This window comes from Xenopus laevis, chromosome 3S (assembly GCF_017654675.1).
Source record: "Xenopus laevis strain J_2021 chromosome 3S, Xenopus_laevis_v10.1, whole genome shotgun sequence".
Lineage (NCBI taxonomy): Eukaryota > Metazoa > Chordata > Amphibia > Anura > Pipidae > Xenopus > Xenopus laevis.
Window position 1 is genome coordinate 477,658 of NC_054376.1, and position 129,885 is coordinate 607,542.

The 129,885-nt window shown below is 45.9% G+C and overlaps 3 protein-coding genes across 9 annotated transcripts; all 3 read left to right on the forward strand.

Moving 5' to 3' along the window:
• Positions 1–2,957: 2,957 nt before the first annotated feature.
• LOC108712511 (cGMP-inhibited 3',5'-cyclic phosphodiesterase A) lies at positions 2,958–74,877 on the forward strand. 5 transcript variants are annotated; one of them, XM_041587835.1, is made up of 16 exons: positions 2,959–3,151; positions 51,263–51,313; positions 61,681–61,941; positions 63,117–63,271; positions 63,562–63,665; positions 65,661–65,877; positions 66,166–66,248; positions 66,564–66,751; positions 67,515–67,652; positions 67,734–67,845; positions 67,984–68,097; positions 68,187–68,386; positions 69,120–69,323; positions 70,367–70,528; positions 70,990–71,299; positions 72,344–74,877. In XM_041587835.1, exons 1-16 carry the CDS (start codon positions 3,107–3,109, stop codon positions 72,559–72,561), a joined length of 2,562 nt encoding a protein of 853 aa, XP_041443769.1. In that variant the 5' UTR covers positions 2,959–3,106; the 3' UTR covers positions 72,562–74,877. The 5 variants fall into 5 exon arrangements, with proteins under 5 accessions (XP_041443771.1, XP_041443769.1, XP_041443767.1 ...); XM_041587833.1 differs by having other exon boundaries at positions 2,960–3,151; positions 63,559–63,665; XM_041587838.1 differs by having other exon boundaries at positions 2,960–3,151; positions 70,990–71,236.
• A 7,778-nt stretch (positions 74,878–82,655) lies between these two features.
• On the forward strand, positions 82,656–94,475 carry slco1b3.S (solute carrier organic anion transporter family member 1B3 S homeolog). Of its 2 annotated transcripts, XM_018254719.2 has the most exons (15): positions 82,662–82,828; positions 84,653–84,797; positions 86,152–86,293; positions 86,368–86,500; positions 87,276–87,382; positions 87,738–87,884; positions 88,536–88,634; positions 89,329–89,538; positions 89,638–89,802; positions 89,980–90,175; positions 90,700–90,865; positions 91,854–92,038; positions 92,130–92,194; positions 92,294–92,411; positions 93,104–94,475. In XM_018254719.2, the coding sequence occupies exons 2-15, from the start codon at positions 84,675–84,677 to the stop codon at positions 93,306–93,308; spliced, it is 2,061 nt and encodes a 686-aa protein (XP_018110208.1). In that variant the 5' UTR covers positions 82,662–82,828; positions 84,653–84,674; the 3' UTR covers positions 93,309–94,475. The 2 variants fall into 2 exon arrangements, with proteins under 2 accessions (XP_041443773.1, XP_018110208.1); XM_041587839.1 differs by having other exon boundaries at positions 82,656–82,828; positions 89,329–89,802.
• An 11,890-nt stretch (positions 94,476–106,365) lies between these two features.
• kcnj8.S (potassium inwardly rectifying channel subfamily J member 8 S homeolog) lies at positions 106,366–110,308 on the forward strand. 2 transcript variants are annotated; one of them, XM_018254028.2, is made up of 3 exons: positions 106,366–106,823; positions 108,103–108,544; positions 109,098–110,308. In XM_018254028.2, exons 2-3 carry the CDS (start codon positions 108,192–108,194, stop codon positions 109,984–109,986), a joined length of 1,242 nt encoding a protein of 413 aa, XP_018109517.1. In that variant the 5' UTR covers positions 106,366–106,823; positions 108,103–108,191; the 3' UTR covers positions 109,987–110,308. The 2 variants fall into 2 exon arrangements, with proteins under 2 accessions (XP_018109517.1, NP_001185812.1); NM_001198883.1 differs by lacking the exon at positions 106,366–106,823 and having other exon boundaries at positions 108,192–108,544; positions 109,098–109,986.
• Positions 110,309–129,885: the final 19,577 nt, after the last annotated feature.

Below are 129,885 nucleotides of genomic sequence, written 5' to 3' on the forward strand. Positions count from 1 at the left end.
AGTGAGATTGAACATTGTCTTGGGCCAATCTGCCACTTACTGGCAAATGCAGCACAAATGGCCCCATGATGCATTGTGCAATTTGACTAATAATAACAATATTTGATTTAGTGCTGCTTGTGTTACTCACCGCTCTACTGGGAACCCATTAACCCATTCCATAAACAACAAGGTACAGAACCTAGTCTGAAATCCACATTTCTCAAGCCCTGGGAGTTTGGAAGAAAAGGAAATGTCAAGGAATGAAACCTTCACACTCCGTCACTTCTCCAGAGATAACATTCCTATGGGGTCACCCAACTCCTGAGGGCTCTGTCACTGGCCACAACTTTAGACCAAAGCAAAGGAACTGTGAGCTGCAATTTTATGTTGGGCAATAAACTGGGATTTTCTATGGAATTTAAAAAAAAATTCTATGTGGGGCCAACTCATTTATAGGTCCCAAAGCACAGGCCGGGGGCCACAGAGTTAGACTCTTCCTTTGCATGGGGGAGTGTATTTCCTGGTACTCGTGTGACTGTCTCTACTTCCTTTGCACAAGGGGAGTGTATTTCCTGGTACTCGTGTGACTGTCTCTACTTCCTTTGCACGGGGGAGTGTATTTCCTGATACTCCTGTGACTGTCTCTACTTCCTTTGCACGGGGGAGTGTATTTCCTGGTACTCGTGTGACTGTCTCTACTTCCTTTGCACGGGGAAGTGTATTTCCTGGTACTCGTGTGACTGTCTCTACTTCCTTTGCACGGGGAAGTGTATTTCCTGGTACTCGTGTGACTGTCTCTACTTCCTTTGCACGGGGAAGTGTATTTCCTGGTACTCGTGTGACTGTCTCTACTTCCTTTGCATGGGGGAGTGTATTTCCTGGTACTCGTGTGACTGTCTCTACTTCCTTTGCACGGGGGAGTGTATTTCCTGATACTCCTGTGACTGTCTCTACTTCCTTTGCACGGGGGAGTGTATTTCCTGGTACTCGTGTGACTGTCTCTACTTCCTTTGCACGGGGAAGTGTATTTCCTGGTACTCGTGTGACTGTCTCTACTTCCTTTGCACGGGGAAGTGTATTTCCTGGTACTCGTGTGACTGTCTCTACTTCCTTTGCACGGGGGAGTGTATTTCCTGGTACTCATGTGACTGTCTCTACTTCCTTTGCACGGGGAAGTGTATTTCCTGGTACTCGTGTGACTGTCTCTACTTCCTTTGCACGGGGGAATGTATTTCCTGGTACTCGTGTGACTGTCTCTACTTCCTTTGCACGGGGGAGTGTATTTCCTGGTACTCGTGTGACTGTCTCTACTTCCTTTGCACAGGGGAGTGTATTTCCTGGTACTCGTGTGACTGTCTCTACTTCCTTTGCACGGGGAAGTGTATTTCCTGGTACTCGTGTGACTGTCTCTACTTCCTTTGCACGGGGGAGTGTATTTCCTGGTACTCATGTGACTGTCTCTACTTCCTTTGCACGGGGGAGTGTATTTCCTGGTACTCGTGTGACTGTCTCTACTTCCTTTGCACGGGGGAGTGTATTTCCTGGTACTGATGTGACTGTCTCTACTTCCTTTGCACGGGGGAGTGTATTTCCTGGTACTGATGTGACTGTCTCTACTTCCTTTGCACTGGGAGTGTATTTCGTGGTAGTCGTGTTAAATTGCTCTCCATAGTATTACACATATGTTCCCTACTGTTGAAACACATATTTTCAGTAACACACTGTAACACAGAGAGTAACACAAAGAGTAACACGTGAAGAGTAACATACAAAGCCACATTAACTTTACCCAAATCTCTTGCTAATGGATGTGCATGGACCCTTCTATATTAGGGCCCCACGCTGGGTGGTTTCCCCCCCAACTGCCATTGGTAAGTGTCCTGCACCCACACTGTAACACACTCTAAGTAACACACAGATAGTGACACAGTAACACAGGCAATGTCAGTGCAGCACACGCAGTTACACTTCAATAGTAACACATGGAGAGTAACACACACAGTAACATAAAGAGGGAAAGACACATAGAGTAACACACAGAGTAACAGAGAGTAACAGACACACAGAGGGTAAGACACAGAGTAACAGAGAGAAAGAAACAGAAAGTAACACACAAAGTAACAGAGGGTAAGAAACAGAGTAACAGAGTAAGAAAAAGAGAGTAACACAAAGTAACATACACAGTAACAGACAGAGAGTAACACACAGAGAGTAACACACAGAGAGTAGCAGACATAGAGTTACAGACAGAGAGTAACACACAGAGTAACAAACACACACACATGGTAAGACACACAGTAATAGACAGAGTAACACACACACATGGTAAGACACACAGTAATAGACACACACAGAGGGTAAGACACAGAGTAAAATAACAGACACACAGAGGGTAAAACAGAGTAACATAGAGTAAAAGACACACACAGAGAGTAAAGCACAGAATAATAGACAGTAACATAGTAACAGACCCATAGAGAGGGCAAGACAAAGTAACACTTACACACAGATGGTGGAAGACGGGTAACAAAGAGTAACAGACACACACACACAGGATAAAAGAGAATAATAGACAGTAACACAGAGTAACAGACACAGAGGGTGACAAATAGTAACTCACACACACAGAGTAACAGAGAGTAACAGAGTAACAGACACACAGACAGAGGGTAAGAGAGAGAGAGTGTAACAGAGAGAGAGTGTCAGAGATAGAGGGAAGTAGAGAGAGAGAGAGAGAGAGGGGTGAGTAGAGAGAGCGCTAGTGAGAGACAGTTGGGAGGCAGGAGAGAGAGAGAGAGAGTCGGGTCAGAGGGAGAGGAGACAGAGGAGAGAGCGGAGAGAGAGCTGAGGGAGGAGGTTTGAGGAGGAGGGAGGGAGAGAGAAGTGAGGGAGGAGGAGGGAGAGGAGGGAGCGCAGAGCGGGGAGGGGAGAGTCAGTGCGGGAGAAACATCGGCCGTTACTGGGGGGGCAGCAGAGGGGTTTGGGGGCAAATAAGGAGCCGAGGACTATACTGGGGGGCACCGGACTGTACTGGGGGGGCAACAGCGCTCGGGATCTGAACTCAGTGGGGGAGAAAGAGCCCAAGTGCCCCCCACTCTGCGCCTATGTCCTACCGACCCCCATCATGTCCCACCGGAGAACTTCCCTGCCCTGTATCCCCCGAGATCAGGTAATGACTAATTATATTAATATTAATACTAATACTAATAATAATACTAATAAGTATCCCACACACTGAGCTCTTCTCTATGTGTATCTCTATGTGTATCTGTGTGTGTATGTCTATGTGTATATGTGCTGTTCTGTCCTGGGACTCACTGCTGCTGTTAGTCTTGTCTCTACTTTATTCCTTTATTCCTCTCTATTACTATGTATTTTATTCCTTTATTCCTCTCTACTTTATTCCTCTCTACTTTATTCCTCTCTACTTTATTCCTCTCTACTTTATTCCTATGAATTTTATTCCTCTCTACTTTATTCCTTTATTCCTCTCCATTCCTATCTATTTTATCCCTTTATTTCTCTCTACTTTATTCCTATGTATTTTATTACTTTATTCCTATGTATTTTATTCCTCTCTACTTTATTCCTTTATTCTTCTCTATTCCTATGTATTTTATCCCTTTATTCCTCTCTACTTTATTCCTCTCTACTTTATTCCTCTCTACTTTATTCCTCTGTACTTTACTCCTATGTATTTTATTCCTTTCTACTTTATTCCTCTCTAATTTATTCCTATGAATTTTATTCCTTTATTCCTGTCTACTTTATTCCTTTATTCCTCTCTACTTTATTCCTATGAATTTTATTCCTCTCTACTTTATTCCTCTGTACTTTACTCCTATGTATTTTATTCCTCTCTACTTTATTCCTTTATTCCTCTGTACTTTACTCCTATGCACTTTTTCAAACCTGTTTGGGAGGCTGAAACGTTTTCATGCCTGAAATAAGTCTGAAGTGGGAAGTGTTGCTTTGGGGGTAATGCTGAGGGCAGTTTGTGGAGACCATGCCCCCCATCATGACTTTAGTGTGGGACTTCTCCAGGGGTTGGCGGGTTCCTCTGAGTCCCTACAAGGGAAACTTACTGCAGTCTGATGGCTCAGCGGGAATGTGTCCCTGGGATCTCTGTAACCCCCCATTTATTATCCGTGCTGTGGCCCAAAATTATACCCCCATTTAAACATGATTTCGCCTGCTCATGCTCCCCAACATTTAGCGTCCAATTCAACTCATTGATTTTATCCTGTAGTTATCTCTCATCATAATCAATATTCTAATGTATTGCCCACTTCCCATATTTAAAGTTGACTCCATTTCAGGAGAATGAAAAAAATGGGGTTCACTGAATTGTAACTCACCCCATGTCACTGCAGAAAGTGCCCCCCGCACCCCATTACTGAGGACACGTCTCCCTTTATATTATATTGTATTCAGCAATATCTGAATTCTGGGGCTTTTTGCTCTGACCCAATATTGGAAGGAGTAATTATTGGGGTGTTTAATGTGGTTCCACTGGATTCTATTCTATTCTGGTGTGTTGGTTCCAAGACAAAATGTACTTGGACTTTTCTATTCCCAGGGAATGTTGGGAACTTTATTCTGGTGGAGGTAAAATGGTGCAAAGTGCAGAAATTTCCATTGGGGAAGTGAAAATAAGGGGCAGTATTTGTAAAATTGGGGGCCCCTTGTGTCTGAGTGAAACAGGTCAGGGGGATATTGATACTGATCCAACTGTGGTTCTGGGGGAGATTCAGTGGGTGCGGGGCAGAGGAATGGCCAGAGCTTGGGAATGTTTCTAGGGAATTTTAGGGAGAAGTTACTAAATGCAGAACATTTTCCCCTGTCGCAGAGTCTGTGCTGAGCACTCGCTCCCTTGGGACTGCTGGGGCCGTGGGTAAATGTTGCTCTTCGGGCGGAACTTGTGCAAATTTGGACCTGCCAGATTTTTTACCAAAAGTAAATAAAACTCTCTGCAGAAACCCAAATCCTCTTGCCGCCGCCATTTCTGGGCCTACAAAATGTTGAGGGGGTGCGTGAGCAGTGCAGAATGGGCAAATATTGTCAAATGTATTTTCATCCTTATCCACAAATAACTCTAAAAGCCACTGCCTGCAATGCTGGCTCTGACTCCTGAAGAATGTACCTGGAGCCACCTCATGGCCTGTAGGGTGAGGCTCAGACGGGCTAGTGACAAGTAGGCACAATTGGATTTCCAGGCTCTGGATCTGTCTCACTTTGGACTTCTGCAGCCTTTCCAGCAATAGATTCCCTCCCCAGTGATTGGTAGATGGGCAGTTTGTCATCTCCTTCCTCCAATCACTGACGCATTTCTCTTTGGCTTTGTTTATTGTTTGTTTTACTTGCCCTTTTCTCAGTCGGTGGGAATATCCTGGGTGGGCCGGGTGCTAGTGGGCCCATCTCTCAGCCTCCCCATGTGCTGGGGGGTGTCAGGAGTTATTCATATTGGGGTCTCCCCAGTCAGCCCAGCATACAAGCTGTATTATATGATATATACCAGCACCCTCCTTTGCTGAGAGTGTTTATATGAGACGCCGAGTTTATGGGTTGGATTATAGGAAGGCGCAGAGAGAGCAGCACAGGCTGAATCATTCAGAGTTAATGGCAAGGAATTTCATAGAATGGTAATAGGGTCAATTTCCCCTTTAAAGAGCAGTGGAAGAGGAGCATGTGTTCCCTGCAGATGAAGTTGACCAGTGTTAGTGCTGACCCCCCTCCCCCCCACACACAGATACTCTCATTTTATTTCATGGTGAGGTCACAATGGAGGAGGCTGCACTGTCTGCATTCCCACCACTTTCACTCAGGGAAATCTGCTGATTCGGGAGGTTTCTGAGGGGCTCACATTAAGAGAAATATTGTACTGCCATACCTGGAACCCCCATGGATACCTCTGTTGTTGCTAGGATCACTGCCCATAGCAACCAGAAAGAGGTGGTGCTACTGCATGTTTTCTTATTCTGTAAATGAGTTTACCTGTAACTATAAACATGTTGTCCAATGTTATCACTCTGCTCCATGTTCTACCCCCCCCCCAGCTATAGAAGTGCCCCAACTCCTCCCATAGGATTGAGTGAAAGCTGCCGGGGCTCTCCTCTCATTAACTCTTTCAGTGCCAGTCTGTCAGTTGTAGTATTAACTCACTGCCGACCCTGCAAACAGTGGAGCTTTAGGGAAAGATGGACTAAGTGGTGCTCCAGTGCTCGGCCACATGTGCTGCTGTGCTGAATGTATTGCCAGATGGGATCCCTTGTGAATTGTTACTCTGGGGTCTGTCTGGACATTCCTTCCCCGTGTACTTGTGTTTATACATATGGATGGGAGCTGCCATATTGACGTGTCAGTAACAAACGGCCGGGCCCTAGGGACCATTGTGCTACTGATGAGCAGATAACACCCGGGCAAATGTGCAGTAGCTGAATACAAAGTGCCCATAAAGCTTTTATAGTGTTTCATGCGACTCCTCAATAGTATTTAGTGGAAATGTCGAGCTGGAATGTCTTACAACCAGTTACAGACCTGACGCTGGGACCATTTCCAGTTCAAACAGGGGCACAAATTACTGGGAGACCGGCGCACATTGTGCTGGAACCCACAGTTTTCTGGGCACATTGATTTGGATCAGAGAAGGAACGGCCCAACTTCTTCTCAACTCAGTACAATGTGTTCCTCATCTGCCCACAGCATGTCAGCTCCACTCACTGGCCTCTTATTGGTCAATCTGGGTCCCTTCTACTTGTGTCTCTTTAGCCTTTACACCCCAAATATGTCTGCACCTTAATATACACACACCTGGGGTATTTGTCATGTCAGCGTTCCTGCTGAATTGTGCTTAGTACAGGGAATACCTATGCTGCCATAGTTTTATGGGATCTCTCTGTACAGACTAAGAGCAAACTTAGGGACTGTTCCTGCTGAATTGTGCTTAGTACAGGGAATACCTATGCTGCCATAGTTTTATGGGATCTCTCTGTACAGACTAAGAGCAAACTTAGGGACTGTTCCTGCTGAATTGTGCTTAGTACAGGGAATACCTATGCTGCCATAGTTTTATGGGATCTCTCTGTACAGACTATGAGCAAACTTAGGGACTGTTCCTGCTGAATTGTGCTTAGTACAGGGAATACCTATGCTGCCATAGTTTTATGGGATCTCTCTGTACAGACTATGAGCAAACTTAGGGACTGTTCCTGCTGAATTGTGCTTAGTACAGGGAATACCTATGCTGCCATAGTTTTATGGGATCTCTCTGTACAGACTATGAGCAAACTTAGGGGCTGTTCCTGCTGAATTGTGCTTAGTACAGGGAATACCTATGTGCCATAGTTTTATGGGATCTCGCTGTACAGACTATGAGCAAACTTAGGAGACTGTCCCTGCTGAATTGTGCTTAGTACAGGGAATACCTATGTACCATAATTTTATGGGATCTCTCTGTACAGACTATGAGCAAACTTAGGGACTGTTCCTGCTGAATTGTGCTTAGTACAGGGAATACCTATGCTGCCATAGTTTTATGGGATCTCTCTGTACAGACTAAGAGCAAACTTAGGGACTGTTCCTGCTGAATTGTGCTTAGTACAGGGAATACCTATGCTGCCATAGTTTTATGGGATCTCTCTGTACAGACTATGAACAAACTTAGGGGCTGTTCCTGCTGAATTGTGCTTAGTACAGGGAATACCTATGTACCATAGTTTTATGGGATCTCTCTGTACAGACTATGAGCAAACTTAGGGACTGTTCCTGCTGAATTGTGCTTAGTACAAGGAATACCTATGTGCCATAGTTTTATGGGATCTCGCTGTACAGACTATGAGCAAACTTAGGAGACTGTCCCTGCTGAATTGTGCTTAGTACAGGGAATACCTATGTACCATAATTTTATGGGATCTCTCTGTACAGACTATGAGCAAACTTAGGGACTGTTCCTGCTGAATTGTGCTTAGTACAGGGAATACCTATGTACCATAGTTTTATGGGATCTCTCTGTACAGACTATGAGCAAACTTAGGGACTGTTCCTGCTGAATTGTGCTTAGTACAGGGAATACCTATGTGCCATAATTTTATGGGATCTCTCTGTACAGACTATGAGCAAACTTAGGGACTGTTCCTGCTGAATTGTGCTTAGTACAGGGAATACCTATGTACCATAGTTTTATGGGATCTCTCTGTACAGACTATGAGCAAACTTAGGGACTGTTCCTGCTGAATTGTGCTTAGTACAGGGAATACCTATGTGCCATAGTTTTATGGGATCTCTCTGTACAGACTATGAGCAAACTTAGGGACTGTTCCTGCTGAATTGTGCTTAGTACAGGGAATACCTATGCTGCCATAGTTTTATGGGATCTCTCTGTACAGACTATGAGCAAACTTAGGGGACTGTTCCTGCTGAATTGTGCTTAGTACAGAGGAATACCTATGCTGCCATAGTTTTATGGGATCTCTCTGTACAGACTATGAGCAAACTTAGGGACTGTTCCTGCTGAATTGTGCTTAGTACAGGGAATACCTATGTACCATAGTTTTATGGGATCTCTCTGTACAGACTATGAGCAAACTTAGGGGCTGTTCCTGTGTATGAAGCTTGAGTAGTGATCAGACACAGGCCAGAGTGTAGATGAATGAATGTGAGTTTATTGTCCTCTAGTGCCGGTTCAGGTAGAAGAATTGGGCGCATTTCAGGCCAAGGTCCAGTTGTAGTTGCCGTTGGTTCTGGTGCAGGTCACTTTAATAACGGGGGGCTGCTTTATACTCGCTGGATTCAGAGTAATGGTGTGAGAGGGGCCAGTGAATGTAACAAGGCAATTACTCGTTGTTTTGTGCAGACGCAATTGGAGCGGAAACGTTTGGTTCAGACTCGCTGGATCCCTGACAGATTGTCTCCCGCCCCGGAGCAATGATTCGTTCTGCTTTAGCCGCTCATTAGCCCCCACTCTCAGGCACTTCAGGTCGGGGCAGAGGGATGAGGTTCTGTCAAAGCAAATCTGCTGCCACCACTTTGGGGGTCCCTCCTGTCCGACTGGAACTGAACTCAGGGTTAACCAATGAAAGGGGTACGATTGGGGTGCAACCAACTGCTGTGACCCTTCCTGGAGATACCAAGGGGCTCCCCCCTGGTACCTGCCCCCCTGAAAGGGCCACTTGTTCATGTAAGTGAGGTTATTGGTGAGATGTTGGAGAAAGTTGGGCACAATGTGATGGGAACTAGTCAGTTCTCCCCCGATACAGTTTTAATGGCAGATACAGTAGATAGTTTTAAGGAAGGGCCGGATGCCCATGTCAGGCTCATATGATAGATGTCCTAGTGACTGGGAATGAGCAGGGGCAGTTCAGTTTGATAGGGGCAGATACATGCTGTACTATTTGTTGCCATGGTTATACAGAGGGGCAGATGAATGCCGTACTAATTGTTGCCATGGTTACACAGAGGGGCAGTATGTGCAGTGTCAGACCCTCAGCTCAAACAAATGCGACAGAGTTTGGCTCTAGATCCACTTGGCCGAGCCAATAGCAACACAATGAGGATCCAAGAGCTGCCAGTCACTAGAGGGTCACAGGGAGTGACGTCAATTGGCCGGAGCGGAGGTTCAACACAAAACAAACAAATAGATGTCGAGTAGCAGGACCCCCCCCCCGGTGGGCACAAGTCAGCAGGTTCCCTTTCATCTAATGGTGTTTGTGTTGTACTTGTGACACAACTGAGTGTGAAAATGGCACAACCACTGGGTAATCCCTGGCACTGGCCTCTTCCTTCTCACACCAAATAGGAGATGCCCCAAGAGCTTGCACTCATTCTAAACTCTCTTATTGAATGATGGAAGTGCTTGTGGGGGGGTGACTAATTAATACAGTGAGCCCATGCAGGGGGCAATAGGTGACCATATTGGGACCGACCCCTTAGCACCTTCTTGCACTCAGCCCTCCTTAACCCATTGCTCACAGGAACAAATTCCTCACTCCCCCCCCATGTGCCAACTAATGAGCTTAACTGGTTCTATTCTGCCCCCCACTTGCCAACTAATGAGCTTAACTGGTTCCATTCTGCCCCCCACTCGCCAACTAATGAGCTTAACTGGTTCCATTCTGCCCCCCACTCGCCAACTAATGAGCTTAACTGGTTCCATTCTGCCCCCCACTCGCCAACTAATGAGCTTAACTGGTTCCATTCTGCCCCCCACTCGCCAACTAATGAGCTTAACTGGTTCCATTCTGCCCCCCACTCGCCAACTAATGAGCTTAACTGGTTCCATTCTGCCCCCCACTCGCCAACTAATGAGCTTAACTGGTTCCATTCTGCCCCCCACTCGCCAACTAATGAGCTTAACTGGTTCCATTCTGCCCCCACTCGCCAACTAATGAGCTTAACTGGTTCCATTCTGCCCCCCACTCGCCAACTAATGAGCTTAACTGGTTCCATTCTGCCCCCCACTCGCCAACTAATGAGCTTAACTGGTTCCATTCTGCCCCCCACTTGCCAACTAATGAGCTTAACTGGTTCCATTCTGCCCCACAAGTGCCAACTAATGAGCTTTAAAGGTTCCATTCTGCCCCCCCCACTTGCCAACTAATGAGCTTAACTGGTTCCATTCTGCCCCCCAAGTGTCAAATAATGAGCTTTAAAGGTTGTATTCTGCCCCCCACTTGCCAACTAATGAGCTTCCATTCTGCCCCCAAGAAGCAGTTGTGTCAGACTTGTCCGGGCAGTGGTTGGGGCCCCGGCACGTAGAAAGGGGTTAATTAGGGTGCCAGTGTATAATGTACTTGATGGTTGTGTTGCCTTTGGGAATAATGAGAGTGGTGTTTATCAGACTGTGCCTGGGTGTTGGGGAGTCGTTCCCAGCAGTGCAGCTACGTGGGAGTGAAGCACCTTCCCGGGATGTAATGAAGCTCCTATAGGGGAACATCTGTGCCATGTGTTTATGTGCGGAATTCCCAGCAATCCTGGCACCCGGCCTGTTCCACCCTCACCCAATCCTGCGCCATTCACATTCCACTCAATTCAACTCATGTTACTGTCCAGACAACTGAATTAGTCATTTTTCTCTGATCTGAATATGCAAATTAGGGTTTGGATTCCGATTGGGTAATGTTTCATGTCATTGACTGAGTAACACCTCGTTAGTTATTTAAAGAGACAGGCGCTGGTTTTGTAAGTGTTACATTGGGTCACATCTCAGTAGGAGCCAGTGATGAGGCTGATGGGATTCTGCTCCCCCCCCCACTGTAAGGGCAGTAAAACATTCCCACATTCCTGCCAGGGTGGGGGCATAACTGGAGCCTAATGAGCAGAGGCCCCCAAGCCATTTCCAATGTGCGGAGAGACAGCCCTGTGGGGTCACAATCTCTGGAGTCTCTTTCCTGCCTGGACACGATGACTGGGGAATAAATCGTGGAATTGCCCCTGGGGGGTCTGGAGCACAGCTGAACTGGGGTGAATACCTGCTCCTCCCCCTCACACTGACTGGGTCACCCACTGGGTGGCAGTTGCAGAGAGGAGTGGGCCAGTGGGTTGGGCCAGTTTAGGGACAACCTTCCTAATGAAGTAACTAATAGTTGTGTATTAGTCGTGTAGCGGGTATTGGACTAATTAGGAAGTAATTAGCATGTTCATATAATGACTGGGCAGCCTCTGGGGGCAGTCCTTCCCTTTAAAAGAAGAATAATTGCCCCCTCAGCTGCCACCAAAGATCTGGAGTTGGCAGTTGCAGGTGCAGTTTATTGGCAGTGACGGGAGGCTGAGGGTCTGAGAGTGTCCAGCTGGGGGGGCCTTATTGGTTTATCCGACAGCGTCACGGTGGGGTTCAAACATGACAAGCCGCACAATCGTCAGCAATTAGTGAATCAGCCTTTCAGGTCGAGGGGGGGGGTGGCCTGGTGCAGCCCCTCAGCTCCTCTCAAACGTCTGCAGGTCGTTTAGTGTAATTAGATTGTGAGCATCTGTTTCTCCTCTCTCTTCCCTAATTGCTCTGCCTGTGCCGACGCTTGTCTGCGATTTGGTCAGATTCGGCATTTGGAGAGGACAAAGTTCCTTTTTGCAACGGCGGCAGAGGGGAAGTACTTACCTTTACATCAGTTGTAGGTTGGTGCATCATTGAGCACCTACAGTATTAGCACATGATGCGGGGCAGGTACCTCCCCAATGCTCCGAGCAGCTGTTAAACAGGGGCAGGTGGCACTGCTCACAGCCACCAACATCCCCCCCCACGCTTGCCCATCTCATTACGTCAAGTCACATCACGTCACTTTCATTGCATTAACTTACCTCCTTCTTTCAACTTTGAGGAGGCAGAAGGTCAGGAGAGCAGACCTGGCCCAGTCCGACCCTGCCAGTGCAGTACACAATATATGGTGCAGATAGTGATCTGTTATCTTTATCTTGCCCTACTATCTCCATCTTACCCTTCTGTCTCCATCTTGCTGTACTGTCTCCATCTTGCCCTACTGTCTCCATCTTGCCCTACTGTCTCCATCTTGTCCTACTGTCTCCATCTTGCTTTTCTGTCTTTATCTTGCCCTACTGTCTCCATCTTCTCCTGCTGTCTCAATATTTTCCTACTGTCTTCACCTTGTTCTACTGTCTCCATCTTGCCCTACTGTCTCCATCTTGTCCTACTGTCTCCATCTTGCCCTACTGTCTCCATCTTACCCTACTGTCTCCATCTTGTTCTACTGTCTCCATCTTTCCCTACTGTCTCCATCTTGTCCTACTGTCTCCATCTGGTCCTACTGTCTCCATCTTGCTCTACTGTCTTTATCTTGTCCTACTGTCTCCATCTTTTCCTGCTGTCTCAATATTGTCCTACTGTCTTCATCTTGTCCTACTGTCTCCATCATATCTTACTGTCTCTGTCTCGCCCTATTGTCTCTGTCTTGCCCTACTGGCTTTGTCTTACCCTACTGTTTCCGTCTGGTCCTACTGTCTCCATCTTGTCCTAATGTCTCCATCTTGTCCTACTGTCTCCATCTTGCCCTACTGTCTCCATCTTGTCCTACTGTCTCCATCATGTCTTACTGTCTCGCCCTATTGTCTCTGTCTTGCCCTACTGTCTCTGTCTTACCCTACTGTCTCTGTCTTGCCCTACTGTCTCCATCTTGCCCTACTGTTTCCACCTTACCCTACTGTCTCCATCTTGTCCTACTTTCACCATTTTGCCCTACTGTCTCCATCTTGTCCTACTGTCTCGATCTTGTCCTACTGTCCCCATCTTGCCCTACTGTCCCCATCTTGCCCTACTGTCTCCATCTTACCCTACTGTCTCCATCTTGCCCTACTGTCTCCATCTTGCCCTACTGTCTCCATCTTGTCCTACTGTCTCCATCTTGTCCTACTGTCTCCATCTTGTCCTACTGTCCCCATCTTGCCCTACTGTCCCCATCTTGCCCTACTGTCTCCATCTTACCCTACTGTCTCCATCTTGCCCTACTGTCTCCATCTTGCCCTACTGTCTCCATCTGGTCCTACTGTCTCCATCTTGCCCTACTGTCTCCATCTTGCCCTACTGTCTCCATCTTACCCTACTGTCTCCATCTTGCCCTACTGTCTCCATCTGGTCCTACTGTCTCCATCTTGCCCTACTGTCTCCATCTTGCCCTACTGTCTCCATCTTGCCCTACTGTCTCCATCTTGCCCTACTGTCTCCATCTTGTCCTACTGTCTCCATCTTGTCCTACTGTCTCCATCTTGCCCTACTGTCTCCATCTTCTCCTGCTGTCTCAATATTTTCCTACTGTCTTCACCTTGTTCTACTGTCTCCATCTTGCCCTACTGTCTCCATCTTGTCCTACTGTCTCCATCTTGCCCTACTGTCTCCATCTTGTCCTACTGTCTCCATCTGGTCCTACTGTCTCCATCTTGCTCTACTGTCTTTATCTTGTCCTACTGTCTCCATCTTTTCCTGCTGTCTCAACATTGTCCTACTGTCTTCATCTTGTCCTACTGTCTCCATCATATCTTACTGTCTCTGTCTCGCCCTATTGTCTCTGTCTTGCCCTACTGGCTTTGTCTTACCCTATTGTTTCCGTCTGGTCCTACTGTCTCCATCTTGTCCTAATGTCTCCATCTTGTCCTACTGTCTCCATCTTGCCCTACTGTCTCCATCATGTCTTACTGTCTCTGTCTCGCCCTATTGTCTCTGTCTTGCCCTACTGTCTCTGTCTTACCCTACTGTCTCTGTCTTGCCCTACTGTCTCCATCTTGCCCTACTGTTTCCACCTTACCCTACTGTCTCCATCTTGTCCTACTTTCACCATTTTGCCCTACTGTCTCCATCTTGCCCTACTGTCTCCATCTTGTCCTACTATCTCCATCTTGTCCTACTGTCTCGATCTTGTCCTACTGTCTCGATCTTGTCCTACTGTCTCCATCTTGTCCTACTTTCTCCATCTTGTCCTACTGTCTCCATCTTGTCCTACTGTCCCCATCTTGTCCTACTGTCCCCATCTTGCCCTACTGTCCCCATCTTGTCCTACTGTCTCCATCTTGTCCTACTGTCTCCATCTTGTCCTACTGTCTCCATCTTGTCCTACTGTCCCCATCTTGTCCTACTGTCCCCATCTTGCCCTACTGTCTCCATCTTGTCCTACTGTCTCCATCTTGTCCTACTGTCCCCATCTTGCCCTACTGTCCCCATCTTGTCCTACTGTCTCCATCTTGTCCTACTGTCTCCATCTTGTCCTACTGTCTCCATCTTGTCCTACTGTCTCCATCTTGTCCTACTGTCTCCATCTTGTCCTACTGTCCCCATCTTGTCCTACTGTCCCCATCTTGCCCTACTGTCTCCATCTTGTCCTACTGTCTCCATCTTGTCCTACTGTCCCCATCTTGCCCTACTGCCCCCATCTTGTCCTACTGTCTCCATCTTGTCCTACTGTCTCCATCTTGTCCTACTGTCTCCATCTTGTCCTACTGTCCCCATCTTGTCCTACTGTCCCCATCTTGCCCTACTGTCTCCATCTTGTCCTACTGTCCCCATCTTGTCCTACTGTCCCCATCTTGCCCTACTGTCCCCATCTTGTCCTACTGTCTCCATCTTGTCCTACTGTCTCCATCTTGTCCTACTGTCTCCATCTTGTCCTACTGTCTCCATCTTGTCCTACTGTCCCCATCTTGTCCTACTGTCCCCATCTTGCCCTACTGTCTCCATCTTGTCCTACTGTCTCCATCTTGTCCTACTGTCCCCATCTTGCCCTACTGTCCCCATCTTGTCCTACTGTCTCCATCTTGTCCTACTGTCTCCATCTTGTCCTACTGTCTCCATCTTGTCCTACTGTCCCCATCTTGTCCTACTGTCCCCATCTTGCCCTACTGTCTCCATCTTGTCCTACTGTCCCCATCTTGTCCTACTGTCCCCATCTTGCCCTACTGTCTCCATCTTGTCCTACTGTCTCCATCTTGTCCTACTGTCTCCACCTTGTCCTACTGTCTCCATCTTGCCCTACTGTCTCCATCTTGCACACTAGGCGGTGGTTGTGCTGGGGGGTAATTAGGAAGGTGTTACTTTTATACAGTCAGTTGATACCCTATCCCAGTGGGATTAGTAGGTAAGTGGATAAGTGGAGGCAGAATATCCTTTCCCAGTGTTGCTCCCAACTTTCCATATGGATTGGGCGTCAGGAGGAAGTGGTTGCTAGGGATAACACACACGGTTATTATTGAGGGTCGTGTTACACACTCGGCTCATCTTGTTCCCATTTGCTGCCCGAGCAAATCCCAGTGAAAATATTTATCCATAAACATGACCTTTCTCTTGCTCCTGCCACTCCTGATGCCACGGGGAAAGTCTCCTCCATTGATTAGTGAGTCTGGGGACGGCTCCCAATGTCTGGGGGCACAGAGCATCATGGGATTCACTAGAGGCGTTTTGTGATTGGCTTGTTAGTGCAAAATGACCGGGGCCACACAGACTGGCACCAGGGCAATGGCTTTCACTACAGGGATCTGATTGGTTAATGATCAGGAAGGAAATGAATGAATTGTTTCTTATACAGTTTCTCATTCGCACAAATAAAATTCACTTCATAAATAGAAGTGATCCCATTGGCTGAAATCAGGGGCAGGGGGTAATTAGTAGGTAAAGACAAGACATTTCCCTATGAAGGGGGTAACTGGTTCCTAGAGACTGGATTTGGCCCAATGAAGGGGGTAATTAGTTGCTAAACAGTGAACTCCCCCAGTGCAGAGGGCAGTTATGTGGGGGCCAGGGTAACTTCTTTATGACACAATAAATAAAGAGCAGAAGAATTTTCCTTATTGTATCCCTCCCCCCAACCAACTGCCAGCTCCCTGGCCAAGCGTCAGTTCTGTCAGTATTACCCCGGGGTGGGGGCGCCAGCACGTTGGGGGGGTAGAGGGACGGGTGGGATTCCTGCAGGCGACTTGTGTCCCGGGAATCTGGGAGGAGAATGGAGTTTCTCTGCAACTGTCAGCGCAATGTCGGCAGCTGGGACAGTGGGATTGACCTTCGGCCTCATAATAACAACGTGATTAATATTATTGTGGAAATGAGGGGAGGGTTGTAGTTCTGCCTGGGGGGCCTCCCTGCTGTGTGCAGCACGACCCCCCCGTCTAATGAAAACACAGAGATATTGAGAGGATTTTGGGAAAGTTCCAAGTGTCTCATTAATTCAGGATTATTGATCTGTGAATCAATTCCTATAAGCAACTGTCATGTGCTGTAGTTTTGTTTCTTCTGATCTGCTTAGTCTTCCTTATTGGCCCCTCTCTGATACCCATAGGGCCCCCCTTATTGGCCCCTCTCTGATACCCATAGGGCCCCCCTTATTGGCCCCTCTCTGATACCCGTATCCCGTTATCCTTTGCTTTAGTGTAAGGAGAATATGAAGAGGGGAATGGACAGTTTATTCTCCAGTTCTGACAGTTAGTGCCAACAGATTCAGCTTTGCACACGGTCTCCTTTGTCCTTTGGAAACTGGATGCAGTTCAGCAGTGGTACAGATGGATTCTTAAAGCAACAGTGCACAGTAAAAGTTTCTCAAAGCCCCCCCCATAGCTGTTATTGGATTGTTCCAATCATCGGGGGCAATAAAGAGATTTCTTGTAGTGCTGGAAGCCCCCAGTCCCCTTGTGATGTTGCCATATTGGCACATTCCCAGTTGTCTCAGTATATTGGATGATTCTAATTGGAGGAGGATTTAGTTATTGGGGTGCTATACACCTATATATATATAAACGGAGAGCAACGAGCTCTGCATAAACAAACAGCAGAATTCAGCAAATGAAACAAAATGACCCCATACAGTTATTTTTGAATTGACCAGGAACTGGGGGGGGTATAGGCCAAAGCCTCAGGGTTCGGCTCCTTTTTCACGGAATTCTGTGTATTTTTTTTTGAACACTCATAAAAGATATTTCTATTCCTGAATGTGTGTTGGCCGGGGGGGCATGTTTACTGCTCATGTAACTTTCATTTCTATTTATTGGTGGGTTTTATTACAAGGGGGAGTGAAATAGGGAACGGATCCTGCTTTCCTGCCTCCTCTGTTTGTCTTGGACTTTTGCCTCGGCCCCAATAATAATCCCCCCTCTGTGTTTCCCTTTCCTGCTGAATCAGCAACTGCCAGTCTGGGGGGGGGGGAGCTGACAGTTGTGGGGGGCTCCCATAGCCAATAGCGACTCTTAAAGCCGCGTCACCCCACTCTCATCCCGCATTTATGGCCAGATTTAGTTTTGGGTTCAGCATTAGAGGGGCCCCTGGCTGGGGTACAATGTGTAGAATCTACATCACTGGACTTGCGCACAGAGCTGACAATTTGGAGCAGCTGCCCTGGCCCCCCGAAGATAATGATGGGGCCCTGGGACAGAATCCTCAGCTTATTGATCAGGGGCCCCGCACTGGATAACAGGACTTGGACCCCTCAGTTTCTTAGGGTCACCCTAATTCTAATTAATGAGGCAAATTCTTTGGGCACATCTTTTCTGTCTCAGCTGATGTAAGCGGTTTGAGTGTAAGCTCTGTGGGGTCAGGAACCTTTCTTTAGCCCGTCCAGCTGATGTTGGCAGAGGCTGCTGGGAAATGTAGTTTATACAGTGAGTACAAACTGTAAGTCTAAATCCTTTTTTCTCTTTATATAACTGACCCTAAAACTGCCCTTGTCCTCATGTGCCGATACAATCGATAGCGTATCTAGCGCCCCAAAAATCCATTCCTGTGCCGAATGGCTGATGGCACAATGTGCGTCAGTAGCTGCAAAGTAGCAGGGAGTTATTATCCAACTGGCGGCTCTGAATGGCAGCACAATGTGGCATTTTGTCATGGATAAATAAGTGCCAGCGAGAGACCAATAGATCTGCTTCTTCCATTAAACATTCACATTCGACCGTCGGCCCATGTGAGAAAATATTAGTTGCCCTTGAAATGCGTCCAACACAAATGTCCGGCTCTCGAAAAAGGGAACGAATTGTTTCAAAATGGAAAAAACTGGAGATGAATCCGTCTGTTCCCGGGATCTCATTGGATAGTGGCACAGAAAATCCTTAAAGGGATCCGGTTCCCTATTTCCTAAAAGGAGAGAGAAGCAGGGGAAGCTGTGAGTGTGGGGGTTCTGTTATATACACCGTATGGGACCGACAGTCTCACGGTTCTGTTATATACACCGTATGGGACCGACAGTCTCACGGTTCTGTTATATATACTGTATGGGACCGACGGTCTCACGGTTCTGTTATATACACCGTATGGGACCGACAGTCTCACGGTTCTGCTATATACGCTGTATGGGACCGACAGTCTCACGGTTCTGTTATATACACTGTATGGGACCGACAGTCTCACGGTTCTGTTATATACACCGTATGGGACCGACAGTCTCACGGTTCTGCTATATACGCTGTATGGGACCGACAGTCTCACGGTTCTGTTATATACACTGTATGGGACCGACAGTCTCACGGTTCTGTTATATTCGTTGTATGGGACCGACAGTCTCACGGTTCTGTTATATACACTGTATGGGACCGACAGTCTCACGGTTCTGTTATATACACTGTATGGGACCGACAGTCTCACGGTTCTGTTATATACGCTGTATGGGACCGACAGTCTCACGGTTCGTTTATATTCGTTGTATGGGACCGACGGTCTCACGGTTCTGTTATATACACTGTATGGGACCGACAGTCTCACGGTTCTATTATATACACTGTATGGGACCGACAGTCTCACGGTTCTGCTATATACGCTGTATGGGACCGACAGTCTCACGGTTCTGTTATATACACTGTATGGGACCGACAGTCTCACGGTTCTGTTATATTCGTTGTATGGGACCGACAGTCTCACGGTTCTGTTATATACACTGTATGGGACCGACAGTCTCACGGTTCTATTATATACACTGTATGGGACCGACAGTCTCACGGTTCTGTTATATACACTGTATGGGACCGACAGTCTCACGGTTCTGTTATATACACTGTATGGGACCGACAGTCTCACGGTTCTGTTATATTCGTTGTATGGGACCGACAGTCTCACGGTTCTGTTATATACACTGTATGGGACCGACAGTCTCACGGTTCTGCTATATACGCTGTATGGGACCGACAGTCTCACGGTTCTGTTATATACACTGTATGGGACCGACAGTCTCACGGTTCTGTTATATTCGTTGTATGGGACCGACAGTCTCACGGTTCTGTTATATACACTGTATGGGACCGACAATCTCACGGTTCTGCTATATACGCTGTATGGGACCGACAGTCTCACGGTTCTGTTATATACGCTGTATGGGACCGACAGTCTCACGGTTCTGTTATATACACTGTATGGGACCGACAGTCTCACAGTTCTGTTATATACACTGTATGGGACCGACAGTCTCACGGTTCTGTTATATACGCTGTATGGGACCGACAGTCTCACGGTTCGTTTATATTCGTTGTATGGGACCGACAGTCTCACGGTTCTGTTATATACACTGTATGGGACCGACAGTCTCACGGTTCTGTTATATACACTGTATGGGACCGACAGTCTCACGGTTCTGTTATATACGCTGTATGGGACCGACAGTCTCACGGTTCGTTTATATTCGTTGTATGGGACCGACGGTCTCACGGTTCTGTTATATACACTGTATGGGACCGACAGTCTCACGGTTCTATTATATACACTGTATGGGACCGACAGTCTCACGGTTCTGTTATATACACTGTATGGGACCGACAGTCTCACGGTTCTGTTATATACACTGTATGGGGCCAACGGTCTCGCGGTTCTGTTATATACACTGTATGGGACCGACGGTCTCGCGGTTCTGTTATATACACTGTATGGGACCGACGGTCTCGCGGTTCTGTTATATACACTGTATGGGACCGACAGTCTGTTCTGTTATATACACTGTATGGGACCGACAGTCTCACGGTTCTGTTATATACGCTGTATGGGACCGACAGTCTCATGGTTCTGTTATATACACTGTATGGGACCGACGGTCTCGCGGGTCTGTTATATACGCTGTATGGGACCGACGGTCTCGCGGTTCTGTTATATACGCTGTATGGGACCGACGGTCTCCGGTTCCGGTCTCGCGGTTCTGTTATATACCTGTATGGGACCGACGTCTCGCGGTTCTGTTATATACACTGTATGGGACCGACGGTCTCACGGTTCTGTTATATACACTGTATGGGACCGACAGTCTGACGGTTCTGTTATATACACTGTATGGGACCGACAGTCTGACGGTTCTGTTATATACACTGTATGGGACCGACGGTCTCACGGTTCTGTTATATACACTGTATGGGACCGACAGTCTGACGGTTCTGTTATATACACTGTATGGGACCGACGGTCTCACGGTTCTGTTATATACACTGTATGGGACCGACAGTCTCACGGTTCTGTTATATACACTGTATGGGACCGACAGTCTCACGGTTCTGTTATATACACTGTATGGGACCGACAGGTCTCACGGTTCTGTTATATACACTGTATGGGACCGACAGTCTCACGGTTCTGTTATATACACTGTATGGGACCGACAGTCTCACGGTTCTGTTATATACACTGTATGGGACCGACAGGTCTCACGGTTCTGTTATATACACTGTATGGGACCGACACGGTCTCACGGTTCTGTTATATACACTGTATGGGACCGACAGTCTCACGGTTCTGTTATATAACTGTATGGGACCGACAGTCTGACGGTTCTGTTATATATACACTGTATGGGACGACGGTCTCACGGTTCTGTTATATAACTGTATGGGACCGACAGTCTCACGGTTCTGTTATATATACTGTATGGGACCGACAGTCTCACGGTTCTGTTTATATACACTGTATGGGACCGACGGTCTCACGGTTCTGTTATATACACTGTATGGGACCGACGGTCTCACGGTTCTGTTATATACACTGTATGGGACCGACAGGTCTCACGGTTCTGTTATATACACTGTATGGGACCGACAGTCTACGGTTCTGTTATATACACTGTATGGGACCGACAGTCTCACGGTTCTGTTATATACACTGTATGGGACCGACAGTCTCGTTCTGTTATATACGTGTATGGGACTGACGTTAGTTCTGTTATAATACCTGTATGGGACCGACAGTCTCACGGTTCTGTTATATACACTGTATGGGACCGACGGTCTCACGGTTCTGTTATATACACTGTATGGGACCGACAGTCTCACGGTTCTGTTATATATACTGTATGGGACCGACAGTCTGACGGTTCTGTTATATACACTGTATGGGACTGACGGTCTCACGGTTCTGTTATATAAACTGTATGGGACCGACAGTCTCACGGTTCTGTTATATATACTGTATGGGACCGACAGTCTCACGGTTCTGTTATATATACTGTATGGGACCGACAGTCTGACGGTTCTGTTATATACACTGTATGGGACCGACGGTCTCACGGTTCTGTTATATACACTGTATGGGACCGACGGTCTCACGGTTCTGTTATATACACTGTATGGGACCGACAGTCTCACGGTTCTGTTATATACACTGTATGGGACCGACAGTCTCACGGTTCTGTTATATACGCTGTATGGGACCGACAGTCTGAGGGTTCTGTTATATACACTGTATGGGACCGACAGTCTCACGGTTCTGTTATATACACTGTATGGGACCGACAGTCTGACGGTTCTGTTATATACACTGTATGGGACCGACGGTCTCACGGTTCTGTTATATAAACTGTATGGGACCGACAGTCTCACGGTTCTGTTATATACACTGTATGGGACCGACGGTCTCACGGTTCTGTTATATACACTGTATGGGACCGACAGTCTCACGGTTCTGTTATATACACTGTATGGGACTGACAGTCTGACGGTTCTGTTATATACACTGTATGGGACCGACGGTCTCACGGTTCTGTTATATACACTGTATGGGACCGACAGTCTGACGGTTCTGTTATATACACTGTATGGGACCGACGGTCTCACGGTTCTGTTATATACACTGTATGGGACCGTCAGTCTCACGGTTCTGTTATATACACTGTATGGGACCGACAGTCTGACGATTCTGTTATATACACTGTATGGGACCGACGGTCTCACGGTTCTGTTATATACACTGTATGGGACCGACAGTCTCACGGTTCTGTTATATATTCTGTATGGGACCGACAGTCTGACGGTTCTGTTATATACACTGTATGGGACCGACGGTCTCACGGTTCTGTTATATACACTGTATGGGACCGACGGTCTCACGGTTCTGTTATATACACTGTATGGGACCGACAGTCTCACGGTTCTGTTATATATACTGTATGGGACCGACAGTCTGACGGTTCTGTTATATACACTGTATGGGACCGACGGTCTCACGGTTCTGTTATATAAACTGTATGGGACCGACAGTCTCACGGTTCTGTTATATATACTGTATGGGACCGACAGTCTCACGGTTCTGTTATATATACTGTATGGGACCGACAGTCTGACGGTTCTGTTATATACACTGTATGGGACCGACGGTCTCACGGTTCTGTTATATACACTGTATGGGACCGACGGTCTCACGGTTCTGTTATATACACTGTATGGGACCGACAGTCTGACGGTTCTGTTATATACACTGTATGGGACCGACAGTCTCACGGTTCTGTTATATACACTGTATGGGACCGACAGTCTCACGGTTCTGTTATATACACTGTATGGGACCGACAGTCTCACGGTTCTGTTATATACACTGTATGGGGCCGACGGTCTCGCGGTTCTGTTATATACACTGTATGGGACCGACGGTCTCGCGGTTCTGTTATATACACTGTATGGGACCGACGGTCTCGCGGTTCTGTTATATACACTGTATGGGACCGACAGTCTGTTCTGTTATATACACTGTATGGGACCGACAGTCTCACGGTTCTGTTATATACACTGTATGGGACCGACAGTCTCACGGTTCTATTATATACACTGTATGGGACCGACAGTCTCACGGTTCTGTTATATACACTGTATGGGACCGACAGTCTCACGGTTCTGTTATATACACTGTATGGGACCGACAGTCTCACGGTTCTGTTATATACACTGTATGGGACCGACAATCTCACGGTTCTGTTATATACACTGTATGGGACGACAGTCTCACGGTTCTGTTATATACACTGTATGGGACCGACAGTCTCACGGTTCTGTTATATACACTGTATGGGGCCGACGGTCTCGCGGTTCTGTTATATACACTGTATGGGACCGACGGTCTCGCGGTTCTGTTATATACACTGTATGGGACCGACGGTCTCGCGGTTCTGTTATATACACTGTATGGGACCGACAGTCTGTTCTGTTATATACACTGTATGGGACCGACAGTCTCACGGTTCTGTTATATACACTGTATGGGACCGACGGTCTCGCGGGTCTGTTATATACGCTGTATGGGACCGACGGTCTCGCGGTTCTGTTATATACGCTGTATGGGACCGACGGTCTCGCGGTTCTGTTATATACGCTGTATGGGACCGACGGTCTCGCGGTTCTGTTATATACACTGTATGGGACCGACAGTCTGACGGTTCTGTTATATACACTGTATGGGACCGACAGTCTGACGGTTCTGTTATATACACTGTATGGGACCGACGGTCTCACGGTTCTGTTATATACACTGTATGGGACCGACAGTCTCACGGTTCTGTTATATACACTGTATGGGACCGACAGTCTGACGGTTCTGTTATATACACTGTATGGGACCGACGGTCTCACGGTTCTGTTATATACACTGTATGGGACCGACAGTCTCACGGTTCTGTTATATATACTGTATGGGACCGACAGTCTGACGGTTCTGTTATATACACTGTATGGGACCGACAGTCTGACGGTTCTGTTATATACACTGTATGGGACCGACGGTCTCACGGTTCTGTTATATACACTGTATGGGACCGACGGTCTCACGGTTCTGTTATATACACTGTATGGGACCGACGGTCTCGCGGTTCTGTTATATACGCTGTAAGGGACCGACAGTCTGTTCTGTTATATACACTGTATGGGACCGACAGTCTGTTCTGTTATGGAGAGGACAGTCCCTGTAACTCCCAGCATTCCCTCTGACTCCCAGCAGTTCTCCTGTGTTGAAACAGCGTGGGGGGCTTAGGCAGCAGTGAATGGTGTATCATGAGGTGATCTTTTGCTTGTTATCTGGGGATTGTGGGAGTTGTAGTCCAACAGGCTGTGTAACATAACTGGCAGCAAAGCCATAGAGTGATTAGTGGGCACAGAGTCTCTGTATAGCAATGAATGGGCAGCTCTGTGCCAGGAAAGGTTAAAGCAACAGCCACTTTGTACGTCTTGCAGCCGCCGCTGGTACAATAAACAGACTCCCGACCTCACCCGACCCTGCGCCACTTGCCTCTCTACTGCCCCCCTGCACCCACGGCTGTCTCTGCTTCTCTTCCCATTGTCCCCCAACGTCTGTACCCCATCATTGCTCAAACAGGACAATCTGTGGATATGTTGGGGCCCCTAAAATGAATTTTCTGTGGGGCCCAGTAACATCTAGTTCCACCACTGCTTCCCACACTGACACTTGGGGTATATCATTATTATATATCAGTATATCATTTCTATCATTTGCATACGACTGATCTCATTGGCTGCTGCGCATGCTCCTCCCTCCCACAGACAGAGACATAACATTGTGTGTGTGTGTCGGCAGCTGGGCGGCTGATCATCGAGGAGGATGAAAGACTCCTGTGCTCCCTGTGTAAAATCCATTCACTGCTGGTGCCACAAGCGTTTCCCTTGGTTCCATGAAGTGAGTGATGAGCAGAATAAGGGGGAGATCTGTGTATGGAGGCCCCTGATATACATCATAAAGGGATACAGGGTGGCCATTCCTCTAACCCAGGGGTCCCCAACCTTTTTTACCCGTGAGCCACATTCAAATGTAAAAAGAGTTGGGGAGCAACACAAGCATGAAAAAGTCCCTTGGGTGCCAAACAAGGGCTGTGATTGGCTATTGGTAGCCCCTATATGGACTGGCAGTCTATAGGAGGCTCTACTTGGCACTATACTTAGTTTTTATACAATTAAAACTTGCCTCAAATATAAGCCCCTGTTTTGAGGACCCTGAGAGCAACATCCGAGGGGTTTGGAGAGCAACATGTTACTCACGAGCTGCTGGTTGGGGATCACTGGTCTAGGGATTGTTATTTACCTGGAATTCTCAGCTCTTCACAAACAACTCAGGGCTGGGGCCCCACATATCCCACATTGGCCCTCAATACAAGCAGTGAGCACAGGCCCATGGATACAGATCATTTGCGGCTGATTTATGGTGTATTTGCTTTGGAATCAGATGGATTTATTGGGGCTGTTTGGCCAAACTCTGCGACCCAGGAGCAGTCGGCTGATGGTTGTTGTGATTTATAGTTATACTACCACTCCCCGTGTATAAAACATTCCCCATGGATTGTTTATAACCTTTCATTGGCTGAGATAAAGCAGAGGAACCACTTCCCAAGGATCAGGGGTTATTTTACTCTGAAAACTACTCCTGCTCCCCTACTGTAAGGCTACTGTAACTCCCAGCAGGCCTTTATTGTAAGAGATCATACACAGATATAATGTGCTCCTGCTCCTCTACTGTAAGTCTACTGTAACTCCCAGCAGGCCTTTATTGTAAGAGATCATACACAGATATAATGTGCTCCTGCTCCCCTACTGTAAGGCTACTGTAACTCCCAGCAGGGCTTTATTGTAAGAGATCATACACAGATATAATGTGCTCCTACTCCTCTACTGAAAGTCTACTGTAACTCCCAGCAGGGCTTTACTATAAGAGATCATACACAGATATAATGTGCTCCTGCTCTCCTACTGTAAGGCTACTGTAACTCCCAGCAGGGCTTTATTGTAAGAGATCATACACAGATATAATGTGCTCCTGCTCCCCTACTGTAAGGCTACTGTAACTCCCAGCAGGTCTTTATTGTAAGAGATCATACACAGATATAATGTGCTCCTACTCCTCTACTGAAAGTCTACTGTAACTCCCAGCAGGACTTTATTGTAAGAGATCATACACAGATATAATGTGCTCCTGCTCCCCTACTGTAAGGCTACTGTAACTCCCAGCAGGTCTTTATTGTAAGAGATCATACACAGATATAATGTGCTCCTGCTCCTCTACTGTAAGGCTACTGTAACTCCCAGCAGGCTTTTTTGTAAGAGATCATACACAGATATAATGTGCTCCTGCTCCCTTACTGTAAGGCTACTGTAACTCCCAGCAGGCCTTTATTGTAAGAGATCATACACAGATATAATGTGCTCCTACTCCTCTACTGTAAGGCTACTGTAACTCCCAGCAGGGCTTTACTATAAGAGATCATACACAGATATAATGTGCTCCTGCTCCCTACTGTAAGGCTACTGTAACTCCCAGCAGGATATTACCTATAGTAACAGGTGGAACCAGTAGGGACGGAAATGATCACGTAGCAAACCCAGATCTATGAGCATACAAGTAAGTGGAGCCTAGCCTGCGTTCCCCCTAGTAGTATGGACTCCCAGCATGGACTTTGATTGAGGACACTGAGCTGAGCGACATATCGTCACCAACCCTAGCGCTAGGGACACGTAACTCGACCTGCAGGGAATTGATTAGTAAGATTTATTAATGTCAGTGAAATTTGCTCATTCACTGGAAAGGCGGCGTCCAGCGCTTATTTAGTCCACCAGATATAATGTCCCCCCCCCCCCCCCCCCCCCCCCCCCCCCCCCCCCCCCCCCCCAAAAAAAAAAAAAAAAAAAAAAAAAAAAAAAAAAAAAAAAAAAAAAAAGATCATACACAGATATAATGTGCTCCTGCTCCTCTACTGTAAGGCTACTGTAACTCCCAGCAGGGCTTTATTGTAAGAGATCATACACAGATATAATGTGCTCCTGCTCCCCTACTGTAAGGCTACTGTAACTCCCAGCAGGGCTTTATTGTAAGAGATCATACACAGATATAATGTGCTCCTGCTCCTCTACTGTAAGGCTACTGTAACTCCCAGCAGGACTTTATTGTAACAGATCATACACAGATATAATGTGCTCCTGCTCCCCTACTGTAAGGCTACTGTAACTCCCAGCAGGGCTTTATTATAAGAGATCATACACAGATATAATGTGCTCCTGCTCCCCTACTGTAAGGCTACTGTAACTCCCAGCAGGTCTTTATTATAAGAGATCATACACAGATATAATGTGCTCCTGCTCCCCTACTGTAAGGCTACTGTAACTCCCAGCAGGGCTTTATTGTAAGAGATCATACACAGATATAATGTGCTCCTACTCCTCTACTGAAAGTCTACTGTAACTCCCAGCAGGGCTTTACTATAAGAGATCATACACAGATATAATGTGCTCCTGCTCTCCTACTGTAAGGCTACTGTAACTCCCAGCAGGGCTTTATTGTAAGAGATCATACACAGATATAATGTGCTCCTGCTCCCCTACTGTAAGGCTACTGTAACTCCCAGCAGGTCTTTATTGTAAGAGATCATACACAGATATAATGTGCTCCTACTCCTCTACTGAAAGTCTACTGTAACTCCCAGCAGGACTTTATTGTAAGAGATCATACACAGATATAATGTGCTCCTGCTCCCCTACTGTAAGGCTACTGTAACTCCCAGCAGGTCTTTATTGTAAGAGATCATACACAGATATAATGTGCTCCTGCTCCTCTACTGTAAGGCTACTGTAACTCCCAGCAGGCCTTTATTGTAAGAGATCATACACAGATATAATGTGCTCCTGCTCCTCTACTGTAAGTCTACTGTAACTCCCAGCAGGGCTTTATTGTAAGAGATCATACACAGATATAATGTGCTCCTGCTCCCCTACTGCAAGGCTACTGTAACTCCCAGCAGGCCTTTATTGTAAGAGATCATACACAGATATAATGTGCTCCTGCTCCCCTACTGTAAGGCTACTGTAACTCCCAGCAGGCCTTTATTGTAAGAGATCATACACAGATATAATGTGCTCCTGCTCCCCTACTGTAAGGCTACTGTAACTCCCAGCAGGGCTTTATTGTAAGAGATCATACACAGATATAATGTGCTCCTACTCCTCTACTGAAAGTCTACTGTAACTCCCAGCAGGGCTTTACTATAAGAGATCATACACAGATATAATGTGCTCCTGCTCTCCTACTGTAAGGCTACTGTAACTCCCAGCAGGGCTTTATTGTAAGAGATCATACACAGATATAATGTGCTCCTGCTCCCCTACTGTAAGGCTACTGTAACTCCCAGCAGGTCTTTATTGTAAGAGATCATACACAGATATAATGTGCTCCTACTCCTCTACTGAAAGTCTACTGTAACTCCCAGCAGGACTTTATTGTAAGAGATCATACACAGATATAATGTGCTCCTGCTCCCCTACTGTAAGGCTACTGTAACTCCCAGCAGGTCTTTATTGTAAGAGATCATACACAGATATAATGTGCTCCTGCTCCTCTACTGTAAGGCTACTGTAACTCCCAGCAGGCCTTTATTGTAAGAGATCATACACAGATATAATGTGCTCCTGCTCCCCTACTGTAAGGCTACTGTAACTCCCAGCAGGCCTTTATTGTAAGAGATCATACACAGATATAATGTGCTCCTACTCCTCTACTGTAAGGCTACTGTAACTCCCAGCAGGGCTTTACTATAAGAGATCATACACAGATATAATGTGCTCCTGCTCCCCTACTGTAAGGCTACTGTAACTCCCAGCAGGATATTACCATATAGTAACCAGGTGGAACCAGTGGGGAGGAAATGATCACAGCAACCCAGATCTATGACATAATGTAAGGGGGAGACCTAGCCTGCGTTCCCCCCCTATAGTTATGGGCCCCACATGACTGACTGGGACCACGTGAGCCTGAGGGACACTATCTCACCAACACCAGCGCAGGGGAACCAGTAACACGACTGGCAGGGAATTGATAGGTATTTTTTTAATGTCAGTGAAGAAAACTTTGCTAATCAGCTGAGAACAGGCGGCGTCTGCCTTATCTCCCCCCAACCTACATGTTCCCTTTAAGGCAGGGGCGGGGCAGAAGGGCAGATAGGGAAACGGCCTGAGAACTTTTTTTTCTATGTTTGAAATATTTCTCCTGCAGTGTCCTGAGCCATAACCCTAATTCTACTACTGGTTTAACTCTTACTGTGCCATATATATTGTACAATCAACAGCTCCCCATCCTGTTTATTCAGTGGCTAATTGTTTGTTAGAAATAAACTGCTATGGAAAGTGACCAATAAAAATGCTGCTGGCCAAAAACTGCAGGTGCAATTAGCCCCGCCCAGTTTAACCCACAACTCCTGGCACACATGTGATAGGGTATGTATTTTCTGGTGCTCTACTTCCTTTGCACGGGGGAGTGTATTTCCTGGTACTCGTGTGACTGTCTCTACTTCCTTTGCACGAAGGAGTGTATTTCCTGGTACTCGTGTGACTGTCTCTACTTCCTTTGTACGGGGGAGTGTATTTCCTGGTACTCGTGTGACTGTCTCTACTTCCTTTGCACGGGGGAGTGTATTTCCTGGTACTCGTGTGACTGTCTCTACTTCCTTTGCACGGCGGAGTGTATTTCCTGGTACTTGTGTGACTGTCTCTACTTCCTTTGCATGAGGGAGTGTATTTCCTGGTACTCGTGTGACTGTCTCTACTTCCTTTGCACGAGGGAGTGTATTTCCTGGTACTCGTGTGACTGTCTCTACTTCCTTTGCACGGGGGAGTGTATTTCCTGGTACTCGTGTGACTGTCTCTACTTCCTTTGCACGGCGGAGTGTATTTCCTGGTACTTGTGTGACTGTCTCTACTTCCTTTGCATGAGGGAGTGTATTTCCTGGTACTCGTATGACTGGCTCTACTTCCTTTGTACAGCGGAGTATATTTCCTGGTACTTGTGTGACTGTCTCTACTTCCTTTGCACGGGGACTGTATTTCCTGTTACTCGTGTGACTGTCCCTACTTCCGTTGCACGGGGGAGTGTATTTCCTGGTACTCATGTGACTGTCTCTACTTCCTTTGCACGGGGGAGTATATTTCCTGGTACTTGTGTGACTGTCTCTACTTCCTTTGCACGGGGGAGTGTATTTCCTGGTACTCGTGTGACTGTCTCTACTTCCTTTGCACGGGGGAGTGTATTTCCTGATACTCATGTGACTGTCTCTACTTCCTTTGCACAGGGGAGTGTATTTCCTGATACTCGTGTGACTGTCTCTACTTCCTTTGCACAGGGGAGTGTATTTCCTGGTACTGGTGTGACTGTAACTACTTCCTTTGCACGGGGGAGTGTATTTCCTGGTACTCGTGTGACTGTCTCTACTTCCTTTGCACGGGGGAGTGTATTTCCTGGTACTCATGTGACTGTCTCTACTTCCTTTGCACGGGGGAGTGTATTTCCTGGTACTCGTGTGACTGTCTCTACTTCCTTTGCACGAAGGAGTGTATTTCCTGGTACTCGTGTGACTGTCTCTACTTCCTTTGCACGGGGGAGTGTATTTCCTGGTACTCGTGTGACTGTCTCTACTTCCTTTGCACGGGGGAGTGTATTTCCTGGTACTCGTGTGACTGTCTCTACTTCCTTTGCACGGCGGAGTGTATTTCCTGGTACTTGTGTGACTGTCTCTACTTCCTTTGCATGAGGGAGTGTATTTCCTGGTACTCGTGTGACTGTCTCTACTTCCTTTGCACGAGGGAGTGTATTTCCTGGTACTCGTGTGACTGTCTCTACTTCCTTTGCACGGGGGAGTGTATTTCCTGGTACTCGTGTGACTGTCTCTACTTCCTTTGCACGGCGGAGTGTATTTCCTGGTACTTGTGTGACTGTCTCTACTTCCTTTGCATGAGGGAGTGTATTTCCTGGTACTCGTATGACTGGCTCTACTTCCTTTGTACAGCGGAGTATATTTCCTGGTACTTGTGTGACTGTCTCTACTTCCTTTGCACGGGGACTGTATTTCCTGTTACTCGTGTGACTGTCCCTACTTCCTTTGCACGGGGGAGTGTATTTCCTGGTACTCATGTGACTGTCTCTACTTCCTTTGCACGGGGGAGTATATTTCCTGGTACTTGTGTGACTGTCTCTACTTCCTTTGCACGGGGGAGTGTATTTCCTGGTACTCGTGTGACTGTCTCTACTTCCTTTGCACGGGGGAGTGTATTTCCTGATACTCATGTGACTGTCTCTACTTCCTTTGCACAGGGGAGTGTATTTCCTGATACTCGTGTGACTGTCTCTACTTCCTTTGCACAGGGGAGTGTATTTCCTGGTACTGGTGTGACTGTAACTACTTCCTTTGCACGGGGGAGTGTATTTCCTGGTACTCGTGTGACTGTCTCTACTTCCTTTGCACAGGGGAGTGTATTTCCTGGTACTCGTGTGACTGTCTCTACTTCCTTTGCACGGGGGAGTGTATTTCCTGGTACTCATGTGACTGTCTCTACTTCCTTTGCACGGGGGAGTGTATTTCCTGGTACTCGTGTGACTGTCTCTACTTCCTTTGCACAGGGGAGTGTATTTCTTGGTACTCGTGTGACTGTCTCTACTTCCTTTGCACGGGGGAGTGTATTTCCTGGTACTCATGTGACTGTCTCTACTTCCTTTGCACAGGGGGAGTGTATTTCCTGGTACTCATGTGACTGTCTCTACTTCCTTTGCACAGGGGGAGTGTATTTCCTGGTACTCATGTGACTGTCTCTACTTCCTTTGCACGGGGGAGTGTATTTCCTGGTACTCGTGTGACTGTAACTACTTCCTTTGCACGGGGGAGTGTATTTCCTGGTACGGGGGGGGGGGGGTTCCATGACAATCCAGAATTCTAGAAGAGCCAAATTCATGGTTTGAGGAGAACTGGAGATTTTGCTCTTAACGTTACCTGGAATGGCTTTTTGTGAGCACAGCAGTCTCGTGTGTATGAGAAGAGACAGCTCCCTGTCTGCTCTATAATAAGGAATGACCTGTCCTAAGTGATTGTGCTTTGTGTGTATATCCCCAAGCTGGGAGCTGCCATACTGCCTCTCCTCCAGGGTCAGAGACTATAGCGCCATCTGCTGGTGACATTATGTAAGGGTTAGCTCCAGAACAGTCACAGTAATGAGTGATATGCTGGGCCCCGAGCACAGACAAGGGCCACTATGCCTGCATTTTCCCATTGTATCTGTCTCTAGAGTCACACTGGGGCCCTGTCCTTGTCACCTGCTCTTATTATTTATCTGCTGTCCCTGTCAGAGCTGGTTCCATGTGACACAATCTGAGCGTTAGCTCTGTGGGCAAGGACCTTTGCACTCATATACCCTGAGTAAAAATAAGGGAAGTGACCAACACGGGGCTGAGAGGCCTCTCTGCAGTTTTATGGCCCGAGATAATAAACGTGATTAACCTTCGCTCGTTGCATTGGTCGTTAGTCGCATTCTCGCCGCCATGCGCTTATTGCCCCCCCACTGCATGAGTCACATTTTCCATGTTCTTAGTACATCAGGATATTGCAGAAGTAAAGCAGGAAATAATAAAGAACAATTCATTAGTAGAACAATTAACCATATTCCCCTCGACATCTTCCTTAAAGGGGCAGCAACATCTCTGGGTAACATGACTATGATCCAGGTCATGGTATATCTAGTACAGGTCAATCTAAAAACATTAGACTTGCTGAGTAATCAATGAAGATTGATTTAGATTGACCTATACTAGATATCTCTGGGTAACTGATTTCTATCAACTTCCCATTGTGTCTGTCCCTTTCTCTGCACTGCTGCTTCTGACTCCTGATACAACTTCCCAATATCCATTCATTCCTCATTCTCACTGGGTTTATAGTTCTGTGTAACTGTCATTGTGTCTGTCCCTTTCTCTTCTCTGCACTGCTGCTTCTGACTCCTGATACAACTTCCCAATATCCATTCATTCCTCATTCTCACTGGGTTTATAGTTCTGTGTAACTGTCATTGTGTCTGTCCCTTTCTCTGCACTGCTGCTTCTGACTTCTGATACAACTTCCCAATATCAATTCATTCCTCATTCTCACTGGGTTTATAGTTCTGTGTAACTGTCATTGTGTCTGTCCCTTTCTCTTCTCTGCACTGCTGCTTCTGACTCCTGATACAACTTCCCAATATCCATTCATTCCTCATTCTCACTGGGTTTATAGTTCTGTGTAACTGTCATTGTGTCTGTCCCTTTCTCTGCACTGCTGCCTCTGACTCCTGATACAACTTCCCAATATCCATTCATTCCTCATTCTCACTGGGTTTATAGTTCTGTGTAACTGTCATTGTGTCTGTCCCTTTCTCTTCTCTGCACTGCTGCTTCTGACTCCTGATACAACTTCCCAATATCCATTCATTCCTCATTCTCACTGGGTTTATAGTTCTGTGTAACTGTCATTGTGTCTGTCCCTTTCTCTGCACTGCTGCTTCTGACTCCTGATACAACTTCCCAATATCCATTCATTCCTCATTCTCACTGGGGTTTATAGTTCTGTTGTAACTGTCATTGTGTCTGTCCCTTTCTCTTCTCTGCACTGCTGCTTCTGACTCCTGATACAACTTCCCCAATATCCATTCATTCCTCATTCTCACTGGGGTTTATAGTTCTGTGTAACTGTCATTGTGTCTGTCCCTTTCTCTTCTCTGCACTGCTGCTTCTGACTCCTGATACAACTTCCCAATATCCATTCATTCCTCATTCTCACTGGGTTTATAGTTCTGTGTAACTGTCATTGTGTCTGTCCCTTTCTCTGCACTGCTGCTTCTGACTCCTGATACAACTTCCCAATATCCATTCATTCCTCATTCTCACTGGGTTTATAGTTCTGTGTAACTGTCATTCTGTCTGTCCCTTTCTCTTCTCTGCACTGCTGCCTCTGACTCCTGATACAACTTCCCAATATCCATTCATTCCTCATTCTCACTGGGTTTATAGTTCTGTGTAACTGTCATTGTGTCTGTCCCTTTCTCTGCACTGCTGCCTCTGACTCCTGATACAACTTCCCAATATCCATTCATTCCTCATTCTCACTGGGTTTATAGTTCTGTGTAACTGTCATTGTGTCTGTCCCTTTCTCTGCACTGCTGCTTCTGACTCCTGATACAACTTCCCAATATCCATTCATTCCTCATTCTCACTGGGTTTATAGTTCTGTGTAACTGTCATTGTGTCTGTCCCTTTCTCTTCTCTGCACTGCTGCTTCTGACTCCTGATACAACTTCCCAATATCAATTCATTCCTCATTCTCACTGGGTTTATAGTGTAACTGTCATTGTGTCTGTCCCTTTCTCAGGATCTGAGTCAGTAACTCGGTTGTTAACCAGTAGCTTGTGCTATATTGTTTCATGATTCAGAAGCAGCAGTGCAGAAATCTCAGTTTGGGACAGAATAAATAGACTAAATAGCTGATGTGTTATTGGAGTTGACAGATGACAGTTGGGTGTTTGTGGGGCTCAGCTTGTGACGGTTGTTTTGGGACGGTGTTTCTGTACAATTCGCTGTGTTTGCTGATTTGGTGACAAACATTGGAGGTCTGGCGGGGGGGGGGGGAATATCAGCTCTTCGCTCTCACTGGGCAGATATTTGTTCAACAAACAAAGTGATTGAGGAGGAATATTAATCCCTAAGTGCGGCCGGGAGTTGTTTGCATTTTGTTTCATGTCAGGATATTTCATGCCCTTTGGTTAGAGACGGGCGACATTCTCATTGTTTCACAGGAGCTGAGTGACAAGATAAATATTGCTATGGCAGCTCCCACCCACATGCGTAATTATAAATATACAGATATACAGGAAAGGAATGTTCTGGGCCCTCAGAAGAGGGATTAAAGATATAATGTACCTTGTGCCAGTTGTATTGTATCTATATACTGTATATTGCACTCGTTATAGTTTATATATACTGTATATTGCACCTGTTATATTGTATCTATATACTGTATATTGCACTCGCTATAGTGTATATATACTGAATATTGCGCCTGTTATATTGTATCTATATACTGTATATTGCACTCGTTATAGTGTATATATACTGTACATTATGCTGGTTATATTGTATCTATATACTGTATATTGCACTCGTTATAGTTTATATATACTGTATATTGCACCTGTTATATTGTATCTATATACTGTATATTGCACTCGCTATAGTGTATATATACTGAATATTGCGCCTGTTATATTGTATCTATATACTGTATATTGCACTCGCTATAGTGTATATATACTGAATATTGCGCCTGTTATATTGTATCTACATATATATATATAATGTTTACAGTATCTTTTTCCCTGCTAAAGGGCTGTGGGTCGTTGGGCTGTTACAGAACCGCACAATATGATGTGTTGCATTAATGGGCCAGTTCTTTAGTTAAGCTTTAGTTGCCCTTTAACCTCAGCAGTCTATCAATAAGGCCACAGGCTGAGGGAAGGGCAGAGCAAGTAGGGACATTAGGAAAAAGACAGTAAGATGTTGGGGGGTAATGTTTTGGGCAACTTAATGAAATCAGGATATTGTCACTATTTGTTATTTCTCCCTCCCCAAATTCTGAGCAAATTCCTTAGTTGTGACTTTGATTTATTCTCACGATTAGAAACAATTCCCAGTTGGTTTCAAACTGTCCAGAAAATGTGGGTTATTGGGAGGAGAAGCCGAAAGGAGGGAAAGTTCTGTTTCATCCCTCCCCCTCCCGGGAATATTATCTGGGGAAACAATTAGTGATGCAGCGAACGCACAACTTTCCCTTTTTATCCACATTCACTAATTAACTCTCAGCTTTGCACAGTCAGGGCAATCTCTTAAAGGGACACTGCCACCCCATATTAGCACCATTTCATTGGCCCTCCCACCCCATAATACACTCCCCCGTGCAAAGGAAGTAGAGACAGTCACACGAGTACCAGGAAATACACTCCCCTGTGCAAAGGAAGTAGAGACAGTCACATGAGTACCAGGAAATACACTCCCCCGTGCAAAGGAAGTAGAGACAGTCACATGAGTACCAGGAAATACACTCCCCCGTGCAAAGGAAGTAGAGACAGTCACATGAGTACAAGGAAATACACTCCCCCATGCAAAGGAAGTAGAGACAGTCACACGAGTACCAGGAAATACACTCCCCCGTGCAAAGGAAGTAGAGACAGTCACATGAGTACCAGGAAATACACTCCCCCGTGCAAAGGAAGTAGAGACAGTCACATGAGTACAAGGAAATACACTCCCCCGTGCAAAGGAAGTAGAGACAGTCACATGAGTACCAGGAAATACACTCCCCCGTGCAAAGGAAGTAGAGACAGTCACACGAGTACCAGGAAATACACTCCCCCGTGCAAAGGAAGTAGAGACAGTCACATGAGTACCAGGAAATACACTCCCCCGTGCAAAGGAAGTAGAGACAGTCACACGAGTACCAGGAAATACACTCCCCTGTGCAAAGGAAGTAGAGACAGTCACACGAGTACCAGGAAATACACTCCCCCGTACAAAGGAAGTAGAGACAGTCACACGAGTACCAGGAAATACACTCCCCCGTGCAAAGGAAGTAGAGACAGTCACATGAGTACCAGGAAATACACTCCCCCATGCAAAGGAAGTAGAGACAGTCACACGAGTACCAGGAAATACACTCCCCTGTGCAAAGGAAGTAGAGACAGTCACACGAGTACCAGGAAATACACTCCCCCGTGCAAAGGAAGTAGAGACAGTCACACGAGTACCAGGAAATATACTCCCCGTGCAAAGGAAGTAGAGACAGTCACACGAGTACCAGGAAATACACTCCCCATGCAAAGGAAGTAGAGACAGTCACACGAGTACCAGGAAATACACTCCCCTGTGCAAAGGAAGTAGAGACAGTCACACGAGTACCAGGAAATACACTCCCCTGTGCAAAGGAAGTAGAGACAGTCACACGAGTACCAGGAAATACACTCCCCCGTGCAAAGGAAGTAGAGACAGTCACACCAGTACCAGGAAATACTCTCCCCCGTGCAAAGGAAGTAGAGACAGTCACACGAGTACCAGGAAATACACTCCCCTGTGCAATGGAAGTAGAGACAGTCACACGAGTACCAGGAAATACACTCCCCTGTGCAAAGGAAGTAGAGACAGTCACACGAGTACCATGAATTACACTCCCCTGTGCAAAGGAAGTAGAGACAGTCACACGAGTACCATGAATTACACTCCCCTGTGCAAAGGAAGTAGAGACAGTCACACGGGTACCAGGAAATACACTCCCCCGTGCAAAGGAAGTAGAGACAGTCACACGAGTACCAGGAAATACACTCCCCCGTGCAAAGGAAGTAGAGACAGTCACACGAGTACCAGGAAATACACTCCCCATGCAAAGGAAGTAGAGACAGTCACATGAGTACCAAGAAATACACTCCCCCGTGCAAAGGAAGTAGAGACAGTCACACGAGTACCAGGAAATACACTCCCCATGCAAAGGAAGTAGAGACAGTCACACCAGTACCAGGAAATACACTCCCCCGTGCAAAGGAAGTAGAGACAGTCACATGAGTACCAGGAAATACACTCCCCCGTGCAAAGGAAGTAGAGACAGTCACACCAGTACCAGGAAATACTCTCCCCCGTGCAAAGGAAGTAGAGACAGTCACACGAGTACCAGGAAATACACTCCCCTGTGCAATGGAAGTAGAGACAGTCACACGAGTACCAAGAAATACACTCCCCTGTGCAAAGGAAGTAGAGACAGTCACACGAGTACCAGGAAATACACTCCCCTGTGCAAAGGAAGTAGAGACAGTCACACGAGTACCATGAATTACACTCCCGTGTGCAAAGGAAGTAGAGACAGTCACACGAGTACCAGGAAATACACTCCCCCGTGCAAAGGAAGTAGAGACAGTCACACGAGTACCAGGAAATACACTTCCCCATGCAAAGGAAGTAGAGACAGTCACACGAGTACCAGGAAATACACTTCCCCATGCAAAGGAAGTAGAGACAGTCACAGGAGTACCATGAAATACACTCCCCCGTGCAAAGGAAGTAGAGACAGTCACACGAGTACCAGGAAATACACTCCCCCGTGCAAAGGAAGTAGAGACAGTCACACGAGTACCAGGAAATACACTCCCCCGTGCAAAGGAAGTAGAGACAGTCACACGAGTACCAGGAAATACACTCCCCCGTGCAAAGGAAGTAGAGACAGTCACACGAGTACCAGGAAATACACTCCCCCGTGCAAAGGAAGTAGAGACAGTCACATGAGTACCAGGAAATACAGTTGTTGCCTGGTTTATCAATTGCCGATATTCGGGAATCAGGCTAAAAGTCCAACTGATATTTTGGGATCTGATGTTTCATTCTGTGAATACAAAAAAAGGATTTGTCTGTACAAAATACATTGTGTGGATCCAGAAGGAAAGCCATTTTGTCATTACAGAATGATGTTTGTGAGCACAGGTTGTACAGGGAGGAAATACGTGAGTTTTGCTGAGGAAGTGAATTTTGTGGCACAGAAGTCATTTGGGAACAGAATGTAGAAAATCGCTGGTGAAGTTGTTGTGAATTGAAACAAGACTTTCCCAAATGTCTGGCAGAAGAGCTGGAGGGGTCACACAGGCATCATTGCTGGTTTCTAGCAACACCCCCCCCCCAGTGTATATTGAATATATTCCTGGGTCTCCCCCATGCGCTTCCCTTTCCTCTGTGCAATTACCCCCTTGGCTCTTCGCTGACACAAGAGAACATGGAAACTCCAGGGATTTGAGCCCAGAGTCGTGCGTCACTGAGGCCTAATCTCTTCCAGCTGCTGAGACTGGGGGGGGGAAGGGGCCCCTCCGAACTCTCACTGCCGACACAACGGGCCCCTCTCTGCTCCTCTCACTTCCCTTTCTCAGGCTTAACCCCCCCCCCCCCCGTCTCACTGCTACAAACTGCCATTTCCCAACATGGTCCCTGACACTTGGAGAAATCTATGTGGAACTTTCTGCTCCCCCCACTCTAAACCTCACCGGGGTAATTCCCCTATCCCTGCCGGGCCTCTTGCTCTACCACTTCTTGCCAGTCATCTGGGCACAGATCAGAGAGTTCATTGCTGGGCACTTCAGGGGTTAAATAGCCTAGCGCAACTGCCAGGGAAAGACCCACAGGAGAGGGGGGCACAGAGCCCAATGTAAAGGCAAATTCAGTATCTGCCGATTCATCGCCTCCACTTTCTGCTGCACAACGTGGCTCCACTGGGGTCCGGGCCCCTCACTCACAAAAACATCATTATTCCATTAATTAAACTTACTGAATATCAGCAGCCACTGGGACAGGGGAAAGATGGGGGGCTGTGCCCATATATTATACACTTACATTATGTGCATATATGATATGGGGGTGACAGAGGAAAGATGGGGGGCTGTGCCTATATATTATACACTTACATTATGTGCATATATGATATGGGGGTGACAGGGAAAGATGGGGGGCTGTGTCTATATATTATACACTTACATTATGTGCATATATGATATGGGGGTGACAGAGGAAAGATGGGGGGCTGTGCCTATATATTATACACTTACATTATGTGCATATATGATATGGGGGTGACAGAGGAAAGATGGGGGGCTGTGCCTATATATTATACACTTACATTATGTGCATATATGATATGGGGGTGACAGGGAAAGATGGGGGGCTGTGTCTATATATTATACACTTACATTATGTGCATATATGATATGGGGGTGACAGAGGAAAGATGGGGGGCTGTGCCTATATATTATACACTTACATTATGTGCATATATGATATGGGGGTGACAGAGGAAAGATGGGGGGCTGTGCCTATATATTATACACTTACATTATGTGCATATATGATATGGGGGTGACAGGGGAAAGATGGGGGGCTGTGCCTATATATTATACACTTACATTATGTGCATATATGATATGGGGGTGACAGGGGAAAGATGGGGGGCTGTGCCCATATATTATACACTTACATTATGTGCATATATGATATGGGGTGACAGGGAAAGATGGGGGGCTGTGTCTATATATTATACACTTACATTATGTGCATATATGATATGGGGGTGACAGGGAAAGATGGGGGGCTGTGCCTATATATTATACACTACATTATGTGCATATATGATATGGGGTGACAGAGGAAAGATGGGGGGCTGTGCCTATATATTATACACTTACATTATGTGCATATATGATATGGGGGTGACAGGGGAAAGATGGGGGGCTGTGCCCATATATTATACACTTACATTATGTGCATATATGATATGGGGGTGACAGAGGAAAGATGGGGGGCTGTGCCTATATATTATACACTTACATTATGTGCATATATGATATGGGGGTGACAGGGGAAAGATGGGGGGCTGTGCCTATATATTATACACTTACATTATGTGCATATATGATATGGGGGGTGACAGGGAAAGATGGGGGGCTGTGCCTATATATTAATACACTTACATTATGTGCATATATGATATGGGGGTGACAGAGGAAAGATGGGGGGCTGTGCCTATATATTATACACTTACATTATGTGCATATATGATATGGGGGTGACAGGGGAAAGATGGGGGGCTGTGCCTATATATTATACACTTACATTATGTGCATATATGATATGGGGGTGACAGGGGAAAGATGGGGGGGCCTGTGCCCATATATTATACACTTACATTATGTGCATATATGATATGGGGGTGACAGGGAAAGATGGGGGGCTGTGCCTATATATTATACACTTACATTATGTGCATATATGATATGGGGGTGACAGGGGAAAGATGGGGGGCTGTGCCCATATATTATACACTTACATTATGTGCATATATGATATGGGGGTGACAGAGGAAAGATGGGGGGCTGTGCCTATATATTATACACTTACATTATGTGCATATATGATATGGGGGTGACAGGGAAAGATGGGGGGCTGTGCCTATATATTATACACTTACATTATGTGCATATATGATATGGGGGTGACAGGGAAAGATGGGGGGCTGTGCCTATATATTATACACTTACATTATGTGCATATATGATATGGGGGTGACAGAGGAAAGATGGGGGGCTGTGCCTATATATTATACACTTACATTATGTGCATATATGATATGGGGGTGACAGGGGAAAGATGGGGGGCTGTGCCTATATATTATACACTTACATTATGTGCATATATGATATTGGGGTGACAGGGGAAAGATGGGGGGCTGTGCCTATATATTATACACTTACATTATGTGCATATATGATATGGGCGGTGACAGGGAAGATGGGGGGCTGTGCCTATATATTATACACTTACATTATGTGGCATATATGATATGGGGGTGACAGGGAAAGATGGGGGGCTGTGCCTATATATTATACACTTACATTATGTGCATATATGATATGGGGGTGACAGAGGAAAGATGGGGGCTGTGCCTATATATTATACACTTACATTATGTGCATATATGATATGGGGGTGACAGGGGAAAGATGGGGGTATATCTGTGCCTATATATTATACACTTACATTATGTGCATATATGATATGGGGGTGACAGGGGAAAGATGGGGGGGCTGTGCCTATATATTATACACTTACATTATGTGCATATATGATATGGGGGTGACAGGGGAAAGATGGGGGGCTGTGCCTATATATTATACACTTACATTATGTGCATATATGATATTGGGGTGACAGGGGAAAGATGGGGGGCTGTGCCTATATATTATACACTTACATTATGTGCATATATGATATGGGGGTGACAGAGGAAAGATGGGGGGGCTGTGCCCATATATTATACACTTACATTATGTTGCATATATGATATGGGGGTGACAGAGGAAAGATGGGGGGCTGTGCCTATATATTATACACTTACATTATGTGCATATATGATATGGGGGTGACAGAAGAAAGATGGGGGCTGTGCCTATATATTATACACTTACATTATGTGGCATATATGATATGGGGGTGACAGAGGAAAGATGGGGGGCTGTGCCTATATATTATACACTTACATTATGTGCATATATGATATGGGGGTGACATATATTATACAGTTACATTATGTGCAAATATGATATGGGGGTGACAGGGGAAAGATGGGGGGCTGTGCCTATATATTATACACTTACATTATGTGCATATATGATATGGGGGTGACATATATTATACACTTACATTATGTGCAAATATGATATGGGGGTGACAGGGGAAAGATGGGGGGCTGTGCCTATATATTATACACTTACATTATGTGCATATATGATATGGGGGTGACATATATTATACACTTACATTATGTGCATATATGATATGGGGGTGACATATATTATACACTTACATTATGTGCATATATGATATGGGGGTGACAGAAGAAAGATGGGGGGCTGTGCCTATATATTATACACTTACATTATGTGCATATATGATATGGGGGTGACATATATTATACAGTTACATTATGTGCAATATGATATGGGGGTGACAAGGGGAAAGATGGGGGTATATCTGTGCCTATATATTATACCACTTACATTATGCGTGCATATATGATAATGGGGGGTGACAGAGGAAAGATGGGGGGCTGTGCCTATATATTATACACTTACATTATGTGCATATATGATATGGGGGGTGACAGAGGAAAGATGGGGGGCTGTGCCTATATATTATACACTTACATTATGTGCATATATGATATGGGGGTGACAGAAGAAAGATGGGGGGCTGTGCCTATATATTATACACTTACATTATGTGCATATATGATATGGGGGTGACAGAAGAAAGATGGGGGGCTGTGCCTATATATTATACAGTTACATTATGTGCAAATATGATATGGGGGTGACAGGGGAAAGATGGGGGGCTGGTTTGTGGGCGACTGTGCCCGGGTGAGTGATGACTGTGGAAGAGGAGAAACCATAACAAAGTTGGATCAGTTTACTTTGGAAATCTCAGTAAATTCTCAATAATCTAAACATTGGCGCCGCTCCCCATAAATCACTGGGGTGACGTCACACGTTGAATGTTCAGGTTCGGATCCTAGAGATGGAACGGGCCAGGTTTCTGCTCATGGATCTGGACAGAGTTACCGAGGGGCGAGAGTTTATTGTGGGAGTTTGATTGATTGCGATGTTGGGTTGGAGTTGGTTATGATTGGCTGAGAGATATAGTGGGAGGAGTTTCAGTATGCTTATTGAGGTGCTTATTGGTGGGGTTTATTATAAGGAGCAATGAAATATGAATATCATTTATCCCATTCTACTTCTGCCCCAGACTCCCAGTACAGAGTGGCATTGACTCTCTCTCCGGGCAGATATTTGCCTTTGTTTGAGTTGTTCAAGCAGAACCAATTATTGCCCCACCATGTAGAGTGTCCCCTTAGAAAGGCATTTCAGCACATACCTTAGTGCAGATCATTGTAGATAAATGGAGTCGGTTACAGGGAAGTCATTGTTTGGTAATGAATCTGTCTTTGCAACGCTCCCACATATACCATAGCGATTACACAGCTCCTCGGGGGCGGGGCAAACTCAGAACCATTCTCCTTTCACCCCAGAATTCCCAGTGACAATTACAACACACACAAAGGTCCAAATGTTCTGTGGTTAACGGATCCGGCACTCGTCAGTGGCACTGGCACAGCCACAGGGCCCGGAACCCTCTTCTCATACAACAAAGCACATGGGCCCTGGCACAATCTCTATTGCCCGGGTATAAATAAAGGACTTGTCTACCCCGGGGTGTCTGTGCTGCCGCCGGTTATTATGGGTAATCAAAGTGCCCAAGTGTCTCCCATAATTCCATGAGGAATGACAAGACTCGGCCGGGGGATTTCAGAATTCCTTGGATCAATAGTAAATACTCCTGCCCCGCAGGCTCATGGGAATTGTGCCCTGTAGCAGGGGGTACATTGGGGCAATGCTGTAAAGTTGATTGGGCAGAGAGGAGGGTCTCTCATTGGGAATGGAACAGCTTATAAATGGGGGGTGCCCCAAAATATGAAGTTTTTCCCCCCTTTTAAGGTCTGTGAGTTTTTCTTAGTATAATCCAGTTTTTCCATTTATTCTATTGCATTCCTGCCAACATTTAGGAAATAGAAAGAGGGACAACATTGTGTGGCCACCCCCATTTTGTGGCCACACCCCCTAATTACCATACCTATTTTACAAAATTTGGCAGGTTATGAAAGTTTGAACACATTTCTGTGGTTTTTTATGTGTTATTACAGTTTTGCTATTGAAGGTAACTTGCCCTTTAAACTGTGTCTTCCAGGAGACCTGCTTATCATATCTTTTACAAAAGTATCTAAGTATCTATTCTGGGTTACTTTTTCTGGCCCTTCAGTGCAGGAGATCAAAGAGAAAGTTGGGACATTTCAGTAACAAACACGGGACTGCTGGCTGAGCTGTCAGAATTGGGACTGTCCAGTGAAAAATGGGACAGTTAGGAGGTATCGGGCCCGTCTGAAGGTGCAGACCTTAGGGTTGCTAAGGTCCCTAGCAACCACCTGCAAGGGTTGGACATGAATCCAGTAGTGAATTCCTGCTCACAAGGCAGTTACTGGGCCTCACTGCAAACTGTCATTTTATCATCAGCTTTTTAGGTGAATTTCCCCTTTAAGTCTATATATTTCAATCCCTCAGAGAAGTGCTGGGAACTAGAGCCGCATCTACTCGTCTCCTCGGGAAGGGAAAAGCAGCTCAGGCAGAAGTTAAACAAAAGGCGTATACGAAATTTCCTACAGCAGCTGCCCCCCAGCCGGGGATGGGAGAGAGGACAGTGGGGGCCCACATTCACCTTCAAGGCAGGTTTTATTAATGGGCCCTTCTGGGTGGGCTGCTTGCCCCATTACCTTAGCGGCCAGGAATGTGCGGAAAGGCGGCCAATGTGTTTAACATGACTGTGGTTATTGGGAGATGCTGCGCCGCTGCCACTGCTCCGCACCAACAACTCTTTATATAGAGAATTATTTGTATTATATATTATATATTATAGTATTGGGGACCAGCCAGGGGCTCATTCACACTTCTACTATTAATTGCCTTATATAGACCCCCCCATTGCTTCAGTAAAGTCATTAGTGTGTCACCCGGGGCCCTTGAGGTAGAAATGTATGTGGTTTGGGTCTGGTTCCGTCTTCCTATTCAGCTTCCTCTCCAGGCAGCAGTGCTGTAAATCTAAAGGCTGAGCCTGCCAGTGTCCAGTGTTAAATCTCTACCATAAAGCAAGACAGGGCTGCAGTAAATAAGGAATAAAGCTGTATTGGGGTTAGAGTGAAGAGATTTGGATCCCATTACAATTGTACATCCCATCTGTCTCCATCTTGCCCTACTGTCTCCATCTTGTCCTACTGTCTCCCTCTTTTCCTACTATCTCCATCTTGTCCTACTGTCTCCATCTTGTCGTACGTTCTCCATCTTGTCGTACGTTCTCCATCTTGCCCTACTGTCTCCATCTTGCCCTACTGTCTCCATCTTGTCCTATGGTCTCCATCTTGTCATACGTTCTGCATCTTGCCCTACTGTCTCCATCTTGTCCTACTGTCTCCATCCTGCCCTACTGTCTCCATCTTGCCCTACTGTCTCCATCTTGTCCTACTGTCTCCATCTTGTCCTACTGTCTCCATCTTGTCCTACTGTCTCCATCTTGCCCTACTGTCTCCATCTTGCCCTACTGTCTCCATCTTGTCATATGTTCTCCATCTTGCCCTACTGTCTCCATCTTGTCCTACTGTCTCCATCTTGTCCTACTGTCTCCATCTTGCCTTACCATCTCCATCTTGCTCTACTGTCTCCATCTTGCCCTCCCGTCTCCATCTTGCCTTACCATCTCCATCTTGCCCTACCGTCTCCATCTTGCCCTCCCGTCTCCATCTTGCCTTACCGTCTCCATCTTGCCCTACCGTCTCCATCTTGCCCTACTGTCTCCATCTTGCCCTACCGTCTCCATCTTGCCCTACCGTCTCCATCTTGCCCTACTGTCTCCATCTTGTCCTACTGTCTCCATCTTGTCCTACTGTCTCCATCTTGCCTTACCATCTCCTTCTTGCTCTACTGTCTCCATCTTGCCCTCCCGTCTCCATCTTGCCTTACCATCTCCATCTTGCCCTACCGTCTCCATCTTGCACTACTGTCTCCATCTTGCCCTACCGTCTCCATCTTGCCCTACCGTCTCCATCTTGCCCTACCGTCTCCATCTTGCCCTACCGTCTCCATCTTGCCCTCCCGTCTCCATCTTGCCTTACCGTCTCCATCTTGCCCTACCGTCTCCATCTTGCCCTACCGTCTCCATCTTGCCCTACCGTCTCCATCTTGCCCTACCGTCTCCATCTTGCCCTACCGTCTCCATCTTGTCCTACTGTCTCCATCTTGCTCTACTGTCTCCATCTTGTCCTACTGTCTCCATCTTGCTCTACTGTCTCCATCTTGTCCTACTGTCTCCATCTTGTCCTACTGTCTCCATCTTGTCCTACTGTCTCCATCTTGTCCTACTGTCTCCATCTTGCTCTACTGTCTCCATCTTGTCCTACTGTCTCCATCTTGTCCTACTGTCTCCATCTTGCCCTAATGTCTCCATCTTGCCCTACTGTCTCCATCTTGTCCTACTGTCTCCATCTTGCTCTACTGTCTCCATCTTGCCCTACTGTCTCCATCTTGTCCTACTGTCTCCATCTTGCCCTAATGTCTCCATCTTGCCCTACTGTCTCCATCTTGCCCTAATGTCTCCATCTTGCCCTACTGTCTCCATCTTGCCCTACCGTCTCCATCTTGCCCTACCTTCTCCATCTTGCCCTACCGTCTCCATCTTGCCCTACCGTCTCCATCTTGCCCTACCGTCTCCATCTTGCTCTACCGTCTCCATCTTGTCCTACCGTCTCCATCTTGCTCTACTGTCTCCATCTTGTCCTACTGTCTCCATCTTGTCCTACTGTCTCCATCTTGTCCTACTGTCTCCATCTTGTCCTACTGTCTCCATCTTGTCCTACTGTCTCCATCTTGTCCTACTGTCTCCATCTTGTCCTACTGTCTCCATCTTGTCCTACTGTCTCCATCTTGCCCTACTGTCTCCATCTTGCCCTACTGTCTCCATCTTGTCCTACTGTCTCCATCTTGTCCTACTGTCTCCATCTTGTCCTACTGTCTCCATCTTGTCCTACTGTCTCCATCTTGTCCTACTGTCTCCATCTTGTCCTACTGTCTCCATCTTGTCCTACTGTCTCCATCTTGCCCTACTGTCTCCATCTTGTCCTACTGTCTCCATCTTGTCCTACTGTCTCCATCTTGTCCTACTGTCTCCATCTTGTCCTACTGTCTCCATCTTGTCCTACTGTACCTATAGCGACTGTTGTGAGAAGAAGTCTCGCACTATATGTGGGGTCCTTGGCAGTTGCCCGTGACCCCCTAGAGACCGCCGCACATGTCAGTGAGGATTCCTCCTGTGAATGGAAAGAATGTATCTGCTAAATATTATTCTCTGGGCCGAGTGTTTTGTTATCAGACGTGTCACAGAGCCGGGCGCTGGCAGGTTCCCCCCGTTACAGTCCGGGGCGCAGGGGGGGGGAGCGTTTTTATAACGACGCACCTATAAATATTTTCCACTTGTGATCCCAGAGTGATGTCACTGTGAGTGATGGGTGCCGGGAGCTGCCATGTGGATGTGAAGTGTCAGTGCTGTGGGATGGCAGTTTGGTTTATATCTCACCCTCTGTGCTTATACTAACTGTCAGCCAGCGTGAGACGAGCCTTGCCATCCTGCCAGAGGGGGCTGGGAGTTGCATCCTGCCAGAGGGGGCTGGGAGTTATGTGGGGAGGTTGCCCAACTGCACAGTATTAACCCCTCCTGAGCCAGGTGTGTATCAAATCCCCACTGATAATGACAATGGCCATTATTTGAATAATTATTAGCAATAAAGTGATTTGTATCAATTCCCCGGGCAGCTTTGTGCGTCAGCTGCATTTGTGCTTGTGTTGTGCAGGGAAGAAAAAGGCTGGACAGGGGCGGGAAGATGTTTTCTTTGCACCTCTCACTTCCTCTTTAGGAATCTGCACTTCCCTCACAGGAAAGGCCTCAAATGAATCAATCACTTAACTAAACGTACACATTATTCATTTGTCAATGGGGAATCGGTACAGAAAGGGCAGTGTCCTACACTCAATAGGCCACATAATTCCTTGCCCTCTGCATTGTCTCTTTTAATAACAATAATAACGATAAAGATCGTTTCCCCAGCAGGAGAGCATAAGCAAGGGAGACCCCCAGGGGCCCCTCATTCAACCTTATCCATAGGCAAAGGAAAGGGGTGACCCTAAGGGCCCCACCAGCACCACTAAGGAGTATGGGGGCCACAGAGACAAGAGTGAGGGTTGTGTATCTGGGACACTGACACAAAGCAGAAACCAATCACTTCTCCTGGTTAGGAAATCGCCCGCTAATTCACTTCCCCTATTTCATCTGCTGATCAGCCCTATACATTAACCAGCGAGGTGCTGGCCCCCCAGTCTGAGCCCCTCCCCCGTGCAAAAGGAAACAGAGACAGTCACATGAGTACCAGGAAATACTCTCCCCCGTGCAAAGGAAGTAGAGACAGTCACACGAGTACCAGGAAATACACTCCCCCGTGCAAAGGAAGTAGAGACAGTTGCACAAGTTCCAGGAAATACACTCCCCCATGCAAAGGAAGTAGAGACAGTCACATGAGTACCAGGAAATACAAAGGAAGTAGAGACAGTCACACAAGTTCCAGGAAATATACTCCCCCGTGCAAAGGAAGTAGAGACAGTCACATGAGTAATGAGTACCAGGAAATACAAAGGAAGTAGAGACAGTTGCACAAGTACCAGGAAATACACTCCCCCGTGCAAAGAAAGTAGAGACAGTCACATGAGTACCAGGAAATACACTCCCCCGTGCAAAGGAAGTAGAGACAGTCACACGAGTACCAGGAAATACAGTCCCCCATGCAAAGGAAGAAGAGAGTCACACGAGTACCAGGAAATACACTCCCCGGTGCAAAGGAAGTAGAGACAGTCACATGAGTACCAGGAAATACAAAGGAAGTAGAGACAGTTGCACAAGTTCCAGGAAATACACTCCCCCGTGCAAAGGAAGTAGAGACAGTCACATGAGTACCAAGGAAATACAAAGGAAGTAGAGACAGTCACACAAGTTCCAGGAAATACACTCCCCCATGCAAAGGAAGTAGAGACAGTCACATGAGTACCAGGAAATACAAAGGAAGTAGAGACAGTCACATGAGTACCAGGAAATACAAAGGAAGTAGAGAAAGTCACATGAGTACCAGGAAATACAAAGGAAGTAGAGACAGTTGCACAAGTACCAGGAAATACACTCCCCCGTGCAAAGGAAGTAGAGACAGTCACATGAGTACCAGGAAATACAAAGGAAGTAGAGACAGTCACATGAGTACCAGGAAATACAAAGGAAGTAGAGACAGTCACATGAGTACCAGGAAATACAAAGGAAGTAGAGACAGTTGCACAAGTTCCACGAAATACACTCCCCCGTGCAAAGGAAGTAGAGACAGTCACATGAGTACCAGGAAATACAAAGGAAGTAGAGACAGTCACATGAGTACCAGGAAATACAAAGGAAGTAGAGACAGTTGCACAAGTTCCAGGAAATACACTCCCCTTGCTTCAGAACTTTACTAAGATTTCCTGTTTCATCTGTTGGTCCCATTTTCCCTGAATGTCTTTTCCTCACGACAGATTGAAGTGGCAAATTTAGGAGGTTTTAGGCCCAGCACAAGTGACTCCAAACAAACCTGTTTATGGCCAGACTGTGTAGAACAGGGCCCAGTTTTGGGTGAAATGCAGTGGGTTCTGCTGGGTCCCTACATATAAGTGGATCCAGTTAGAGGTGTAGAAGTAGTTGAGTGAGTGTCTGAGGTTGTGAGAGTGCAGTGGAGCAGTCCATAGGGTGGGGGTATATATATATATATATATATATGTCTGTATTGGCCAGTCATTGGGCAGAGCAGTTCAGCTGCGGTTCATGTGGGTCGGAGCTCGTTTAGTTAATGATTTCCTCTGGATATTAATCAGACCTTCCTGCCTCTTTCTAGGAACTTAATTAGCTAGCAATTGATTAAGGTTGTAGTGAGCTGTACACTATACGCCTCTATAGGCAGCAACATGGCAGCTCCTTGCTCAAGTGTCAAACCTACAGAGGAGCTCATTTCATATCAATATTCCCCCTTATCTTTGGGCTCTGGGAGGGGGCGGGGAATGTTTTCCTATGGATTTTGTGAGTCGATGGCAGAGCGCTGCTTCCTGGGGGAATATTTACTGCGCTCTTTCCTGGCTGCTTGATAAACGCGGGCGTCACGTAGATAAAGTGCCTGACTGTCTCTTAACCCTATAAGTGCCCGAGCTGTTAGACTTATGGCTCCCTATAGGCTCCTTTCTTTAGTCTTTAGGTTTAACTCTATAACTGACTGCAGCAGTGCAGGGCCCTGATGAAGGCACGGATTAGTATAATAAAGGCAAAGTTTTCCCTGTAATTAACATATGTCTAACACAGACAGGGACAAGTACTAGTTGCATTTCTTCTTGCTATTGACCCTTCAGCAGTCAGATGAATGCTTGGTTGCTAGGGTAAGGAGGGCCCCAGCAACTAGGCAGCAGCTGAAATACTTAATTGAAACTCCACTAATGCACAGGTTCTCTCTCTTTCTCTCTGCAGCTAATGGGCCATTCAGAATGGGAACACAAGCACGGATCCAGAGGCTCCCAGGTAGGTCCCTTAATTCTCATTCACTCTTTGTGCGGCCCCCAGGATCCTTGTCAGGGGCCCCAGACAGTGAAGTATAGAGTATAGTGGAGTATAGACATAAAATCGTATATTAACCACAGATTTCCAACCTATTCTGTACCCAACTGTTACTTAACTACAACCCTCTCATGGATTCTTGCAGATTCACAAATGACATTTGGCCCCTAAAGTTGCCTGAAGGGAAGGATTTCATAATTCCCAGCATGCAGTGCAACTCGGCCTTTATATCTAGGGCTGTCAATGTGCTCTGAAATTTCTCTTATATCCACCTTATTCCAACCTCATTAGCAAGACTCATACTGCCCCATGACTTTGGGTGACTCTATTCCTTCACATAATATTATATGTCTAATTAGTTACCTGTGGTTTAGGGGTGACAGCTTGAGCTCCTCATAAAGTGGGGTCCTACTGAGCAGAAGCAGTAGGTGAATGCAATGGAGATAATAGTTATAGGATAGCAAGGTGAAGACGGTAGAACAAGGACAATAGACCAATATGGAGCCTTTAAGGTTGAAGAGGGTAGGACAAGGCTGACATTTATGGCAAGATAGAGACAGTAGAACAAGACAGAAAGAGTAGGGAAAGATGGATACTTTATGCCAGAATGGGGCCTTTAAGGTATTTTTGAGACAGTAGGACAAGATGGAGACAGTAGGGCAAGATGGAGACAGTAGGACAAGATGGAGACAGTAGGACAAGATGGAGACAGTGGGGCAAGATGGAGACAGTAGGACAATATGGAGACAGTAGGGCAAGATGAACAGTAGGACAAGATTGAGATTAATGGCAAGATTAGACAGTTAAACAAGATAGAAACAGTGGGGCAAGATGGAGACAGTAGGGCAAGATGGAGACAGTAGGGTAAGATGGAGACAGTTGCACAAGATGGAGACAGTAGGGCAAGATGGAGTCAGTAGGGTAAGATGAATGCAGTACAACAAGATACAAACAGTAGGGCAAGATGGAAACAGAAGGAGAAGAGGAAGACAGTTGGTCTTGATGAAGACATTAAGACTGAATGGAGACAGTAGAAGATAGAGACAGTAGAGCAAGATGGAGATGGTAGGGCAAAATGGAGACAGTAGGGCAAGATGGAGACAGTATGATAAGATGGAGACAGTAGGACAAGATGGAGAAAGTAGAGCGAGTGGAGTCAGTAGGGCAAGAGGAAGACAGTTGGGCAAGATAGAGATATTAGGACTGAATGGAGACAGTAGGAGAAGATGGAAACTGAAGGGCAGGATGGAAACAGAAGGGTGAGATAGAGACTGTAGGGCAAGATGGAGACAGTAGGACAAGGTGGAGACAGTAGGACAAGATGGAGACAGTAGGACAAGAAGGAGACATTAGGGCGAGATGGAGACAGTAGGACAAGAAGGAGACATTAGGGCGAGATGGAGACAGTAGGGATGAGATGGCAACAGTAGGACAAGATGGAGACAGTAGGACAACATGGAGACAGTAGGACAACATGGAGACAGTAGGACAAGATGGAAACAGTAGGACAAGATGGAGACAGTAGGGCGAGATGGAGACAGTAGGGTGAGATGGAGACAGTAGGGTGAGATGGTGATAGTAGGGTGAGATGGAGACAGCAGAGCAAGAATGAGACAGTAGGCAAGATGCAAATAGTAGATTGAGACAGAACATTATGGTGAGATGGAGCAAGTAGAGCAAGATGAAGACAGTAGGACAAGATGGAGACAGTAGAGCAAGATGGAGACAGTAGGGCAAGAGGGGGACAGTAGGTCAAGACAAAAACAGTAGGGCAAGATGCAGACAGTAGGGGAAGATTGAGATAGTAGAGCAAGATGGAGACTTTAGGGGAAGATTGAGACAGTAGAGCAAGATGGAGACAATAGGGGAAGATTGAGACAGTAGGGCAAGATGCAGACAGTAGGGGAAGATTGAGACAGTAGAGCAAGATGGAGACAGTAGAGCAAGATGGAGACATTAGGGAAAGATGGAGACAGTAGGGCAAGATGGAGACAGTAAGACGTAATATGGGGAGAGTGACCCTTGTTCAGTTGTAGGTAAGTATGACTCCCTGCACCCACTCCCAGGCAAAGTGTGGACAATGGCAAGCAGTGAGTTGATTGTAGCCTGAATAATTAGAATGATTAATTTGAGCAGGTCATGGGACCGTACCCCCTAATTAGATAAAACCAGTTATTTCTCCAACAGAAACTTGAAATGCGCCCAATTTCAGCTCAGAATAATAAATAATGTTGATAAATTCCTCTGTGCCCTGCCGAGACCTCGGCTTCCCTGGGATCCTGTTGTTTGGCATCTGGGGATATTGAGTAATAAACAGGGGCGCACAATGTCCTTGGCAAGAGTACAGCTTGTAAGTTACTGTTTAAGAATTTATCTACAGTTTGATTATCCAACAAGGAGACCTCCAGCCACAGTGCCTGGGGGCCCTCAGTTGCTGGGAGTTGTAGTGCACCTTCCCAGATGTGGCCTATTGAGTGCAGATGTGAGACTGTGCTATTTGCTTGCTGGGGATGAAACAACAGCAATTTGACTTTATTGTTGCTGAATTGGGACGTGTGACATTTTAGGGTTTGGTTCAGCCGAGTGCTTTGTGTTCCCACCCCCAGGCCTCTCCTGATTGGACACTGACTTTGCACGTCTCCCCCCCCCCCCTTAATTTTTGGCCCCTGTCTCAGCTCCGTGTGTGACATTCCAAAACAGTGGGATAACGTCTGACTCACTGCACCTCATTGCTTGATGACAGCGCTGGAAACTGACTTTCCCATGGTTTGTGTGTCCCCAGGGGAGGGGGAAATCTGACAGCGGGGCGTCCCATGCAACTGTCCCTCCAAGGGATTTGTCTGTCCCAGCCTGGACCTATATGACATCATCAGCTTTTATATTATTCGATGTAGACGAATATGATATAACCCCCACATATAACCCCGACATATAACCCCATGTAATCCTGATATGTAACCCCAACATTTAACCCCATGTAATCCCGATATCCCCCCCAACATGGAAAGGAATGGAGAGAATGGAGTGCCTGGGAATTATATACTATAATTCTACATATACAAATATATATATATTCTGCCTATCTCCAGCCTGTGATATATGTATCTTGGAGTGCAGCATAGGCTCTGGGAAAGATGGGGGGCTGTGCCTATATATTATACACTTACATTATGTGCATATATGATATGGGGGTGACAGAGGAAAGATGGGGGGCTGTGTCTATATATTATACACTTACATTATGTGCATATATGATATGGGGGTGACAGAGGAAAGATGGGGGGCTGTGCCTATATATTATACACTTACATTATGTGCATATATGATATGGGGGTGACAGAGGAAAGATGGGGGGCTGTGCCTATATATTATACACTTACATTATGTGCATATATGATATGGGGGTGACAGAGGAAAGATGGGGGGCTGTGCCTATATATTATACACTTACATTATGTGCATATATGATATGGGGGTGACAGAGGAAAGATGGGGGGCTGTGCCTATATATTATACACTTACATTATGTGCATATATGATATGGGGGTGACAGAGTGAAGATGGGGGGCTGTGCCTATATATTATACACTTACATTATGTGCATATATGATATGGGGGTGACAGAGTGAAGATGGGGGGCTGTGCCTATATATTATACACTTACATTATGTGCATATATGATATGGGGGTGACAGAGGAAAGATGGGAGTATATCTGTGCCTATATATTATACACTTACATTATGTGCATATATGATATGGGGGTGACAGAGGAAAGATGGGGGGCTGTGCCTATATATTATACACTTACATTATGTGCATATATGATATGGGGTGTAAGTGGACGGGAAAGATGGGGGGTGGGGAGTGGAGCCTGAGACTGGCCAATGTAAAGTAGCCATATAACATAAGGATAAAATACATTGCCCAGTCTCAGGCTCCAGGATCAGAGGGATCAGGTAGGGATTTTGGAGCCCTAGTGACTCCCCTGTCCCTTTTCATCCCCTAAATGACATGCAGGATGGGGAGAGGGGCACAAGGCCACTGTTATGTTAGAATAATTGAGGGAGTGGGGCCTCCTGTTCCCATTCAGGGCCAGAACTCTGCACTTTACCCCCTAGTTCCTAAGCAACACTTACTCCAAGATTAAACGCTTCCTGCGCTGCACCTCTCTATGCGACTCACTGACAGTCCCGGAGCTTCTCCTCTGCACTTTCATTTGCCCTTCTTGTCTCTGGGCTCCGAACAAGCTGATCTGCAGGGACTGTTCTGTGGGGATGAGACTGAATCCCTAGAAAATCCCTGGGATAGAGAGAAGGATGAAGAGAAGGAGAGAAACTTTCCCTTTTATTGATGAGGTAACATTCTATCTCTATCATTCTACCCCAATGGGAATAATGTCTGTGTGACTGTGGGATAGCAGGTATAGTAGGGAGAGATGTGTCTATAGTAACAGTGGATAATAGTCTCTGGGAAGGGAGTGTGACTGTGGGATAGCAGGTATAGTAGGGAGAGATGGTGTCTATAGTAACAGTGGGATAATAGTCTCTGGGAAGGGAGTGTGACTGTGGGATAGCAGGTATAGTAGGGAGAGATGGTGTCTATAGTAACAGTGGATAATAGTCTCTGGGAAGGGAGTGTGACTGTGGGATAGCAGGTATAGTAGGGAGAGATGTGTCTATAGTAACAGTGGATAATAGTCTCTGGGAAGGGAGTGTGACTGTGGGATAGCAGGTATAGTAGGGAGAGATGTGTCTATAGTAACAGTGGATAATAGTCTCTGGGAAGGGAGTGTGACTGTGGGATAGCAGGTATAGTAGGGAGAGATGGTGCCTATAGTAACAGTGGATAATAGTCTCTGGGAAGGGAGTGTGACTGTGGGATAGCAGGTATAGTAGGGAGAGATGTGTCTATAGTAACAGTGGATAATAGTCTCTGGGAAGGGAGTGTGACTGTGGGATAGCAGGTATAGTAGGGAGAGATGTGTCTATAGTAACAGTGGATAATAGTCTCTGGGAAGGGAGTGTGACTGTGGGATAGCAGGTATAGTAGGGAGAGATGTGTCTATAGTAACAGTGGATAATAGTCTCTGGGAAGGGAGTGTGACTGTGGGATAGCAGGTATAGTAGGGAGAGATGGTGCCTATAGTAACAGTGGATAATAGTCTCTGGGAAGGGAGTGTGACTGTGGGATAGCAGGTATAGTAGGGAGAGATGGTGCCTATAGTAACAGTGGATAATAGTCTCTGGGAAGGGAGTGTGACTGTGGGATAGCAGGTATAGTAGGGAGAGATGTGCCTATAGTAACAGTGGGATAATAGTCTCTGGGAAGGGAGTGTGACTTTGGGATAGCAGGTATAGTAGGGAGAGATGTGCCTATAGTAACAGTGGATAATAGTCTCTGGGAAGGGAGTGTGACTGTGGGATAGCAGGTATAGTAGGGAGAGCTGGTGCCTATAGTAACAGTGGATAATAGTCTCTGGGAAGGGAGTGTAACTGTGGGATAGCAGGTATAGTAGGGAGAGATGGTGCCTATAGTAACAGTGGATAATAGTCTCTGGGAAGGGAGTGTGACTGTGGGATAGCAGGTATAGTAGGGAGAGATGGTGCCTATAGTAACAGTTACTTGTGGCCAAGAGAAGGAAAGAGAGAAGAGCCGGATTGAGTGCAGAATAATTCGAGCTGAGCCGAGTGAACCATTGGAGGCCAATAAACTCTGGGGTCGCAGGACAGATATACTGGGCTACTGGGCTACTGGACTGATATCCCGGCTGTTAAATGGAGCAGGTTCTGCAGGATCCCAATTAATCCTCAGAAGATTGTGCGGAATCATGGGAACAGCTGGGAGTTGCTGGGAATTATAATTGCTGGCCAGTGAATCAGGGCTAATACCCCACAGCAGATCCTTACTAGAGGTTATTGGGGCCTCCATCCAGAGCCGTATGTTCCTGGAGGTCATGATGGAAGGGTTCCCCAAAATACGCACTTTCCCTTGGGCTTTATGGAGCTCATTAGATTGCTCGTTACACAGGGACATCTGCAACTAATTAATTAGAGCCTGGAAGGAATTCCCATTCCCAATCCGGGTGCAATGAGATCTTTTTTATAGGGAGACGTACTGGGGTTAATGTGGCCCCCAAGGCGTTACTGCACTCCCCTTATTTTATTTATTAGGACTGCCCCCATTAAAGAAAGGGTTAATACTATATTTTCATTGTAGGGTCGTTATGGTTGCCATGGGGCTTTCCCATGTGGCCCAGGACTCTCAGGGTAAGTAAGGAGTTAATGCCCTACTTGCCTTTACCCAGGGGGTCCCATGTGTGACAGCGGGGGGGGGTTCCTGCAGTGGAGGAGTTTGTTCATTAGATGAAGTGGAAGCGACTCCTGAATGAGGAGCGGGGGGTTCCTAATGAGACCCCCACAGAAAGCTTTTATGTCCGTGAGTAAAACTGACAGTTTCTCTGCGTTTGTGACGTCAGCGCAGGTGCCAGATGGAGTCTCAGTGGCTCGGGGGGGGGGGGGGGTCAGGAGGTTTTTATTAATAAGCCCACGTGACCCCCTGATTTGCATTTCCAGCAGCTTTCTGCTGTCCCCAATCCTTACGTGCCTCTGCGGGGGTTGATGAGGGCTAGAACTGTTGAATTCAAATGGGGGGTCACTGACCCCAGCAGCCAACGAGACTCCAAATTCCATGTTATTTTTTCTTTTTATCACTTTCTATGAAACCCGTCTCCTAATCATATCACAAGCTCTCCAGTGCCTGGTTGCTAGGATAAGCCGCACCCTAGCAACCAGATAGCTGCAGAAATCATAAACAAGGGAGCGGCTGAGCAAAAAGTTAAATAATTTAAAAACCAAAAATTAAAGAAATGAGGACCAATTGCAAATAAAACTCACTAGATCCTACCAGAAGTGTCTGCCGTCTCATTAGATGGGGTAAGAGCTCCATCTGTTGGCAGAAGAGCTGACAGCACAGGCTTTGCTCAATGGAGGAGCAGATTTGTTCAGGGCCGCAGTGAAATCCAGTAATAAAACATGTAGGGGCCCCAGTGCTGCCCAATAGCAGTGATTTCATGAGATTTAAAGGGGAAATCCTCTTTTTATTTAATGGGCTTCTTCCTGTAACCCCCAAGCCATTAGTTTAGTGACTGTAGTTACTCACACTCTCTACAGTAATTGTGACATCACTTTTGGTTTCATTTCTATCAGAGAGGGAGGAAAAGCTGGGGTGCAATGTCACCTCCTTTCTTACCATCAGAGCAGTGACCCCCAAACTGTGCAGCAATGGCCGGGGGAGCAGTTAGTGGGGGGCTCTCCTAGATACATGGGGCAGCCCAGCTTGTAGGACAGTTAGGGCTCGCTTTGGGGTCAATGTTTATTTGCTCACATAGATATTATTGTGGCTCATATGAGCTAAGGGGGGGGGGGCTGAGCAGAGGTTGAACCCTCAATGGCAGTCACTGGTTTAGCAGGAGGAAATGCTGTGTATTTGGTCAGTGTGATGTCACTTCCTTTCCTGTAGCTGATGGTTGGCAAGAATAAATGACATCACTGTGACATCATTTCCAGTTCCATATTTTGCCTCCAGACTGATCTAAACATGTGACAATTCCCTGAGTCTCAGAACAGGCTCATCGGACCCAAGCCACCCCCTGCTGAGCTCTAGATTTGGGCACATTTCGGCTCTTGTTGGCAACCCCATGATGTAACTGACGTTGCTTTGCTGAGGCCCCTCCCCCCACACTGTGAGAGAGAATGGGTGGGATCTGAAGAAGGTTTGGTTTCATCCACATCTTCTCAACCTTCTTCCTATGGTTCTCCTTTGGGTTGGGCCTGGAGCTCTTGGTGGATATTGAGACTGATGGATTGATTGACTGATTGGACGGCTGCTTCTGCCCCACCTACAATTCCGTTAGACTGGAATAAAGACTTGGACAGTCCCATTACCAGATGGTTCTGGGCCATTTCTCTCCCCCTCAAAGCGTTTGGGTAAAGCCACACTGGTCCTGGTTCTGATCATTTCAACTTCTCAATGACACTTGGGCTGACACTTTATCCAAAGTCTTCCTGGGGGTCAGAGCCAAGTCTCAGCTTGCCCCCCCCCCCTTTCTGATCCGTATTTGCCTTGGACTGAACCGAACCAAAAATGTGCACTTTTGTGTTACAGAAATCTCTCAGTTCTTAATAAAGTTCTTTTTCTGGTTTTTGGCTGCGGTTGTACTTCTGCCCCTATAAAGTCCTTTGCCATAAAGTGAGGACAAGCTGCTGTAACTGAGCACTGGGGCGTGGCTACAAGTCACATGCTTAGCGGAATGCAAACAGAACAAGAGATACAATAGGGCCACAGCGGGGGCCACTCTCTTTCACTCTTGGATTGAAGTAACTGCAGCAGCACTCTGTTCTGTGATAAATGATATTTATTCGTGCATCAGCAACGTTTCGAGCTATACCAGCTCTTTATCAAGCCAAACAATGTGTATAACAAACGTGTATAAATAGGTGATTGCTAAGTGATTCTGGGGAGTGGTTACCAATTAGTAATTCACTCCCCTTAACGAGACTCATTTCCCAGCAGTCTCGGTTAAACATAGTAAAAAACTGTGTAAAATCTGTGTTTAAAATCCTTCTTGTGTTGCTCATAAAGCATCCATAGGTGATCAGAGTCCATAGTGTGTCCATCCGTGATAAAAGTCCATGATCCATCAAGTGTTATAAATATTATATAAATTAGTATAAAAATTTTTGAAAAAATTTTTGTTAAAGTTCAGTGAGATCAATAAAACATGTGTGTCTATAGTGTAGTCCTTAATAACAAGTATCATGACATTTAAAAACATTCTTTCTTGGACTCACATATTACGTTCTGTTACTGGAATTCTGGATGTCAACCTTTATCAGGACACCAGTACTTCCAAGGCTAGAAACATAAAAGAATGCATAATTTTGAGTTTAAATGTTAAAATATAACAAATTGCTTAATAATTGTAACTATGTCTATTCAATAGAAACCTTTTATATTACATAAATTTGTCTTGTTATACTGTCCGCACGAACCTATAACTAAGAAACACCATTTCAAATAAATACTTCGGGAGTGTATTCTCTATTTAGTCCCCCTGGGGTCAACGTTCCCAATTTTAATATCCATTTCATTTCCTTTTTCTTTAATAACTGTATTCTGTTTCCACCACGTCTCAGAGGGCCCACACTGTCTATCACTCGATATCTTAGTTGGCTCACTGTGTGTCTGGCTTCTGCAAAATGTGCCGGTATCGGTAGATGTATATACTGACATCTAATATTGGACTTGTGCTGCTTAATCCGATCCTTGACTTTTTGTGTAGTCTCACCCACATACGCCAATCCACATGGGCACTTAATTAGATACACAACAAATGTGGAATCACATGTGTAAAAATTGTTAATCCTGATTGATTTCCCTGTATGTGGGTGTGTGAAATTGGCCCCTTTTGTAATATTATTACAATTGGCACAATTTAGGCATGGGAATGTTCCCATTTTGGGAGTTCCCAAAAACCTTTGTGCCAAATCACCAAACAGTGATTGGTGTGAGTGTGGCTCTTTACCTTTGAATTGTACTCTCTTTCACTCTGTCCCCTTTATTATTATTATTATTGCATGGGGGGGGTGATACTTGGACAGGGGCCACATTCATGTATTTTTAACTTGGATGTCCGGTACATATGGAAAGACTCCTCTGGGAGACAAATGTCTGTGCTGAGAGTAGGGGGTCACTGACCCCTCTTGTGGTTAGACTTGAGGGGGTCACAGGAAGGACAGAGACCCAGGTTGGACCCCCAGGATATTTATGGGGGCGACTAAAAGGGGGGAGGGGGGATATGCACTTTTATACCCGGGGAGAGAAACGGTCCCCCCACAGCTCAGTCCCATCACTCACTGCTGGGGGGCAGATTTGGGGTGAATTCAGCGGGGGGAAAGAATTTCTCAGCTAATTACCCCACTGCCTCCTGCATTAACCCTTTACTGACCACTGCTGACAGAGACCTGCCTCTCCTGGTGCCCAGGGTTTAACCCATTATTATTATTATTATTTTATTTGGGAACTGGCAGTTGCGACGTCTCACCAGTGCATTATGGGGGGCACAATGGTGCATGACACCAAGCCTATGGCATAAGGGACCCCTGCCTGTTATTATGGGGCTTATTCTTGCCATTATTAAACATGGGGGGATTGGTCTCTCGTTACTGTATACAGTGGGGCAATAACCACAAGGAAGGGTGATTAATGGAAATCTGTGCCCCTTCCAGTGCCGACCCCCGGCCCTAATCCTGTGCCGTTGGTCTCTTTCAGTCTTCGGGGACCAGTATCACTGTAGACATCGCTGTTATGGGGGAAGCTCACGGGCTCATCACAGATCTTCTAGCCGACCCCTCGTTACCCCCCCACGTGTGCACTTCTCTACGGGCCGTCAGTAACCTGCTCAGCACCCAACTCACCTTCCAGCCCATCCACAAGCCCAGGCTCAGCCCAGTCGTCTCCTTCAATGACAACTACACGTGTTCTGACTCCGAGGAAGGGTCTGAGAAAGGAGAGAAGATGACTATACCCAAGGTAAGTGGCACAACATCACGTAATGCCAATGGGCACATGGAACCCAACAGGAGCTGCCATAGGGTTTCCCTTACACAGTGAAGTACTTGATATTACCACTGGCACTTAGATGCCATTCAGTACCAGTTAGATGCAATTCAGTACCCGTTAGATACCATTCAGTGCCAGTAAGATGCCACTCAGTGCCACTTAGATGTCATTCAGTACTAATTATATGCCATTAAGTACCACTTAGATGCCATTCAGTACCAGTTAGATGCCATTCAGTGCCACATAGATGCCATTAAGTACCAGTTAGATGCCATTCAGTCCCACTTAGATGCCATTCAGTACCAGTTAGATGCCATTCAGTGCCAGCCAGATGCAATTCAGTACCAGTTAGATGCCATTAAGTACCAGTTAGATGCCATTCAGTGCCAGCCAGATGCAATTCAGTACCAGTTAGGTGCCATTCAGTGCCAGTTAGATGCCATTAAGTACCAGTTAGATGCAATTCAGTACCAGTTAGATGCAATTCAGTACCCGTTAGATACCATTCAGTGCCAGTAAGATGCCACTCAGTGCCACTTAGATGTCATTCAGTACTAATTATATGCCATTAAGTACCACTTAGATGCCATTCAGTGCCAGCCAGATGCAATTCAGTGCCAGTTAGATGCATTAAGTACCAGTTAGATGCCATTCAGTACCAGTTAGATGCCATCCAGTGCCAGCCAGATGCAATTCAGTACCAGTTAGATGCCATTCAGTGCCAGTTAGATGCCATTAAGTACCAGTTAGATGCCATCCAGTGCCAGCCAGATGCAATTCAGTACCAGTTAGATGCCATTCAGTGCCAGTTAGATGCCATTAAGTACCAGTTAGATGCCATTCAGTGCCAGCCAGATGCAATTCAGTACCAGTTAGATGCCATTCAGTACCAGTTAGATGCAATTCAGTGCCACTTAGATGCCATTCAGTGCCATTTAGAGATGCAATTCAGTGCCACTTAGATGCCATTCAATACCACTTAAATGCCATTCAGTGCCAGCCAGATGCAATTCAGTGCCATTTAGATGCCATTCAGTACCACTTAGATGCCATTCAGTGCCAGTTAGATGCCATTCAGTGCCATTTAGAGATGCTATTCAGTGTCCGCCTCAATCTACAGATGAAATCTCTCTCACTGCTTCTAGCGCTTACGGAGAAGTCTTCCGACCGGCTTATTGCGGAGAGTCTCGTCCACATGGACAACGACGACGTCTGCCACCGGAATGCCCACCCTGGAACCTGCCCCGGTGAGGAGGGACCGCAGTGGCAGCATCAAACCCCTAGACCCGTCATTATCAAGGTGATTCCTGGCGCAGGGGTAAAGGGTGTGTGACCCAAACTCCTTGTTCTTCTTGGTGTTCAGGGGTGCACAGATAATACTGAGACTTACGCACTGGGGCATTTGGTGCAATGGGGTGCAACTAGATGGTGCGAGCGATATAACATAGGGTTCCTGAACATTATAGGGGTGTTTGGTGATTCTGTTTTAGGAGGAATTGTTGCCCCATTACCAGAGGGAGTAGGTCACTCAGTGGCAGTGGGGTTGATTCTCTGCTAATAACAAATCTCCCTCTTATTTTTTGGCAGCAGTAACCCCGACTCCTGGCACAACTCCCTGTTGCTGAAAAGTCGCCCCTTCTCTCCGTCTCTTGTCATTTCTAACACAAACCATGTGAATCCAAAAAGGAGGCAGGGTAAGGAAAATTCTGTTCCCCTACTGGGTCCAGTTCCCTAAGCTCATAACAAGGTTACAGATATATAGAAACATTGGGGTGTCACCCTGCTATAGTTCCAGGGGTACCCAGGGTACAAATAAACACTCACCCCAAATCTCCCCCTAACTGACCTTCAGACTGGGCCCCCTTAGCTCATAACAAGGTTACAGATATATAGAAACATTGGGGTGTCACCCTGCTATAGTTCCAGGGGTACCCAGGGTACAAATAATCACTCACCCCAAATCTCCCCCTAACTAACCTTCAGACTGGGCCCCCTTAGCTCATAACAAGGTTACAGATATATAGAAACATTGGGGTGTCCCCCTGCTATAGTTCCAGGGGTACCCAGGGTACAAATAAGCACTCACCCCAAATCTCCTTCTAACTGGCCTTCAGGCTGGGCCCCCTTAGCTCATAACAAGGTTACAGATATATAGAAACATTGGGGTGTCACCCTGCTATAGTTCCAGGGGTACCCAGGGTACAAATAAACACTCACCCCAAATCTCCCCCTAACTGACCTTCAGACTGGGCCCCCTTAGCTCATAACAAGGTTAGAGATATATAGAAACATTGGGGTAACAGTCACCCTGCTATAGTTCCAGGGGTACCCAGGGTATAAATAAGCACTCACCCCAAATCTCCCCCTAACTGACCTTCAGACTGGGCCCCCTTAGCTCATAACAAGGTTACAGATATATAGAAACATTGGGGTGTCACCCTGCTATAGTTCCAGGGGTACCCAGGGTACAAATAAGCACTCACCCCAAATCTCCCCCTAACTGACCTTCAGACTGGGCCCCCTTAGCTCATAACAAGGTTACAGATATATAGAAACATTGGGGTGTCACCCTGCTATAGTTCCAGGGGTACCCAGGGTACAAATAAACACTCACCCCAAATCTCCCCCTAACTGACCTTCAGACTGGGCCCCCTTAGCTCATAACAAGGTTAGAGATCTATAGAAACATTGGGGTAACAGTCACCCTGCTATAGTTCCAGGGGTACCCAGGGTACAAATAAGCACTCACCCCAAATCTCCCCCTAACTGACCTTCAGACTGGGCCCCCTTAGCTCATAACAAGGTTACAGATCTATAGAAACATTGGGGTAACAGTCACCCTGCTATAGTTCCAGGGGTACCCAGGGTACAAATAAGCACTCACCCCAAATCTCCCCCTAACTGACCTTCAGACTGGGCCCCCTTAGCTCATAACAAGGTTACAGATATATAGAAACATTGGGGGTAACAGTCACCCTGCTATAGTTCCAGGGGTACCCAGGGTACAAATAAACACTCACCCCAAATCTCCCCCTAACTGACCTTCAGACTGGGCCCCCTTAGCTCATAACAAGGTTACAGATATAAAGAAACATTGGGGTGTCACCCTGCTATAGTTCCAGGGGTACCCAGGGTACAAATAAGCACTCACCCCAAATCTCCCCCTAACTGACCTTCAGACTGGGCCCCCTTAGCTCATAACAAGGTTACAGATATATAGAAACATTGGGGTGTCACCCTGCTATAGTTCCAGGGGTACCCAGGGCACAAATAAACACTCACCCCAAATCTCCCCCTAACTGACCTTCAGACTGGGCCCCCTTAGCTCATAACAAGGTTACAGATATATAGAAACATTGGGGTGTCACCCTGCTATAGTTCCAGGGGTACCCAGGGTACAAATAATCACTCACCCCAAATCTCCTCCTAACTGACCTTCAGACTGGGCCCCCTTAGCTCATAACAAGGATGTATCTGGCATAATTCCAAGAATATGTAGGGGAGTAAATAAATGTTCACCCCAAATCACACGTTGACCTTTTAGTGGGGCTTTGAGGGGTGTCTAGGAGAGCAAATAGACATTATAATTGGCTGCTGCAGCCTCAGTCCCAGGGATTAGAAGTGACCGTGCCCAGGGGGTGGCGCTACTCCTCGGAATGACAGTTGTACCATTTGCTGCTTTATTGAAGGTATCCCTCCCAACATTTCCCCCCTCACGTCTCCGTGCCAGTCTCCAATCCAGGGCACGCCGGCCGCCAGCCCTACGGTTAAAACGGTGCCGGTGCAGTTCTCTGATTGTTCTGAGCTGAACCGACTGGGACCCAATCCCCATAAGGTACTGACTTCATCCAAGAGTGCGCCGGAGATTCCCGAACCATTCCAGGGTCCCACCCTTGTGTGCACTAGGTAAGGGTTCCATTGCACTGCATTGCTTGGTTCCATTCTCCCTTCCAGTGCAAGAATACAGGAGATCAAAGCAGTCTCTTTTGTATACTGTGTGTTTCTCTCTATTGCCCCCTACAGGTGCCCCCTGGTCTTGTCTATGTAACCACTCCCCTCTGTGTCCCAGTGCTCCCACCCCCAATGCTTCCTGAGCTGTCAGTCATACTGATTGGGGAGGAGCTTATTACCGTGGCTAATTAATATGCAAATATCAGCACCAATGTGTAACAGGAAGTATAATTTGCGTTGCAGCTGTGGGCGGTCCTACAGTCTTGTGAATCCCAGTGATGGCGCATTGGATCCCAGCGAGGTGCCGCATTCCCAGCACAGAACAGGTAATTTGGTACTTCTGCCCTTGCCGTGGGCAATTGTTCCTTGTATTTGTAGCAAGTGGGGTGCAGAGGGTGGGGTATATAATGTGCTCACCTCTCCTGTATGAGAAAATATACTGTGTACTCTATATTGGGCTATTCATTAACATTTGAGATTGTGACCAACTGCAAGTTGCCATTGAACCCCTCATCTCCATTGTACGGAAGCTCTGCTCACGTCTCTGCTCACGTCTCTGCTCTGCTTGCTGAGTCTCTCCCCTTCCCATTCACACGGTGTCAGTTTAGATGTGACAATTAGTAGTTGGGTTTGTGTTCTAGATGATCCAACTCACACAACTTCTGACTACGACAGCACCCACGAAACCAACAACAGCGACAGCAGCGACATCCTTCAGAACGACGACGAGGGAGATTGCGCCAAGGATCTAACGGCGTCCAGAAAAAGCTCAGATTCAACGTCGTTCCAACCCGAAGCCATCGCCCTCCACCCATTGATACACTCGGAGGCAAGTAACCTCCCATCTATTGGTCGTTATGAACTTAGTGACTTCAGGAATGCGGTAGAGACATATAGAATGTGCCAGTACATTGGACTCCTAATTTCTCAAATAATAAAGCCCCTCTAACTCTCCCCCCTCAGCATCTGTCTCTCTACATTCTCTCTTCATGCAGGAGTTGGAGTCAGATTTTGATTGACAGGTAGGTCTAATAAAGCCTTTGGGGGAACTAATTGGCGTAGAAGATATATTAGCACTCTTTTAAAATCACCGCAAATCCTGTCTCTCTACATGCAGGAATTGTGCCGGAGTTATTTTGTTAGATTTTTATTTTTGTGCTGGAATCAGTTATTTGAGTGAGATCTAATACATCTGCTAGGAAAGGGAGCCCCCCGAGAAGATATATAATGGTGGCCATAGACACAAAGATCCGCTCATTTGGCGACATCGCCAAATGAGCGGATCTTTCCCCGATATGCCATTAACGAGCATGGCTATATCGAGGGTAATCTGAACGTTCGGGCGTACGGCCGAACGATCAGATTACGATGCGCAATGGGCTCCGGCGGAATCGGTCGGGTCAAACTCAAACTTGTCTGATCGACCAAAAGATCGATCTCCGCCGGACAGAAGACGTCGGCACTCTCCACGCACGATAGGATCTGTGCGTCTATGGCCGGCTTAAGATCTAATTATCAATTAAAATCTGACTCCGACTCTGACATTTTTGTGATAGTTGCCCCTTTAATGTTTCCCATTGTTTGTTTCACAGGAAAAAGCCATTGTGGCTCCGGAACCTCTACTCATGGAAGATCTAGATCCACTCATGGGAGAGATCAACAACTGGAACTTTCCCATCTTTGACTTAGTGGAGAAGACGGGGCAGAAATGTGGCCGAATTCTCAGTCAGGTGAGTAGGGGCCGGGGGCAATAGGGCATGTGGGGGCCTGTGTGTATCATGTGCTTATTTGGACCCTCCCGTGTCCTGTAGGTGTCGTACCGACTCTTCGAGGATATGGGTCTGTTGGAAACATTTAAGATCCCGTTGAGAGAATTCATGAACTATTTCCATGCGCTGGAGAGCGGATACCGGGATATTCCATGTAAGTACCCCCCCATGTGATGTGGGCAACCCTGTGCCAACAGCTGGAAGTCCATTCCCTCGCCACTGTGCCAGTGTGGGAGTGGTCATTATGTGGTGGCCCCGCCCCTCATTGGTCTCTTCTGCTTTGTGTGTCCAGATCACAATCGGATTCACGCTACAGACGTGTTACACGCGGTGTGGTACCTCAGTACTCAGGCCATCCCGGGGCTCCACAATGCAGTCAGTGAGCAGGGTTCAGCCAGTGACTCAGGTATGTGCCCCTCAGGGATCTAATGTCCCAAAGAGCTGACATTCTAAACGCGCGCACGTGTATTGTGATTACTGTGTATCCTCCCCCAGACTCCGACAGCGGAATCACTCACGGCCACATGGGCTACGTCTTCTCCAAGATGTACAATCCTTCTGATGATACATACGGGTGTCTGTCCGGGAACATTCCCTCTCTGGAGCTCATGGCCCTGTATGTGGCTGCGGCGATGCACGACTACGATCATCCGGGGAGAACCAACGCATTTCTAGTTGCCACTAACGCACCCCAGGTACCGCCCCTAGTTACACACAGTGTGTTATACCTGTTACTCACCTACTCACCTCTCCTGGGCTACATACTGACCAATCAGAGAAGCCCATCCAATCAGCACAAGTATTGCCTTATTGCAGCTTTTCCCTTTAGCTGCCAATCTTCTGATCACCTGACAGGAAATAATGCAGGTTCCAAATGAATCAGGAAGTGGGGGGTCCTAAATGGTATAACCTGGGTCATACCAATATATGTGTGAGTAGGGAGAGTCTAAATGATATAACCTGGGTATACCACTTTATGTATGAGTAGGGGGGATTCTACTTGATATAACCTGGGGCATACCACTATATGTGTGAGTAGGGGGGAGTCTAAATGATATAACCTGGGGCATACCACTATATGAATGAGTAGGGGGGATTCTACTTGATATAACCTGGGGCATACCACTATATGTGTGAGTAGGGGGGAGTCTACTTGATATAACCTGGGGCATACCACTATATGTGTGAGTAGGGGGGAGTCTAAATGATATAACCTGGGCATACCACTATATGTGTGAGTAGGGGGGAGTCTAAATGATATAACCTGGGCATACCACTATATGTGTGAGTAGGGGGGAGTCTAAATGGTATAACCTGGGCATACCACTATATGTATGAGTAGGGGGGATTCTACTTGATATAACCTGGGGCATACCAATATATGTGAGAGTAGCAATGAGTACCATTATATGTGTCCTGTTTTTGTAGGCAGTCCTGTACAATGACCGCTCTGTTCTGGAGAACCATCACGCAGCTGCTGCCTGGAATCTGTTCCTGTCGAGGCCTGAGTACAATTTCTTAGTAAATCTGGACCACATGGAATTCAAGCGGTTTCGCTTTCTAGTGATTGAAGCCATCTTGGCCACAGACCTGAAAAAGCACTTTGATTTTCTGGCAGAATTCAATGCCAAAGTAAGAATTTGTAGCAACAGGGGTCCAACTGGTTGCCCTTCCCTGTAGGGGATGCTGGGAATTACAACTAGGCAGCTGCATGTGGTACATTCCTGAAATAGACGAGCTTGTAACATGGCACTCGGTTCTAATTATCGAAATTGTGTACACAGTCACTACACGTGTTAGAAGTGAATAAACTGGAGGGCCACACACTGTTGAACTCTTTCTTCACAGCCACCAGAACTAATTGAATACTATAAAACAGAACCAGGCTTCCATGGGCTGCTGAACCCCGGCCTACTACTTTCCTGCCTCTTCCTTCAGGTCAGGGGTGCTGTACCCTACAGACGTTTAGCACAGGGTCCAGACTTGCGTTCAAGGTAGTTCCCTCTACTACTGGGTCCCATATATGGTGAGGCCCCACTCTATCTCCTTGTTGAGCCTCAACTGCTCATCTAACTGGCCTACCACTAACTCTCACCACCTACAGTGAGCCCAACAAATATAACCTAGCACTCTACCCTATTCACTCCCCTCGCTACCTCAGGTGCCCTGGCATCTTCCGACTTCTCACCAGCCAAAGAGAGAGAGAGAGAGAAAGACTTTTTAGGGACATATCCTACAAATGTCACCGTGGAGAACCTGCTGTAGAACCTCTCAGGGGGATCCTACCCAACAGCACCATCTAGTGACTGGAACCAAAATAATAATATTTACACAAATAACCAATTTCTACTCTGTACCAGCTGCACTCTCAGAGGGAAACTATAGGCAGGGTCACCTAACTAAGATGTTTGTCAGTAACCTCTGTGTTGGGTGACTAAAAAATGGGGTGGGGGGCACAACTCAAAAGTGACCTGTGTGCTATTAACTTTTTAGGAATAGAAATGTGATGATAACAAAATCACTTGGGTTTGGGGGTGCACCTCAACTTAGATAAAGAGCTTTTAAACAAACTTCAAGTTTCTGGGCTACAATGGAACCACTATTGGACCATACTATTTGCAGGGGGGATGCACTACTGGCTAGATTTACCCTAACTCATCTCTCTCTCTTATCAGGTGAATGAGGAGGTGGGTCCAGGAATTGACTGGTCCAATGAGAATGACCGTCTGCTGGTTTGCCAGATGTGCATTAAGTTAGCCGATATCAATGGGCCGGCCAAGTGCAAAGATCTGCATCTCAAGTGGACAGAAGGAATCGTCAATGAGTTTTATGAACAGGTCAGTGGACCTGTTGGAACCAAACTAATTATCCTGGAACTGTATTGGATTGTGTTGCTTTGACATAAATGCTAGTTGTGACTGGGTGGGGCATTGATGGGAGGGGCTTTGTACCAATTGTTTTTGGGGACACAGCAAAAGAATTTGCTGAAAATACACTAAACTGAAGGGTGAATCTTCTAAGGGTAAAACCTGGTAATCCAGTGTCCCCCACTAAGATCAATGAAATTAGCAAACCCCGTCCCTGAGGGGTTTCCATTAAAGTCTAAGGTCCTCCTTCAACAACTGACCCCACCAGCCTATGAGCAGAAAGTACCTACCTAGGTTGAGGAACCTGGTGAAGCTAAAGGAGATGGGCTCTGGTTTCATGCTAGGTTGACCTCTTAGAGACAGCGAGTGGAGGCCTTGCCATCCAAGTGAATTTCTTCTTAGATAGATGTTGTGTTTCACCCTCTGTGTAGGGCGACGAGGAATCCAGCCTTGGGCTTCCCATAAGCCCCTTTATGGATCGCTCAGCCCCCCAACTTGCCAAACTACAGGAATCTTTCATAACTCACATAGTGGGACCCCTGTGCCATTCCTACGACTCAGCCGGACTGATTCCCGGGAAATGGCTGGACGAGAGCGACGATTCTGAAGACACAGATGATCAGGAAGATGAAGACACCACCGAGGAAGAGTCGTCTGAACCCTCAGAGTCTTTAGCAAGTATGTCATCTCAGATCTTCTGTTGTTTGAAAGATGCCTTATGGGGGAGTAATTCAGGGAAGGGTAAGGAAACAATATTACGTTACCCTCTTATACCTTGCTCATTATTTCAGCCCCTGACTAATGATTTGCTAACCATTAACTCTACTCTATAGGCCAACAATTACACCAGTCACCATAATGTTCTCATGCATTTCTTTCTTACCCCCATGTTATGTTACGTTGATTATATCCTCTTTGAAGTGCATTTTTTCCTTCTTGTGAGGGGTAGATGAGCTTTGGGGGGCTACAGATGTTTTGCACAAGAGTCTCGCAGGCTGTAAATAAATTAGCTTCATTTTTAAAATGTTTTCTGCAATAAAGGTCCCTAATTGAACAGAAAATGGTGGTTCAGGTCCTGTTTGGTTGGTAGTTGTTTGGTTACACCAATAAATGAATGAGATATGGTCCTCGCTGACCAGGCCACCAAATATGCAGATGACCTTCCTCTTGGTTTGTCCAGGAGGGAAGTAGAAGTTTGTGGTTGGTGATCTCCAGTCACCATTGAGCGAGTGTCTCATCTGGATCCCCTCCCTAAAATCCTGGCTTCCAAGGTTGGAAGGTTCCTCTGATATAGAAATCTGCCAAGAGGGAATTCCTATTTTCCATAATGTCTCCCAGCACATATGAGCAGTAGAACCAATACCAGGTATTCGATTGATCACCAGTCCAAGTGGTATCACCGTATGCCCATAACCAAATGTAATGATACCATTGCATGCCCGCAGTTGTATCTCATAGCCAATTCTAGTTGGCACCCGGCTATATCTTTATGTAACTGACACCACTTCCAATCCTACTGGTACCATTATACGATCATAACCAGCTTTAATGGCACCATGTTATGCCCAATAATAGAGGCAACCTCTCAATGCCCATAGCCAAGTCTTGGTATGTGGGGGGGGGGAGTCCCTTGATTCCATTATATTCACTTTGGCAGAATATATCTAAATTCCAGTGAAAGTTTATTTCTTCTGCAGAAATGTAATGGAAGGATTCCTTCCCCTCGGCTCAAGGGGACATAGAAAAATCCCACCTTAAAAATGTTCCTATTGTTTATTTCCACAGAAAAGAAGAAGTGCAAGCAGAAAATTTACTGCCACATCACTCACCATTTAATGGAAAACCATAAAATGTGGAAAAAAGTAATTGAGGAAGAGCAACGGGAGGACGCGCTGAAGAACGAGCCGTCCAATTTGCCCAAAAGTTCAGAACAAATCCAGGCCATCAGGGAGGAGGAAGAGGAGAAGGGGAACCCTAAAAGGGAGAATTCAGATGATGAATGAAGAGGATCATGACTTGGTCAGGTTGATACATAGAAGCCAGCACAATATTTAGACACAACACTGTAGAACCATGGGAGCAACTCGACATGTTCCACTTCCTCCATGAACTGAGACTTTGCTGCTCAGAGACATTGGCACCTAAGCCTGGTTTCTTCATCATCACCGTCGTCATCATCATCATCATGGAAGCCAGTATTACAGCAGCACAAAAATATATAGAGAGATTTTAAACACGGATATAAATATATATATATGTATAATGGTCACTGTGATACTGTGATACAAAATTACCATGGTTTTGCCAGGTACCGAATGAAACGGGGGGCGCTTGGAATTCTGTGGGACACGGGTTGGAAAAGCTTTATCAGAATTTCATGTATCCTGCCGACACTTCTGTTTGTGTTTAATATATTCCGGACTTTTTGGTACTGAGCGGACCCCTCCAGAGCCCTTGAACTCGCAGCACGTTGCACGTGAACAAACCGCACGCGCAGGAGGAGGAGTTTCTTCTTCACGTTTCTGCCGTGAGCCAAACGTCTATTTAAGAGCTGCCATTCACTTTCCATATTTTATTTCACAGTCGTGTGTTTCGCTGTATATAGAGGAGAGATTTTTATTGGTTCCTGTAGATAGGAGACTCTTTTGTAAGAAAACACCCAACTTTTTTTGTATAGATATTTTTTTGGAATCACCAGTTTTCTACGAGCGTGCAGTCATGCAAAGAGTGAGGGGGAACGAAATGTGTGGGAAGCCGAGTTCCCACCCAAAAAGCCATGGAGAAAAGACGCCAAACGTCCCAGGGATTTATTTCTGTTTGTGTCAAGAACTTTCTCCTGTTGTTGAAATTGAACCTTCATGGGGGTATTGATGCAACGGCGCTGAAATTGTGGGGTCCTTCTTCTGGAAGGGAAGCTGTGCGCCAGGGATACAATGTATCAGGAGTGACAATCATCTGTATCATGTGATTATTAGGGACCAGTAACATCTCCGGGATCAATCTTGTCTTCCTGTTGTTATGCTACACTGTAGAACACCATTGTTACCTTAAGACAATAGGCAATTCAGTGGACTGAGCGATGGGAGTGAGCAGGTTTGTTGGGTATTCGATGGGTGCCACTATGACCCCATCAGTGGAAAAGAAACATCATGATGAAGAGACACGGCACTTGGTCACGTAATTTCACCTTCGGGGTAGAGAAAGCAATGGGTATCTCCTAACTTAGATAAAACCAAAACAGAAAAGAAATTGCTTGGGAGGGAGTGACTTGATGGTATCATCATCATCATCATTGAGGTTGTCCCTCAAGGGTTTTGGTCTGTGACCCATTATTGGTTCAGTAGCTGCCAGGATCACACATCTGCAAAGTATAAGTTGGGGGTTATTCTGCTGCCCAAATAAAGTGCCAAGAGTGAGAGTGGTTTCCCTCCAGCCCAAATGTGCCCTGATTATGAGCCCACCCTAAGGCTCCCACATGGGTCTGTGGAGCTCGAGACCTCCAAGTCCTTGTGTCCAACTCTTGAGCACAAGTTGTCTATTGTTTTTTTTCATGATTTCTACCTGGAAAGATACGGGTCCAAAGCTCCTCCATGTTTGGTGCAACTTTCTCCTGCTACAAGTTATTCCTCCAGTGCTCCTCCCCCACTTGCGCTTATTACCCACCAACCCTTGCACAACCTTCCCCTCGTAGCATTGCAGACGTGCCGCTGGTTTGCACCCATTGCACATAATTTTATCACGTTCAGCGCAAACCCCCCAAATTCTAGCTATTCTATAATAATCACAATGGAGCAACTGCAGACACTGTCACTTTAAGAACATACAGTGCCATAAAGTGAAGTCACCGGGATATGAGAGTCATTGTCCATCCAGAACCAAAAATGTGTTGCCCCTCCAATCAGTGATGTTGCCCCACTTATCCCCAGTATTGGTCGGTAAATAAGTGCTCCGCCTCTTTCCCATTATTGACATCATTTCCCGCTATGAGCAGATAAACCCCCTATATAAACATATGTGGGACCCTATTGGGTTTATATTGAGATATTGACAGAACCAGTCGTGGGGGCAGGGGGAATTGTAAAGACAAATCCCGTATGATCAGCACGGGAATATCAACGATGACATCACAGGGTGGGATTCACTGATTGGTGGGATGTTGTCGATATGTTGGTTGGTTTCTCCTATAAAATAATTGACCCCCACCACTAGCAGATTCCATGCCCCCCCTGGCGCTGATCCACTGGGTCCTGTGCTCTCTCAACTCACTCTGTCTCCTGATGTAACAAAAAATAAAGAGAAGTGCAATAATTTGGACATTTCTGAATTGGTTCTGCTGTTTCTTTAATCCATGTCCTGTATGATGTCACAATGAGATGCGCATATATTAGGCCTAATTATCTCCTAATGACCAGCCGTCAAATCCCCCAAAGAACCCTATGGGCCTCCTGTGCCAGCCTGTTCCCCTTAACCCAAATGATCCCTGCTGCACCCCACAAACGAACCCCAGTGTGTTGGACATACTAAGGTTCACTAAGGCTCCCACTACATTCCAACTGCCAACTCACCCAGCCAGGAAATACACTCCCCTGTGCAAAGGAAGTAGAGACAGTCACACGAGTACCAGGAAATACATTCCCCCGTGCAAAGGAAGTAGAGACAGTCACACGAGTACCAGGAAATACACTCCCCCGTGCAAAGGAAGTAGAGACAGTCACACGAGTACCAGGAAATACACTCCCCCGTGCAAAGGAAGTAGAGACAGTCACACGAGTACCAGGAAATACACTCCCCCGTGAAAAGGAAGTAGAGACAGTCACACGAATACCAGGAAATACACTCCCCGTGCAAAGGAAGTAGATACAGTCACACGAGTAACAGGAAACACACTCCCCCGTACAAAGGAAGTATAGACAGTCACACGAGTACCAGGAAATACACTCCCCCGTGCAAAGGAAGTAGAGACAATCACACAAGTACCAGGAAATACACTCCCCTGTGCAAAGGAAGTAGAGACAGTCGGGTACCAGGAAATACACTCCCCATGCAAAGGAAGTAGAGACAGTCACATGAGTACCAGGAAATACACTCCCCTGTGCAAAGGAAGTAGAGACAGTCACACGAGTACCAGGAAATACACTCCCCCGTGCAAAGGAAGTAGAGACAGTCACACGAGTACCAGGAAATACACTCCCCCGTGCAAAGGAAGTAGAGACAGTCACACGAGTACCAGGAAATACACTCCCCCGTGAAAAGGAAGTAGAGACAGTCACACGAGTACCAGGAAATACACTCCCCGTGCAAAGGAAGTAGATACAGTCACATGAGTAACAGGAAACACACTCCCCCGTACAAAGGAAGTATAGACAGTCACACGAGTACCAGGAAATACACTCCTCCGTGCAAAGGAAGTAGAGACAATCACACAAGTACCAGGAAATACACTCCCCTGTTCAAAGGAAGTAGAGACAGTCGGGTACCAGGAAATACACTCCCCATGCAAAGGAAGTAGAGACAGTCACATGAGTACCAGGAAATACACTCCCCTGTGCAAAGGAAGTAGAGACAGTCACACGAGTACCAGGAAATACACTCCCCCGTGCAAAGGAAGTAGAGACAGTCACACGAGTACCAGGAAATACACTCCCCCGTGCAAAGGAAGTAGAGACAATCACACAAGTACCAGGAAATACACTCCCCTGTGCAAAGGAAGTAGAGACAGTCGGGTACCAGGAAAATAAATACAATCCCCATGCAAAGGAAGTAGAGACAGTCACATGAGTACCAGGAAATACACTCCCCTGTGCAAAGGAAGTAGAGACAGTCACACGAGTACCAGGAAATACACTCCCCCGTGCAAAGGAAGTAGAGACAGTCACACGAGTACCAGGAAATACACTTCCCCGTGCAAAGGAAGTAGAGACAGTCACACGAGTACCAGGAAATACACTCCCCAGTGCAAAGGAAGTAGAGACAGTCACATGAGTACCAGGAAATACACTCTCCTGTGCAAAGGAAGTAGAGACAGTCACACGAGTACCAGGAAATACACTCCCCCGTGCAAAGGAAGTAGAGACAATCACACAAGTACCAGGAAATACACTCCCCTGTGCAAAGGAAGTAGAGACAGTCGGGTACCAGGAAATACACTCCCCCGTGCAAAGGAAGTAGAGACAGTCACATGAGTACCAGGAAATACACTCCCCCGTGCAAAGGAAGTAGAAAGAATCACACAAGTACCAGGAAATACACTCCCCCGTGCAAAGGAAGTAGAGACAATCACACAAGTACCAGGAAATACACTCCCCCGTGCAAAGGAAGTAGAGACAGTCACACGAGTACCAGGAAATACACTCCCCCGTGCAAAGGAAGTAGAGACAGTCACACAAGTACCAGGAAATACACTCCCCTGTGCAAAGGAAGTAGAGACAGTCACAAAGTACCAGGAAATACACTCCCCCGTGCAAAGGAAGTAGAGACAGTCACACGAGTACCAGGAAATACACTCGCCCGTGCAAAGGAAGTAGAGACAGTCACACAAGTACCAGGAAATACACTCCCCCAGGCAAGGTGAGACCAGTTCTTTTCACAGAGCAAAGTCCAATGTACCAGTGTACAACATGGACTTTGTGGAGCCACAAGGTTGTTGTGTGTTTGTGTAAAGGAAACACAATGTATAAACACTGAAATATCAGAAAATTCTCCCTGTGTTTACATCATTAAATGGGGATCCCGGCGCTCCTGTACTTGATGCTTTGATAGACACCGTCTGCCTCAAATGGAGCAGCAAGAACTGCACCAGGAGAGGGGCCTGTAGGTTCTACAATACGGACATTTCTTGTAAGTGGAGAGTAACTCAGAGGAGTAGAAACCTTAAATGAACTCTACTACACAGGGTATGGTCAAACAGCTCCTTCTCCCTACTCTTGCTTCACACTCTCTCCATTGTACCCATATGTCACTCCCTTATTTCTCCATGAAACATTAATGAATCCTTTTTTCTATTCCCAACCGGCCCCCCCCACTTTCTTCTTTTTCCTCTCACACCCTTCCACTTTCTCTATATTCCTCACTATCTTCCTTTTAAAAATCTTCCCACTGACTTTCATCTTTTCTTCTCTTCCTTATTCTTATTCCATCGCTTCCTTCTTCTTTCTTATAGGTTTTCTTCCTTCTTTTTTATTCTTTATATTCTTCATACTTCTTCCTTTTTCTTTTTATGTGTCCTCTTCCTTCTCTTGCTGATGTTCCTCTGATGATCTGCTTGATTCTCCCTTAGATTGTGACTCTGCTCTCTCTCCTCAAATTTACTTTTATTGATCAAGTTTGCCTTTTGTACTTACTTGTTCCATTCAGGACCAGAGCCGTTGGTTCTAGAAGTCCCAGTGGCCCCGGTGCTTCTCTCACCTTTGCCCTCAGACCCTCATGTTGACTCTTTTGCAGATAAACAGTATCTAGCTTGGCATCTTCGATGGAAGATCGATGCACAGGTTCAGCTTTGCCCCAAAATGGGAATCTTCTCAGTAATTTTGTTGCAAACGACATACTGGGCCAAAAGGAGAACTGACTCTAAAGGGAAGGACTTCAGAAATGGAAAGTCCCATTCTGTTTAGTTGAACTATTCACTCAGTGAGAAACATCCTCCAATAACCAAAGGTTCCTTCAATGTGAGATGGTGGATCCACTTCCCTGGCCTGACACAATGATCAGAACATTCTACATCTCATGGGACTGGTCTGTAGTTGGGTTTGGATCAGCACCTGCCCAGGTTGGGCTTTATAACCCAGTGGGAAACGTCAGCCTATAAAGGTGATACAAATAAGGAAAGGTTCTCCTCACTCCTCTCCTTGGATCCACATGGACCTCAATTGGATCCTAATCCCGTTGGTCCTCCCTTTATGGTGTGTGGCTGCTCTGGAAGCCACTTGGGCTCTTGAAGCCACTTGAGCCAATGACTGCATTTTTTGGCAACTCCTCCCTTATCCCCATGGGGGTGGGGCAGAGGACAGTGTGTTGGTACCTCTTTCTCAAGCCTCTCTCCTACTGGAACCATGACATTATGTTCTTTGTGCTGTAAATATCAATATGTTGCTCCATTTTTCTACTTATTTCTATTTTTTTCCCAATTCATTTTCATCTTGTTTGTACTAGAATCGTTTTCTAGCGCTTAGCTCCTCCCTTTCTATAACAAACTCTGCCTATCCAATAATGACAAAATGATACAATATTTAAAATTATTGGCATTTTGTTTTTTCTGGGAGAAATTCAGATGCCCATGCCTGTTTGGTTGCTAGGGCAAGTGATACCATAGCAATGAGATCAGTTGTTTAGGGGTTGGGCATGTGGGCACATCCCATGTTCATTTGGGTCAGTTGGACCCAGAATGTGCAGACAGGGGTCCCATATTGTTGGAGTGAGTGGGGGCCACAGACAGAGACGCACAAAGGTGGTGCCAGGAGATTCAACTTTGGCCCATTGGACTCTGTGCCCCGTGATACCAGTTTATTGACTTGTCACTGGGATTCCATAAACATGAGGGGGGGGCGGATTAGAGGGGAATGTTTATTTGGCTTCTCTTACTCCAATCAGCTCCTGTGGGAATAGATAAAGGTGCCATTTGGTTCAACTAAGGCTTTTGTGTTGGTATTAGGGCCACTTGCCCCAGGAACCAGAAAGCCCCATTCTGATATATTTAGCCATTAAAGGAGCGGGAGCCACATTTGTGCCAATGTTCATCACTGGTGCTGCACAGAATGAGTGCTTACTCACACTTACAACTCACACTTACTTGCACCACCGGGTCTCTGCCTCTTACACCACCAACCTGAGGACCACTGGGCTGAGCCACAGAACTGATTCATAACCATTGGCTTCAGCACTGACCCAAAATACTGACACTGATGGGGTAACGGCTCTTCCATTGCCCCCTCCTCCCTATTGGCTGAGCTTAGTGATTAACCTGGGCAGGGGTGGAATGAGTGGGAGGGTTGTGCAACGACTATTTATTCCCCACCACCCCCTGTGCAGATTGTACATTACCTGCTCCCCCAATATCCTTTGTGTCTGTCTGTCCCTTTCTCTTCTCTGCACTGCTGCCTCTGACTCCTGATACAACTTCCCAATATCCATTCATTCCTCATTCTCACTGGGTTTATAGTTCTGTGTAACTGTCATTGTGTCTGTCCCTTTCTCTTCTCTGCACTGCTGCCTCTGACTCCTGATACAACTTCCCAATTTCCATTCATTCCTCATTCTCACTGGGTTATAGTTCTGTGTAACTGTCATTGTGTCTGTCCCTTTCTCTTCTCTGCACTGCTGCTTCTGACTCCTGATACAACTTCCCAATATCCATTCATTCCTCATTCTCACTGGGTTTATAGTTCTGTGTAACTGTCATTGTGTCTGTCCCTTTCTCTTCTCTGCACTGCTGCCTCTGACTCCTGATACAACTTCCCAATTTCCATTCATTCCTCATTCTCACTGGGTTTATAGTTCTGTGTAACTGTCATTGTGTCTGTCCCTTTCTCTTCTCTGCACTGCTGCTTCTGACTCCTGATACAACTTCCCAATATCCATTCATTCCTCATTCTCACTGGGTTTATAGTTCTGTGTAACTGTCATTGTGTCTGTCCCTTTCTCTTCTCTGCACTGCTGCCTCTGACTCCTGATACAACTTCCCAATTTCCATTCATTCCTCATTCTCACTGGGTTTATAGTTCTGTGTAACTGTCATTGTGTCTGTCCCTTTCTCTTCTCTGCACTGCTGCTTCTGACTCCTGATACAACTTCCCAATATCCATTCATTCCTCATTCTCACTGGGTTTATAGTTCTGTGTAACTGTCATTGTGTCTGTCCCTTTCTCTGCACTGCTGCCTCTGACTCCTGATACAACTTCCCAATATCCATTCATTCCTCATTCTCACTGGGTTTATAGTTCTGTGTAACTGTCATTGTGTCTGTCCCTTTCTCTGCACTGCTGCTTCTGACTCCTGATACAACTTCCCAATATCCATTCATTCCTCATTCTCACTGGGTTTATAGTTCTGTGTAACTGTCATTGTGTCTGTCCCTTTCTCTGCACTGCTGCTTCTGACTCCTGATACAACTTCCCAATATCCATTCATTCTTCATCCTCACTGGGTTTATAGTTCTGTGTAACTGTCATTGTGTCTGTCCCTTTCTCTTCTCTGCACTGCTGCTTCTGACTCCTGATACAACTTCCCAATATCCATTCATTCCTCATTCTCACTGGGTTTATAGTTCTGTGTAACTGTCATTGTGTCTGTCCCTTTCTCTGCACTGCTGCTTCTGACTCCTGATACAACTTCCCAATATCCATTCATTCCTCATTCTCACTGGGTTTATAGTTCTGTGTAACTGTCATTGTGTCTGTCCCTTTCTCTGCACTGCTGCCTCTGACTCCTGATACAACTTCCCAATATCCATTCATTCCTCATTCTCACTGGGTTTATAGTTCTGTGTAACTGTCATTGTGTCTGTCCCTTTCTCTTCTCTGCACTGCTGCCTCTGACTCCTGATACAACTTCCCAATTTCCATTCATTCCTCATTCTCACTGGGTTTATAGTTCTGTGTAACTGTCATTGTGTCTGTCCCTTTCTCTTCTCTGCACTGCTGCTTCTGACTCCTGATACAACTTCCCAATATCCATTCATTCCTCATTCTCACTGGGTTTATAGTTCTGTGTAACTGTCATTGTGTCTGTCCCTTTCTCTTCTCTGCACTGCTGCCTCTGACTCCTGATACAACTTCCCAATTTCCATTCATTCCTCATTCTCACTGGGTTTATAGTTCTGTGTAACTGTCATTGTGTCTGTCCCTTTCTCTTCTCTGCACTGCTGCTTCTGACTCCTGATACAACTTCCCAATATCCATTCATTCCTCATTCTCACTGGGTTTATAGTTCTGTGTAACTGTCATTGTGTCTGTCCCTTTCTCTGCACTGCTGCCTCTGACTCCTGATACAACTTCCCAATATCCATTCATTTCTCATTCTCACTGGGTTTATAGTTCTGTGTAACTGTCATTGTGTCTGTCCCTTTCTCTGCACTGCTGCTTCTGACTCCTGATACAACTTCCCAATATCCATTCATTCCTCATTCTCACTGGGTTTATAGTTCTGTGTAACTGTCATTGTGTCTGTCCCTTTCTCTGCACTGCTGCTTCTGACTCCTGATACAACTTCCCAATATCCATTCATTCTTCATCCTCACTGGGTTTATAGTTCTGTGTAACTGTCATTGTGTCTGTCCCTTTCTCTTCTCTGCACTGCTGCTTCTGACTCCTGATACAACTTCCCAATATCCATTCATTCCTCATTCTCACTGGGTTTATAGTTCTGTGTAACTGTCATTGTGTCTGTCCCTTTCTCTGCACTGCTGCCTCTGACTCCTGATACAACTTCCCAATATCCATTCATTCCTCATTGTCACTGGGTTTATAGTTCTGTGTAACTGTCATTGTGTCTGTCCCCTTCTCTGCACTGCTGCTTCTGACTCCTGATACAACTTCCCAATATCCATTCATTCCTCATTCTCACTGGGTTTATAGTTCTGTTGCACTGCTGCTTCTGACTCCTGATACAACTTCCCAATATCCATTCATTCCTCATTCTCACTGGGTTTATAGTTCTGTGTAACTGTCATTGTGTCTGTCCCTTTCTCTGCACTGCTGCCTCTGACTCCAGCAAGAAAGTAGCAGTTCAGCCATGGAGGAAAACACAGTGACGTGATACAATCTTGTTTCCCAGGGAGATGTGAGTGTTGCATTTACACACAGTGACACATTTGCTAATTGAGTTTAATTACCAGCAATCAGTTCCACTCCCCCAGGGGAATCCCATAACCTGACTGTCCTTACAGTAAAGAACCCCTTCCTATGCTGATGGTGAAATCTCCTTTCCTCCCCACCAATGAATCACTCATTCCCCCTCTCTTGGTAGGGAATCCCATAACTTGACTGCCCTTACAGTAAAGAACCCCTTCTTACGCTGATGGTGAAATCTCCTTTCCTCCCCACCAATCAATCAGTAAACAAAGAGTTTGCAATCCCTGAGCTGGCAGGTGAGAAAGTGGGAAGGTAAACCAAGCTCTGCCTCCAGTCTTTGCTTTGGGGGGTGGATGGCCTGCCCCTTCCAGTCAAGCTATAGGGAGTTTGGGCAAAAGTTTCACAGCTGAGACTCCCGTGGGGCTGCACTGTAGTTACTGACTGAGACTCCCGTGGGCTGCACTGTAGTTACCGACTGAGACTCGAGGTAAGCGGCTCCAATTAGATTTTATTATACAGATAAATGAACTGAGAGGTAGGAAATAGTAATAATATAATTACAGTTATTTTGGGGAGAGACTGGCAGGGGTCTGGGCAAACTTTCCTTGGGGTTGGCAGGGGGGGCCCTGATATCTGTACTTGTGTTTATGAGATGGGACTGGGGGTTAAGAGCAACAGTTTGTTCCTCTGGGGGCACTTTGTGTAGGGCCAGTGGGCTTTACCCTATAAAATGTGCTTTTGTATCAGTTGCCCCAAAATCACATCCACAGCGACCCCCAGAAATCTGTAGAAAGAGAGAAATAAAAGGTAATTTGCCCTTTATTCACCCCCCCCAGTTACTATCGAAGGAATTTCTCTCAGTAACTTGAGCACAAATTCCTTCCCTCCCACAAGAGATTAGGATTTATATAATCCCAATGTATCGGCCCCTCCCTGTTGTATCTGTGTAGTATAATGTATGGGGGGGGGCTCTGTCACATCTATATAATATAATGTATTGGGGGCCCCTGTTATATCTGTGTAACTGTAAATCTTATCACTAAGTGGGGGGAAAGGAGATTCCGTCACAATGAGAGAACTTTGAATGAGTTGCTTGTTACATAAAAAGGCTCTTTGTTCTGAACGAGGGGTAGAATTAATTAGGTGATATTGTTATAAGCAGAGAATGGGGGCAGTGCTCTAAGGCCCAATATCTGCTCATGGTTTTTGGCCCAAAATGCCCATTTGCTGAGTTCCAGGTGTTGATCTAGTGGATTTGTTGGCAGAGAAACACCACCTGCCCAATAATCCCAAAGCCATTGGCTCATGAGGAGATTTCAGACAATATTCCTGATGGTTTTTAAGACCCCCCCATACCTGGTGCCAAAATGCTTGATGCCCCCCATTGGCTACAACGAATATCACTTGTATTGGGAGTGGAGCCTGGGCATTGGATTTTGGGCAAGTCAAAGAGGGCAAATTGATCAGGTCGTTGAGTAGAAGCTCTGGTTGAGGTTATTGGGTCACCAGACAACAAAACTTGGGGTGCAGCATGAGCCTATAGAGGAACGAGTTGTCAGACTGAGTGTAGGAACCATCCAATCAGTGACCAGGGAACACCAATAAAGTCTGTAATATTTGCTGCAGTCTATTTGCAAGTCATCATGTTTAGGCACCTGCTATTCCCTGCTCCCCTGCTACTCCCTGCTCCCTGCTACTCCCTGCTCCCCTGCCACTATTCTAAGTGCTGTTGCCCAAATAAAAATAATGAAACTGAGCAACTCTGGGACTACGAGTGATGGGCCAGAGAAAATGGCACTGGGGGGGGGGTATGACTTGCACATTCCCCCCTCCCCCCTGCAGAAGGCCTTGGGTTGGGAGGGGGGCTTAGGTTCTGTATTTGCTCTGGAAACTCACAGGTTAATCATTACTTATTGTGGCTCCAGTCCTACCAAAGGGCCCAGCGGTGGCTCCTAGTGTGGGGCAGGTAATGACTTCAGTTGCCTCCACTCCATGTTCCTGCCACTCTCAGCCACTGATCCCCCATAAATGATTTGGTTCTAAAACCCCCACTACTTTGTAGAGGCCCAAATACACCACTTCCACTGGGCCCCAGATAAAACAAAGGTTTGTGTGCCCCACTAATGGGTTATTGGGGGTCTACAAGGCGTTAGTACCAGTAAATGTGGCAAATTAGGTGTATTTCTATCTGTCTCTGTCCAACAGAACCATTTATTTCTGGGTCGGTACCTAGAGCAGAGGGGGGAGATTGTGTGCAGTCAGTTTTCTAACAGAGGGGCAACTGTAACATTTAACCCTTTCACCCTCACAGGTCACCCCTCTCATCGCGGACCATGACGTCGGAGAAGGAGTCGAATGACTCCAACAAATCAAACATGGATCCACCTCAGGTTCTGATCAGCAATGGCGGAGGGGAAATTCCTCCCACAAAGGTTTCCCGTTGCGCCAACCTGAAGGTAACACGAGGCTCCTCCCCTATGATTTCTCAATGGGATGTCTCCGCGCACGTTCCATTGATAGAGAGGAAATTATTATTATTGGCGATATCATTGGTATCGATTTTATTCCACGTCTTTTCCCTTCTATCAATGGGGATACGGATCGAGACTAAAAGGAAGTCAGGTTTCCTGTCTCATCCCTTGTACATTGTGTCTTATTGACCATCGGATCCATATTCCATCTGTCTCTGCCAGAAGTCTGTGCCCGACCTGATGCCAAATCCCACTGTGACCTTGGCTGGGGTTCAGAGGGCTGTTTGAGTTAGATAGGAGGGGGCAGCAGGGATTGTGCTCTGGGTAATATTTAATCACCGGAAACGTTTCATCCCTGAACGGTCAATATAATGTTAAACCCCCGACACTTGTACAGACAAAATCTCCAGTCAAAATTCTAGAAAATCAGAATCTGGTGCTATTGGATCTCACAACCTTTATCTCTCCCTGAACCTTTTCCTTGTGGATAGAGAAATCATCTGGTTTTCCAAAAATAGACAATTCTAATGGAAACCACCCAAAGCTCAACCACAAACCCTACCACCAAGACGACCTTTCTCCTCTTCATATTCAAATTCTGATGAAAAAGGTTGATTCTCATTTCCTTTTCTTTCAGTACAAATTTGCTTGAAAACGTTTACCCTGTTTCCTACTGTCTCACTCTTGACCAAGTCAAAGATGTTCTACACGAGACTGAAGATCTTTTTATCAGAATAATGAAAGGAATTCTCAAAATATCCTTCTATTTCCATACCCTTTTTTCTTTCAGTGGAATTTAAAAAACCTTAAAATATTTATTGTTGGGAGGAATGAGTGTTCCACCTTCAGCTCTTCAGCAAAATGGAACCCAGCGTCAACCACCAGAACTGGGACATTTCTCCAATGTTTCTAAAATTCTCATTTTGATGTAAAAAGTGTAATTTCATGTCCTCCTATTCATACATTTCTTTCAGTGAAAATTTGGATGAAGATATTCGATCCATCCTACACTTGGCCAATGGTCTTGTCAACATTTTCATCCAAAGTTTCACTAAAAAATACTTCATAAATAGAAGCAAAGACCAAAAAAAAATTTCCCCTCAAAATAAACATTTCATGATGAGGAAAAACATTGGAGAAAATGTTCTGATGGTTTCTATGGACCCCTTTAACAGAACAGCTGAAGGAGCAATCATTGTTTCTTGAAAAACCTTTGGTGGTTTCCATTGGAATTGACTATTAAGAGTAAAACATATCCATGGAACCAGTTGTCAATGTAGCCATGGAAACATAATAAAGTCAGAATTGTCTACTCACCAGTAGATGTTTCTCCTGGCAGGTGTTCCTGGTGACCCTGTGCTTCAGCTACTTTGCCAAAGCTTTCTCAGGGAGTTATATGAAAAGCTCCATCACGCAGATTGAGAGGAGGTTTGACATCTCGTCGTCCACCGTGGGGATGATCGATGGAAGCTTTGAGATTGGTAACTACAAACGTTTGAGTCTTTTCTGTGCTTTGTTGTAACTGCCATGCACTGATGGGAATTTTTGGTTGTAGGCAATTTATTGGTGATCGCCTTCGTTAGTTACTTTGGAGCACAGTTTCACAGGCCAAGAATCATTGCAGCCGGCTGTATCTTAATGTCCATCGGGAGTTTCCTCAGTGCAATGCCGCACTTCTTTATGGGACTGTATGTAACATTCTACATCTACCTACCTAACAGGTCATAGCTAGACCCTCACAATTCCCTAATATCTACATGAAACCTTTATGATTCTACTGTTTGTAAAGGTAACCCTCACAGCTCTACTACATGTACAGGTAACTCTCACAACTCTACTACCTGTACAGGTAACCCTCACAGCTCTACTACATATACAGATAAATTCTACAAGTCTACTACCTGTACAGGTAACCCTCACAGCTCTACTACATGTACAGATAACCCTCACAGCTCTACTACATATACAGGTAACCCTCACAGCTCTACTACATGTACAGGTAACCCTCACAGCTCTACTACCTGTACAGGTAACCCTCACGGCTCTACTACATGTACAGATAACCCTCACAGCTCTACTACATATACAGGTAACCCTCACAGCTCTACTACATGTACAGATAACTTCTACAAGTCTACTACATATACAGGTAACCCTCACAGCTCTACTACCTGTACAGGTAACCCTCACAGCTCTACTACATGTACAGATAACCCTCACAGCTCTACTACATATACAGGTAACCCTCACAGCTCTACTACATGTACAGGTAACCCTCACAGCTCTACTACATGTACAGATAACTTCTACAAGTCTACTACATATACAGGTAACCCTCACAGCTCTACTACATGTACAGGTAACTTACACAACTCTACTACCTGTACAGGTAACTCTCACAACTCTACTATATGAACCATACTAATTACTAATATAAGTGATTATATTGATTTTGTTGCACAGGTACAAGTATGAGACAGCGAGAGGCCCTACCTCACTTCAGAGCAACACTACTTTCAGCATGTCTCCCTGTCTGGCTAATCAATCAGTGGTTGACACCCCTAATCCAGGTACAATCCAGCAGCCTGGCACATGTAGTGATGTTTAACGTAAAGCATTTCAGATTGAATCTGTCTATGGGTGGACATTTGTGTCCTCATACAACTCCCATTTTCATGGCATCAAGGGATATCTGTCATTCTACGTTTCTATGTGAAATTCCTATGGATGGGTTGGTTTAGAATTACTATATTTATAACCAACTTAATGTCATGTGACTCCAGCTCAGTCTCACCCAGAATCCCCCTCTCTTCCACTCAGGCTCAGACTGATGCTAAGTGGCTTCCTGAAATGAAAATGTTACTTACCCTTTATGTTTAAATTTTTCCACCAAACTGATATTTTTTCCTGTTATTTCCTTTTCAGATTGTGTAACAGAAAATGGTTCCCACATGTGGATTTTCCTACTGGTGGGAAATATTTTACGGGGAATCGGGGAAACTCCAATAACTCCACTCGGAATTTCCTACCTGGATGATTATTCTAGGCCAGAAAACACTCCCCTGTATATTGGTAAGTTCTTATAGCCAACTATTGGGGTCATCACTGGAGGGCTGGGGGGCACAGACACATTCCTCCTGGTGTCCCAGATCTGTATGCCCTGAAAGGGGTGGGATTTGCCAAGGTGGGAGCGAGGTTTAGGGAAGGGTGGGTATATTGAGATATGACTGGGGTGGACAACCATTAAAAAAATGGGTGCCCTGTTGTCCTTGGTTAGCAGGGCCCATGCCACCAGGGCGTTGGGCAGGCAATGATACCCCTGTGCACTATTACTGCTTATGGCACATGAGATATATTGGAGAAGTGCCCAATCTGATGGAGCAGCCTAATACTGACAGTAGCATTCTGGCAATTGTCCATTGCAAATACATAAATAGCCTTGATAAATCCAAGCCTGATATTATCACTCAATTCAGTCAACTGGACTTCAAGGAGTATTAACACCAACACGTACCCAGTGTCATTCGCAAATTCATTTGAATGGACCCTTTTCTACAACACTGATAAATAAGCAGATATGGACCTTGGGTGAATCAGGCCTATGCATTGGGTAGTTTTCGTTCCATTTGCCGTGAAATAAAGAATTGCTCTGTAAGGGCCCCATTACAACCTGTTCTTCCCTTAAAGTAGAAGAAGTGAGATAACTGGCCTTTTTGTCGGCAGCTTGTTTACACACCGTAGCCATATTTGGCCTTATGACCGGCTTCATGTTGGGCTCATATCTCGCCAGACTCTATGTCGACGTTGGCTTCGTAGATACAGGTACGAAAAATCTCATAATGTGATTCTTTCTGTGGATCATTCATTGGAACGTGTTCACTTCACCTTTCTTCTTCTTCTACTATTCTCTTTTCTTCTTGTTCTTGTTCTTCTTAGTTAATTATGAATGGACAAAGACCAACTGTAATGTAAACCCTAATTTGCTAATGGTTTGGCCATATATTAACCCGTTTGGAAGGAAATGTTCTACTGAAGTAAATCTCATAATATAATTCCTTCTATCACAACTTGTTTAGTTCTTTCTCTTTTGCTCCTCTTCCCTTTTTTGTTCTTTCTTCTTTTTACTCTTTCATCTTCTTTCTTCTTATTTAATCTCATATTTTAATATTGTTTCTTCTTTTGTATTCCTTCTTCTCCTTCTTTCTTCCTTCTCTTGTACTTTCTTCTTGCATCTTTCTCTTTCTTCTTTCTCCTTCTTTCTTGATTTGTTCTTCTTTCCTCTTCTTCTTCTCATTTTTTCTTAGTTGTTCCTCTTCCTTTCTTCTTTCCTCTTCATCTTCTTCTTCTAACACAAAACTCAAATCTTTTTGGAATGTGCAGATAAAACTGGGTGGGAAGGGGGGTACAGAAGATGAAATGATAGTTTCTGGAGTTTCCCTACATTGTATTTGAGTCCTATTGGGGTTGATGATGTGAGTTTTAGGCGGTTGCTACTTGACACAAGTTTCTGTTCCAGATACAATAACCATTACACCACAGGATACACGTTGGGTTGGCGCCTGGTGGATCGGTTTTCTTCTTGCCGGAATCATCACACTCATGTCTGCCATCCCCTTCTTTTTCCTACCCAAGATTCTGAAAGAAGACAAGTCAGAGGAGCAGAACCCCCAAACGAAGGAAGGGGAAGGGAAAGAAGACAAACGGAAGGAAAAGCCAACATTGAAAGGTGAGTCACTGGTTCTTTGGTTTGAGATTGAAGAACAGTTGGATGTTGCCAGTGAACAAATAAAGACTTTCCCATTTTCTCATTCATTTCTCATTGAAGGTTTCTTTGCCGCCCTGAAGAAATTGTGTTTCAACCGATTATTCGTCATATTTATGTGTCTCACCCTCATGCAGACCAACAGTTTTATTGGTTTCATTACATACAAACCCAAGTACATGGAGCAGCAGTATGGCCAGTCCATCGCCAAGGCCAACTTTGTCACTGGTGAGTGAATGGCTAAACCCAAGTGCCATGACATATTGTTTCTACTGACACAACCCACTGTGGAGACCCTAGCTCCAGGCCCACGACTCACCAGTTCTTCAATTCTTCATTTCTCAATAATGCAACAGTCATGGGACCAATATCACTTATCTCATGAATACATGAATTCTCTTGTAGGCATCGCTACATTACCAGCAGCAGCACTGGGGATGTTCTTAGGTGGGCTGATAATGAAGAGGTACAAGCTTGGGCTATTTGGGGCATCTAAGATGGCATATTGCACCTCCCTCCTGGCATTTTTCCTGTCCCTTTCTGCCTTTTTCATTGGCTGCAAGAACAACGATGTTGCAGGAATAACAGTGACGTATGACGGGTGAGTTCCTACTTTCTAAACTGAGATTTAAAGATAAAAAATCCATCCGTTTCAGCTCAGAATCACATCCCCATAAACCATGGTGTTACAGAAGGGAAGCCATTGTGGTACCGAGAGATTTATGATTGGCACAAATCTGCTGTCATTTGGGTTAAGCCAGTGAAGCAGAAACCCCCATGTTGCTCATTCCCTCCCCCGAGTAGCCCCTCCCCCGAGGAGTGAATAAAAAGGATTTTTATTAGAGATTGTGTATTAGAGCTGACATTCATTTCTCACATGTGCAAAAAGATGGTATAAATGATGTCGTTTCAGGGCAATCTTTAGTGGTTTGGGGGTCCTGTGTATGGACGAATCATTAACACAACCAGATTTTGTTGGTCAAAGTTCTCAGAATTGCCTCTAAGCACTCAGCCTTCCTTGTGGGGCCCATAAATATTGGGGTTTCAGGTAGTCAGTCCTGCTTGCACCCCGCTATGAGGCAACTTCTGTCCTCCTCATCCAAACTCTTATTTCCTTCCATTTAGGGTAAAACTGGATGATTTTCAAGCCAAATTAATATATTCACCCTGTAACTCTGACTGTCACTGTTCATCAAAGCAATGGGACCCCGTGTGTGGAGACAATGGCGTCACCTACATGTCCGCTTGTTTAGCCGGGTGCAAAGCTTCAGCTGGAACTGGGAGGGGCACAGTGAGTATAATACAGTCTCATATACATTCTCTATAGATCTGTTATATTGTGTGTGAGCAGTGCAACCACAGAACAACCCCCAGTGACTTCTAATATCCTTATCATTTACAGTAGGGGGTACATTATCCCTTATAATACATGAGTGATACTCAGAGTTCCCTGTATAACTCAGCCTGCAGCCTTGTGCCTTTATATGGTCACAGAACAACCCCTCAGTGACTTCTAATATCCTTATCATTTACAGTAGGGGGTACATTATCCCTTATAATACATGAGTGATACTCAGAGTTCCCTGTATAACTCAGCCTGCAGCCTTGTGTCTTTATATGGTCACAGAACAACCCCTCAGTGACTTCTAATATCCTTATCATTTACAGTAGGGGGTACATTATCCCTTATAATACATGAGTGATACTCAGAGTTCCCTGTATAACTCAGCCTGCAGCCTTGTGCCTTTATATGGTCACAGAACAACCCCTCAGTGACTTCTAATATCCTTATCATTTACAGTAGGGGGTACATTATCCCTTATAATACATGAGTGATACTCAGAGTTCCCTGTATAACTCAGCCTGCAGCCTTGTGTCTTTATATGGTCACAGAACAACCCCTCAGTGACTTCTAATATCCTTATCATTTACAGTAGGGGGTACATTATCCCTTATAATACATGAGTGATACTCAGAGTTCCCTGTATAACTCAGCCTGCAGCCTTGTGTCTTTATATGGTCACAGAACAACCCCTCAGTGACTTCTAATATCCTTATCATTTACAGTAGGGGGTACATTATCCCTTATAATACATGAGTGATACTCAGAGTTCCCTGTATAACTCAGCCTGCAGCCTTGTGCCTTTATATGGTCACAGAACAACCCCTCAGTGACTTCTAATATCCTTATCATTTACAGTAGGGGGTACATTATCCCTTATAATACATGAGTGATACTCAGAGTTCCCTGTATAATGTGAATTTGGGGTTCATTTCAGGTCTATCACAACTGTTCGTGCATTGACTCCGCACTCTTCACCGCAGTAAATTCGTCGGCCAATTTGGGGGCCTGCCCACGAGGGTCCGATTGTAGCCAAATGTTTCTGATTTACGTGATCACACAAGCCATCAACACATTTATATTTGCGTTAGGGGCCTCGGCGGGCTACGTGTTGCTGCTCTGGTAAGTACTGACCCCGGGGGGGACCCTGTAGAGCCCAGTGGGTCGGCCCAATGTCCAGAATGTGATTTAACCCTCGGTGTTTGTGTTACAGGTGTGTGAGCCCAGAGCTGAAGTCACTGGCCGTGGGGGTCTATATGCTGCTCATTCGCACACTGGGTAAGTGGGGGGAAACTTGTATTGGCCCCTGAGAACTGAGAAGGGGCCACATTGTGTTGTAACAATTCCTGCTCAATAACCAGTGTTTCTGCTTCTCAGCGGGGATCCCGGCCCCAATATACTTTGGCGCAATTATCGACAAGTCGTGTCTGAAATGGGGGACCAGACAGTGTGGGGGGAGAGGGGCCTGTCGCTTGTACGACGCCAACTCCTTCAGGTAAAACCCCCTATTCCTCACTTAAGACCTCGGGAAACCCCCATATTCACAGGGGTGCGGCCAGGGCTGCCATGTGATCTCCTATGCTAGAGGAATGCAACATCGCCTGCTTTTCCACTCACCCCTCCTCAAAGCAGACGTCACACCTCGCTCCTCCCTCCTCAGCCATCCGTCCTGGGTCCTTGTTCCTCCCTCCTCAGCCATCTGTCCTGGGTCCTTGTTCCTCCCTCCTCAGCCATCCGTCCTGGGTCCTCGCTCCTCCCTCCTCAGCCATCCGTCCTGGGTCCTAGCTTCTCCCTCCTCAGCCATCTGCTGTAGCTCAAATTTGACTGCTGCAATTAAAAAACCTATTGGCTAAAACAAATGGCAAGAACAAGTAACTATAATCATGGCGCAGGGCTGAATATGCGCACCCTAAGAAGTGAGGAGCAAGAGCTGACGACTGAGGAGGGAGAAGCTAAGACCCAGGACGGAGGCTAAGGAGGGAGGAGTGAGGCACAAGAGCTGACGGCTGAGGAGGGAGGAGCGAGGTGTGACGAGGAGTAAAAAATCGTGTCGCATTCCTCTTGCTTAGGACAGTGCATGCAGGACAACGACTTCCCCTGACGATAACAAATCTCCCCATAACTGATACTTTGTATCGCTGCCAATGAAGCTCCCACATAAAATCTGGGGTGTCTGTTCCTTTGCAGGAGGAGCTTCCTGGGTCTCACCGCTGGGATACGCGCCCCCTCCTATATCCTCTTCTTTATTTTCATTGTGATGGTGAAGAGACAATTCCCCACGGGCACCGGTGCAGCCCCCAAACCCCAAGAGAAGGAGGAGGAGCTTTATAGCAACGGCGCCAGCGCTGAGGAAAGTGCCGCCTTCCAGACGGAGAAAGAAACTCATATTTAATGTGGAAATGGCCCCCAGAACTGGACTCATGGGATAATTAGATAATGCACCCCCTGATCTCTCTTAGCCGGGGGGGGGCAAACGTACTATGAGATCCCCCAGTTAAGCTAAGTGCCTTCTGGGTAATTCCTGGCTCTGTTGCTTTAAATAGGACATTTTGCAGTGCAACCAAGTTACAGTTTCTGCAGCAGTGCAACACCCAGTAGGCGGAGCCTAACATTTCATGGCTCCCACAGAGCAGAACTCATTCCCTTCGCTGCACTTGAATAAAAGTGGGGACAGTTTTTATGTAACTCTTAGAAGACAAGTCTGCCAGTGTCCCCTCCCTGCCCCCAAACCCTCCAGCGGCGGGTGCTGTGCCCTTTAACTGGCGTCTCATCACTTAGCGGGCGAATATTTCCCGTACAAGCGAATGACAAATAGAAGAGGCAGATACTTTCAGGCCTGGGGGGAAAATGATACCAGTGGGGCAGATATGGGATCCCTTATCTGGAAACCCGTTATCCAGAAAGCTCTGACTGACAAGAAGTCCTTCTCCCATAGTTTATTATAAGCAGATATAATTGTAATTTTTATAAATGATTTTCTTTTTCTCTGTAATCATAAAAACAGGAGCTTGTGGAACTGTAAGATTTGGGGGACACCTGGTGGCCATTATGCTAACTGCCACCTGCACACAAATCTCCTTTTTTATGTTTTTTTAAGTGATTTTTCATCATCTTTTGGCTTTATCTAGTTTACAAATAGGGCGGTTGGGGTCAGCCAAGAAACAATTCCTCTGCTTGGCTATATTTTTACTCATATTGTTCCTTTATATTCCTTCTCCTTTGATTCAGGCCCCTCTCCTGTTCATATTCCAGTCTCTCATGCAAACCACAGCCTGGTTGCTAGGGTAGATTGAACCCTAGCAACCAAAATGTAAATTGTAGAGCTGCTAAAAATAGTAATCATTAAAAATCAGTGATACAAATGAAAAGCCAGTTACAAAGTGCCTTTAAATATCATTTGAAGGCGACGCACCCCTTTAATGCTACGGATTTGAGTGCAACGATGTATTTCATAGGTTCTATGTTAGAAATGGGGGGGGGGTTGCTATGTCTTTTGGGGAAGGGCCTGACTCACTTTTTGTGATTTAAACATGAACTCAATAAAGTTTTAGTTTGTAAACTGATTGGTGGTCTTGTAGTAGAGCAGGTCTGTCTCCCCCCTTCAGTCAGTCTAGGGAACCCCCTCACCAGTTGCTATGGTTACTGCAGCAGTTTGGTTTTGCTACAAAGAGATTGAATCAGTGGCTTGGGAGGGATTGGATACAGGGGGGAGATTTTGTTGAAATCTGCTGCAGGAATCTCTCGCCGCTGGTTCTGTGAAAGTCAAATCGGCAGAGAAACAATGGGATTTTGGGGTTTCTGGAAGACCTGACAGATTGACCCTCACTGAATTGATTCAAGCTGTTTATCTTGGCTCTATCGTGTTTCTCCATCACCCAGACCCTGGTCCTGCCCTTCTCCCAAAACACCATCACCCCAATAGAGAGAAGGTCCAACATCCCGGCCTCCACCATCTCCAATGGCTCCATCATCACTAATTTTACTTCTCATACAAATGACCCAAGATGGTTCCGTTCTATGAACTGAAAAGCAGGTAGAGATAGTCATCATTTGTAGTAGAGTAATATGTATTGAGCAATGGACTTTGATATATTCCTCATCACTATGTATACACTTTAACTTCACCTTTAATATTCTGACGCATATTGGTGATCCTATTTCAATTCGTTGGCACGTGATGAAGGGCCGAGGTTTTCAGGCATGAAACGCGTTAGTTGATCTGTACCCACTGCCCCATTGTGTGTTTCAATAAAGCTGCACTGATATTAATTCCAGTAGGTACTGGTAGATGAGAGGTACAGTTGGACTAAGATCCTTGAGTGAAAGATGAGACCATTGGCTGATCCAACTCTGAGGCAGAACTTGCATCTCTAATCATGGGGTCTGTGGTGGGTGCAATTATAGATCCATTCATTGGGGGGTGGGCTCTGCTACAAATGTGTGTGGCACAGGTCGTTGTCTTCTGGATTTGATGTATTTTATTGGAGGATTATGAGACAATTTGTACCATTTTCGTGTGACTGATGAATTATTTGCGGTTGGTCGTTTCTATTCTAATGAAGTCAATCTCTTTTCCCATCGTGTGCTGGTGATCATGTCCGTGAGCTACTTCGGTGCCAAACTTCATCCATTGGGCTGGGGGGCCTGATCATGTCCCTTGGGGGCTGCCCATTTGCTGATGCCGAGTGGGACACCACCCAACCCTCCCCCCAACCCTGACTGGGGCAGATTCAGCCAATCATTGACCTGGGTGGGAAGGAATTCTCACAGACGCGAAATTGATGTTTGAGAGTTTTTTATCATTTATTGAAGGGCAAGTTGACCTTTAGTGAGATGAGCCATTGGCCAAACTGGTCTTGGATTCGTGTTCATCTCTCTGCTCATTGGCTGGAGACTTGTTGGGGCTCAGAGATGGAATGAGAATATTCTGCCCTCCTGTCCCACCAACTCTCCAGTCTATTCTGATGTTGGACATCTCCTTGTCCCATTGTATTGGGGAAAAGACTGAATTGGTGTCCATGAACCTTGACCCATAGCAACGGAGTCTCTGACTATTGCTCCTTCATGAGATCTGACCCATATAATGATGACAGTGTAGTATGACTTTGTATCTCCCTTTGACCAAGCACCAAACTAGATGGTCAGATCCTATGTTTGCATCCAATCAGCACTCTATCAGCACCCAATCAGCACCCTATCAACACCCAATCAGCACCCAATCAGCACCCTATCAGCACCCTATCAGCACCCAATCAGCACCCTATCAGCACCCTATCAGCACCCAATCAACATCTAATCAACACCCTATCAGCACCCAATCAGCACCCTATCAGCACTCAATCAGCACCCTATCAGCACCCGATCAGCACCCAATCAGCGCCCTATCAGCACCCAATCAGCACCCAATCAACACTCTATCAGCACCCAATCAGCACAGAGAATGCCATGCTTTTAGCATTGGGCCAAATCACATTTCATGTTGTATTTCTTGGCTTCTCTGAAATGAATATGAAGCAATTCCACAAGTCGTGTTCCTCTCTGTCGGACCAATCAGAGTATCTCTCACAATGAGGAGCTCCGAGGAGGAGGGGCATGAAGCTCTGCAGGGGCCGGCCATATGTAACTGACAGTTTGGCTCAGGATTAAGTGGCTGATACTTGTGTGAAACACCCGATTTCTACGATCCCCACCCTTGTGTAGGGTTAACCCTGTTTTGTACTGAGGGAATGGAATTAGGAAAGAAATGTTCCTATAATAAGAGAAAAGCCACAGAATGTTTGGGGGTCTCCGGGCCCCTGATGTGGATCTTTGTATTAGTGGGGAAGGTACTGAGCATGCCCAGTGAGCAGCGAATACCCCAGACTCACACAAGGGAGATTTTCTCAAATTCAAATAAAGGGTTTTTATTAAAAGAACAGAAACTCGGCAGTTATTGCAGAGACACAAATCAAGTTCTGATCTCGTGAGGCGACTTTGGGCGACTTTGGAAAACGAATCGCTCCGAGCGCCATGTCGCTGGTGATTTCCATTGTAGCCCGCGGGAGGCATTTAGGGGAGATTAGTTGCCCAAACAAGAGGTGATTTATAAAGACTATAAAGAAATAAGAAAACCTTATCTGAGATTGTGGGGTCACGGTGCAGAATGCAAGAGAAACAGGGGGGACATAAAGAACAAGTATAAATGGGGGGGGGAGGTAAACTTGAGGGTCTCCAGCAGCGCCGAGCCCAGATCCCTCTCAGACACAAAGCGCAACTGTCAGTACAGAGACCCAATCAGAACCGCTGAATAGAGAGATAAATAAGATACCAGCGACTAGTCACTCACCTCCACCTCTTTTCTCTGCAACTTCGGATTCCATTCCCATCTGCTCCTGCCCCATTGAGCTTACAATCTAAGATCCCTATCACATTCCCATCTGCTCCTGCCCCAGTGAGCTTACAATCTAAGATCCCTATCACATTCCCATCAGTCCCTGCCCCAGTGAGCTTACAATCTAAGGTCCCTATCACATTCCCATCAGTCCCTGTCCCAGTGAGCTTACAATCTAAGGTCCCTATTACATTCCCATCAGTCCCTGTCCCAGTGAGCTTACAATCTAAGGTCCCTATCACATTCCCATCAGTCCCTGTCCCAGTGAGCTTACAATCTAAGGTCCCTATTACATTCCCATCAGTCCTTGCCCCAGTGAGCTTACAATCTAATATCCCTATCACATTCTCATCAGTCCCTGTCCCAGTGAGCTTACAATCTAAGGTCCCTATCACATTCCCATCAGTCCCTGTCCCAGTGAGCTTACAATCTAAGGTCCCTATTACATTCCCATCAGTCCTTGCCCCAGTGAGCTTACAATCTAATATCCCTATCACATTCTCATCAGTCCCTGTCCCAGTGAGCTTACAATCTAAGGTCCCTATCACATTCCCACCAGTCCCTGCCCCAGTGAGCTTACAATCTAAGGTCCCTATTACATTCCCATCAGTCCTTGCCCCAGTGAGCTTACAATCTAAGGTCCCTATCACATTCCCATCCACACCTGCCCCCCAAAGGTCACAGGGTCTTTCCCTCATAAACTTTAACTATTATGTTTACTATCTTTAGGTCCCCTGATGTATCTGAACTATAACTCCCAGCATCCTTCAGCTTATAACTCCTAGCCGACATATAATCACAGGAAATAACATGCAGGGAGTTGCAGTCCAACAACATGAGAGGAGAAGGCACCCTGCACCCCATGTTACTTGTATGAGGATAAAACTGAGCTGTAGCCATGAGGGGGTGCTGTGCCTCTATTAGAAGCCCGACCCTGTCACATTCTGCAGGGATTGTCCAGGGAAGAGACCCAGCTGGAGCGACACTGAGTTAGTGGCAAGTTTAGGAGAATCCTGAATCACATGGTCCTTGTCCTTGGGAACAGCTGCACCTCCTGGATATTTGGCACCAGTCTCTCATGTACTAACGACCCAACCGGGGGAAAATCATTTGGTAACACTGAGTCTGACACCAGAGAGGAACCAACTGCTCCATCAGCTCCTCCTACTGTTCCCTATCCCTAAATATTCCTCCCTCACTGTAGGGAAAGTATCTTCTGTCCCAAACTCATCTCTATGGACTCAACAACTGCCCCGAGAGATTAAATTAAAGGGGAACTTCTACTTGGTATTAAATATATAAATATCTCTTTTACATTAGTGATAGTCACACGAGTACCAGGAAATACACTCCCCCGTGCAAAGGAAGTAGAGACAGTCACACGAGTACCAGGAAATACACTCCCCCGTGCAAAGGAAGTAGAGACAGTCACACAAGTACCAGGAAATACACTCGCCCGTGCAAAGGAAGTAGAGACAGTCACACGAGTACCAGGAAATACACTCCCCTGTGCAAAGGAAGTAGAGACAGTCACATGAGTACCAGGGAATACACTCCCCCGTGCAAAGGAAGTAGAGACAGTCACACGAGTACCAGGAAATACACTCCCCTGTGCAAAGGAAGTAGAGACAGTCACACGAGTACCAGGAAATACACTCCCCCGTGCAAAGGAAGTAGAGACAGTCACACGAGTACCAGGAAATACACTCCCCCGTGCAAAGGAGACAAATTGTGTGTTCATTGTTCTATTATATAGATCGTACAGTAAAGCTTATTGTGTAATCTTTATATTTGTAGTTACACATATGGCTGGGAGCTGCCATACTGTTTGCCTTGCTGTGAACATAGAGCTTGTTGCTGCTGTTTTCCCCATAAGGGTCTCACTGTCAGCAATGTCCTTATTATAAGCAAATGAAGGGGATAAATTATGGACTGATACTGTAGGAGGGGCAATATCAGGATGGGCAACTTCCTATGGTTAGATACAGGGAACAGACTCCCAGCAGGGGTGGTAGGACTAATACAGTAAAGGAATAGGAGGGAGAGTGAAAGGGAACATAAGGAAGTGATACTTTACAGAAAGGGGGATAGATACAGGGAACAGACTCCCAGCAGGGGTGGTAGGACTAATACAGTAAAGGAATAGGAGGGAGAGTGAAAGGGAACATAAGGAAGTGATACTTTACTGAAAGGGGGATAGATACAGGGAACAGACTCCCAGCAGGGGTGGTAGGACTAATACAGTAAAGGAATAGGAGGGAAAGTGAAAGGGAACATAAGGAAGTGATACTTTACAGAAAGGGGGATAGATACAGGGAACAGACTCCCAGCAGGGGTGGTAGGACTAATACAGTAAAGGAATAGGAGGGAGAGTGAAAGGGAACATAAGGAAGTGACACTTTACAGAAAGGGGGGGTAGATACAGGGAACAGACTCCCAGCAGGGGTGGTAGGACTAATACAGTAAAGGAATAGGAGGGAGAGTGAAAGGGAACATAAGGAAGTGATACTTTACAGAAAGGGGGATAGATACAGGGAACAGACTCCCAGCAGGGGTGGTAGGACAGTAAAGGAATGGGGAGGGGGTGTAAGTGCATGAAATGAATGTAAGGAGGTACCTGTAAGTGATAACAATAAAGGGAGGCAGAAATGAGTTTGTAATAAGCTGAGATTCTATGTTTACAGACTGGTACATAATGAAATAGAAATGATGGAGCAGGTGATGTAAGTCACAGACAGTTCCCATATTTAGTGTAATTGCAGCTTGTACTCTGTGTTTATATAAAGGTGGAATATTTCAGCACTTAACGTTTCTCCCCGTGACTCCTGTTGGCTGGAATTGTCTCTTTCTGGGAAGAAGTTGAGAGGTTTTCAATAATAACCTGAGCCTCAGGTCTGTGTGTTGCCAAATCAGTTGAGTGATTAGAACAGGGAAGACTTGGGATCCATCAGTGAAGGTTCAGGAGAAGGAACAGAGACGAGTGCTCAGAGCTCAGGGAGCCAAGTCTTATTATTAGAGAACAATGTTCTGCTTCAGCCCCAACCCCTCTCTCACTTCACTTGTAGTCTGAGAATAGACAATTGTGAGAAATGTGTGGCTCTTGGCAAATGCAGAACGGGCCCCTCAGGTGCTGCTCCGTGTTCTGCACAAGGTCCACTATTTGGATCCAGTGTCTGTTCCATCCTGACCTCAAAGGAATCAGAGTTAATTGTCGGGGAACTGAGACACTGAATGTAAATAAAAGGTAAATCAGTGGTTGGAATGAAGAATTGGGGGTCAGTAGAGAGTTGGACTGACGTCAGTTCTGTGACACTAACAGCCAAGTATCTGCTCCATTAAACACAACTATTCCTTATCCACAGGCACGAGGCCCGATTCAATCAACGGCTGCTGGAGCTGAGACCATCCCCAATAACTGACCTACCTGCTCCTTTCTGCTGCCAATAGATATTCAGAATGATGCGTAACATTATGTCTTCTCCTGGGAGTTACTTTGTATCCAGTTCCAGTATATCCAGTTCCATTGTTTCAAGTTCCATTGTAGCCACTGCGGCCAGTTCCACTGTAACCAGTGCCATTGTAGCCAGTTCCATGTTATCCCATTCCATTTTATCCAGTTCCATTGTATCCAGTTCCATTGTATCCAGTTCCAGTGTATCCAGTTCCATTGTATCCAGTTCTAGTGTATCCAGTTCCAGTGTATCCAGTTCCATTGTATCCAGTTCCATTGTACCCAGTTCTAGTGTATCCAGTTCCATTGTATCCAGTTCCATTGTATCCAGTTCCAGTGTATCCAGTTCTAGTGTATCCAGTTCCAGTGTATCCAGTTCCAGTGTATCCAGTTCCATTGTATCCAGTTCCAGTGTATCCAGTTCTAGTGTATCCAGTTCCAGTGTATCCAGTTCCATTGTATCCAGTTCCATTGTATCCAGTTCCAGTGTATCCAGTTCCAGTGTATCCAGTTCCATTGTACCCAGTTCCATTGTATCCAGTTCCAGTGTATCCAGTTCCATTGTATCCAGTTCCATTGTATCCAGTTCCAGTGTATCCAGTTCTAGTGTATCCAGTTCCAGTGTATCCAGTTCCAGTGTATCCAGTTCCATTGTATCCAGTTCCAGTGTATCCAGTTCTAGTGTATCCAGTTCCATTGTATCCAGTTCTAGTGTATCCAGTTCCAGTGTATCCAGTTCCATTGTATCCAGTTCCAGTGTATCCAGTTCCATTGTATCCAGTTCCATTGTATCCAGTTCCATTGTACCCAGTTCCAGTGTATCCAGTTCCATTGTATCCAGTTCCATTGTATCCAGTTCCATTGTATCTAGTTCCATTGTATCCAGTTCCAGTGTATCCAGTTCCAGTGTATCCAGTTCCATTGTATCCAGTTCCATTGTATCCAGTTCCATTGTATCTAGTTCCATTCTATCCAGTTCCATTGTATCCAGTTCCAGTGTATCCAGTCCCAGTGTATCCAGTTCCATTATATCCAGTTTCTTTGTATCCAGTTCCATTGAACCAGTTCAGTTGTAGACATTGCAGCCAGTTCCATTGAACCAGTTCCATTGTATCCAATTCCATTGTACCCAGTTCCAGTGTATCCAGTACTGGTTATCCCCACACAAGCCCCCCTGTACAATATGTAGATATAGTCTTGGCTTTGGTTGGGGTAATATTCCTTTAAGCCCCCTCAACTGATGAAAGGAAACATGAAAGTGTTACATTTGGGCCCTTTCCAGATTGTGTTTGTGTTTAGGATTTTGTTTATGAACAAAGAGCCCCGGGGTTGAAATCCAATTGCACAAACACAGTTCCATCACTTAATGTTTTTCCATTGGATGTGCAGCCAGAGGGGTGACTCTTGGGGGTGACAATCTAAATATTTGTACAAAGACAACAAGTGCATTTGGAAGGGACACGGCGCAGAGAGCGACTCACAGCCCTGAACCCCTTAGAATGAGTCCAAAGCAAATACTGGCAGTTTCCCAGGTGTCTCTGGCCTCTAACCCCTCAAGAGGGGAGGTCGGATTCAGTTTGACCTCGTTACGATTTGCTTTATATAATGGGCAAGATCATTTAAAGGGATTCTGCTTGGTCAGTCTGCCTCCTAATGTTACAGGAGGACAACCTTATCAATGATGTAGATGCCCTTTATAAACTTTCCCTTTCATTTTGCAATTCTTTTGTTTTGGGATTTTAACTTTATGTGCCTTTAAGCTGCTTCTTGCCTTTTCTTCTTTCTTCACAAGCCAAATAAACAGAAGGGAAATGTTTAGGCTGTGGGTTTGCTCTCGTCTGGTGAATGTTCTCGGCCCTTTACAACCCCATAAAGACGTTTATATATTTCCAGATTTAGGGAAGACTTGGGTTGTTTCCATGAGCAGAACAGATGCAGTTTTATTCCTTCCACAGAATAACCTACTGCCTCAGGAAAGGCACAAACACAGAAATAGCTCTTGTGTGTGAGATAAGAGAGTAACCTCAAACCTGTTCTGAAGCACCTCAAGTCCTACTTTAAACCCGGACAGAAGGTACCGATCTGCCATGAGCTGCTGTAATACAACTTACTGTCCAACCATCAATCAGAGCCAAGAAATGAGACCAAGTGTCAATGTGTTAATGATCCAGTGATGATCCAATATTGCTCCAATAACAATCCAATAATGATCAAGTAATGATACAATATTGATCCAGTAATGATCTGGCAATGATCCAATATTGATCCAATAATGATCAGGTGATGATCCAATAATGATTCAATGATGATCCAGTATTGATCCAGTAATGATCTAGTAATAATCCAATATTGATCCAATAATGATATAATATTGATCCAGTAATGATCAAATATTGATCCAATAATGATCCAGTAATGATTGAATATTGATCCAGTAATGATCAAATATTGATCCAATAATGATCCAGTAATGATTCAATAATGATCCAGTAATGATTCAATATTGATCCAATAATGATTCAATAATGATCCAGTAATGATTCAATATTGATCCATGACATCTGGTAATAATCCAATATTGATCCAGTAATGATCTGGTAATGATCCAATATTGAGCCAATAATGATCCAGTAATGATACAATATTGATACAATAATGATCTGGTCACTTTATTTTAATAAGGCTCCTTCCTTTTGGATCTAAATCTTGGGTATAATGCAGAGAATTTGAGGTTTGGACCCTCCCCCAGATATAAATGGTCACATGGGGCTCATTGTGTGCAACCCGGAGAATATTGTTCTTTTCATTTATTTAGGGAATCTTTAATGTGAAGCTTTGTATCTTCTTATTCTCTGGGTCCCTCTGTTCCTTGGGGGGCTGTTTTGCCTCTTTCTGGTTTTGTTACATAAAAAAGACCATTTTTGGTTCCTTTGTGATTATTCTGCAGGTGGAAGTGGGAAGTCTTCCCTGTCCCTGGTCTTCAGGATGGTGGATATATTTGATGTGTATTATTGTACATCTGGATTCCTCTATATAAATATTAGAAGTAAAGGGGAAGTTGAGTAGAGAAGGTGCAGGTACCCCCCCCCCTCCCACGAGTAATGTCCCGGCCAGTGATGTCTGTTCCCTTAACACTAATATCTCCGGCCGACATGTAAATATTATTGGGCACTTGTGCTCCTCAGGGACATATAAGGGCAAGAGAGGGACGGGGGGCTGACAGCTGGGCCCGTGTTGGAAGATCTCATGCAGGAATCAGATCTACACTGTGTATCATTGTTACAACTCAATATACACATCAGCTGGGGGTTACATGGGGGGATCCCCCTACAGGCGGCAGTAATATCCCAGTGCCAAGTCGTTATTCAGTATTTCAGGGTATGTTTGACACTAGGAGGGGATTCCATAGTGGGGGAGGTGAGGGCTGCTGGAGGGCCACAGGTTGGATATTCTCATGTCTATTAGGGTTAGGCTTGTTGTACCTTTTGCAACATTCCTTCTCCAAGTGGGACCTTTTGGCTCTACCCTCAAACTGGACCCAAGGGCAGTATTTTCTGTCTTATATTAGATATTAAAGATTAATGCAAATTTCAGAAAATAGGTTTTTAGCTGATTAGTTGCAGTACCGCTGCCCACCAGTATCAGCAGATCATGAATGTTTCCCATTGGGCTGCAATAGAACAGCGCAATTTACTTACAATAAAGGATCTAATGATTGTGGCACTATCAGTTCTCCCTTCTGCCAGTGAAGGAATACATTTCTCTCCAAGAGGTTCTGTCCATATTTCATGGGCTGAATTTTCCCAAATATATTTCTATGATCACATCCCCCCTACACTTTACAAATGAGCCCAACTTGTCACAGGAAAACCCTCGTTCATTTTGTTGCCTCTCCCTGTCCCTTTCCCAGTCTCTGTCTCTGTATATTGACTGGTTTATTTCTTTGATGTGTGACGATGATACAGCAGGTCTAGAGTTAACCCTAACCCCAAAGCTTTTTGTTAACAGCAAACACTACAATTTTTTGCTTTAGGCCCCCCATATCCCTGGGACAGCCCCCCGTAATTAGAGAATATGGGAACCAGACAGTACAGAACCAGTGACACCCATTAGAGCATTTATGGAGTCAGGGGGCACAGGGGGGAGGCATTATGGGGAGGCACGTGACTCATCATCACTCTATCTGACCCATGTCACCCCACAAACCTGCCCCCTCCGTAGTATAGACAACTCACAGCTCCATTTAGCTTTGCTGGAATGTCAGGGTTCTTCTCTGGGAAACTGCTGCACTGTCAGTTCTCCCTTGGCATAACATGCTGCCCCCATGAGTATGTGATGTTTGGGCCCATTATATTTACATAGGGTAGAGACCAAAAGATGTGAGTTCCTCCAAAAAATTAAATAGGCAGTAATAAAAAAGTACAAAAAGTTTTCGTGCTTTTTTTTTTGGGCACTTACTCATAGGCTACTCGAGCACTTACTCATAGGCTACTCAGCACTTACTCATAGGCTACTCGGGCATTTACTCATAGGCTACTCAGGCACTTACACATAGGCTACTTGGGCACTTACTCATAAGCTACTCAGGCACTTACTCATAGGCTACTCAGGCACTTACTCATAGGCTACTTGGGCATTTACTCATAGGCTACTCGGGCACTTATTCATAAGCTACCTGGGTATTTACTCATAGGCTACTCAGGCACTTACTCATAGGCTACTTGGGCACCTACTCATAGGCTATTCAGACACTTACTCATAGGCTACTTGGGCACCTACTCATAGGCTATTCAGACACTTACTCATAGGCTACTTGGGCACCTACTAGCCTATGAGTAAGTGCCAGAATAGGCACGAAATGCGTTAGGCCATGTCCTAATATGTCCTACTAAACTTTTTGAACTTTTTTTAATTTTTGGAGGAAGTCCCATTTTTTGGTCTCTACCCAATGTATATGCACCTTTGGACTGAGGCAAACTGTGAGTATGTTCTCCTTTTTTCATATTTGTTCTATAAAATTGTTGTCACTTCAGTAGTTCTCATACAGTTTGGCTGCACCATTTCCTTTATTGTAGTCCCATTATATTTCCCCCAGAGCAGTTCCATGCGATTAGTAGAGGATCTGGGTCTGGCAGGTTTGGATCAGTTCTGCCTCCTGGACGACCCCGGGGAACCTCCTGGAGCAGCATCTTTGCTTCCTTCGTCCGCGCCGACATGTGACGAATTTTTTTTTTTTAAATTAGGATTTTTTTAATGGATTTTTGTGATTTTTTTTATAAAATACAACAAAGGTTCTATCTTGTATTTAAAGGGCAGGGAGGCGAATCCGACGTGTCTTATTGGACCGTTTCCTATGTTTGTATCTCACATGGAAATAAACTCTCAGGTGAAACTAACAGACTCTGTCGGGGGGGTACTGGGAGTTGTTATTAGGGAAGCTTAAAGGGCAATTCACCTTCATTAGCAAAACTGTAATAACTAAAAAAAAACACAGAAATATGTTCCAACTTTCATAACCTGTTACATTTTGTAAAATGAACATGGTAATGAGGGGGTGTGGCCACACAAAGGGGCGTGGTCAGAAATGTTGGCCCGGCAACTTTGTTGTCCCTCTTTTTACTTCCAAAATGTTGGGAGGTGTCTCTGAGCTGGGGGTGTTTGTGTCCTTCCCCAGTCAATATAAAAGTTTCCCTTGTGCTGGAGCCAGAGATCAGCCGGGGCCCCTCTGTGCCAGGGACATCGTTGTTCAGCCTCCCCCCAGGACCCCCGTGAATGGAACATCTGCTCCTCAGCCCAGACCCTCACATTCCTCCCCTTTACGTCACTGCCTGGGGCTCTCGCTGATTAAAGGAGAACTTGCACAGAAAGTTTGTGAGAGACACAGGGGTCCCACCGGAGCGACTCCCAGTCTGACAGGGGACAACGGCTCTGCAGGGAGGGGGCATCACTCGTCTGGGACACTCACCACTTGGACTGATAATAAGGGAGAACCTGGTCCAGAGCCCTGGGGTGCAAAAGAGCAACTGATCCAGGAGCTGCACCCCCACCAGAGAAGCCCCCAGTCTGTGCTACAATGTGGCCCTCAGGTGAGTCTCTCTTGTTCCTTTCTCAGCCTCATTGTAGTCTACTACTCACTCTCAGGGGCCCCGGGGGGCAGGCGGGTATTTAGGTGCAGTAATGATGTCTACATGGGGGAAGAGACACCGATTGTGCTGATCTGGGGGGTGGGAATTAATGGGATTGTGGGGCCAAATTGGGCAGCTAAGGAAGCACTTGAGACCCAGATGATGAATGGAGCTTCACTTCTGTCTGCCCCCGACAGACTTTAATATAAAGAATGTGCTGTGTGTAGGGTTAACTGTGTGTAGGGTTAATTGGCCCCACCATGTAATCTCCCATTCCCTGCAGTGCCCCCAACATTTCCTCCCTTGCAGTGCCCCCCCAACTTCTCACACTCTACTGTACATCCCAAGTGCAGCATTTCCCTCTGTGCTGAGGAGACTAAATACTCAACTTGCTCAATGTGCACTTACCTAACTACCTACCAATGGTCAACACTATTCAACAAGATCTAGTTACCTCTTAATCCCTAAACCTACTTTAACCATAACCTCCCTGCATTGTACCCTAATATGCACGTTCTCCCTACAATTCCCCTTATTCCCAGCCTGTGCTGTACCTATAGGGATCCTCACCTGTAACTTCTTCCCACCTCCAGGGTCCACTAACCCTCAGTCTCTACCCACCTATAACACCCTAACCAACATCAGCTACAAACCTTCAAGCAACAGTCACCTACCCGTGCCCACCTACAGTGCAACATTAGTATCCAATGAACTCACTCCAACCTCCACCCTCTTCCTACTCACAGGACTCACTAACATCTCACAACAGTGAAACACCACAACCTACAACCTACCCCTGCCTGCAGGTTCCACTTAGTCTGAAATGCAGCAGTTGGGTAATTATTCTTTATCCTCTACCTGTTTTCTTATTGCAACCTCAAATACAAACTGTAATACATAGTAGTATTGTTCCATCCACTGTCACATACAGTGCAACCTACCCCAACCACTACTTTGCTACAGTGCAGTATAACCTTCAACGTTTGCTTCCCTAGAGTGCAACCTACCCCCTTCTTTCCCAAAAGTGTATTCTAACGCTCATGCACTACCTCCTATGGTGAAACTTGTCCGGACCACTACATGATGCAATGTAACCTACTATAACCACTACCTCCCTACATTTCCTTTGAATGCCAACATTTCCACTTGCCTACCCCTTGTCTACTACCCCATATAGTGAATTCTAACTTCTACCCCCTACTTGCTCGCATCACATTCTGAAATGCTTTATTTTGTTTAGAGTCCACCTTCCGATGACAGAAGATCCCACCCATAGCACCCACTTAAGCAGCACTTTCCTGGGGGGCAGCAGAGTATGCCAGCGGCAGAATGCTAGCACGGAAGAGCATCATTCCAGAAGAATATGTCCTAGCCAGAATTGCAGCTGAGAATCTACGGAAGCCAAGAGTCCATGACCACCAGCGCAAAGCCAGATTTGTAGCCAAGAGCGGGGCCTGCAATGTGGCTCACAAAAACATCCGGGAACAAGGGCGCTTTCTGCAGGACGTCTTCACCACCTTGGTCGACCTGAAATGGCGGCACACACTGGTCATCTTCACCATGTCCTTCCTCTGCAGCTGGTTGCTCTTTGCCATGATGTGGTGGCTGGTGGCTTTTGCACATGGAGACATGGACATCAAGGACAACATCAAGAACCTGGAGCCATGCGTGACCAATGTCAAGTAAGTCTTTATTATTAATATTTTCCTTTTGAGCACCCTAAAAGTGGTTCTTTGTATGACATTGCTTTCAGCTGTAGGCCATTCTCCTGCAGGATCAATGGCTTTCAATCGCCTTCCTCAAACACAAAATGTGACCCCTAAATTAGTAAAACAAAATAACAACAAGTAACATGCAGGAGGAAAGGCGTAGACTTTAGGGGTGGCATTTGGGGAGAATATGTATTAGTTCATCTAAATACCAAAGAAGACATGAAGGTCATATAGAGTGAGATTTGGGGTGAATATAAATGGCTGATATAACATGGTTTATATATGTCAATGCAGAATGCCATGGGGGCCCCTAGTGCTACTCATGCAGCTCCTGGTGGCACACAACAATGGGATGTCCATGTCCAACTCACGTGGATCCCAGAAAAGTAACGACTGTCTATATCTGGAGATTGGTGTCAGTTTATTAATACTTTGCTCCTTGCCCCCCTCCCCAAAGATAAGTGAACTCTTGTTGTTGAACTGTTGGATGTTGCCTTTGAGTGATGGTTTGTTTTGGCTTTAGGTCCTTCACGTCGGCCTTTCTCTTCTCCATCGAGGTGCAAGTGACTATTGGCTTTGGAGGGAGGATGATGACGGAAGAATGCCCCCTGGCCATCACCCTTTTGATGATGCAAAACATTGTGGGTTTAATTGTCAACGCCATCATGTTGGGGTGCATTTTTATGAAGACGGCGCAGTCCCACCGGCGGGCCGAGACCCTGATATTCAGCCGCCATGCTGTCATTGCCGTGAGGAACAACCGACTTTGCTTCATGTTCCGGGTCGGAGACCTGCGCAAGAGCATGATCATCAGCGCCTCGGTGCGCATACAGGTGGTGAGGAAAACTGTCACCCCGGAAGGCGAGGTCATTCCCATTCACCAAATCGACATTCCGGTGGAAAATCACATTGATAGCAATAATATTTTTCTCGTATCCCCCCTGATTATTTGCCACGTGATAGACAAGAGGAGCCCATTATACGAGATTTCTTATTCCGATTTGTCGACTCAGGACTTGGAAGTGATCGTTATCCTGGAAGGAGTGGTGGAAACCACCGGAATCACCACCCAAGCCAGAACGTCCTACGTCGCCGACGAAATCCGCTGGGGTCATCGCTTTGTGTCCATCGTGACGGAGGAAGAAGGAGTCTACTCAGTGGATTACTCCAAGTTTGGGAACATAGTGAAAGTGGCGGCTCCGCAATGCAGCGCCAGAGAGTTGGACGAAAAGCCCTCCATTCTGATCCAAACCCTACAAAAGAGCGAACTCTCCCACCAGAACTCGCTGAGGAAACGCAATTCCATGAGACGCAACAACTCCATGAGAAGGAACAACTCAATGAGACGCAACAACTCGGGCCTGATAATGCCCAAAGTCCAGTTTTTGGCACCAGAGCAGATTGATACTTGATACAGATTTGTACTTACATTTCTACCCATGTGACATTGGACAAAAAGGGAACTATTGCCATTTATTACCCTACTTTTTAATCCCTGTCCTCCGAGCTGCCCCGCCCCCTAGTGATGTCACTGACTGACAGAAAGCGAGCCTTGGCATCTTGTTAGATAGGCTTTACAGCAGTGATATGGGATTATGCAGTAGGATAATGAATGATGATAGTATATCTTTTATATATTTATTCGATTGTATATACAGAGCACAAGATGATTGGGATACAGGCTGCAGGCTTGAGACATTAGGCACTTTCAATAAACCGTTAACACTCAGGTTATTAATTGTCACTGCCTTTGTTTTTTGTGTCACTTCAATACTTGTCAGTCTAGACATTTTGACAGACTCCCTGTAAGCTTCCATCAGCGTATTCCAGTCCCACCCCCTGCCTGAGTCACAGACTCACTATCCCTCCCCCGCAAGCTTCCATCAGAGTATTCCAGTCCCACCCCCTGCCTGAGTCACAGACTCACTATCCCTCCCCCGTAAGCTTCCATCAGAGTATTCCAGTCCCACCCACTGCCTGAGTCACAGACTCACTACCCCTCCCCCGTAAGCTTCCATCAGAGTATTCCAGCCCCACCCCCTGCCTGAGTCACAGACTCACTACCCCTCCCCCGTAAGCTTCCATCAGAGTATTCCAGCCCCACCCACTGCCTGAGTCGCAGACTCACTACCCCTCCCCCGTAAGCTTGCATCAGAGAATTCTACCCCCACCCCCACTGCTTGAGTTGGCTTTCTCTGTGTATAAGGTGGTTTTTGAACAAAATAACTAATATATAACAAGGCTGTTCCTTCTTGATACACCCAAAATCCCAACTGAGCTCAGTGATCTTTCTGTTCCTGATGCCCCGGAACTGACATTCTCCTTCACTTGGTGCAACTGCAGCTCCCACTCCCATTGTGTTCAGTTTGTCAGTATATACAGTATATATTATATAGAGCAGACACTGTAATGGGCTGGGGATGGCTGTTCACTAGGAACCGTGGGAATTTCATAGATTGTTTTGAACCCAAGGGATAATGGTGGTCCCAACAGCTAATCCAGGTCACAGCCCAGAGGAACAGAACCCCCCACATCTGGTTACATTTACTGTAATTACTGAGCTGCTTCCACTTCCCATGTCCTTGTCTTATTCCTGCACAGTCTGCGGCAGCCCCAGTGTGAGACACTCACAGTCTGACATTGACTTTTATTCACAATATCCACCCGACCCACTCGCCTCTCACTCTGAATTTGTTCCCTTATAAGGAACAGTCAGTCTGCGCCTCGCTGCCCAATTCCCCGGCCCTATAAACTCCTGATTTATAAGAAGATTATTCCCCAGCACCGGCCCACCAGGAAATGTCTCTACTCCAGAACCCCCTTTCCCTTCTCTCCTTCTGTCTCTCATCCCCTCTCCTTTCCTTTACTATTCCCCCCAACTGTTTGGCCTTACTCTCCCCCATCCTCCCTCTTCTCTCCCCTTCTATATTTCTCCTCTCCCCCATTTGTCTCTCTACTCCCTAACCCCCTTTCCCTTCTCTCCTTCTGTCTCTCATCCCCTTTCCTTTTCTCCCCAACTGTTTGGCCTTACTCTCCCCCATCCTCCCTCTTCTCTCCCCTTCTATATTTCTCCTCTCCCCCATTTGTCTCTCTACTCCCTAACCCCCTTTCCCTTCTCTCCTTCTGTCTCTCATCCCCTCTCCTTTCCTTTTCTCCCCCCAACTGTTTGGCCTTACTCTCCCCCATCCTCCCTCTTCTCTCCCCTTCTATATTTCTCCTCTCCCCCATTTATCTCTCTACTCCCTAACCCCCTTTCCCTTCTCTCCTTCTGTCTCTCATCCCCTCTCCTTTCCTTTTCTCCCCCAACTGTTTGGCCTTACTCTCCCCCATCCTCCCTCTTCTCTCCCCTTCTATATTTCTCCTCTCCCCCATTTCTCTCTCTACTCCCTAACCCCCTTTCCCTTCTCTCCTTCTGTCTCTCATCCCCTCTCCTTCTCTCCCCAACTGTTTGGCCTTACTCTCCCCCATCCTCCCTCTTCTCTCCCCTTCTATATTTCTCCTCTCCCCCATTTGTCTCTCTACTCCCTAACCCCCTTTCCCTTCTCTCCTTCTGTCTCTCATCCCCTCTCCTTTCCTTTTCTCCCCCAACTGTTTGGCCTTACTCTCCCCCATCCTCCCTCTTCTCTCCCCTTCTATATTTCTCCTCTCCCCCATTTGTCTCTCTACTCCCTAACCCCCTTTCCCTTCTCTCCTTCTGTCTCTCATCCCCTCTCCTTCTCTCCCCAACTGTTTGGCCTTACTCTCCCCCATCCTTCCTCTTCTCTCCCCTTCTATATTTCTCCTCTCCCCCATTTGTCTCTCTACTCCCTAACCCCCTTTCCCTTCTCTCCTTCTGTCTCTCATCCCCCTCTCCTTTCCTTTTCTCCCCCAACTGTTTGGCCTTACTCTCCCCCATCCTCCCTCTTCTCTCCCCTTCTATATTTCTCCTCTCCCCCATTTGTCTCTCTACTCCCTAACCCCCTTTCCCTTCTCTCCTTCTGTCTCTCATCCCCCCTCCTTTCCTTTTCTCCCCCAACTGTTTGGCCTTACTCTCCCTCTTCTCTCCCCGTAAACTGTCGTTCCTGAGAGTTGATACCTGGACTTTTCTATATCACCTGAGAGAATGAATAACTTTCATGAGTCAGAATTCCCTGCTCTGATTCGCCCAATTTACTTCCACCTTCTCCCTACAATACATTCCCAGTGGTGCCATATGAAGGGAAGATCACAGTCATTAAGTGTCAGTTTGTTCCTATGGCGTTGCCACCAATATCTTGGGACTTGCATGGGCACCACATTGGTTGCAGAATACATGTGGATTCAGGAGATGTTCTGCAGCAGTCCAGACCCACCAGCCCTGGACCCATAGGATTAGATGAGTTTTGGAGTCTGAGCCTAAAATTGCACATTAACCTCTTTACATTCCCTGGAGAAGTCCCTTCAGGCTCATCTAATGATGTTATTGAGGTTGGTATTTATATGAGACTCCTGGTGGCACAAGTCTTATTTGTGACTGGGGTTGATGGTTCCCAGGTTTCGGAGAAGACAGGACCCAGTGGCCCAGCTCAGCATCTGGGCTATAATTCTGCAGAAACAGCCTTCATGTCCCTGGTCTTCGTCCTTAGCAACAGTATTTGGAGAGGGATTTGGGACGGGGCCAATATTCCAGTGGTGCCAAATCCTCAGTGTGACTCCGGCCCCTCTAGATAAGAGCTGCCGCCTCAAGCTCGGACAATGATCATCTATCACCAGCGCTTGGGCCTGTGCTTCTTACGTTCTTGTTATGGACCTGGATCCAGCGCTTTTATATCAGGTCATTTCATAAATCACTTTAACGTAAGCCTTAAAGGACAAGTTTGTATCTCGTGAAATAAACAAAGAAGAGCAATGAGTTGGCAGCGCGGAGCTTCCCAAGTAAAATGTAACCAGAGATTGATTTCTATATATATTTGTATAGGGGGGACCGTAATCCTGGGACCAGTGAAATCTTCATCTGAATCGAGGCCCAGTCACAAATAACAAAATCCAAAATTCCCACTTTATGCAACTTGCACAAAAACTGCTCTGATTTGCCCAGAAGCTTCTTCCATATCAGCCAATGAGGGGATGTCATGGGGGCAGGTGGGTGGATAAGGGGTAAACTGGGGGTAAATTTGGGGGTGATTTTTTATCCTTGGGAAATTGGAGGTCAGACAAAGCAGGAGGAGCCACTGGTTGAAGATTAATTTGGAAGTAAAATACTCCATGAATTACGCCAAATTGATTTATACATTGATTTTTACAAGCAGACTGATTTTAATCAAAACAACTTGCTGAAAACTTTCTTTTATTTGGCTCTTGTACAGAATAAACATGTTGAAAACCAATTACAACCTTTAATTGTTTTCCTAGTAACCGACACCAGCGTCAGACACAGAGACTAGAGCCAACGGCAACAAGTGGAAAATAAACGGCAGGGAGTTTGTGTTATTATTGCCTCACTGCACAAATCTCATGTCATAGGGACCTTAGATTGTAAGCTCACTGGGGCAGGGACTGATGGGAATGTGATAGGGACCTTAGATTGTAAGCTCCATGGGGCAGGGACCGATGGGAATGTTATAGGGACCTTAGATTGTAAGCTCACTGGGGCAGGGATTGATGGGAATGTGATAGGGACCTTAGATTGTAAGCTCACTGGGACAGGGACTGATGGGAATGTTATGGGGACCTTAGATTGTAAGCTCACTGGGACAGGGACTGATTGGAATTTGATAGGGACCTTAGATTGTAAACTCACTGGGACAGGGACTAATAGAAATGTGATAGGGGTCTTAGATTGTAAGCTCACTGGGACAGGGATTTATGGGAATGTTATAGGGACCTTAGATTGTAAGCTCACTGGGACAGCGACTGATGGAAATATGATAGGGACCTTAGATTGTAAGCTCACTGGGGCAGGGAGTGATGCGAATGTGATAGGGACCTTAGAGTGTAAGCTCACTGGGGCAGGGACTGATGGGAATGTGATAGGGACCTTAGATTGTAAGATCACTGGGACAGGGACTTATGGGAATGTTATAGGGACCTTAGATTGTAAACTCACGGGGGCAGGGATTTATGGGACTGTGATCGGGACCTTAGATTGTAAGCTCACTGGGACAGGGACTTATGGGAATGTTATAGGGACCTTAGATTGTAAGCTCACTGGGACAGGGACTGATGGGAATGTGATAGGGACCTTAGATTGTAAACTCACTGGGACAAGGACTGATGTAAATGTGATAGGGGTCTTAGATTGTAAGCTCACTGGGACAGCGACTAATGGAAATATGATAGGGACCTTAGATTGTAAGCTCACTGGGGCAGGGAGTGATGGGAAAGTGATAGGGACCTTAGAGTGTAAGCTCACTGTGGCAGGGACTGATGGGAATGTGATAGGGACCTTAGATTGCAAGATCACTGGGACAGGGACTTATGGGAATGTTATAGGGACCTTAGAGTGTAAACTCATGGGGGCAGGGACTGATGGGAATTTGATAGGGACCTTAGATTGTAAGCTCACTGGGGCAGGGACTGATGGGAATGTTATAGGGACCTTAGATTGTAAGATCACTGGGACAGGGACTTATGGGAATGTTATAGGGACCTTAGATTGTAAGCTCACGGGGGTAGGGACTGATGGGAATTTGATAGGGACCTTAGATTGTAAGCTCACTGGGGCAGGGGCTGATGGGAATGTGATAGGGACCTTAGATTGTAAGCTCACTGGGACAGGGACTGATGGGAATTTGAGAGGGACCTTAGATTGTAAGCTCACTGGGGCAGGGACTGATGGGAGTGTGATAGGGACCTTAATATGCCTGTACATCTCTATGGAATATGTCAGCACTATATCAATAATGCTTAGTACTACTAATAAGACATAAATCACTGAAATCTACAATAAACATTTCCAGATGAATTTTACTAAAATAACAGTTACAGTATTTCGTATCATTCATTTCCTTATTTAGATTAGAATTGTAGGAAATGTTTCATCCGAACGTCAGAGAGAAAAAACAATTACAATACAATAACCCCCATGTGATCTCATGCTGGAAGTGAGGTCTGTATAGGGGTTGGCAGTGAGGCAGTGAGGTTGGTATAGGGGTTGGCAGTGGGGTTGGTATAGGGGTTGGCAGAGGAGTTGGCACAGGAGGAAACTGAATGTCCCTGAATTTTCTAAACAAGATCAGTGATCCCCAATATATCTAAGAAAACAGACCATAGAACACAGCTGCAGGAAACATTTGGAAGGAGGAATTTAAAGGGAAACTTATCCACACAAAGAGTCTTTTTCCATTTAAACATGATTTTCTCCTCAGTTCAAGGAAGTTGATTTGCAGCAAGTGGAGCAGGGTGGGCCGGGGGCCAGAGGCTTGTGGTCTGATCCCAACTCCTCAGGGGCCCCATGACGGCTGTTAGATGTGTGTGAGCAGAGGGGATTGTGGGCTGACGGCGTTTCCCACGACCTTCCCTGCAATGAGCCCAGCTGTTCCGTATTGAGATTATCTGCAAATGTAACAACTCATTAATAATCTGCTGCTTCATCAGATCTCCCCCGATTCAGGGCTCTGCTGCTCCATAGTTTAGACAATAAACCATAATGGGCCTCATTCACTAGAATTGGGTAAAATGCACTGACCCGATGCCAAGCCTGCCCAGGAGCCTGTATGGGGGTGCAAGTGGGGGTGTCAGACTAATAGGAGAGATTTACAACTCCCTGTACCATGGAGGATCTCTGAGCTCCATATGATATATAACATAATAATAACAAATAATGATGATTATAAGTCAGTGCCAGTTGGTGCCCATGCTCGGCGCTTACTGGCATCTCTTGGGCATCTTGCTGGAATATTTGCCAGAGATTGTAGAGAAGGAGGAAGGATCTGAGTGTCTGGAATAGAGAGATAAGCGTCGGGGGGAATTATCCGTCTCATTTATTTGCGTAATAAAGACACAATGATCTGCTTGACGATGTTTCAAATAAATAGAATTTCAGTGGAACTGGCACAGAGTGGCCTCCAGAGGGCAGTAGAGGAGTATTATACCCACAGACAGTGCCAGTCCTTACTGAGACATTCCTAAATCCAAGGGCCACAAATTCCCATTAACATGTAGGATACTTGTATGATAAGTGATGTAACAATGGAGTCAGCAGGAACGCTGCTATGTCTCAGTGTGGCCCTGTATTGGCCCTACTGTGTATTGATGTGGCCCTGTATTGGCCCTGCTATGGCTCGGTGTGGCCCTGTATTGGCCCAAATGAGAAGTGACCTCTCCCTGACCATTAAAGGTCGGACAGATGTGGGACGTCAGCTCATCGCCCAGGAAGTGACTCACAGAGGAACTGTGGGAAAACATTGACTAAATAGACAAAAGTGCGGGGCTGGGAGTTGTGGAGGTTAAATCATCAGCCAAAAACAAGCTCTCGGGGCCCAACAATTGTTCAATGGTGTCAGTAACCGGGTATTTAGCACTGGGTTATGGGGGGGGGGCAAAAAGTGTCTTATTTCAATTTCGTTACGTGACAGTCTAAACCCAAAAAGGGCAAGATGGAGACAGTAGGGCAAGATGGAGACAGTAGGGCAAGAAGGAGACAGTAGGACAAAATGGAGACAGTAGGGCAAGATGGAGACAGTAGGACAAGATGGAGACAGTAGGGCAAGAAGGAGACAGTAGGACAAGATGGAGACAGTAGGGCAAGAAGGAGACAGTAGGACAAGATGGAGACAGTAGGGCAAGGTGGAGACAGTAGGGTAAGATGGAGACAGTAGGGCAAGTTGGAGACAGTAGGGCAAGATGGAGACAGTAGGACAAGATGGCGACAGTAGGACAAGATGGAGACAGTAGGACAAGATGGAGACAGTAGGGCAAGAAGGAGACAGTAGGACAAGATGGAGACAGTAGGGTAAGATGGAGACAGTAGGGCAAGTTGGAGACAGTAGGGCAAGATGGAGACAGTAGGACAAGATGGAGACAGTAGGACAAGATGGAGACAGTAGGGCAAGAAGGAGACAGTAGGACAAGATGGAGACAGTAGAGCAAGATGGAGACAGTAGGGCAAGAAGGAGACAGTAGGACAAGATGGAGACAGTAGAGCAAGATGGAGACAGTAGGGTAAGATGGAGACAGTAGGGCAAGTTGGAGACAGTAGGGCAAGATGGAGACAGTAGGACAAGATGGCGACAGTAGGGCAAGATGGAGACAGTAGGGCAAGATGGAGACAGTAGGGCAAGATGGAGACAGTAGGACAAGATGGAGACAGTAGGGCAAGATGGAGACAGTAGGGCAAGAAAGAGACAGTAGTGTAAGATGGAGACTGTAGGGCAAGAAAGAGACAGTAGGACAAGATGGAGACAGTAGGGCAAGATGGAGACAGTAGTGTAAGATGGAGACAGTAGGACAAGATGGAGACAGTAGGGCAAGATGGAGACAGTAGGACAAGATGGAGATTGTAAGGCAAGAAAGAGACAGTAGGACAAGAGACAGTAGGGCAAGATGGAGACAGTAGTGTAAGATGGAGACTGTAGGGCAAGTAAGAGACAGTAGGACAAGACAGAGACAGTAGGGCAGGACGGAGACAGTAGGGCAAGATGGAGATAGTAGGGCAAAATGGAGACATTAGGGTGAGATGGAGACAGTAGGATGAAATGGAGACAGTAGGGCAAGACGGAGACAGTAGGGCGAGACAGAGACAATAGGGAAAGATGGAGAATGTAGGGAGAGATGGATAATGTAAAGCTTTAGATAACTGTTGCTATCTTGCTATAGTTCAGATGCTGAAGTTCTCTCTGCACTTAAATCGGAAGTTAGAAATGGGGAGCAGAGTAAGACCAGAGTAGCTGCTGACTTTATGGGCAAAATAGAAAATCATTTTGAGACAATTTGGATAAAAAAAATTTAGAGTTGAACTTGGTTACTGTGCAACAATCTCTGAGTGCCATCTAGTGGTTATTCTACTCCAAGAGATCAGTAGAGACTATATCAGAGACATGGCAGAACTCACTTCACCCCTAAATCCAATTTCCTTGTTCACCCCAAAACTATTCAGTATATGGAGAGATGTTTATTTCCTATGTGCTCTCGCTGTTCCTACACCTGCTGGTACTGTCATGAACGTCTCTGCTCTGATTGGCTCCAGGTGGGTCTAGCCCTCTAAATCTTCTGATAGGCTGCAGGTTGATCTAGCCCTGTAAGTGTTCTGATGGGCTCAGATGGGTCTAGCTCTTTAAGTCTTCTGCTTGGCTGCAGGTTGGTCTAGCCCTATAAGTCTTCTGATCAGCTCAGGTGGGTCTAGCTCTGTAAGTCCTCTGATTGGCTCCAGGTGGGTCTAGTCCTGTAAGTCTTTTGATTGGCTCCAGGTGGGTCTAGTCCTGTAAGTCTTCTGATTGGCTGACGGTTGGTCTAACCCTGGCAATGTTCAAGTGCTGTAATATGGGTATTAGTATATCAAAGGCCTCCTTGCAGACACATTAATATGCAAGGGAATCCACCAATGAGGATCATCTTGTGACTTTGGCTCCATGTTCTTTGTTCCTTAAACTGGAGCCGGAAGGGTTGAACCCAGTTTTCCTAAACACTGTCTGTCCTCCCTCCTGTTTGATTTCAGTGTCATATGGGGCCCGTGTTATAGAGCACAATGATCTCCCTATGTGAAGTAACAGCAAGATGACTCTGTGCGGTACTGGAAAGCAGCTTTCTGATTGGTCAGTACTCTTGCATCTGTAATTATGTGCGATTACCCTTATTGGAATCAATATCTTGATGAAATATAAACAATATAAAATCTAGAATTAATATAAATGCATATTTTTGTGTCAGTCTTCTCTTTGACGACAACATTTTCGTTTCCCTTTCAGTCTGACAAAGAGGATCTCTGCCGTTATTCTCATATCTCACCCCTCCCCCTCTTATAATAATAATAATAATAATAATTAGCGGTTCCATTTAATCCAGAGGATCCCGTGAGTGGCAGTTAAATCGTGTGGCCTAAATTCTCAGCGGTAATTTTCTGTGAAATGAAATTTGAAAAGGAGCCCATTTCTGTGGATTGACCCTCCAAATATTCCCCCTGCAAATGGGAGCTGGGGGGGGGGAGGCCATTAGAACCTGCTGGAACACAAAGCTTTTAATGCTGGGGGTGGGGGGGTTATAGACAAAAAGGGTTAATATCCAGAGAGTAAAGCATTGTGGGTATGAGATATTTTCCTTATTTCTAGTTTATAAATGATTCCTGTGTATATTGACACCCGCCCCTCCCCCGGCGGAGCTGACAATCTCGGGCCCCCATTATATGGACTCTAGGGCCAATTTTATCAGGAGCCAATTAAGTGCCTGACTGTAAATCTCATTTCCTAGGATTATAGATGTGCCCGCGACACGGTGATTGTAATGCACAAAGCCCCCAATATCTGCTCTAAATGAGCAAAACCCAATCACGTAACAGAGACATTTTGACTCTTTAAATCACCGTGTGTCTCCTGGAAATGACAAGTAATTTGCTGCAAATAAAGCTGAAACCCTCGAGAAAATCACACATAATGTAACTCGTGTAATTGGAGACTGCAGGGAAATGACCAACCGCAAATGAACCGGAGTCGGCTTGACTCACTGGCACCGGCCGGCAATGAGAGGGTTAATGTAGCCCAAGGGAGTGAACTATAAGGTGCAGGTTGTAGTTACCACTGAGGTCACTTATTTGATTTCATTCATCGTTTAATATCGACTTGAGATTCACCAGGGGGGAGGCGATTGTGTACTCATGTGACTCTCTCTATTTCCTTTGCACGGGGGAGTGTATTTCCTGGTACTCGTGTGACTGTCTCTACTTCCTTTGCACGGGGGAGTGTATTTCCTGGTACTGGTGTGACTGTCTCAACTTCCTTTGCATGGGGGAGTGTATTTCCTGGTACTCGTGTGACTGTCTCTACTTCCTTTGCACGGGGGGTAGTATTTCCTGGTACTCATGTGACTGTCTCTACTTCCTTTGCACGGGGAGTGTATTTCCTGGTACTCGTGTGACTCTCTCTACTTCCTTTGCACGGGGGAGTGTATTTCCTGGTACTCGTGTGACTCTCTCTACTTCCTTTGCACGGGGGAGTGTATTTCCTGGTACTCGTGTGACTGTCTCTACTTCCTTTGCACGGGGGAGTGTATTTCCTGGTACTCGTGTGACTGTCTCAACTTCCTTTGCATGGGGGAGTGTATTTCCTGGTACTCGTGTGACTGTCTCTACTTCCTTTGCACGGGGGGTAGTATTTCCTGGTACTCATGTGACTGTCTCTACTTCCTTTGCACGGGGAGTGTATTTCCTGGTACTCGTGTGACTGTCTCTACTTCCTTTGCACGGGGGAGTGTATTTCCTGGTACTCGTGTGACTGTCTCTACTTCCTTTGCACGGGGGGTAGTATTTCCTGGTACTCATGTGACTGTCTCTTCTTCCTTTGCACGGGGAGTGTATTTCCTGGTACTCGTGTGACTGTCTCTACTTCCTTTGCACGGGGGAGTGTATTTCCTGGTACTCGTGTGACTGTCTCTACTTCCTTTGCACGGGGGGTAGTATTTCCTGGTACTCATGTGACTGTCTCTTCTTCCTTTGCACGGGGAGTGTATTTCCTGGTACTCGTGTGACTGTCTCTACTTCCTTTGCACGGGGGAGTGTATTTCCTGGTACTCGTGTGACTGTCTCTACTTCCTTTGCACGGGGGAGTGTATTTCCTGGTACTCGTGTGACTGTCTCTACTTCCTTTGTACACGGGAGTGTATTTCCTGGTACTCATGTGACTATCTCTACTTCCTTTGCACGGGGGAGTGTATTTCCTGGTACTCATGTGACTATCTCTACTTCCTTTGCACGGGGGAGTGTATTTCCTGGTACTCATGTGACTGTCTTTATTCTTTAGACCAGTGATCCCCAACCAGTAGCTCGTGAGTAACATGTTGCTCTCCAACCCCTTGGATGTTGCTCCCAGTGGCCTCAAAGCAGGTGATTATTTTTGAATTCCAGACTTGGAGGCAAGTTTTAGTTGTATAAAAACCAGTTGTACTGCCAAAGTCTCAATGTAGGTTGACAGTCCACATAGGGGCTAATAAATGACCAATCACAGCCCTTATTTGGCACCCCAAGAACATTTTCATGCTAGTGTTGCTCCCCACCTCCTTTTATTTCTCAATGTTGCCCACAGGTTCTAAAGGTTGGGGACCCCTGATTTAGAGTGAGTGCAAGTTGTTGAGTGACAGAACGAGTGCAGCTTCCTCATTCCAATTATTTTCATATTTCATCCATATTTAACATGTAACAATTCAGTGATTTTTAATTCATATCTCATTGGTTCCCTGGGGCCCCTGACATATCATTAGTTCCCTGGGACCCCTGACATATCATTAGTTCCCTGGGGCCCCTGACATATCATTAGTTCCTTGGGGCCCCTGACATATCATTAGTTCCCTGGGACCTCTGACGTATCATTAGTTCCATGGGACCCCTGACGTATCATTAGTTCCTTGGGGCCCCTGACGTATCATTAGTTCCCTGGGGCCCCTGACGTATCATTAGTTCCCTGGGGCCCCTGACGTATCATTAGTTCCCTGGGACCCCTGACATATCATTAGTTCCCTGGGACCCCTGACATATCATTAGTTCCCTGGGACCCCTGACGTATCATTAGTTCCCTGGGACCCCTGACATATCATTAGTTCCCTGGGACCCCTGACATATCATTAGTTCCCTGGGACCCCTGACATATCATTAGTTCCCTGGGGCCCCTGACATATCATTAGTTCCCTGGGGCCCCTGACATATCATTAGTTCCCTGGGGCCCCTGACATATCATTAGTTCCCTGGGGCCCCTGACATATCATTAGTTCCTTGGGGCCCCTGACATATCATTAGTTCCCTGGGACCCCTGACGTATCATTAGTTCCATGGGACCCCTGACGTATCATTAGTTCCCTGGGACCCCTGACATATCATTAGTTCCCTGGGACCCCTGACATATCATTAGTTCCCTGGGACCCCTGACATATCATTAGTTCCTTGGGGCCCCTGACGTATCATTAGTTCCCTGGGGCCCCTGACGTATCATTAGTTCCCTGGGACCCCTGACATATCATTAGTTCCCTGGGGCCCCTGACATATCATTAGTTCCTTGGGGCCCCTGACATATCATTAGTTCCTTGGGGCCCCTGACATATCATTAGTTCCTTGGGGCCCCTGACATATCATTAGTTCCTTGGGGCCCCTGACATATCATTAGTTCCTTGGGGCCCCTGACATATCATTAGTTCCCTGGGACCCCTGACATATCATTAGTTCCTTGGGGCCCCTGACATGTCATTAGTTCCTTGGGGCCCCTGACATATCATTAGTTCCTTGGGGCCCCTGACATATCATTAGTTCCTTGGGGCCCCTGACATATCATTAGTTCCCTGGGACCCCTGACATATCATTAGTTCCTTGGGGCCCCTGACATGTCATTAGTTCCTTGGGGCCCCTGACATATCATTAGTTCCTTGGGGGCAATGCTTCGGGCAGGCGTCGCTTCTCTGTCTGTGACTTTTGTTTGTGAGACAATCACTTCCCACTCACCAACGACACCGTTTTATTATTTCACAGTCACAGAAACACAACGATACAATAAAAACATCACTGCAGCCCAAATGTTACACAGCAACAACACAACAATCCATTTGTCATTCCTCAAATTATTCTTTTACCCCAGATTTTATTCATTCTCCCTGACACATTCATTGTCCCTGACACATTCCCATCAGTCCCTGTCCCAGTGAGCTTACAATCTAAGGTCCCTATCACATTCCCATCAGTCCCTGTCCCAGTGAGCTTACAATCTAAGGTCCCTATCACATTCCCATCAGTCCCTGTCCCAGTGAGCTTACAATCTAAGGTCCCTATCACATTCCCATCAGTCCCTGCACCAGTGAGTTTACAATCTAATGTCCCTATCACATTCCCATCAGTCCCTGTCCCAGTGAGCTTACAATCTAAGGTCCCTATCACATTCCCATCAGTCCCTGTCCCAGTGAGCTTACAATCTAAGGTCCCTATCACATTCCCATCAGTCCCTGCACCAGTGAGTTTACAATCTAATATACCTATCACATTCCCATCAGTCCCTGACCCAGTGATCTTATACTCTAATGTTCCTATCGCATTCCCATCAGTCCCTGACCCAGTGAGCTTACAATCTAAGGTCCCTATCACATTCCCATCAGTCCCTGACCCAGTGAGCTTACAATCTAAGGTCCCTATCACATTCCCATCAGTCCCTGACCCAGTGATCTTATACTCTAATGTTCCTATCGCATTCCCATCAGTCCCTGACCCAGTGAGCTTATACTCTAATGTCCCTATTGCATTCCCATTAGTCTGTGGCCCAGTAAGCTTACAATCTAAGGTCCCTATCACATTCTCATCAGTCTGTGGCCCAGTGAGCTTACAGTCTAAGGTCCCTATCACATTCCATCACTCCCTACCCCAGTGTACTTACAATCTAATGTCCCTATCACATTACCATCAGTCCCTTCCCTGGTGAGCTTACAATCTAAGTTTCATATCACATTCCCATCAGTCCCTGTCCCAGTGAGCTTACAATCTAAGCTTCCTATCGCATTATCATCAGTCCCTGCCCAAGTGAATTTACAATCTATGGTCCCTATCACATTCCCATCAGTTCCTGTCCCAGTGAGCTTACAATCTAAGGTCCCTATCACATTCACATCAGTTCCTGTCTCAGTGAGCTTACAATCTAAGGTCCCCATCTCATTCACAGACACTAGGGCCAATCAGGAGTCAATGAAGCTCCTGTATGTTTCGTGGTGTTGGAGGGAACCCTTTCAGATGCAGGGAGACCACACAGACCCCTGGCTGGAATCAAACCTAGGGCCCCAGGGCTGGAATCATGGTCCTACAAATGGGGGTTCCCTGAAAGTAGTGCACTCCCCTGATAGGGCTCTCCCCAGGGAAGAATGATCATGTATGGGTAAAATAGATTGCAAGCTCAGTGGGACAGATTTTGCCCAACAAGGGGGGAAAGATCAGCGCTGGGTAAATAAAAGTTAATAATAATAATAATAATTAACCCTTTGCAACATAAACTCTCCTTTTAGGCTCCAGTGTTATGTCAGGGGGTGGCTGTGTCAGTATTGGGGTCTCATCACAGATTATCGGGGGCATTAAGAAATTTGAGAAACAACAAGCTCCCTGTGAAATCTGTGGGTAATGACCCCGGACTCAGGTGCTAGGAAACTAAAGGGTGCGAAAGTGTCCCCCGTTCAAACAAATGGGGGGCGCCAGTGTGGAGAGGAGGTGCCAGTTAGTGTGAGATTGGCACAACATAAAGGCAAAGTAATCCACAAGCAGCACAATACAGAACAAATGGTACAAAATAAATATATCAATGGATTTGAATAGAAAGAAGCCTCTAAATAAAGGGGTTCAGCAAGTTTCCCCAAAGCCCTCCCCGCACTTTATCCATTTGTCTTTCAGTTTCAGCAGGTGGGGGAGGAGCTGTCGGGACACGCGGAGTATCTGTCTCTCCGCATTGGCGTTGTCTCGTGCCCGCTTACCGAAACGAAGTCCGAAAGGGTTAAAGTTAAACTTACGCCTGGTGAAACGAAGGTGACAGGAGAGCTGACTCTCTAATCTCCCCTGATGAATAAAGTAGCAGATATTGGGTCGACCTGGCCAGCTTAGAGCGCCAGCTTTGGGGAACAGCTCATAGGACTCACTCTTCACCTGGGAGTCTCCTTCTGGGTAATTTGTTTCTGGTCCTGAATGAAAGAATGAAAGATATTGTCAAATATACCCTTATACTGTATTGTCTATATGGCAGCTCCCTCCTCCCATACGTATAAATACAAATATACAGAGAAGGAATGTTCTGGGCACACAATAAGCTATACCCTCATACTGTACTGTCTAAGGGAATCAATATGGCACCTCCTCCTCCCATATGTATAAATACAAATATACAGAGAAGGAATGTTCTGGGTACACAATAAGCTATACCCTCATACTGTACTGTCTAAGGGAATCAATATGGCACCTCCTCCTCCCATATGTATAAATACAAATATACAGAGAAGGAATGTTCTGGGCACACAATAAGCTATACCCCCATACTGTACTGTCTAAGGGAATCAATATGGCACCTCCTCCTCCCATATGTATAAATACATATATACAGAGAAGGAATGTTCTGGGCACACAATAAGCTATACCCTCATACTGTACTGTCTAAGGGAACCAATATGGCACCTCCTCTTCCCATATGTATAAATACAAATATACAGAGAAGGAATGTTCTGGGCACATAATAAGCTATACCCTCATACTGTACTGTCTAAGGGAATCAATATGGCACCTCCTCCTCCCATATGTATAAATACAAATATACAGAGAAGGAATGTTCTGGGCACACAATAAGCTATACCCTCATACTGTACTGTCTAAGGGAATCAATATGGCACCTCCTCCTCCCATATGTATAAATACAAATATACAGAGAAGGAATGTTCTGGGCACACAATAAGCTATACCCTCATACTGTACTGTCTAAGGGAATCAATATGGCACCTCCTCCTCCCATATGTATAAATACAAATATACAGAGAAGGAATGTTCTGGGCACACAATAAGCTATATCCTCATACTGTACTGTCTAAGGCAGGGATCCCCAACCTTTTTCACCCGTGAGCCACATTCAAATGTAAGAAGGGTTGGGGAGCAACACAACATGAAAATAGTTCCTGAGGATGCCAATGAAGGGCTATGATTGACTATTTGGTAGACCCTATGTGGACTAGCAGCCTACAGAAAGCTCTATTTGGCAATACAAACTGTTTTTTTATGTAACCAAAGGTTCCTACAAGTCTGGGAATTCAAAAATAGACACTGCTTTGAAGCCACTGGGAAGCAACATCCAAGGGGTTGGGGAGCAACATGTTGCTCACGGAGCTACTGGTTGGGGATCACTGGTCTAAGGGAATCAATATGGCACCTCCTCCTCCGCATAGGATTAGTATTAAATAGCAAAGTATAGGCAGAGAAGGAATGGTTCATGGGCACAGTCTGTGTATTTATTCGGTGCTGGTCGGGGGTTGTCTATGTGTGAGGCATGTTGTCGGCGTACGATTGTCGACGCGCATAGTTTGAGCAGGTGGCTATAGAATTGGCCGATGGCTCGTGGGTAGATGTTAGCGTTAGTAGGATTGCTTGGGCTGTGGCGTTCTCGTGATACGAAGAGGTAGATCAATATGGCCTCCTCCTCCGATTTAATAATGACGAAATAAGTACAGGAGAGGAATGTTCTGGGCCACAATAGCTAATACCCTCATACTGTTACTTGTCTAAGGGAATCAATGATGGCACCTCTCCCCTGCCTGCGCATATGGTATAGGAAGTAGAAATATCAGAGAATTGAGATGTTCTGGGCAAGCACGAATAAGCTATACCCTCATACTGTAGCTTGTGAAGGAAGTCATAGGCACTCCTGCCCCCATTTGTATACAATACAAATATACAGAGAAGGAATGTTCTGGGCACACAAATAAGCTATACCCTCATACTGTACTGTCTAAGGGAATCAATATGGCACCTCCTCCTCCCATATGTATAAATACAAATATACAGAGAAGGAATGTTCTGGGCACACAATAAGCTATACCCTCATACTGTACTGTCTAAGGGAATCAATATGGCACCTCCTCCTCCCATATGTATAAATACAAATATACAGAGAAGGAATGTTCTGGGCACACAATAAGCTATACCCTCATACTGTACTGTCTAAGGGAATCAATATGGCACCTCCCTCCTCCCATATGTATAAATACAAATATACAGAGAAGGAATGTTCTGGGCACACAATAAGCTTTACCCTCATACTGTACTGTCTAAGGGAATCAATATGGCACCTCCTCCTCCATATGTATAAATACAAATATACAGAGAAGGAATGTTCTGGGCACACAATAAGCTATACCCTCATACTGTACTGTCTAGAGGAATCAATTGCACCTCCCTCCCAGTATTGGTTAAATACAATTCAGAAAGGAATGTGTCTGGCACACAATAAGCTATGACGCGCTCATACTGTGACTGGGGTCTTAGGGAATCAATATGGCAGCCCTCCTCCATCCCATATGTATAAATACAAATATACGAGAAGGAATGTCTGGCACACAATAAGCGTATGTCCTCATTACATGTAGCTGCTGTCGTAGGGAAGTGCAAATTACGTGGGACACTGTCCCTCCTCCCATATGTTATATATACTAATAGTCAGGAGTAAGGATGTTGCTGGGTACACGCCAATAACTTATTAACGCCTCATGAAAGTATACTAGTCTAGAAGGGAATATAGATATGGCTACCGTATGTTGCCTGCCTCTGGCTTACTCGATTTAGAGAATGTTTGATCGGCGATACAATATATCAGAGAAGGAATGGTTCTTGGGCACACAATTGGAAGGCTATACCCTCATGACTGTGTCTTGGGTGAAAGTTCTTGGGCACACAATAAGCTATACCCTCATACTGTACTGTCTAAGGGAATCAATATGGCACCTTCCTCCTCCATATGTTATAAATACAAATATACAGAGAAGGAATGTTCTGGGCACACAATAAGCTATACCCTCATACTGTACTGTCTAAGGGAATCAATATGGCACCTCCCTCCTCCCATATGTATAAATACAAATATACAGAGAAGGAATGTTCTGGGTACACAATAACTATACCCTCATACTGTACTGTCTAAGGGAATCAATATGGCACCTCCTCCTCCCCATATGTATAAATACAAATATACAGAGAAGGAATGTTCTGGGCACACAATAAGCTATACCCTCATACTGTACTGTCTAAGGGAATCAATATGGCACCTCCTCCTCCCATATGTATAAATACAAATATACAGAGAAGGAATGTTCTGGGCACACAATAAGCTATACCCTCATACTGTACTGTCTAAGGGAATCAATATGGCACCTCCCTCCTCCCATATGTATAAATACAAATATACAGAGAAGGAATGTTCTGGGCACACAATAAGCTATACCCTCATACTGTACTGTCTAAGGGAATCAATATGGCACCTCCTCCTCCCATATGTATAAATACAAATATACAGAGAAGGAATGTTCTGGGCACACAATAAGCTATACCCTCATACTGTACTGTCTAAGGGAATCAATATGGCACCTCCTCCTCCCATATGTATAAATACAAATATACAGAGAAGGAATGTTCTGGGCACACAATAAGCTATACCCTCATACTGTACTGTCTAAGGGAATCAATATGGCACCTCCTCCTCCCATATGTATAAATACAAATATACAGAGAAGGAATGTTCTGGGCACACAATAAGCTATACCCTCATACTGTACTGTCTAAGGGAATCAATATGGCACCTCCCTCCTCCCATATGTATAAATACAAATATACAGAGAAGGAATGTTCTGGGCACACAATAAGCTATACCCTCATACTGTACTGTCTAAGGGAATCAATATGGCACCTCCTCCTCCCATATGTATAAATACAAATATACAGAGAAGGAATGTTCTGGGCACACAATAAGCTATACCCTCATACTGTACTGTCTAAGGGAATCAATATGGCACCTCCCTCCTCCATATGTATAAATACAAATATACAGAGAAGGAATGTTCTGGGTACACAATAAGCTATACCCTCATACTGTACTGTCTAAGGGAATCAATATGGCACCTCCTCCTCCCATATGTATAAATACAAATATACAGAGAAGGAATGTTCTGGGCACATAATAAGCTATACCCTCATACTGTACTGTCTAAGGGAATCAATATGGCACCTCCCTCCTCCCATATGTATAAATACAAATATACAGAGGAGGAATGTTCTGGGCACACAATAAGTTTTACCCTCATACTGTACTGTCTAAGGGAATCAATATGGCACCTCCTCCTCCCATATGTATAAATACAAATATACAGAGAAGGAATGTTCTGGCACACAATAAGCTATACCCTCATACTGTACTGTCTAAGGGAATCAATATGGCACCTCCTCCTCCCATATGTATAAATACAAATATACAGAGAAGGAATGTTCTGGGCACACAATAAGCTATACCCTCATACTGTACTGTCTAAGGGAATCAATATGGCACCTCCTCCTCCCATATGTATAAATACAAATATACAGAGAAGGAATGTTCTGGGCACACAATAAGCTATACCCTCATACTGTACTGTCTAAGGGAATCAATATGGCACCTCCTCCTCCCATATGTATAAAT

What these genes read in the sequence shown, in the direction of transcription:
- LOC108712511 (XM_041587833.1), top strand. Translation starts at nt 3,107, where the DNA reads ATGTCCCACCGGAGAACTTCCCTGCCCTGTATCCCCCGAGATCAG. An exon ending in GCATTCCCAGCACAGAACAG is followed by an intron (nt 66,249 to 66,563) that starts GTAATTTGGTAC and finishes TTTGTGTTCTAG; the next exon opens with ATGATCCAACTCACACAACT. An exon ending in TCAATGAGTTTTATGAACAG is followed by an intron (nt 70,529 to 70,989) that starts GTCAGTGGACCT and finishes CCCTCTGTGTAG; the next exon opens with GGCGACGAGGAATCCAGCCT.
- slco1b3.S (XM_041587839.1), top strand. Translation starts at nt 84,675, where the DNA reads ATGACGTCGGAGAAGGAGTCGAATGACTCCAACAAATCAAACATGGAT. An exon ending in CCGCACTTCTTTATGGGACT is followed by an intron (nt 86,501 to 87,275) that starts GTATGTAACATT and finishes TTTGTTGCACAG; the next exon opens with GTACAAGTATGAGACAGCGA. An exon ending in CAAGGCCAACTTTGTCACTG is followed by an intron (nt 89,803 to 89,979) that starts GTGAGTGAATGG and finishes ATTCTCTTGTAG; the next exon opens with GCATCGCTACATTACCAGCA.
- kcnj8.S (XM_018254028.2), top strand. Translation starts at nt 108,192, where the DNA reads ATGCTAGCACGGAAGAGCATCATTCCAGAAGAATATGTCCTAGCCAGA. An exon ending in CCATGCGTGACCAATGTCAA is followed by an intron (nt 108,545 to 109,097) that starts GTAAGTCTTTAT and finishes TTTTGGCTTTAG; the next exon opens with GTCCTTCACGTCGGCCTTTC.